This window comes from Coptis chinensis, chromosome 3 (assembly GCF_015680905.1).
Source record: "Coptis chinensis isolate HL-2020 chromosome 3, ASM1568090v1, whole genome shotgun sequence".
Taxonomy (NCBI): domain Eukaryota; kingdom Viridiplantae; phylum Streptophyta; class Magnoliopsida; order Ranunculales; family Ranunculaceae; genus Coptis; species Coptis chinensis.
This window is the reverse complement of record NC_141458.1, coordinates 41,058,059-41,202,237: the sequence shown is the minus strand read 5'-3', so window position 1 is coordinate 41,202,237 and position 144,179 is coordinate 41,058,059. Positions and strand designations below refer to the sequence as shown.

General features: G+C 36.2%; 5 protein-coding genes and 2 long non-coding RNA genes across 16 annotated transcripts; 1 reads left to right on the top strand and 6 right to left on the bottom strand.

Moving 5' to 3' along the window:
- Positions 1 to 48,441: 48,441 nt before the first annotated feature.
- Positions 48,442 to 49,224, bottom strand: LOC147509637 (uncharacterized). The gene has a single exon (XM_086597867.1). It carries the CDS (start codon positions 49,222 to 49,224, stop codon positions 48,442 to 48,444), a length of 783 nt encoding a protein of 260 aa, XP_086453993.1.
- An 8,206-nt stretch (positions 49,225 to 57,430) lies between these two features.
- On the bottom strand, positions 57,431 to 59,221 carry TET8 (tetraspanin8). The gene is made up of 2 exons (XM_086601914.1): positions 58,529 to 59,221; positions 57,431 to 57,952 (listed from the first exon to the last, which is right to left on the bottom strand). The coding sequence occupies exons 1-2, from the start codon at positions 59,033 to 59,035 to the stop codon at positions 57,644 to 57,646; spliced, it is 816 nt and encodes a 271-aa protein (XP_086458040.1). The 5' UTR covers positions 59,036 to 59,221; the 3' UTR covers positions 57,431 to 57,643.
- Positions 59,222 to 70,269: 11,048 nt separating this feature from the next.
- Positions 70,270 to 72,473, bottom strand: LOC147509635 (uncharacterized). The gene is made up of 3 exons (XR_015218544.1): positions 72,398 to 72,473; positions 70,984 to 71,234; positions 70,270 to 70,886 (listed from the first exon to the last, which is right to left on the bottom strand). It is a non-coding gene; the product is annotated as an uncharacterized LOC147509635 (long non-coding RNA).
- A 4,480-nt stretch (positions 72,474 to 76,953) lies between these two features.
- LOC147509634 (protein FLX-like 2) lies at positions 76,954 to 80,411 on the bottom strand. 6 transcript variants are annotated; one of them, XR_015218540.1, is made up of 5 exons: positions 80,272 to 80,411; positions 78,595 to 79,187; positions 78,180 to 78,319; positions 77,363 to 78,054; positions 76,954 to 77,264 (listed from the first exon to the last, which is right to left on the bottom strand). XR_015218540.1 is itself a non-coding variant. In XM_086601910.1 (5 exons), exons 3-5 carry the CDS (start codon positions 79,038 to 79,040, stop codon positions 77,837 to 77,839), a joined length of 804 nt encoding a protein of 267 aa, XP_086458036.1. In that variant the 5' UTR covers positions 79,041 to 79,187; positions 79,533 to 79,585; positions 80,272 to 80,410; the 3' UTR covers positions 77,174 to 77,836. The 6 variants fall into 6 exon arrangements, 3 of the variants coding, with proteins under 3 accessions (XP_086458036.1, XP_086458034.1, XP_086458035.1); XR_015218541.1 differs by having other exon boundaries at positions 77,415 to 78,054; XR_015218542.1 differs by lacking the exon at positions 80,272 to 80,411 and adding an exon at positions 79,533 to 79,671.
- An 86-nt stretch (positions 80,412 to 80,497) lies between these two features.
- LOC147509632 (Metal-dependent phosphohydrolase) lies at positions 80,498 to 106,415 on the top strand. Of its 3 annotated transcripts, none has more exons than XM_086601911.1 (8): positions 80,498 to 80,755; positions 80,828 to 80,952; positions 81,031 to 81,068; positions 81,134 to 81,244; positions 82,258 to 82,337; positions 82,764 to 82,800; positions 92,193 to 92,234; positions 106,175 to 106,415. In XM_086601911.1, exons 1-8 carry the CDS (start codon positions 80,498 to 80,500, stop codon positions 106,243 to 106,245), a joined length of 762 nt encoding a protein of 253 aa, XP_086458037.1. In that variant the 3' UTR covers positions 106,246 to 106,415. The 3 variants fall into 3 exon arrangements, with proteins under 3 accessions (XP_086458037.1, XP_086458038.1, XP_086458039.1); XM_086601912.1 differs by lacking the exon at positions 106,175 to 106,415 and adding an exon at positions 105,177 to 105,247; XM_086601913.1 differs by lacking the exon at positions 106,175 to 106,415 and adding an exon at positions 94,618 to 94,771.
- Positions 99,313 to 101,333, bottom strand: LOC147509633 (uncharacterized). The gene is made up of 2 exons (XR_015216594.1): positions 100,212 to 101,333; positions 99,313 to 99,548 (listed from the first exon to the last, which is right to left on the bottom strand). It is a non-coding gene; the product is annotated as an uncharacterized LOC147509633 (long non-coding RNA).
- A 5,599-nt stretch (positions 106,416 to 112,014) lies between the features above and the next one.
- On the bottom strand, positions 112,015 to 127,843 carry LOC147509631 (uncharacterized). 3 transcript variants are annotated; one of them, XM_086601907.1, is made up of 15 exons: positions 127,199 to 127,729; positions 126,965 to 127,089; positions 126,820 to 126,864; positions 126,662 to 126,743; positions 126,507 to 126,575; positions 126,246 to 126,416; positions 126,095 to 126,148; positions 125,234 to 125,302; positions 125,008 to 125,133; positions 124,861 to 124,922; positions 118,479 to 118,570; positions 118,249 to 118,346; positions 118,130 to 118,171; positions 113,019 to 113,073; positions 112,015 to 112,248 (listed from the first exon to the last, which is right to left on the bottom strand). In XM_086601907.1, the coding sequence occupies exons 1-14, from the start codon at positions 127,646 to 127,648 to the stop codon at positions 113,047 to 113,049; spliced, it is 1,512 nt and encodes a 503-aa protein (XP_086458033.1). In that variant the 5' UTR covers positions 127,649 to 127,729; the 3' UTR covers positions 112,015 to 112,248; positions 113,019 to 113,046. The 3 variants fall into 3 exon arrangements, with proteins under 3 accessions (XP_086458033.1, XP_086458031.1, XP_086458032.1); XM_086601905.1 differs by lacking the exon at positions 112,015 to 112,248 and adding an exon at positions 112,481 to 112,790 and having other exon boundaries at positions 127,199 to 127,843; XM_086601906.1 differs by lacking the exon at positions 112,015 to 112,248 and having other exon boundaries at positions 112,481 to 113,073.
- Between the last annotated feature and the right edge of the window lie 16,336 nt (positions 127,844 to 144,179).

Sequence of the window (144,179 nt, the reverse complement as noted above, 5' to 3'; positions counted from 1 at the left end):
TTAGAAGCCCATTTGAGCCTTAGCCTATTCTTTTATTTCCCACAATACAAGTCCATATCTTTTAGGAAGCCTTATAAATCTTTAGCCTACCCATAGATTACCCATACCTATTTTTATAGAACTTGTCAAATTCCAAGGGCATCATTCCATCCATCTTTGATCACGAAACAATTGCCCCTGTTATTTATCCTAAGAATGTGTTGAAAAAAATCCTAATGCAAGGGGCCAAAAAAAAAAATAATAAATAAATCATCAAAACCCCGTCAGAACTCAAAATGCTTAGAGTTGCACAAAATAATCAACACCGGTCCAAAATGGAAAACCTAAACAAGGGGCAGTTTCATTTGAGATTTGGGATCCGTATCATCATCTCACTACCATCATTCCCATTACTCATCCCCTTTTTATGACAAGTTCTACTCCATAAATAATTTTTTGATCCTATCCTTTCTTTCTGAGCCCATCACCTAAGCCTACATTATAGTCCTATGAAAGTCCGCTCTTGATCTCTAAGTCCACTATATCTCCTAGTTGAGAAGTACTCTCGGAAAAAAAAAATAAATAAAAATGGAAGGCATTGGAGGATTCACTACTAGTGATTGCGATGTATGAGGAAGTTGTCTCCAGAAGATTGGTCCTATGCTTTATGCTCTATTTGTTTTGGAAGAAAGTTTTTGGGTGTCGTTCAGTTCGTTGTGAAGGTCAAGCAATCAAAGAGAAAAGAATATCATCTAATTCATAGGTGCCAAGTTTGATCGTACTTCTATCCGATGGTCATCCTCATGCTCACATTCTTGTCGGTAACTCATTCCCCCGCCCTCACTTGTTATTCAATCATCTGTGATATTTCTTATTCTGTGAAAAAAAAATTGTTTTGTTTTCCATGGTTTTCAAAATTGTTTTCAAAATGAATTTCAAAAAAAAAAATGATTTGTTTTCGAAAACTTGGTTTGCTTTGGATTGCTTATGATGAAAAATCTAGGATTACAAGCATATAGAAAATTCTGAGGCCAATATATCCTAACTAAACCATGTACTTTTTCTACTAACATATCATTCAAATAAGTTGGTTCATACATACATCATCATCTAACCACTCATGCATATTCTAATAACATAGTTGTATTATAGTTTTATGTACATTATGTATATCATACTAACCTGTCATGGAGAGAAATAATGCCCGTGCCTAATCTTTGCCAAGAAATTGTTTTCTTAAAGTTCAAGTGTCGTCCATGACTACAAATTCCAAAAGTGTAGTGAAAAGTGAAAAAATACTTGCTACCATTGGCAAATCAGGTAATTAGATGAGATTTGAGATAGAGTTTGAGCTTACCACTGGCAGGCATCAGCATGGCGACACCATAGTCACTTCACTACTATCTCTTGCATGGTGGTGCAACATGTATGATTTCCTCCTCTCTACTCGTATATATCGAACTAACAAGGTTTTGCATGTAAATATTTAATTAGTATAAGTGCTTGAATTTACTGAAAAGAAATAAAAAAAAAATGTGTCTTGGCTTACCATATGATGACTGACGTATTATGGTTAGCACCTTCTCTATTCTTTGGGCGTCGGTGAAGGTACGTATATTTCCTCCCCTGTTTATATAGGCTTGGTTTGGACGGCTTAATTAGAAAGCCAAAATTCTATAGCAACCGAATTTGTGAACACACTGACGTGGCACTCATCAGGCAGGGGGTGCGTGTGTATTGGTCAAAGAAGTACTGAAAATCAAGGTCTCTCTGCTTGCCACGTCAGTGTGTTCACAAATTCGATTCAAAAGTGTGAGTTGCTGTAGAAACACTCATTAGAAAGTGGAATGTGTGGCGGATTTTGTTTACAAAATGGGTACTGTTCGATTTTTGTTTACAAAAAAAGTAATGATTGTTTTTGGAAACAAAACAGTTTGACTTTTCAAAGATTCCTTTTACCTTTTTGGAAAATTGAAGATCTGTTGAGACCGTAGCGTATCAATCCATAAAAGCATGATTTGGTAGGGTCGGCTCCCGCCCTATTTGATATTGAGGGGCGGTCGAAAGAGTAGGGTCAAAGTATGTCGAGCCCTTAACCCGCCCTCCGACCCCTCATTTTTTAGGCCAAATGAGGGGCGGGTCGGGCCCCGGTCTAATTATACTTCACTAGTTTACTATTTTTTTTTGTTTTTTTTTTTTTTTTTTTTTTTAATTGATTTAATGATATGTATATAAGTATACAAAACTAATTCTTATATCTTTAGGAAAAAATAGATAGAGATGGTGGAAGAGATGATATTCTTAAAATATCTACATTTTAATACTTAACTATGTTGTTAGGTTGGATTTGCTTTATGTATGACTTATATACATATCATTAAATCAATTACAAAAGTGCATGTATTATATTATGTTATAATTTATCCCCTATTGAAAACTAATTTAATAATTTTTTTTATACAATTTAGATAATTATAGTATAATACATAAAATAATGTAAAAATAACAAGAAAAATATGGTTTTCTTTTTAGGGTTTACATATATAATATAATACATAAATTATCACCTCTATTTTGGGTTTTACACAAAATAATCATAATTCACTTTTCTTTTTATATTTGAACTCTTTTACTCAAATTACAAAATACCTCATATGATATGTGGTAAACTACTATTATTAAACATCATTTGTAGTGAAAATATTTAGTTCAAATAGGGATAATTGTGGTACCTTACATATATAAGTGAGGGCCAAGTGAGGGCTTGGAAGGGCCAAATGGCGGGCGGCCTATGCTCGAACCTAGACCCTAGCCGCCAACCCTCAAATCTGTGAGGGCCAACTTTTGAGGGTTTTGACGCGCATTTTTTCGGGCCGGGTTGAGGGCCTGAGGGCCAAATTATCACCCCTAGTTGAGACCGTGCAAATGCAATTTGGAAGTCGGTGCCCTTACCTTTTTTATCATTCGGTCATGTTCAACCCGGTTAGACCGGTTGGACCATGTTGACCCGATTTTGACCAATTTTGATAGTTGACCAAGTTTGACCCAAAAAAAAAAAAAAAAAAAACTTTCCAAAAAAAAATCCAAAAACTTTTCAAAAAATAAAAAAAAATGAATACTAGTATCATGGGGTTCTTACCCTACAGTATGAAAAAAATATTTATTAAAGTTTTGTTTTCCATCGCACTATTGGCAACCACTTGATCATTAATATCATTTCGGTAACTCCATTTGTGCAATACAAAAATTGTTCGCTAGAACAATGTCAGTTTTATTGACAACCTCACGGATGGATCAGCCTGAACTCATAGTGACAGTCTTTTCCAATCCGAGTACTTGAACGTAATTGATTGATTGATTGATTGAACTTGAATATCATCATCCTCAGCATCCATCTTTCATCTCCAGCATATCTCTTATCTTCTCCAGCAGTGTTCGTCCGTGTCTTCTTCCTTCATTTTAGAATCTTCCATCAAGTTTATCATAGTTGTCAATTCCAAATTCTTTAGAATCGTCTGAGTAGAAGCTTCTTTTCACCAAAAGTTGTTTTTTTTCTCAAATCACTTGTTTCAATCCAAAATTCACAGTTGTCAATTCCAAATCAAGTTTATCATCATCATTCATCAACAATCGATCAAGATCATCAATCAATCAATCTACAATCGAGTATGAGGCAACATTCCAAACAAGGTGACATCTTTCTTTTCTCTTTTATTTTAACTAGTATTGCATATTAGGATTACTTGTTTTTTTTTTAGTTTTACAATAGCATATAGTCATTTGTTTTTAAATAATTTAGTGAAGATCATCCAACTTGGTAGATTAATTTTCAAGTTTTCTTCGTTTTCCTATCTCAAAACTTTACACCTCAATAGAAGTAAGGCTGGTTTTTACCAGGCGAGCGTGGGTGCTTAACACCTTCCCACATCGTACCTTGACTCCCGAACCCAATAATCATCTAGTTTCGAGAGCTAGTCCTTCACATAGGTTTTACTCAACTTTTCCTTAATAAAGTTAGTGGCGACTCTAAAATCAATTGCATAGACCTAGGTACACATTTTTGTGCGTACATGTTGGTTGCTAAGAAGTTCCTATGATTAAAGGCCAAGATTCAAGGAGAAAAAGCCTTTTTAAAGTTTGGTCAAAGCTAAAAAGTCAAAGTCAATGCGGGCAGAAATAGAGCAGAAAAGTCAACAAAACTTCCACAGGCCGTATCATTGGACTCATACCTTGGAATTAGGCCTATTATATGTCAAAACGACCGACTCGGAAAGAGCTTTCTAACGGTCCAGGCCTTGACCCAATCGGAGGAGCAAAAGTAGATGAAAAGACTATTTTAGTAATTTCTAATAGAGAAACCTTTTTTGGACTTATGTAATTAGGTTTTGGGCTTGATTTAAGGGCCCAAAACATGGCTCCAAAGCCCATGTACGAAAATGTAAACCTAGCCTCTCTTATATAAAGAGGACTAAGGCATAACTCTTGAGAAACTTAGATAGATATAATTAATTAGATGTAGATAATTAGAATTTAGACTTAGTTATTAGTTTAAACCTTAGTTAATTATTGTTCTTCAGTATTCATTAGATTAATAAAAGTTTATTATTGTTCTTCATTATGTCTCCTTCTTATATATTTGTTTATGATAGTCTAACGACATCAAGTTAAACCTCCATTAGAGGGGTTTGACGAAGTTTGATAAAGACTTGATTTGTTAGTTAGGTTTATTGAGTTAAAGAGTTTCACTCTAGTAGGATAGTTGATTCGCTATGAGAATGGGTTGGACTTCCTCACATGCTAATTATTAGTTAGCAGAGATTGCCATGAATAATTAGGGATCAACACTTAATCTTAGTTGATTAGGATAGCAATAACCTACACTAGCAGGAGTACATCAAGTGGATTCAAATCTCCCTAATCCCTTTTCCATATTCACATTTCAATATTCATTTATCATAGTATAAGTCAAACATCTCTTTAAGTTCAATTGCCATAGTAGTATAATTTCAATTCATTACTCTCAACTGTTTTGTTAGTATCGATTAAACTAGCGGAAACTTACGTTTAAAGGACTAAAAGTGGAACAAATTCTCTACTCCATTTATTGCATGATTCAAGAGAGTAGATAACTTTGATACATTAGAGTAAATTACTATAGCGTTTACTTCTGTTTAAGTTTAATTAGTTAAGTAAGAGTAAACTATAGTTTTTACGTTTATCAAATGGCGCCGCTACCATCTTAGTTACGTTTAAATTCATTTTCTTTAGTATTTTCGTCCCTACCAAAATCCCATTAAAACCCAGCCACCCTTGTTTGATTATGACTGTGTTTGTTTGCAATTGGCCTAGAAAATATTTTTTTTCAGATATCTACACGGAGTGTGCCCGCGCCCATAGTAGGCTATCTCGAGAGCACGTGCGCCCTAAAAACACTGGACATTGGTTCAGGCAAGAGCGCGCATGCTCCCTTCTACGCCTAGTTCCAAGTGCGCCACTTTTGAATTTGCCCAATTTTTACAGGTTAGTTTCCAACTCATTTCATTTAAGTTATTCAGTGTTTCTAACTTCGTGAATACACTGTGATCGCGTATACAAGACGTTATTCAAACGCGTAGCAAGGAGGCATTTAGGTACTCCTGCTTCCACTCCTCGCTTTTTCTGTTAGAGGATAAATTCTAGCATATCAGGGTTGTTTGACTGTTTGTTCGTGGTTTGTTTTATATTGGCCTTAACCTTGTATGAGATTAAGGTCTGGTACTAGTAAACCATCTTCTGTTATTTATCGCAAACGTCAACGCACTACACATGCACCAATGGCTGACGAAACAGAGACTCCTCTCTCGGATTTTTACAAGTCCCTTAACTATAGCCCTAAGTCGTGCATCGTTCTTGTAGACCCAGTGGGGGATTTTCGAATCCCCCCGAATATATTTAATTTGTTACTAGTTTTTCATGGGTTAGACCATGAGAAGCCTTATCAGCATATGCGTAGGATAGAACAAGTTCTTACCACATTTCATCATCCTACTGTTGGTTCGGAGCAAATTAAAGTGAGGGTGTTTCCTTTCACCCTCGCCAATAAGGCGGCATCTTGGTTAACTGCTCAAGTGCCTAATTTTGTGGACTCATAGGCCAAACTTGTTCAATTATTCATGGAACAGTTTTACCCACTACTCAAGACAGATGAAAGGCTTCAAAAGATTCATTTCTTCCGCCAGAATCCTCATGAATCCTTTTCAGAGGCCTGGAATTGGTTCACTGATCTTCTCATTGAGTGTCCACATCATAACCTCGCGAAAGACACATTTGTTCGTGCATTTTTCAAAGGGCTTTTACATCACCATAAGGAGGTTCTTGACATAATGACTGGGGGTAGTTTTCTTAGTAAAGGTGCCTCAAAAGCTTATAGGTTTTTGGAAGATCAATCTAAATGTCAAAATAACTAGGGGGGTAATGACATCCCCCGGTCCAGTAATTCTTCTTCCACAGTTAAGGCTGCCAGTATGTTTGAGGTTAAATCTGATCCTGAGAGCTTAAAACTTTAATCGAATCTCTCACTAAAAAGATAGAAGCCATTTTTGTCCAATAACAACCTACTTATGTAATGAACGTCAACACTCTTCCATGTAATTTCTGTTACAGCTTTGAGCATCCCGACTCATATTGTCCTCTAGTCTATGAACAACTATCCGCTCAACTGGACAATGTTTATTCCATTAATAGCGAACCTAACGTGCCTTGGAGGCAACATCTCAACTTCGGTTGGAAAAATAATCATCACGTTACACTTCCAGGGTTTAATAATCAAAATGTTAGGCAAGCACCAAATTACAATCAAGCTCCACTGAGACAAGGACAAGGACAAGGAAATTATAATAATTATAATGCTAATAAAGGAATCATTCTAGTTACTAATAACTATCGCAACCCACCCATTAATAATCAACATGAGATAGTTCCAGTCACACCATCTGTGCCCATTACACCTTCACAACCGGATTGTCTCGATGCCTTCATTCAGGTTAGCCAACAACTTTTCCAATCCATGACTCAATCTAAACAACAAGTTTTATAATCCATTAATCATTTAACCCAAGAAAAAGCCCCACCAAAAGGTGTGTTTCCAGGTCAAGTTGTACCTAATCCTAAAATGCCAAGCATAACCTTTGAAGTAACCGGTAATCCTAGTAATGAAAATATCATTGTAGGTGAGTTGCATGCCATCACCACTCTCCGTTCTAGCAGAGTGGTTGATAACGCCGTAACGATGCCTGTTGTTACCCCACCAGTGGTCTCTACACCTGATATTTTACTAGATACCAAAGTAGTAACTGATGATCCTTCTCCAGTAGAGGTACCAGTTAAACCTCAACCCAAGAGAAAAACGGCCAAGGTTAAAACTCTTATTGATCCATATGCTAAATATAGAGAGAACCCACCGTTTCCCCAGAGACTAGCCATATTACACAAGGATACTAACTTTGATGAGATTAGGGAAGTTTTTAAAAATCTAATGATTAACCTACCTTTTCTTGACGTTATTAAAAAGTTACCACAACATACTAAGTTTCTAAAAGAGTTATGCACTACTAGACAGAAGACCAATATACCAAAAGATGCCTTTTTAACTGAATAGTTCCCAACCCTATCTGAACATAATGGAATCGTTAAGTAAGGACCCTGGTCATCCTATTGTACAATGCACCTTAGGGGATGCTCACACGACAACTGCTCTATTAGACCTGGGGGCGAGTGTTAACTTACTCTCTTATTATCTCTACAAACAAATAGGTCTACAAGATATGCAACCAACTAAAATGACATTGCAATTAGCTAATCGTTCTATTAAGAAAAAATTTTAATATGCAACCATCCTAAGGGTGTGGTTGAAATGACATTACAATATGCAACCATCCTAAGGGTGTGGTTGAAAACGTGTTGGTTAAGGTTAAAAAATTTTATTACCCAGCCGACTTCATTATCCTCGACACAGAAGTCGCTAATAACTCTGTTCCTATCATTTTAGGGTGTCCCTTCTTGGCTACTGCCAACGCGCTCATAAACTGCCTTGATGGTTCGATGTCCTTGTCCTTTGGCCATTTTTCTGTTAAGGTAAATGTTTTTAAAACGATGCAATAGTTCCCAGATACGACTATCGATGGAGAGGTTAGCATGATCGAGAGCTTAGCTCAAGATTATTTTGACAACACATTTCCTAATAATCAGATGCCCAAATTTCTTTCCTTCGAAAGTTTCGACTCCGCCGTTTTCATCCCTACACTAGTTGATACCCATCTTATGGACGAGGACGAGATTGATGACTTTCTCAAAGATGCAAAGGAATACCATAGTCATATAGATGTGACCAAGCTAGATAAGGAATTCGACGAGTTTCTTAGAGCATGTGATGATTCAACCTATCAAGAACTACCTTGCGCACCACCCGCCTCGATTCCCCTCCTTCCACCTTTTCAAAGGAACTTTGAGTTTGCACTTAACCCTCTTGTTTCTCCTGTGCTTCATGATTTTCTAAACTCTCCTGTTAAGAAAATACTACCTAAAGAGCCACCTGACACTTTCATTTTCAGTTGTGTGATTATACCAACCCACTCCACCACTGAATTTTATGATAAACACACACTCTCATTTCTTCCATTCCTTACTTCTAAAATTCATCCATATCTACCATATCTTCCACAACCATCCATTTTCTCACAATCATTCACTTGGCCACCCTTTCGTTGGAGAAAAAAAAATTTGCATGCTAGGTTAGGTGCTAGGTCTATCTGTATTCACTCTCATTCCGTTACGCCATGTAATGGGAAATCATGGTGCTTGATTATGTTTGGAGATGTTTTCTGTGATATTTATTTATGGTAAGATCCCCAACTTTTTTAATTGTTAATATATGATAAGTTGTAGGGTAATATCATGTTTTAAATACAGTCTTGAGTATCTGACTGTAAATGACTCTTTTTATTCTTCAGTGTACTCCATTCCACTCTTATATTTTGGAAAGTGCACCATTCAGGTAACCGGGACCTCCCTTTAAAGTGTGTGGATGTAAGTACCGGTTCATAAGTCCACGTTTAACATAATTTATGTTTTCCAATCTTGCATGTTTTCTCGATTTTTGAGTCATATTTCTCTATGGTGTGAATTATATCTTTATTGCTTTATTGTTTTCCTATATATTAAATATTATTCATAAAAAATTAAAATTAAAATTAAAACCATAACAATAGTAATCTAGCAAGTCTCGGGAATCTAACTTTAAAAGACCCACGTGTTTAACCAAATTTTCTAAACTATGTTTTCATAAATTTGTTTGGGGGTAGGGTGTTCGGTCTTTCCATTTTTTATCAATCAACTTCCTATTTTTATCCCTTCCTCATCTCGTGGCTAGTTTACTTTGTATTCTTGTTGTGTTAAGACTTGTTTTTCTTGTTTTCGTAGATTTTGTTTCCGAATTGTTAGTTGAGTAGTTAATATTTGGATTCTGTAATTGTTATTTTTGTTTTAATTTAATTTGAAGTTATTTTAGTTTCCGGCATATGTTATGTGTTGTATCGTGAATCCCACCCTTTCAACTTGTTTGGGGGTGGAATTATTTATTTAGCAGTGCCTCTAATCATATCCACACATTTTTGTCGAATTATTATTGTCTGCTTAATTATGATTGAATTATGTGAGAATGTTTCTATATTGGTGCCGCTAGAATTAGCAAGTAATGTTTGGTGCAACCTCAAGGAGTCATAATTAGATGATTGTTATTTTAATTCCAGCCAAAAAACTATTGGTTTGGTTTTGGAGTTTGCCTCTTATCTGTTTCTATTTTGGATTTAGAACTGTCTTATTCCATCATGTTGCCTTAACTAGTTGAGAAACTTGTGAAATTTAGAAACTAGTTCTCTATAAATCCTTGGTGCACTCTCAACTTCACATCACACCTCTCACTTTGCCTTTGAATTTGCACTTCATTGGACACATCATACTCAGGGCGCGCATGCCCTCTGTTTTGCCTATACTCAGAGCGTGCACTCCCTAAAATCACTGGACATTGAGCAAAACAAGAGCGCGCCCGCACCCTTCCACAGACAAAGTTGAACGCTCCCGTGCCCTTCACCTCAGCAGCCACTTTCAGTTCTGATTTTTTGTAGGTTCTTCCAAGGTTGTTTCCAGTAGTTCTAGAGTATGTTGGGTGACATGAAGACTCCTCAGGTTATATCGGAGCAATCCTTCAAAGATTTGCTTGGGAGCGAGACCTATGGAGGATGGTTCTGCGAAAGAATCGTGCAGTCAAGATGGCAGAATCTAATGGTAAGTCCTGATGACTCGTACTCACCTAAACTTACTGAATATTTCTATAATAATTCTAAGTTCTTTTATAGACCAGATGGAGAACAAGTGTTCTCTGTCATAGTTAATGATACGACAATGGATTTCAGTAAGTTTTTGGTTGCCTATGCCTGTTCTTAAAAACTCATGGGGCTATCTGACTAATAATGTATACCTTTATAACTATGAATACTTTCACGAGACTTATGGGGCAGGAATTTTTTGTGTAGAGGACCGAGGGCAATATAACATAGCCCTTGGTAGCCTGTCCTTGAACGTAGGTGATAAACGTAAAAAGAATAGTCTTACTAATGAATAAAGCGATGAAACTCTAAATGTAAGTAAAACTAAACGATACTTTATGTGCCTAATTTATCAAAGTTTTCTACTCTCAATCAAATTAAGATATAGTGGAGTAGGAAGTTCGTTCCACTCCTAATTCTTTAGCATGCGATGGTTTCGTGTCAACTAATCAACCATAAGTCTAGTGAGAGATTTACGAGGGGAATTCTATACTACGAGGTGAATTCAATTAACAAGTTACGAATAACGAAATGATAGAATGCTAAGGGTTTTAATCTAGATAAAGAATTAAAGGGAATTGAATCCACCTTAACTTGACTTAATCCTACTAACAAAGACTCGACGTGATCCAAATTGAATGCTTCGCATATCAAAATAGTAATTCTAATCCCTAATTATACATGGCATTTCTACCAATTCATAACTAGCATGTGAACGATTAAACCCATTCTCATGGTGAATTAATCGTTTCTAGAGTGGAATAATTATCACGACGATTTCTAAGTTTAACAAAGATCAAGCTTCATCAAGGCTTCTTCAACCCCTCTAATGGAGGTTTAGCCTTGATTCATACAACTATCATTTCCCATTAAATTAAAACTAAACATCATATAAAAATTCTATCTTTCTGCAATTTGTCTAAACATTAATTGAAATCTTAGGTAATAACTAGGAAATGAATAACAAGTAATAAAGGAATTTAGATCTAAATAATTGTAAATGACAAAAAATCGAAATGAACAAGAATCTACTATTTTATTTATCTAATGATGAAGAACGATGATTTAAGAGTTTGATCTAAAACAAGAATTGAATTGAAACTAACTTAATTAAAACCAACTAAAACTAGATCTAGAATTATCTATAGTTTAGGTCTAATTAGCTACCATTAACAAAGAGCTAAGCTTTTGTTTTTATGTGCTTCAGATCCAAAAATTGTGCATGGGCTTGGAGCCATGTTTTGGGCCGGAAAATCGGGCCCAAAACCCAATTATTTTAGTCCTGAAAGGGATTTTCAGCTGGATTTGGCTTCAACAAACTTTTCGTCCACTTTTACTCCTCTGATTGGGTCAAGGCTTAGACCATTGGAAAGTTCTTTCCGAGCCGGTCGTTTTGACGTAAGGTAGGCCCAATTCCGAGGTCTGAGTCCAAAGATATGGTCTTTGGAAGTTCTGCTGACTTTGTGCACTGTTTCTGCCCGCGTGGACTTTGACTTTTCATCTTTTGACCGGGCTTTACAGGGGATTTGTCTTCTTCAAAATTGGCCTTTAATCACAGAACTCCTTAGCAACCAACCTTTGCTCCTTTATCTTGCTAAAGTGGCACATTTCTGCACATAATGGACTTTACTGCCTGAAATGTATAAAAACACGTAATCAGTGTTAACTCTTATTTATTACTCACATAATTGGTCTAAAAGTATGATTGTTAAAGGGTTAAAACTACAGTTTTGGGCTCTTATCAAACCACCCCCAAACAACATTTTGCTTGTCCTCAAGCAAATATGAGAAATTAGAATAAGTGACCAAAAAATAGAGTTCTAACTAATCTCGTTTCGCTGAGTGCGATTGCATTGACCATATGCAACAAGGCCTTAACCACTAGGAATTCCCTAGTGGACGAGTTGTAGCCTCGTGAGAGTTTTCCAGTGAAGGTACTCACAAACTTCATCTATACTACAATGACTAAGAAATAAAACTATTGTTTCCTTATTCATGCTCTAAATTACTATACATCTCACTAGCAATGAATATAGAATAATCAAGTCGAAACCTAAGCTAATATATGCATAATAATCAATCATCTATGATACAAATATATATATTATGAGTAATACTATGAAATGCCTAGCAGGTTCATTTCTGAAAACTCGGAATAGCGTCTTTAAGTAGGTCCTCACATAAATGTCAAGACAAAAACCACTCTTATTTTTCCCGCCAAGTTTCATTTACAAAGATGCGGTGGGGCACACTTTACCTTACAATCTCAATGACAAACAAGAAAGTCGGAGTCGATCAAACACATCTGCCACTTACTATCACACTAACCTATTCCTAATTGAGCTAGAGGTCTTTATTAGATGTTGCGGGGATTAGGAGATGGTTTAAGAAGGAAGAAAATGGATATTCAAAAATGACAAGTCTGAGATAATAGAGTCTTCATATTATGTAACTAGAGAAAACCTTGTTATTTATTTTTGCTTCTACACTTTGTTTTCATCCTTAGCCATATTTTTCTTTTTCTTTTCTTTGGCTTTTGACTCCCTTTTATTCTATTTTTGGAGTTTTTATTTATTTCTATTTTTCCTTTTCTTTTCCTTGGATGAAAACTTCTTTTCTTTTCCTGAAGCAACTAACTAATTTTTGTTTACAAAGGTTTTTCTCTTCTTCTTTCTTCACTCATTCTATTCTCAGACTTATTCTAGATGGGTAAGTTGAATTTTTTATTTTGTTTTGTTTTTGTAACAAGGTAAAGGATTTGCGGTTTATGGAAGGTTAAGGAAAGGCTCAGAGGGGCGACTAGCGGAAAATAATTCATAGGTTTGAATTTCTGGCTATATCGATCCAAAGAGGGCCTAAATTCTCGCTTAGGATATGGCATAGTGATCAAGCAAGTGGACGTGTGATTTCTCTATCCGGATTTTACATCTCCCTCGTGTTATTTCTCAAATGTTTCGCTTATATAAGGCTTTAGGCTATATTCTCACAGGATTTGTAGAATAAGTACTCTAGCCTAGATTTCAGAAACTTACTGCTAACAATCATAGATACTCATGTAATATATTTATAGATAGATGCAAAGATTATTACCTATATATTAACCTAAGTTTCTAACAATTATTCTAATGCAAAAGCTACGTGAAACTTCTAGATTATTAAGAGCATAGAGAAAGAAAACAATACCAATATTCCTAAGTGTATAGCATAAACTTATTTATTTATATTTTTGAATTTTTTTTAAAATTTTAACTAGAAAACAAGTGCATATTATACATATCTATATCCTAACAGATGCCTTAATTACACGTGTTTCTATGCCCCCCCAAACAAAAATGCATGCTTTGTCCTCAAAGTATTTTAAATAACGAGGGTAGGAAAATACCATGGAAACGTGTGAAATTCTGGAACATCTGCAAAACAAGGGTAGAACATACTAATATAGGAAGGAAAACTAACGCAACTCTATAAGAGTTCCACCCGTTATGGGGTTAACAGAATTAAATTGCTTGGGACATAAGCAGACAATAACAAAACTAAAAACTTACCTACTCTCCCGCTTAAGCATTCTCCTCCTCATCAAAGAGATAAGGTTCATTCGCATCCTGCCAGGCCATTATAACTTGCCAAGCTTGCCGCCATTTATCATCTACTAATGTTAACTTGTTAAGTGTTATTATGTCTGATGGGATGTACGGGGCGACCAAATGAGGCTGCACCTGCCATCCCGGCCAAGTCATAATTCGTAATGAGCGAACCACCCAATTGGTGGGTCTCATGATGTCGACCCCAACCCAGTCCGTGAAACAGGCACCAAAAATAGGGAAGAAACATAGCATAATACGACAAACTAATATAGGCATAAGAAGATACTTATGCCTCATGCTATGGGCTCATACTAAACTAGACATTAAGGTCTTAGGAAGGTCATATAGCAGGCGTTCCTCAGCTAAAGCAAGGAAAACATTACAAGTGACATCATTCGCAGAAGAAAAATGCAGCTCCCCTAAAATGTTTAGCATGATAAAGAACATTACCATATCACATTAAGGGACAAGCTACCAAGGGCTACGTTATATGTCCCTTGGTCCTCTACACGGAAAATGCCGAACCCATAATTCTCATGTAAAAGCTCATAGTTGTAGGCAGAGAAATTATCAACTATGTAGCCCCATGGGTCTTGAATCTTAGCAGGCATAGGAATCTCAATAACAAAAGCCAACAGGGACTTAGTTATCTCCATTGTTTCGTCATCAATGTTGATGGAGAACACTCCATCCATCCGATAAAAGAATGTACAATGGTTATAAAAATACGAGGCAAGTGCAGGGGAGTAAAGTTCATCATAACTTACCATTAAAGATTGTCATCCTGCTTGTATGATTACTTCGCGAAACCAAGCACCATAGGTGTCACTTTGGAACAAGTCTTCGAAAAACTGTTCGGTATGATACTGTGGGATGTCATCACAAAACTACTCTCTCTGGAACAACTGCAACTATCTTAGAACAACCCAAAAAAAAAATCGAAATTTCGCGTCATCGAGTTCGGGCGCAGTGCTTCGGGTGTTTTGGATTTACAGTGTTTTGGGCGCAAGTCGTGCTCAACTTGGGCGCAGGTGCACTGAGGGTAGAATTTCTGACAGTGATTAGCGCAGTGCGCCTTCCATGGGGCTTTCGAGTCGGGTGTAGTGCAGAGGCCGGGCGCGAAGGAAAATTAAGCGAAAATTGGGAGTGAAAAATAAGGGATGGATGTGAGAGATGTGTGTGTGTGTGGAGAATGAATGAACTTTATATAGGGTTAGGTTTCCAAAAACGAATCGGGAAATTTCCAAAACGTTTTAAAGCAATTGTCGGAAACAGAAATTTCCAAAACCGGAAACGGAAACAACCCATATTCTTGATTCTATAACAACCCTAATATCTTTTATACTAGATTTAGACTAGTATGCCAATTACGGCATCTAATCATAGGTATGCCAATTACGGCAATATTCTCAACCTTCACTCCAAAACAAACTTTAAAATGGAGGATCTTCTACAAATCATGATAGAATAAATAATACCACCCCTAAACAATTCGGGAATGTGGGATTAACAATAAAATCCATGCACAATTTGAAAAGAACCACATTATATTAAAATTGAAATTCAAACAACATTTAACTACCAAATTCAAAGTTAACTACGGAATTTAACAACGTAACATCCTATCTACTAAAAATAATAAAAAACAACATCAAAACAACAAACAAGAAGAAATCTAGCTACTCTTCAAGGGAGCGAGGTGGGGGTAAGAATAGGAATTTGAGTGATCAAGAATGGAAAAACCAAACACCCTACCCCCAAACAAATTTTTGAAAATAGGTTTGTAAAAATTTGTTTTAAAACGTGGGTCTTTTAAAGTCAGATTCCCGAGACTTAATGTGGGGTCATTTTACGTCAGATTCCCCTAGACTGTGCACACCCCCAAACAAGCATGAAACTGGGGTGGCACAAAGTGGATGATGCGTGGTCAACTATAAACAAATAGTTGGAAGAGTTGGGGGTCTAGCCATAAAAACATGATACTAAATGCACCCCCAAACAGAATAATGTTGTATAATTGGAAGCAAACATGTAAGCGAAGGAATGAAAATTTATGCATCCTATCAAAGAACATATGCAAACCATCATGTTGTAATTGTTTTAAATAGTTGGAATGACCAAAAAGATGAATTAGCGATACTTTAGGTGAGAAGGGAATGAAGTGTGGATCCTGATGTCTTTCATGAAGCTCAGATGAGGAAAAATAAGACAAACTAGGTTTCTCACTACACTCGGTCCGAGCTTGTCTCTTAATTACCAGAATGGTGTACTCATGAGATTGTGTGCTAGGCAAACACTCTTCACTGTGAGGGTTGAAAAAATTATAGATGGTCTCTGAGGCAATTGGCTCAAGGGCAAAATCGAGGTTCCTTTTAAATGGTGGGTGAATGGATGGCTTAGTTGTGGTAGATGGTTGGATTATAGGAGGTGGTAGCTTTCAAGGTGGATGGTGGTTGGTTGGTGGTTCATCGGGTGGTGGATCCTCACATGCTTTTAAGAACTCTACATCTAGCTTAGTTGAATCCACAAGGTTGTGGTTCGTGGTTTTATCTTTAAGATTTTTCTCTATTTCTTTCCTTGTTATTTCCTCAGCTGCCAAACTGAATTGAGATTCACATTGCTCTAAAGATGAAACTTCCTCGTTTTCTTGCACATTAACTTGTTCATGCCTTAGATTTGAATTGTTAATCTCCATGTCCTCACCCTCTTCCTTTAAAACACTACAAGTATCCTCAATGGCCTCATTCGAATGTGTCGAGACATCATCCAGCCGAGTGCGGTTAGCAAACTCAAAGGCCTGGACATGCTCAACAGGAGGGTCCATATTACGAGAATGCCAATAGTTATCAAATTCTTCCTTCGTCACACCTTTATAAATATCTTCTAAAGTGTCATCATTATATTCATCGTCAGGTGGATCAGTGGGAAGTTCCTTGGAGACATCGCTCAAGTTTGAGTGGTCATCCGAAACTAGTCCTAAAGAGTCGTCTACAAGAATTTTCTCATCCAGGTGGGGTGTGGAGTTAATATCATGGTTAATGGGAGGGTCTTCGGAAGGTAATGGTTCATGAAATGTAGGGTAGGTGTGAACTAGGTTGACTGGGTTAGTTATGGGAATAGTGTCGATCTCTGGCATGGTAGAAATGTCTGGCGTAGGTGAACCTAGTATCTTTAGGTTCCGGTTTATTTCCTGAAGTATTATTTTGTTTTGGGCCATTATTTCATCGAATGTTGTTAGCTGAGGGGAAGCTTGGTGGTATGGGTCTGGTTGGTATGGTGTTTGATAGTCATAGTTATTGGCGTTTGAGTGACTCTGGTTGATGTCGTACTGTGATGGGTTAGGTTGAGGCTGAATGGCTGGTTGATTGTTATTGGTGGAATTACATGAATAGTTTGGATGACTAGAAAACTCTTGATTGTATGAGTCACTATAAAAATTTGAAAATTGAGGCTCATAATTATTATTATATCCTATAGTAGGCTCAGACTCTTGATATGATGGGCATTGAGAAGCTCAATGGTCAGGACTACCACAACATGAACATGGTGAAGGGTTCCCATAATAATTACAAGATTGCTCTTGATATGATGGGCATTGAGAAGCCCAATGATCAGGACTACCACAACATGGTGAAGGGTTCCCATAATAATTACAAGATTACTCTTGATATGATGGGCATTGAGAAGCCCAATGGTCAGGACTACCACAGCATGAACATGGTGAAGGGTTTGCATAATTATCATATGATTGTTGGTCTACATATTGATATGCCATATTGGTTTTTCAAATATATTATAGGGCAATTAATATGCAACCACAACTCTAAGAATACATTTCTAGATAGGCGTGCGGTATTTCATTTTAAGAAAACAAGCCTGATTATACTAGAATTAAAACTCCTATGACAGAAGAAACAAGGAGTGAAAGAAGGAGTACCTGAATGCCTCCTTGCTTCTCTTACAAATAGTGTATTGTATACGCGTTCTCAGTGTTTGTATGATGTTAGAAACATTGAAAACTTGAAGAAATGGAAAGTTTGAAACAAACCTGAGGAAATTGGGCAATTTTAGCAGAGGGCGCAGGTGCGCTCCGTGTAACTTCAAGTTACAGTGTTTGAGCGCAGGTCGCACTCGGTTTGGGAATAGGTCGTGCTTTCAGGGTTCCAAGCGTTTGGTCGCAGGTGCGCTCCGTGTAATTTTTCGAGGAACATTTCAATGCTGAAACGGACAACCACAGTATAAATCAAACAAGGGTGGGTGAGTTTAATGGGACTTAAAAATGACTAATTATACTATGAAACCAAAGCTAAAGGGAACTAAGATGGCAGCGGCGGTGGTGGAGTCAACGATCAAAGTCAACGGTCAATATGCTCTGAATGTTTAGAGTTTTACGATCTCGCGAAGGATTATAAAGCTAACATGAAACGTGTTCATGATAAGCAAATCTTGCCAAAGAGTTTGTGGTTGGTCAAAAGGTCTTGCTTTACAACTCCCGTCTACATATTTTCCTAGGGAAACTACAAACCCGTTGGTCTGGTCCTTTTCTAGTTACTGAAGTCACCCCTTACGGGGCAATCACCTTGGTAAATCCCAAGGACAACAGTACCTTTCAAGTCAATGGCCAACGGTTAAAACATTTTCACGAAAGCACGTCACGATGTAGAGGAAGTCATTTACAGGACCCCCGCTTATGAGGACTGACCTTTGTCATTTGGTGTACTTCCTTTCACTTCCATATAGTGGTAAGTGCACCATTCAGGTAACCGGGCCCTCCCTATGGAGTGTGTGGCTGTAAGTACCGGATCCTAAGTCCATGTTTCACATAATGCACGTTTTCCACTTTTGCATGTTTTCTCGGTTTTTGAGTCATGTTCCTCTATGGGGTGAATTATATATTTATTATTTTTCGTTTTTTCTTATAATAAACTATTAAAAAATAAAAATAAAAATTGCTAAAATCATAGAAATAGCAATCCAACAAGTCTTGGGAATCTGACTTTAAACGACCCACGTTTAAAACAAATTTTGTGTTTAAAGATTTGTTTGGGGGTGGGCAGTCGGTCTTTCCATCCGCACTTTCGAACTTTCCATTTGTGTTGCTTAGGCCCGTTAGTCGTAGTTCATTCGGGTTGACATTATCTATAACTTAGATTTCCTTCGTTCGCATAACTTACGTCACACACGCACTTCGAGGCATTTTTCCACCTTCTTATATGTCACCCATGGTTGGAATTGAGTGTTTTATGGATCATTGGATTGGAAATTCTCTACTGATCATTTCCATAACTCATTCGCCAAAATCGGACCAATAACAAAGCGGCAAATTGAATTTGAAATTGCGTGAAATATCGAAAAAATTCGAAAAATTCGAATTGGGCTTGGGCCCAACTCGCGCGCACCGGTAGCGCACCTGCGCCCCTTTGTTTCCACCAACAGTCGTGTTTCCTTTTCCATCCCACCAGTTAACAAGGTTTAAAGGTAACCTAACAACCAAAAAAAAAAAAAAAAAAAAAAAAAGAAAAAAAGAAAAACAAACACCTATTTACACCACGCCCATTGTTAACCACCAGCCCGAGTTCTCTCAAACAAATTTCCCAAACCACCGAAAACAGCCGCCAATTCAAGCTTCCAACCTGCCACCGTACCCACCATCGCCACCACCATTGTTTTTAGTTGTTTTTCATCAAACTCGCCTCCTCCACCGTCTACAAAACCATTGTTTGTTTCAAAAACTTCAATGGCGCTACGACGAAGAATTTTGCCGGAGCACGCATTTGCTGCCGACCGCTTCGTGCCATTTTACGACGCGGAGATGATTAGGAGGGATTGGAATGGACTGTGGTACTTTCGAGTGAGGAGTTCTATCACTATGATTTGGTAGAACAGTTTTATAAGAAGTGAGAATTGGAGGGGGATAGGATTTTCATTAAGGTAGCGAGGAGCGAGGAGGAAGTAACGAGCAGTTGTTGGTTGTTGGTTAGGCGTTACGCTGGAAGCAACCTAGAAGCCACCATTCAGGAATCGCGGTATCTTTGGAGTTCTGCTTTGATGAAAGATACTTGTCGTGGAGGGTGAATACAATACGAAGTTCTCATTCGTCCGCCGATCAAGTCGAGAACCAACCAACCGATCAGAGCTCAATGGATTGGTAGGAACATCCTCGGGAAAGAAAAAGTCAACGATATCGGTCTGCAATGTCTGCACGTTCTCTGGATTTTGCAAACGAATAAGTATAATTTCTGCATCCTCGATTTAATTTTTAATGTGATTAGAGGGTGGGAAAGAGCATTGCCTCTTCCGTATTGATCACTAAGATCATGCTCTCATTTAGAGGTGTCGCAAAATCTGCTCCTATTAAGATCAAATTGCATTCTAATGCAAGTATTTATACGGATTGCATCCAAGAGACTTGGCCGTTGTCTGAAGGAAATGTAGTTGAGTTGGCGGATGAAATGGAAGATATGACATGTCTGGATGAAAATGCATTAGATAGTTATAATTCTAATTTAGAACGCATGCAAGTGTTGCAAACTGGCTTGCGTTGCATTTATGGTATTTGTGAAGATATCCGAGATAGACAGATTGTAGTTCGAAATAAACAAAGCGAACCTTCGGGGCGAGAGTTGAAATGCTCGAAAGGGTCGGGGAAGATATCTTGTCTAACATGGAGACTATCCACCAAACATCACCAAGCCCCGATTATCGCGATCAGATCGGGGTGAGATGGAAGCACGCGGCTTGTTCAAATAGAGATGCAACGACGCATGCCACCCTTGGAGGATTCTGTTTCAGCCGAGTCTGAGAGGCATGAGCGTCGTCGCCGAAGGACAGATGGCTCAAGCCATTCTTCATCCCAGGACCAATCTCCATCTCAGGGTCCATCTTCATCACATGGCTAGGTGTTCACCATCAGTTTGTGTTCGCTGTTATTTCATTGTTTTTATTGTTTTATTAGTTAGATTTTAATTCAGTTGTTAAATTTAAATATTAATGTGTTTGTTTTATGTTGTTTGGATTAAATTTTTTTTTTTTTTTAATATAATTGGTTATTTTGAATTATGCGTGTTTTATCATTAATCCCACCTTCCTGAATTGTTTGGGGGTGGTAATATTTATACCGAGCATAATTCGTTATATGATCATCTTCTGTAAAGTTGTCTTGGAGTAAAGGTTGAGAATTTGGCCGATATCGACATATCTATGATTATGTGTGGTGGTAGCATGAAATCTAGGAGAGTTTAGAAGTTACTATTCTAAATCCAGTATAAAAGATACTAGGGTTGTTATAAAATCAAAAATATGGTTTGTTTCCGTTTTCGGGTTTGGAAATTTTCTATTTTCGGAAATTGCCTTAAACAATTTGGCAACTTGCCGATTCGTTTTGGAAGCTCAGAACCTATTTAAACTTCCTTCATTCTACACTCACATCAACTTTCCACACTTTACACCTTTTCCATCATCTCTCACCTTTCACTCCAAGCTTTTCCTTCTTTTTCCTTGTAAACTTCTGCTTCAGCACTTACGAGCGCACTGCGCCTAAAATTGTAAATCCAAATTTTACTCGCGAGCGACTGCGCTACCGCCCTCCGTAAAAACGAAAATTTCCAATTTTTCGAGGGTTGTTCCAGGATTTTGGAGCTGTTCCAAAGAGTAGTTGAGATGACATCTCCTATAGTCATACACGAACAGTCTTTTCGAAGGCGTGTTGGGAACCGAGACCTATGGACATTGGTTCAAACAGGATCCTGCGATTAGGATGGCCATCTAACGGTAAGTGATGATGATTCATATTCAGCACAACTTACTGCTTATTTCTACGACCACGTTAGTTTCTATTGTAATCAAGATGGAGAACAAGAATTCTCCGTCGTGAGTCGATGACACAACACTAGAATTCAATAAATATGTGGTAGCTTTAGTTTGGGATTACCAATACGATCATGTTCACACATGGGCATATATGACCGATAATACATATCTTTATGATTATACATATTTCCATGAGTATTATGGGGAGGGTATTTCGAGTAATGGACCCGGGCGATATAACATTGCCCTTGGTAGCCCAATCCCTAAACGTAGGCACCACCATGTTATTCATCCCGATGAATATTTTAGGGAATGGTAGTTCACTACGCAAACAAGCATCGCTGGTGACATTTTCCTCGCTTTTATTTGAAGGGCGTCGCCGATATGACATTCCCCGAGTTTTAGTCGCTAGTCTTAAGAGAGCCCAAAGCATGAGGTAAGTATCTTCTTATGCCTGTTTTGGTAAGCCGCATCATGCGTAGCTGTTTACCTGTATTATGTGCCCAATTCACAGATTGGAAAAGGGTTGAAGTCATGAGACCCACCAATTGGGTGGTTCGCTCATTGCGAATTATGACTTGGCCGGGATGGCAGGTGCAGCCTTATTTGGTCGCCCCGTACATCCCATCAGACATAATAACACTTAACAAGTTAGCATTAGTAGATGATAAATGGCGGCAAGCTTGGCAAGTTATAATGGCCTGGCAGGATGCGAAGGAACCTCATCTCTTTGATGAGGAGGAGAATGCTTAAGCGGGAAATAAGGTAAGTTTTTAGTTTTGTTATTGTCTGCTTATGTCCCAAGCAATTTAATTCTGTTAACCCCATAACGGGTGGAACTCTTATAGAGTTGCGTCAGTTTTCCTTCCTATATTAGTATGTTCTACCCTTGTTTTGCAGATGTTTCAGAATTTCACGCGTTTCCATGGTATTTTCCTACCCTCATTATTTAAAATACTTTGAGGACAAAGCATGCATTTTTGTTTGGGGGCATAGAAACACGTGTAATTAAGGCATCTGTTAGGATATAGATATGTATAATATGCACTTGTTTTCTAGTTAAAATTTAAAAAAAAAATCAAAAATATAAATAAATAAGTTTATGCTATACACTTAGGAATATTGGTATTGTTTTCTTTCTCTATGCTCTTAATAATCTAGAAGTCTCACGTAGCTTTTGCATTAGAATAATTGTTAGAAACTTAGGTTAATATGTAGGTAATAATCTTTGCATCTATCTATAAATATATTACATGAGTATCTATGATGGTTAACAGTAAGTTTCTGAAATCTAGGCTAGAGTACTTATTCTACAAATCCTGTGAGAATATAGCCTAAAGCCTTATATGAGCGAAACATTTGAGAAATAACACGAGGGAGATGTAAAATCCGGATAGAGAAATCACACGTCCACTTGCTTGATCACTATGCCATATCCTAAGCGAGAATTTAGGCCCTCTTTGGATCGATATAGCCAGAAATTCAAACCTATGAATTATTTTCCGCTAGTCGCCTCTCTGAGCCTTTCCTTAACCTTCCATAAACCGCAAATCCTTTACCCTGTTACAAAAATAAAACAAAATAAAAAATTCAACTTACCCCATCTAGAATAAGTCTGAGAATCGAATGAGTAAAGAAAGAAGAAGAGAAAAACCTGTGTAAACAAAAATTAGTTAGTTGCTTCAGGAAAAGAAAAGAAGTTTCCATCCAAGGAAAAGAAAAAGAAAAATAGAAATAAATAAAAACTCCAAAAATAGAATAAAAGGGAGTCAAAAGCCAAAGAAAAGAAAAAGAAAAATATGGCTAAGGATGGAAACAAAGTGTAGAAGCAAAAGTAAATAACAAGGTTTTCTCTAGTTACATAATATGAAGACTCTATTATCTCAGACTTGTCCTTTTTGAATATCCATTTCCTTCCTTCTTAAACCATCTCCTAATCCCCGCAACATCTAATAAAGACCTCTAGCTCAATTAGGAATAGGTTAGTGTGATAGTAAGTGGCAGATGTGTTTGATCGACTCCGGCTTCCTTGTTTGTCATTGAGATTGTAAGGTAAAGTGTGCCCACCGCATTTGGAGTAGTGGAAACTTGAGCGGAAAAATCAGAGTGGTTTTTGTCTTGACATTTATGTGAGGACCTACTTAAGGACGCTATTCCGAGTTTTCATAAACGAACCTGCTAGGCATTTCATAGTATTACTCATAGTATATATATTTGTATCATAGATAATTGATTATTATGCATATATTAGCTTAGGTTTCGACTTGATTATTCTATATTCATTGGTAGTGAGATGTATAATAATTTAGAGCATGAATAAGGAAACAATAGTTTTATTTCTTAGTCGTTATAGTATAGATGAAGTTTGTGAGTACCTTCACTGGAAAACTCTCACGAGGCTACAACTCGTCCACTAGGGAATTCCTAGTGGTTTAAGGCCTTGTTGCATATAGTCAATGCAATCGCACTCAGCGAAACGAGATTAGTTAGAACTCCATATTTTGGTCACTTATTCTAATTTCTCATATTTGCTTGAGGACAAGCAAAATGCTGTTTGGGGGTGGTTTGATAAGAGCCCAAAACTGTAGTTTTAATCCTTTAACAATCATACTTTTAGACCAATTATGTGAGTAATAAATTAGAGTTAACACTGATTACGTGTTTTTATACATTTCAGGCAGTAAAGTCCATTATATGCAGAAATGTGCCACTTTAGTGAGATAAAGGAGAAAAGGTCGGTTGCTAAGGAGTTCTGTGATTAAAAGCCAATTTTCAAGAAGACAAAGCCCCTGTAAAGCCCGGTCAAAAAATGAAAAGTCAAAGTCCACGCGGGCAGAAATAGTGCACAAAGTCAGCAGAACTTCCAAAGACCATATCTTTGGACTCAGACCTTGGAATTTGGCTTACCTTACGTCAAAACGACCGGCTCGGAAAGAGCTTTCCAATGGTCTAAGCCTTGACCCAATCAGAGGAGTAGAAGTGGACGAAAAGTTTGTTGAAGCCAAATCCAGCTGAAGATCCCTTTCAGGACTAAAATAATTGGGTTTTGGGCCCGATTTTCCGGCCCAAAACATGGCTCCAAGCCCATGCACGATTTTTGGATCTGAAGCATATAAAAACAAAAGCTTAGCTCTTTGTTAATGGTAGATAATTAGACCTAAACTATAGATAATTCTAGATTTAGTTTTAGTTAGTTTTAATTAAGTTAGTTTCAATTCAATTCTTGTTTTAGATCAAACTCTTAAATCATCGTTCTTCATCATTAGATAAATAAAATAGTAGATTCTTGTTCATTTCAATTTTTTGTCATTTACAATTATTTAGATCTAAATTCCTTTATTACTTGTTATTCATTTCCTAGTTATTACCTAAGATTTCAATTAATGTTTAGACAAATTGCATAAAGATAGAATTTTTATATGATGTTTAGTTTTAATTTAATGGGAAATGATAGTTGTATGAATCAAGGCTAAACCTCCATTAGAGGGGTTGAAGAAGCCTTGATGAAGTTTGATCTTTGTTAAACTTAGAAATCGTTGTGATAATTATTCCACTTTAGAAACGATTAATTCACCATGAGAATGGATTTAATCGCTCACATGCTAGTTATGAATTGGTAGAAATGTCATGTATAATTAGGGATTAGAATTACTATTTTGATATGCGAAGCATTCAATTTGGATCACGACAAGTCTTTGTTAGTAGGATTAAGTCGAGTTAAGGTGGATTCAATTCCCTTTAATTCTTTATCTAGATTCAAACCCTTAGCATTCTATCATTTCGTTATTCGTAACTTGTTAATTGAATTCACCTCGTAGTATAGAATTCCCCTCGTAAATCTCTTACTAGACTTATGATTGATTAGTTAACACGAAACCATCGCATGCTAAAGAATTAGGAGTGGAACGAACTTCCTACTCCACTATATCTTAATTTGATTGAGAGTAGAAAACTTTGATAAATTAGGCACGTAAAGTATCGTTTAGTTTTATTTAGTTTAGAGTTTCATCGCTTTATTCATTAGTAAAACTATTCTTTTTACATTTCTCCACGAGGCGCCTTAGGTTCTAACTAAACTATAACCAGCCAAGCATATACAATCATCTATCTAAAGATATATCATTAACCAACATATTACCATAATTATATTAATTAAGGATTTCTTTGTGTGTCCCTAAAATCACGTCGTATCTATGTCTTACCTAGTTTCTCTGGCTACCACAATCGCTTCCCAACGCCGAACATATACATCCACATGCCTCCCCTTACATAATGAACCACTCCGTGCGTAACTACCCTGAGCGGGATGCCGCACACTAGGTAACCCTCACACGGAAGCCATTATGCAAGTACTGCCACTATTCGGCATAAAATATCGCGCGTCTCGTTCTATTTTGCGAACGGAATAATCAAGCCACTATTTGGGCTACGCCAGAAGGGCCATTCAGCTTTACTGAAATGCCAGAAGGGCCAATCACATTACTTACGCCAGAAGGGCCATTCAGATTCACTGAAACGCCAGAAGGGCCAATCAAATTGCACACGCCCACACAGGGCAAATCACATGAGTTGTGGTAGCTAGGTTCTAGGATTTTCGTTACGTAATTTATTCAGGTGTCATACATTTATGACTCATAAACATTCCACTATATTACGTGCAAGTCAAATACCTTATTGCACTAAGCCACAATATTTAGAAATATCTTAATTATATCTCATAACCACTTTCATTCTTTCACGTGTCAATATATTATTGCACTAAGCCACAATCCCGTGGGCAAATATTCACCAATACTATACTACCTCATAGAAGCATCTCACATATATAATAATGAAGTGTTTATGCATTTATTTCTCCAAAACTATTGCATTTAATATATATATCCCAACATATTATATAATGTCACAATATCAACGTCAAATCTTAATTAGATAATGACCACCAAATTTATACAAGCTTCCACAGCATTTTAGCATTTGATTTGTCCATACAATTTACAACATAAAATGTAGCACAATTAAACAGTCCCAGTCCACAATCAAAGCCCAATATATATATATATATATTTTACACACTACTCACGTCAAATCTTAATTAGATAATGACAAACAACGTTATATAATCTCGTCAATATTTTATTACTATATTTGTCCATATTCTTTAATATGTGAAAAACTGGAAAAAGTCAACATTCCACAGTCAACGGTCAATGGTCAACGATCAAAGCCAACAGTCAAAGTCAACATGTTCATAAACCAAAAACTCAATTAGATTACTCTAACCTTATTCTTACGGTATCAATATTTTATTTCCTACTCTCACATATAGATTCATGCAATATATATAGAGTCAGGATTCGTTCCACTCTTAACTCTCAAGACTTAAACAAATTCAATTGAACAAACACAAAGAACAATGGTGAGAGTAATGTATTATGTGAAATTTCTATTCTACAATTATACTACGGATTCAATTTATACTAACAAGATACGATAATTCAATTACAGAAATACTACGTTAATTCTATGATAAGGAATTAGGGGGGATTTGATTCCACCTTAACTCAACTTAACTTGCTAATGACGAATCGTCATAATTCGAATTGAACTGCTTCGCAGAACAATTGGTTCTTCTTAATCCCTAATTACACATGGCATTTCTACCAATTATAACTAGCATGTGAACGATTAAACCCATTCTCATGGTGACTAATCATTTCTAGAGTGGAAAGGAATTATCACGACGATTTCTAAGTTTAACAAAGATCAAGCTTCATCAAGGCTTCTTCAACCCCTCTAATGGAGGTTTAGCTTTGATTCATACAAATATCATTTCCCATTAAATTAAAACTAAACATCATATAAAAATTCTATCTTTATGCAATTTGTCTAAACATTAATTGAAATCTTAGGTAATAACTAGGAAATGAATAACAAGTAATAAAGGAATTTAGATCTAAATAATTGTAAATGACAAAAAATTGAAATGAACAAGAATCTACTATTTTATTTATCTAATGATGAAGAACGATGATTTAAGAGTTTGATCTAAAACAAGAATTGAATTGAAACTAACTTAATTAAAACCAACTAAAACTAGATCTAGAATTATCTATAGTTTAGGTCTAATTAGCTACCATTAACAAAGAGCTAAGCTTTTGTTTTTATATGCTTCAGATTCAAAAATCGTGCATGGGCTTGGAGCCATATTTTGGGCCGGAAAATCGGGCCCAAAACCCAATTATTTTAGTCCTGAAAGGGATCTTCAGCTGGATTTGGCTTCAACAAACTTTTCATCCACTTTTACTCCTCTGATTGGGTCAAGGCTTAGACCATTGGAAATTTCTTTCCGAGCCGGTCGTTTTGACGTAAGGTAGGCCCAATTCCGAGGTCTGAGTCCAAAGATATGGTCTTTGGAAGTTCTGCTGACTTTGTGCACTGTTTCTGCCCGCGTGGACTTTGACTTTTCATCTTTTGACCGGGCTTTACAGGGGATTTGTCTTCTTGAAAATTGGTCTTTAATCACAGAACTCCTTAGCAACCGACCTTTGCTCCTTTATCTCGCTAAAGTGGCACATTTCTGCACATAATGGACTTTACTGCCTGAAATGCATAAAAACACGTAATCAATGTTAACTCTTATTTATTACTCACATAATTGGTCTAAAAGTATGATTGTTAAAGGGTTAAAACTACAGATTTGGGCTCTTATCAGTAGGCACTACCATGTTCTTTACCATGATGAACATCTTAAGGGAGTAGTGGTTTTCTTCTGCGAATCATGCCGCTGGTAACGTTTTCCTTGCTTTAGCTGAGGGACGTTTCCTATATGACATTCCCTAGGTTTTACTGGCTAGCCTAGCAAGAGTTCATAGTATGAGGCATAAGTACCTTTTTATGCCTGTTTTAGTTTGCCGCATCATGTGTTTCTTTTTCCCTAATTTTTGTACCCATTTTACGGATTGGGTTGGGGTTGAAATTATGAGACCCACCAATTGTATTATTCGTTCGTTTCATGTTATGACTTGGCCAGGATGGAGGGTACACCCTTATTGGGTAGCTCCTTACACCCCATCAAACCGAGTAACGCTTGACAGATTATCACGGGTTGATGATACAAGGAGAAAGGCTTGGCAAGTTATCATGGCGTGACAAGACGCAAAAGAACCTCGTTTCTATATAGACGAAGAGGACGATGAGTAAATGCAGGATATGAGGTATGTATGTTTTATTTTTGTTAGTGTCTGCTTATGTCCCAAGCAATTTATTTCTTGTTAACCCCTTAACGGGTGGAAATCGTATAAAGTTGCGTCTGTTTTTCTTTACCTATATTAGTATGTTTTAAATTTGTTTTGCAGGTGTTTTTCAATTTTCACGCGTTTCCATGGTATTTCCTAAACCTTCTTATTTTAATACTTTGAAGAGAAAGCATGTTTTTGTTTAGGGTGGCATAGAAACACGTGTAATTTAAGGAACCTATTAGGATAATACATGTATAATATGCACTTGTTTTATAATTAAAAAATTCAAAAAATTCAAAAATATAAATAAACAGTTTATGTTATACACTTTGAAATATTTGTATTGTTTCTTTCTCTATGATGATATTAGTCTAGATATTTCACATTAGCTATTATACTATAATAGTTTTTAGAAATTTAGGTTAATATGTAGGTAATAATCATTGCATCTTTCTATAAATATATTGCATGAGTATCTATGATTGTTTGGCAGTAAGTTTCTAAAATCTAGGCTATAGTACTTATTATACAAATCCTGTGAGAATATAGCATAAAGTCTTATATGAGTGAAATATTTGAGAAATGACACAAGGGATAAGTAAATTCGAATAGAGAAATCACACGTCCACTTGCTTGATCATTATACCACATCCTAAGCGAGAATTTAGGCCCTCTTTGGATCGATATAGCCAAAAAATTTAACCTATATGAAATAATTTTTCGCTAGTCACCCCTCTGAACCTTTCTTTAGCCTTTCATAAAGTGCAAATCCTTTACCATTTTACAAAACAAAATAAAAATAAAAATCGGTCTACCCATTTTTGAATGAGTCTGAGAATAGAGATGAAGAATAGAAAAGAGAAAGTCCTTTGAAACCAAGAATTTGTTAATTGTTTCAAATAAGAAAAGAAAGTTTCCATCCAAAGAAAAGAAAAGAAAAATAAAATAAAATAAAAAGTTAGAACTCCAAAAACAAAATCAAAGGAGTCAAAAGCCAAAAGAAAAAGAAAAAAAATGGCTAAGGATGGAAACAAAGTGTAGAAGCAAAGTAAAGAACAAGGTTTTCTCTAGTTACATAATATAAAGACTCTATTATCTCAGACTGGTTCTTTTTGAATATCCATTTTCTTAATTCTTAAACTATCACCTAATCCCCGTAACACCTAATAAAGACCTCTAGCTCAATTAGGAATAGGTTAGTGTGATAATAAGTTGCAGATGTGTTTGATCGACTTCGGCTTTCTTGTGTGTCATTGAGATTGTAAGGTAAAGTGTGCCCACTGCACAATAGAGTGAGCGAAACTTGAGTGGAAAAATTAGAGTGGTTTTTGTCTTGACATATATGTGAGGATCTACTTAAGGACGTTATTTCAAAGTTTCATAAGCAGACCTGTTATTACATTTCATAGCATAGTTCATTATATATATGTTTATTCATAGATGATTGATTATTATGCACGTATTAGCTTAGATTTCGACTTGATTATTCTGTATTCATTGCTAGTGAGATGTATAGATATCTGAGAATAAAGTAGGAAATAGTAATTTTATTTCTTAGTCGTTGTAGTATAGATGAAGTTTGTGAGTACCTTCTCTGGAAAACTCTCACGAGGCTATAACTCATCCACTAGGGAATTCCTAGTGGTTTAAGGCCTTGTTGCATATGGTCAATGCAATCACACTCGGCGAAAAGAGATTAGTTAGAACTCCATTTTTGGTCACTTATATTAATTTCTCATATTTGCTTGAGGACAAGCAAAATGCTGTTTGGGGGTGGTTTGATAAGAGCCCAAAACTGTAGTTTTAACCCCTTAATATCATTACATTTAGACCAATTATGTGTATAATAAATATGAGTTAGTATTGTTTATGTGCATTTTGTATTTCAGGCATTGGAGTCAAATATGTGAAGAAACATGTCACTTTTGCGAGATAAAGGAGCAAAGGTTGGTTGCGAGATATGTGAAGAAACATGTCACTTTTTAAATATGAGTTAGTAAAGGTTGGTTGCTAAGAAGTTTTATGATTAAAGGCCAATATTCAAGGAGAAAAAGCCTTTTTAAAGACCAGTCAAAGTTGAAAAGTCAAAGTCAACGCGGGCAAAAATAGAGTAGAAATCCACATGTCATATCTTTGGACTCAGACCTCGGAATTGGGCCTATTACATGTCAAAACGACCGACTCGGAAAGAGATTTTTAACGGTCTAATACTTTACCCAATTGGAGGAACAGAAGTAGATGAAAAGGCTATTGCAGTAATTTCCAGCAGAGAAACCCTTTTTAGACTTATATAATTAGGTTGGGCTTAATTTAAAGGCCCAAAACATGGCTCCAAAGCCCATGCATGAAAATGTAGACCTAGCCTCTCTTATATAAAGAGGACTAAGGCATAACTCTTGAGAGATTTAGATATACTTATACTTAGATAGATATAATTAATTAGAGATAGATAATTAGAATTTAGACTTAGTTATTAGTTTAAACCTTAGTTAATTATTGTTCTTTATTATTCATTAGATTAATAAAAGTTCATTATTGTTCTTCATTATGTCTCCTCTTATATATCTGTTTATAATAGTCTAATGACATCTAACTAAACCTCTATTAGAGAGGTTTGACGAAGCTTGATGAAAACTTGATTTCTTAGTTAGGTTTATTGCGTTTAAGAGTTTCACTCTAGTAGGATAGTTGATTCACCATGAGAATAGGTTGGACTTCCTCACATGTTAATTATTAGTTGGCAGATATTGCCATGAATAATTAGGGATCAACACTTAATCTTAGTTTATTAGGATAGCAATAACCTACACTAGCATATTAGGAGTACATCAAGTGGATTCAAATCTCCCTAATCCCTTCTCCATATTCACATTTCAATATTCATTTATCATAGTATAAGTCAAACATCTCTTTAAGTTCGATTGCCATAGTAGTATAATTTCAATTCATTACTCTCAACTATTTTGTTAGTATCGATTAAACTAGCGGAAACTTACGTTTAAAGGACTAGGAGTGGAACGAATTCTCTACTCCATTTACTGCATGATTCAAGATAGTAGATTACTTTGATACATTAGAGTAAATTACTATAGATTTACTTCTGTTTAAGTTTAATTAGTTAAGTAGGAGTAAACTATAGTTTTTACATTTATCAGTGTCCTTAGTAAATGAGCCTCAGAGGCTTATAGGTTTTTAGAAAATCAATCTAAGCGTAATAATAACTGGGGGGGTAACGATATCTCCCGCTCCGCTAATTCTTCTTCCACAGCTAAGGCTGCTGCCATTATGTTTGAGGTTAAAACTAATCCCGAGCTTAGAACTCTAATCGAATCTCTCACAAAAAAGATAGAAGCCACTTTTGTTCAACAAAAACATATTCCTGTCATTAACGTAAACTCTATTCCATGTAATTTCTGTTTGAGTCCGGAGCATCCCGACTCCTATTGTCCTCTCATCTATATGAACAACAAACCGCACAACAAGATAATGTTTGCTCCATCAATAGCCAACCTAACACACCTTGGAGACAACACCCCAACTTCGGTTGGCAAAATAATCAACAAGTTACACCTCCACGGTTTAATAATCAAAATGTTAGGCTAGCAAACAATTACAACCAAGCTCCACCACAATAAGGACAAGGACAAGGACAAAGTAATTATAATAATTATAATAATTATAATTATAATACTAATAAAGGTATCATTCTGGTTAATAATAACTATTACAACCCACCCATTAATAATCAATGGGAAATAGTTCCCGTCATACCACCTGTGGCATCTACACTTTCACAACCGGATCGTTTTGACGCCTTCATGCAAACTCAACAATAGATTTTACAATCTATACAACAATCATTACATCAGTTAACTCAAGAAAAATCACAACCTAAAGGTGTGTTTCCAGGTCAAGTTATACCTAATCCTAAAACACCAAATACAACTTTTGAAGTAACCGGTAATACTAGTAAAGAAAATTTAAACGTAGGTGAGTTAAATGTCATCACCACTCTCCGTTCTGGCAGAGTGGTCGATAATGTCGTAACTATGCTCGTAGATACACCACTAGTGGTCAGTGAAAATGAAAATTTACTAGATACCGAAATAGAAACTGAAGATCCTACCCCTGTAGAGGTACCGATTAAACCACAACCTAAGAAGAAAATGGCTAAGGTTAAAAATCATATTGATCCATATGCTAAATATAGAGAGAAACCATCGTTTCCCCAGAGACTAGCCATGTTAAACAAGAATACAAATTATGATGAGATTAGGGAAGTTTTTAAAAATCTAATGATAAGCCTACCTTTTCTTAAAGCTATTAAAAAATTACCACAACATGCTAAGTTTCTAAAAGAGTTGTGCACTACTAGGCGAAAAACAAACATTCCAAAAGACGCCTTTTTAACTGAACAGTTTTCCACATTATCTAAACACAATGTAATTGTTAAGTACAAGGACCCTGGTCGTCCTACTATACAATGCACCTTAGAGGATACACACACGACAACTACTCTATTAGACCTGGGGGTGACCTTTCTGGAGTATAGGCCACAAAAAAATTTCAAACTTAAAAAGAGTTTTCAAATTTTGTTTGGGGGTGGCGTATTTTGGTATTTCATTTTAAATCTTTTTGTCACCCTTTGCCTGTCATGTTTACTCCAGTAGAGTTTGTGTTAGTTAGTACGTCACAGTTTAATTATGTTTTATGTTATCATATCTTCTTTATAATATTTCTGTTACAGGTACTGCTAATTTTTACCCCGTTTCTATGGTAAATTCTTTCCTTATCTCTTTACACTTTGAGGACAAAGCATTCGATTGTTTGGGGGTGGGATAGAAACATTTGCAAAAATTAGGCACTTTTAGGATGTAAATTACGCACATTTCTTTATAAAATGTTAAAATCATAAAAATTAGTTAGTTACGTAATTTAATTGTACTATTAAATTATTTCATGAACCCCCTTCTCCCAAATTGTTTGGGGGTGGTATATTTAATTTTAGCACATTGTACGTTCACGTATTAAAATTGCATGTATAAATTTTGAAATATAGAATCCATAGGCCTTGTTGATTTTATGGGGATGTATAATGTAATTAGGTACCTTAATTTCATGAAATTCACTATTTCACGGAATTTTGGAAGCTAATCCGATAGGAGCCACGATAGGCGCATGCTTGATTTGTGAACGTATGGTATTATTTTATTTTTGTTAGAGTCCGCTTATGTCACAAGCGCTATTTATTATTTCATGTTATCCCCATAGTAGGAGGAACTCATATAGGAGTTGTGTATGTTTTTATATATTTATATTAGTATAGATTAACCTTCTTTTTCAGGTGCTCCCATTTATAAGCACGTTTCTATGGTACTCTCTATCCATTATTTTCATTCCATACTTTGGGGACAAAGCATGATTCTATTTGGGGGTGGTATAGAAACACATTGTAAATATGTAAGCACATATTAGGTTGTATATTACGTATTATTTGTCTTATAAAAATTTAAAAATATATATACATCAAAAATATAGTTTATGTTATTCACTTAGTGATAATGGTATTGTTCCCTTCTCCATGATGATATTAGTCTAGAAATCTCACGTAATACTTGAATTAGGATTTAATTTTTGAAACTTATATTAATATATAGGTAATAGTCATTGCATCTTTTCATGAATATATTGCATGAGCATCTATGATTGTACTTGGCAATATTTTTCTGAGACTTAGGTCAGAGTACTTAATACATATCATGTAAGCATCTAGCCAAAAAAAGCCCATATTAATTAATATATGAGTGATGACACAAGGGAGAAGTCAATTCCGAGTAGAGAAATCATACATCCACTTATTTGATCACCATACCATATCCTAAGCGAGAATTTAGGCCCTTTTTGGATCGATATAGCCAGAAATTCACACATATATGAACTTTATTATCTGCTAGTCTCCCCACTGAGCCTTTCATTAGCCTTTTCACAAACCACAAATTTTTACCCAATAAAATAAAATAAAAAATAAAATCAGCCTACCTATCTGGATAAGTCTGAGAAATAGGATGAGTGAAGAAAAGAAAAGAGAAAAACCTGTATAAACAAAAATTAGTTAATTGCTTCAGAAAAGAAAAATAAAAGAAAGTTTTCATCCAAAGAAAATAAAATATAATAAAATATAAATATAAATAAAATAAAATAAAAACTCCAAAAAAAATAGAATAAAATGAGTCAAAAAACCCAAATAAAAAGGCTAATAATGGAAACAAAGTGTAGAAGCAAAATAAGAACGAGGTTTTCTCTAGTTACATAATATGAAGACCCTATTTTCTCAGATTTGTCTTTTTGAATATCCATTTCCTTCCTTCTTTAACCAATACCTATGCCCGTATTACCTAATAAAGACCTCTAGCTCAATTAGGAATAGGTTGGTGTGATAGTAAGTGGTAGATGTGTTTGATCGACCTCGACTTCCTTAGATTGTCATTGAGATTGTGAGAAAACGTGTGCCCACTGCACACTGGAGTTAGTAAACTTTAGTGGAAAAATCCGAATGTTATGTGTCTTGACACATTCCTTGTGAGAACCTACTTAGGCACGCTACCCAAAAGTTTTAAAAAAAGACGTGCCACTGCATTTCATATCATAGTCTATTATATAGTTGTTTATCTTAAGATAATTTGATTATTATGTATGTATTAATTTAGGAGTTAGATTGATAATCCTTGTTTAAATGCTAGTTAGATGTATATATATCTGAGATAAATTAGGGGACAATTACTTTTATTTCTTAGTCATTGTAGTATAAATGAAGTTTGTGAGTACCTTTTCTACAAAACTCTCATGGTGCTATAACTTGTCCACTAGGGAATTCTTAGTGGTTTAAGGCATTATTGCATATGGTCAATACAATCGCACTCAGTGAAACGAGAGTAGTTAGGAATACATTTTTGGCCACTTATTTTAATTTCACATATTTGCTTGAGGACAATAAAAATGTTGTTTGGGGGTGGTTTGATAAAAGCCCAAAACTATAGTTTCAACCCGTTAATAGTATTATATTTAGGTCAATTATGTTTATAATAAATAAGAGTTAGTAATGTTTACGTGTTTTTGTGTATTTCAGGTCTTGGAATCAATTATGTGAAGAAATACGTCACTTTTGCAAGAGAAAGGAGTCAAATTGCTTGCTAGAGAAATTATATGATTAAAGCCCAAGTTTCAAGGAGAAAAAGCCTTTTTAAAGCCTAGTCAAAGCTAAAAATTCAAAGTCAACACGGGTAGAAAAAAGCGGAAAAGTCAATAGAATTTCCATAGGTCATATCTTTGGACTCAGACCTCGAAATTGAGCGTATCTTTGGACTCATACCTCGGAATAGAGCCTATTATATGTCAAAACGACCGTCTTGGAAATAGATTTCTAATGGTCCAATCCTTGACCAAATCAGAGTAGTAAAAGTGGATGAAAAAGTGGATGAAAATGGCATTATAGTAAATTCCCATAGAGAAACCCTTTTTAGACTTAAGTAATTAGGTTTTGGGCTTGATTTAGTGGCCCAAAATATAGCTCCAAAGCCCATACATGAAATTGTAAATCTAACCCTCTCCTATATAAAAGGGTTAAGGCTAAACAAAACTTTGCTACTCCCCTCTTTAGTTTAGTTGTAAATTAGGTTCTCTCTCTCTCTCTCTCCTCTTTTTTTAGTTTAATATAGTTTAAGTAATTAGGGTTTATAATTATAACCTGCATAAAACCTCCATTAAAATATATTTAAGTTATTATTATTATTCAATTTAATTGCTTCTCTTTCTATTATGTCTTCTTTTCATTCTTTTGTCCATGATAGTCCCATGAATCAAAGCTAAACTCCTATTAAAAGAAGTTTGAATGGAGCTTTTAGAGGACTTGATTTGTTAGTATAGATTTGTTGTTTAGGGTTTCAAGTTTAGGTTTTTCTTGACTTAGAGATAAAAAGAGTTTAACCTAAACTAGATAATAGTGAGTTTGCCATGAGAATAGGAACAAGCTTTCTCTCAAGCTAATTAGTTTATGACTAGAGATAGTATAAAGTAATTAGGGATCATTAAAGGTCTAGTCTTTATATTTTAACATTGTGTGAGAATATCTAGACTAGGGCTTTCTATACAAATATATGCTAGCATGTTAAGAAATTAAAAAGTGGATTTCAATCTCTCTCTATTCTTCTCCATATTTTATTCAATTCATATTCAATTATTTTAATTAAATTAGTATAAGTTAAATTCATATATTTAGTTTCGTAGTATAAATTCTTCTCTTAACATATTACTCTTTTACCATTGTTTCCTTGTGTTTGATTAGTTGAATTCGTTTAAGTCTAAAGAGTTAAAAGTGGAACGATTTCGTACTCTATATATTGCATGAATATATATGTGAGAGTAGGAAATAAATAATTGATAACGTAAGAATAGGTTAGAGAAATCTAGTAGGTTGTTTTTACGTTTATCACATTCCATGTTAATTATTTATAGAAAGACCCATAACTCTTTCGGTTCTTGATATATGGTAAACTGCATGTTAATACCTATTTTAGATAAAGTCTCGAGTATCTGACTATAAAAGACTCACTTTATTTTTTGGTGTACTCCATTCCAATCTTATGTTATAGGAGTGCACCATTAAGGTAACCGGACCCTCCTTTTGGAGTGCGTGGTTGTAAATGTCGGATCCTTAGTCCACATTTCATGTGACTCATGCTTTCATCTCTTGCACTTTTTCTCGTTGTTTGAGTAGTGTTTCTCTATGGACTGAGTTACATTTTTATTTCTTTCTCATAATTTTGTTTTTTCAAAAATCAAACATATAAAAATTTAAAAAAAAAATAATTAAAAACATAAACATATATTAGTAAGTCTAGGGAATCTGACTTTAAAATACCCAAGTTTTTGTACAATACCACCTTTCTGGAGTATAGGCCACAAAATTTTTCAAACTTAAAAAGAGTTTTCAAATTTTGTTTGGGGTGGCGTATTTTGGTATTTCATTTCAAAACTTTTTGTCACCTTTTGTCAGCCATGATTACTCCAGTAAAGTTTGTGTTAGTTAGTACGTAACAGTTTAATTGTATTTCATGTTATCATATTATCTTTATAATATTGCTGTTACAGGTACTACCAATTTTTGCCACGTTTCTATGGTAAATTCTTCCTTATCTCTTTACACTTTGAGGATAAGGCGTTCGATTGTTTGGGGGTGAGATAGAAACATTTGCAAAAATTAGGCACTTTTAGAATGTAAATTATGCATTTTTCTTTATAAAATGTTAAAAATCATAAATATAGTTTATACTATGCACTTAGTGATAATGGTATTATTCCCTTCTTCATGATGGTATTAGTCTAAAAATCTCACGTAGTACTTGAATTAGGATTTAATTTTTGAATCTTAGATTAATATGTAGGTAATATTCATTGCATCTTTTCATAAACTTCTTGCATGAGCATCTATGATTGTACTTTGGGCAGTATATTTTTTCTGAGACTTAGGTTGAAGTACTTAATTTTACATATCCTGTGAGAATCTAACCAAAAGCCTCATAAGAGTAAAATATCTGAGTGATAACACAAGGAAGAAGTAAAATCTGAGTAAAGAAATCACACGTCCACTTGTTTGATCACCACACAATATCCTAAGCAAGAATTTAGACCATCTTTGGATCGATATAACCAAAAATTCTGACCTAAGTATATTTTCCGCTAGTCGCCGGCCCCTCTGAGCCTTTCTTTAGTCTTTCATAAACCACAAATCCTTTACCTTTTATAAAAACAAAATAAAAACAAAAATCAGCCTACCCATCTTGAATGAGTCTGAGAAATAGGATGAAATGAATAAAAGAAAAGAGAAAGACCTATGGAAAAGTAATAATTGTTAGTAGCTTAAAAAAAAAAAAAGAAAAGAAAAAAGAAAGTTTTCATCTAAAGAAAAGAAAAAGAAAATATAAATAAAATAAAAAGTTAGAACTACAAAAACAGAATCAAATGAGTCAAAAACCAAAACAAAAGGGCTAAGGATGGAAACAAAGTGTAAAAGCAAAGTAAGAACAAGGTTTTCTCTAGTTACATAATATAAAGACCTTATTATCTCATACTTGTATTTTTGATTATCCATTTCCTTCCTTCTTTAACCAACACCTACGCCTCATATCACCTAATAAAGACATCTATCTCAATTAGGAATCGGTTAGTGTGATAGTAAGTGGTAGATGTGTTTGATCGACCTCGGCTTCTTTGGATTCTCATTGAGATTGTGAGGAAACATGTGCCCACTACACACTGGAGTTAGCAAACTTGAGTGGAAAAATCAGAGTATTATGTGTCTTGACACATTCCTTGTGAGAACCTACTTAGGCACGCTACCCAAAAGTTTTAGAAACGAACCTACCATTGTATTTCATAGCATAGTTCATTGTACAGTTTTTTATCTTAAGATGAATTGATTATTATACATGTATTAATTTAGGAGTTAGATTTATGATCCTGGTTTAAATGTTAATGAGATGTATAGATAAATTAGATAAATTAGGGGACAATTACTTTTATTTTTTAGTCGTTGTAGTATAAATAAAGTTTGTGAGTATCTTCTCTGGAAAACTCTCATGAGGTTATAACTCGTCCACTAGAGAATTCTAGTAGTTTAATTAAGGCTTTATTGCATATGGTCAATGCAATCGCACTCAGAGAAAAGAGAGTAGTTATGAATACATTTTTGGCCACTTATTTTAATTTCACATATTTGCTTGAGGACAAGCAAAATGCAGTTTAGGGGTGGTTTGATAAGAGCCCAAAACTGTAGTTTTAACCCCTTAATAGTATGGCTATTTAGCTTTTGGGCCACTTTTTAATTGGATAATTTACAGTTGGTCACCAATTGATCGTTTATTTGCGTTTGGGCCAAAATTGACGGTTGACTGCATTGACTTTGAGTTGACCATCTTGTTCCATCTATAATTTCCTAAAAATGGCTAAAATGCCCTACCCATGCCATACACATGACTTACTTGTGGACCAAACGCAAATATTACTATTAATTGTATGACCAAATACTAAAAATTCTAAGTAATAGTCAAACACACAAAATCTAAGATTTGATTCAATGGCCATATATATAAGAATCTTTTTGTGACCATAACTTAACCAACTTACATCATGCATCTAAGCCAAGTTAATTAAAAAAAATTATCGAAAAAAAAAATAATAATTAACATACACACGTAAATACAACCCAAAAGTGATGGGTGGAAGAAAAACAAAATGCATATTATTAATTTTTGCATAATTGTATGAATTAAATATTCTCGATCATTACACAAATTTTTTTGTAGTAGGAGGAAAACGAAACTTCACGAATATTATTATGAACACATTTGAGGTTGTCATAATTCAATTGCTATACTTAGAGGTTAGAAGGCGTTTGCTTTTTATTAGCTTTTATACTAAAATAATTGTAAGATATTGTTCAAATTGGACTATCTCAAGCCTAAATTTGAACAAGATTCTTACATCCATATAAAGATGACCGATTGCAGAACACCTCATATGATTTATTACCAGTGTTAGTCATGGGGTTGAACAATCTATCGTTGATTCGATTGCTATCATTAGGTATAAATTAGAATATAATAAATATTTGTAAAAGAGATCGAGTGGATATTTGGGTGGCCAGTTTATCTAATTAGAGTTTTAACTTTCAAGGAGGCGGTGGTGAACTTAGGCTAATGGGAGAGGTGGAAGAATAGAAGGGTATAATAGATAATATAATTTTTTAAAAGTGAGTTTATAGACGTAACAAGGAGAATATTAACACTCTAAAATTATTTTTAATGGTACCGAAAACATAAAAATGTACACCCCAATTAGCAGCTAATTTTATGTTAATTTAGAGTTGGTTATTGTATTTAGGGTCAATTATCAATTACATGAAAGATGCATCATAATTAGAGCATACAATTGGAATTAGAACAAATTTAGGCCTTTTATTGATGCCCAAGTCTTATCTTAAAAGTAAGGTTTGGCCCCAAAGTTTAACTGTAAATTAGAGTTTGGTCCTAAGGGTAAATGTGTCAATATATAAAATATGGATGGGTAACCATCAATTTTGGCCCAAACGCAAATAAACGATCAATTGATGACCAACTGCAAATTATCCAATTAAAAAGTGGCCCAAAAGCTAAATAGCCCTTAATAGTATTACATTTAGGCCAATTATGTTTATAATAAATAAGAGTTAGTAAGGTTTACGTGTTTTTGTATATTTCAGGTCTTGAAATCAATTATGTGAAGAAATACATCAGTTTTGCAAAATAACAGAGTTGAATTGCTTAATAGAGAAGTTCTATGATTAAAGCTCAAGTTTCAAGGAAAAAAAACCTTTTTAAAGCCTAGTCAAAGTTGAAAAGTAAAAGTTAACGCGGGCAGAAAACAAAACAAAAAAGTTAATAGAACTTCAACAGGCCGTATCTTTGGACTCATACCTTGGAATTGAGCCTGTTATATGTCAAAACGACCGACTCGGAAAGAACTTTCTAATAGTATAGGTCTTGACCCAATCAGAATAGTATAAGTGGACTAAAATGGTGTTGTAGTAAATTCCAGCAAATAAACCCTTTTTGGACTTAAATAATTAGGTTTTGGGCTTGATTTAGTGGCTCAAAACATAGCTCTAAATCCCATGCATGAAATTGTAATCCTAACTCTCTCCTATATAAAGAGGATTAAGGCAAAACTCTAGTCTCTCTCTCCCATTAGTTGGAATAATTTAGGGCTCTATCTCTCCCATTTAGTTTAGTTTAATTAGGGTTTAATACCTTCTCTCCTACCTCTTCCCCTTAGTTTAGAATAATTTAGGGTTTATGTTTTTAGCCTTTAGCCACCATTAAACACTTAAAGTTATTATTCAATTCCATATTCAAGTTATTATTTCTATTATGTCTTCTTCTTATTCGTTTGTTCATGATAGTCTCATGAATCAAAGCTAAACCTCCATTAAAGGGGATTGATTGAAGGCTTTGATGAGGACTTGATTTGTTAGTATAGAATTGTTGGTTAGAACTTCAAGTTTATGTTTTTCTTGACTTAGTATAAAAATAGTTTAATCGAAACTAGAGAATGGTGAGTTTTGCCATGAGAATGGAAAACAAACTTTCTCTCATGCTAATTAGTTATGACTAGAGATACCATAATTGATTAGGGACAATTAAAGGCCTAACCTTTATGTTTGAACCTTACGTTTAAATGTAAAGATTAAGGTTTTGCAACAACTCTATGCTAGCATGTTAAGTATTAATTAAAGTGGATTTCAATCTCTTTCTATTCTTTTCCATATTTTATTCAAGTCGTATTCAATTGCTTTAGTTAAATTAGTATAAGTTAAATTCATATATTTAGTTTCGTAGTATAAATTCTTCTCTTAACATATTACTCTCTCACCATTGTTTCCTTGTGTTTGATTAGTTAATTTCGTTTAAGTCTAGAGAGTTAAGAGTGGAACGATTCCGTACTCTATATATTGCTTGGATATATATGTGAGAGTAGAAAATAAATAATTTATAACGTAAGAATAAGTTAGAGAAATCTAGTACTATTATTACGATTATCACATACCCATGACACATTCATGTGCAATGAAGCACCACCAACAATGACTGAACTCCTTTGGATCACGACGATTGGGACAAATTTCCAACAACAAGTTATCCTGGAAGAGAAATCAATCCGCAAGATCTACCAGAGCTGAAAAATAATATTATTACAAATGAAATAAGCATCATCAAAACTTGTTTGGAGGAACAGTGGCTTTACTCTCAATAGATGGAGAGATCAAACTATGTGTAGATCATATGACTACTATTGGAAAAGTTTCAATGGCTCTAAGAAAAGGAAAATCGGTGCAAATCTCAGAAATATCTAAACTTGTTGAAAATCTTGATATCAAGGAACCAATATTAGTGGGGATGGACATTTTCTTTGATCCATTATCAAGTCCGAAACCAAACAAGGTCATAAAACCAAAGGCCATAAAAAGAAAGCCCAAACAATTCTCAAAACCAACCCAACCTTTCTCCTCTTTCTAACCAGATTAACCACCTCATTTCACAACCACCGACTTGTCTAAACAACCCAAAATCACCAACAGTTTATTCTAAAATAATTTAGCATATCCTCAAAAAAAAAAAAAAAATATATATATATATTAATTGAGTCAAAGGATTCACGTCCTCCAAAGAAAGGACAATCAAGCATTTTCATTACTGACCCAAAACCAATCTCACTACCACATTTGGTTACTAAAAATTTCTACACCCCTCTTCCACCACCGCCAAATCCCATCTCTACAAATCAAACAGTCATCTAACTCATAGAGCCACATACCACATTTCCGATGGGAGAAAATGATATTTTTAATCCCTCCCAAAACACAAATCTTTCAAATTCTACTCTTTCAAATGAGGCTATCTTGGATATAATTCATAGTCTAAAGGTGCAACTCCTTCTAGCACAGGGTCTTGTGGTCAAATCTCTTTGGAATGAACATGGTTGGGACCCAAACAACCAATTCTCAAATGAAGCCACACAACATTTAGTCGATAGTACTGCTTCTGATCTCTATCATCATGCTGAATGGGAGGAAAATTTCGCAATCCAAATGAGTATCGAAGCACAAATCTCTTATGACACCTCATTTGTGCCAACTTTACCTACAATCTCTGAAGATCCATCAAACTTGCATATATGGGAAATTGGTTCTGGCTCGGGCTCAGCATCACAATCAGGTTCATCTGTCCCCCAATAGTCCACTTCTAAATTTTGATTTTCAATCTATTATTAATTGTTTTAAAAATCCTTCTATATGTCTAGCATGTTACATAAGTATTCCGTGTCAAAATTCCTTGTTAAATATCTAAGATATTCACTTGTCTATTCTTGTTAAGGTCAATTGTTCTTACTCTGTCTACTCTGGGTATATCATGTACATAAACAATTGTCTCTCCTATATGCAACTTCCCTGTTTGTGCTATGTTTGCCAAAATTGTTTCACATGGGTTATTAGTTACTTGAAATTTATATGTGTAAAGTACTATCAGTGTTGCTGCTTAGATCCCCTTGTCTCAGATGGATTTGTGACTAAACCAGATCAGTCACCAGTAGTTAATATATGAAGACACTTTCATGGAACTGTAGAGGGTGTGGAAATACTTCCACTATGAGACACTTACATGATTGATAAGCACTCAAAAGTGTAGTTTAAACCCCTTAATAGTGCTCTACTTAGGCCAATTATGTTTATAATAAATAAGAGTTATTACTATTTACGTGTTTTTGTGCATTTCAGGACTTGAAGTTGATTAGGTGACTAAAGGCACCACTTTTGCATGGAAAATGAGTCAAGATGATTGACAAGAAAGTTCTACATTTAAAGCCCAAGAATCATGGAGAAATGCCTTTTTCAAGCCAAGTCAAAACTGGAAAGTCAAAGTCAATCCGGGTAGAAAAATGACAAAAAATCAATAGAACTTCAATAGGCCTTAGCTTTGGACTCGGTCCTCGGAATCAGGCCTACTTTATGTCAAAATGACCGTCTCGGAATAAGCTTTCCAATAGACCTATCTTTGCCCCAAACAGAGCTGTAAAAGTGTAATAAAATGGTACATAAGTAATTTCCAGTAGTTGTGACCCTTTTAGACTTAACCTAATAGACTTTGGGCTTAGTTTAGAGGCCCAAAGTCTCCCTTTTTGGCCCATACACGAAAATGTAACCCTAACCCTCTCATATATAAAGAAGGTTAAGGCTAAACACTCCTCTCTCGCTTTACCCTCCTTAGTTAATAATTAGTTTAGTTTAGTTTTACTTTCTTTAGGGTTAGAATAATTTAGTTTGTAGCCACCATTAGAAACCTTTCAATAAAAGCGTGTTTATTCAATTCTTCTTTACTTTATAATGTCTCCTTATTATTGCTTTAGTATAATGATTCCAATGACACTAGGCTAAACCTCTATTAGAGGAGGTTTATGAAGCCATGTGAGGATTTTTTTTTTTTTTTTTTTTTTGAAGAAGCTAGAGGTTAGGCAGACCTCGACCTGTATTAATAAAAATCATGTTCTCAAGTACAGTTTCCCTTATGCATCCTCCTTTACAATATCTGATAGTGCATAATCTATAGGAGGCAGGAAATACAAAAGAGAATCCTCATGATCCTTGCTCAGCTTAGAGAAGTAGTCGGCGACTCAATTTGCTTCCCTGAACACATGCTTGAAGTCTACCCATTCAAACTGCTATTTCAAACAGTCGATAGCAGCCACTAAGTTAAGGCAGTACCAAGGCGGCTCCTCTGTACTAGTAATAGCTCTTACTGCACCCATAGAATCAGAGCATACACTAATTCATCCCGCTCCTATATGAAGTGCTCCCTTCATTCCAGCCTCAACTGCTAACAACTCCTGGGTGATTACCAATCTTTTAGTCAAACTCCCTGTAAAAGCAAGCTTAACGGCACCAAACTCATCTCTGATAGCACCGCCAAATCCATTAGAATCTTCTGATACAGACCCATCAGTGTTGGCTACTAATTCACCTGGCTGTGGCTTAGACCATTTGCACCAGATAGGGGAGCATGAGGTGAATTGAACTTGAATTCCGATCCTGTCAAGTAGAACTTTGGCAGCCACTATTTCAGGCACTTCTGTCAGCATAGTTTGAATGAAGATATGTCTTCATCTCCTTCTTGATTTTCGCACATACTTGGGCCTCAGAGTGTCTTTTCTGCTGGAACCTCCTCAAATTCCTCTCAATCCAAATGGTGTATATAGTGGCAGAGGTTACTGCTCTAGTAATTTCAGATTCGATAGAAGCATTTTAACATATCCTTAGGATGCTATACCATTCAGCAGTTTTGATGCTTTCACCTGAGTGTTCAATCCCAGCCATCCTTTCACCCGTGACCAAACATCTTTTGTATATGGGCAATCAAAGAAGAGGTGTTTGGAATGCTCCCTGGAAGCATTGCAGAAACAACATAGCAAGTGGTGAATAATATTCTTCTAAACCAGTCAATCCTGAGTGGGTAAGCATTTCACAAACAGCTGCCAACCAGTAAAAGAGCATTTTAGTACAACCAACTTACCCCAAACCACTCGATACCATTTAACTCTTGGTATGAGATGCTTTAGCGCCATGTACGCTGATTTGATCATGAATCTGCCTGCAGCAGTCGGTGTCCAGATGACTTGGTTCTACTAAAGCATATGGTTGATTTCAGTGCCTTCTATCTTCTTTTTTAAAGCATTATCTGGCAGACTGGAGACAAGGTGGTTCCATCTACCATCAGAAATGAGTTCGCTGACCAAGGCAGTGTGAGGGACCTGTAGCATTTGTACTGCTTCAGTCCATTTTATAAGAAGAGTGTCATGGCACCAAGGGTCATGCCATACATATGTTTGCTCGCCTCTCGCTATCTGGTGCCAAACAAGCTTCTGCGCAGCTTTACGATTCTTTAAGACATTCCTCCAAACCCAAGAACAATCAGCTGGGATTTCCATCATCCAGAAGTGTTGCTTCCTGACATGATGTTCAACTGTCCATTTAACCCATAAAGAGTCCTCGTAGCTGGCAATCTTGAACACAATGCCACAGTAGGCAGCCTTATTCCACATGGATTCCCAATCCTCCCTGTTCTTTATCCATTCTAATGAGAGAGTGGCTAGCATGGTGCATCTTCAGTGTCAAGTCTGGTCCTGCCCAGAGGAATCGATTACAAATCTTAGCAATATCCCTCAAAGTTTTTTTGGGTAAGATAAACGTTCGAGCCCAGTAAACATGAAGAGAGGATGAGACTGATTGAATCAATTGTAGCCTTCCCGCATGAGTGAGAGCTTTATTCTTCCAATTAGATATCTTCTTGGTAACCATTTCTGTCAAAGGCAGGCATTCTTTAATCCCCATTCTTGCTGCAGTGAGTGGCAACCCTAGATACATTATAGGGGTTGTACCAGCTGCACTTCCATAATATCTGCCAATTCCTGAGCTTCATGATTACTCATACCTCCAGCAAGGAGGGTAGTCTTCTGTGTACTCAACCTTAGACCAGTGCACTCAGAGAAATCATCAATAATCTTCTTCACTGCCCTCATTGTCGTATCATCCCCTTTACAAAACACCAAGACATCATCGGCAAAACACATATGTGTAATGTCCAGTTTCTTACATTTAGGGTGGTAAGAAATTTCTTTTGCCATAACATTACGGTTCAACATTCCACCAAGTACCTCCATGACAAGGACAAATAAGTAGAGTGATATGGGGTCCCCTTATCTGAGCCCCCTACATCCAGCAAAGTAGCCCTGAGGTAGTATGGTGTGAAATAGCACATCTTTGTCCACTCAATGAATTTCTCATGGAATCTGAATCTTGCCATTACTTTCTCAATAGTCTGCCAACTGACTGTGTCATATGCTTTGGTAATATCAATCTTGATGGAGCATCTTTTAGACCCATGTGCTTGATTATAGCTTCTGATAAGCTCATGAGCCAGCTGGATGTTGTCTTGGATCGATCTGCCAAGGGATGAACGCAGATTGTTGCATGGAGATGATGTCATGCATATACGGCTTCATTCTATTAGTGAGTAGCTTTGATACACACTTATAGATGACATTGCCACAGGCAATAGGCCTGAACTCTTCTACTCTTGAGGGAGTTGCACATTTAGGGATGAGACAGATGTGGGTAGAGTTGACTCCCCTATTAATAGACTTCAATGCAAACACAGATGTAACAGCTTTGACAAACTCCTCCTTCACATGCTGCCAGTTCTTTTTGAAGAAAAATGCATTGAAGCCATCAGGCCCTGGGGCCTTGTTATCTTCCATTTCAAACAAGGCTAGTTGTACTTCTACCTCAAAAAAATCTTGCACCATAAGCTCTGGCTCATATGTAGTAAGCACCCTTGGGAAGTGGAGACCGTCAAGGATTGCAGAATCACATAGAACAGGGGTTGGCTGTCCCAACAAGCCTTTGTAGTAGTCAACAAATGCTTCTGATACTCCCATATGACCTTCCCTTCTAACACCAGTGGGATCTTGAACTGCCCATATAAGATTCCTGCCTTTTCTCTCTTTAAGCATCTTGTGGAAAAATTCAGTGCATTTATCCCCGTACTTCATCCAATCACATTTGGTTCTATGTCGGAGATCCTCCCCTTCCATAATAATAAGCTGACAAAGAGTGGTCCTGGCTTTCTTCTCTCGTATGCATAAAAGACTACCCATGGGATTGCTTTGTTGAGCTTTCTGGATGCTCATGAGCTCTTTCCTTGCTGCTTCTGTCTACTTAGTTAAATCCAAGTAGTAGAATTTTGCCCATACTTTAAGCTTACTCTTCAGCTTCTTCAGTTTTTGGGTAAGGATGTACATGGGGCACCCAAACACTACTTCATTCTAGTAGGCCAGAAATGTGGCCAAAAAGTCAGGATGTAGAATCCAAAAATTACTGAATCTGAAAGGGAGACTTGCATAGACATTATTCAAGATAGTAATGATAATAGGTGAGTGGTCAGAAGTGCCAGGTGGCAAGAATTCAGCAAACGAGAAGGAAAAAGAAGAGCTCCAAGAGCTATTGAACAAGCACCTATCAATTTTAGACCACTTACTGGCAAAGTTGGTCCAAGTGTAGAAACCCCCGGTAGCTTTGAGGTCATATAGTTCAGCTTGAACAAGACAGTCAGAAAAGGGGCCTGTCTCCCGAGCATGCACCGCCTCTCCTCCAATACGTTCAAAGGAGTACAAAACATTGATAAAATCCCCAGCAACACACCACTCACCCTGAACTCCAGAATGAATAGAGCAAATATCACTCCATAACCTCAGTCTGTCAGCACTCGAGTTACTTGCATATACCATAGTTAAGAAGAACGATTTCATAGTAGGTAGCAGCTCAATCTTATAGTGAATAAGCTTATCTGTTTCCATAATTTTCAACAAGGAGATAATGCCCGGGTCCCATGATAGCCATACTCGACCACTAGGACTACTGATGTAATTGTTAACAAAAGCCCATGAAGGGTAACAGATGTTGTTGATGGACTGAAACTTCTCAATCTTGACTTTAGTTTCTAACATACCAAAGAGGCACAGTTTATTCACATTTCTAAAACTATTCATGTATCTAGCTTTATTAGTGTCATTAAGTCCCCACACATTCCATATAGCAAGCTTCAACATTACTAATGTTTGTGTTTTCCTTTCCTACTAGAGCCCTTTTTCTTTTCCTTTCCATTTTTAAATAGGAGATGTCCTTAGCCTGTGACCTTGTTATAACTTGCAAAGGAAGGACATCTAGTGTGGATGCTTGCTGTGGTTGCTCATCATTAAAGAGTTCCTTTTCAAGTTCGAAAAGTTCGTCTTTAATGATTCCATCTTCTAGCATTGCTGCTTCATAAACTACTTGTTCATCATGAAATTAAGATTCTTCAACAGTTGGCAGGGCTTCACCATGAATGATCAACTCAGTACTATGTACAATATCTTCTACAGGGTTTCAGAGGATGGCAAATCTACCTCCACTAACATCCAGAGCAGTAGCCTCTGGGTTGATGAACCTCATAGTGTTGCTAGACTCAGGGATGGATTCAACTATTTCATCTGTCGTGATTCCCTGCATGCTAGTGTTAGCTCCAGTAAAAGGGGTTAGCACACCCGGCCCCTCAGCTACTGCGCTCAAGGTACTTTCAGTGTGAGTAAGGCCCACATAAGGAACTAAAGCCCTGCTATCATTACAACCTGTCAAGCTCTCATCCTCAGTAGTAGTAGCCACCACTACTTCCTTCACTGCCCTTGTTCCATTTTCTTATGCCAGATCCCTCATGGTATCACCTTCATGAAGACACTCTTGGTTAGTAGTGTCTTCATTTGTTTGTGCCTGGCCATTCTACTGTGTGTTTTGTCTTCTCCAAACTCTAGCATTTCTTCCATTACACTTGTCATCTGTGTGCCCAAATCGGTTACATTTTGTACAGGATATTGGCTTCCATGGGTACTCAAGTGGGATAACAACCTCTCGATCTCCAACTTTTACTGTAATGACCTCCTTGTAATCATGATTCACAGGGAACTCAATGCAAAACTGAGCAAATGATAGTCTTTTTCATTGTGCGGTTGCAGCATCCATAAACATAGGTGTTCCTCCTACTAGACTCTCTAGATATGACAACCCATCAGACGTCCACATCTCCTTAGGAACATCCATCAACTTGACCCAGACCGGTGCCGAAGCCACCTTATTTCTATAATTATCCACTTCCACAGTCCAAGGTTTAACAACAAACACTTTTCCAGCTATAAACACAGGACCTTCTTCCAGTATCATTTGTCGATCTTCAATGCTAGCGAAACTCATATAGAACAACTCCTTGTCAGTGGTAATCTCAAATGAACCTTTTAACTTCCACTTCTTCTCCAGAAACTCCTTAACCATCAAGAACAGCAGTCTTGAGTCCATAAAATAACCCACTAAGTATTCATCCCACTGTTGAAGTCCTTGTTCAATCAGCTCTTGGGGAATTGAGCTACGCCATTAACAATGACAGGAGTGAAAGATTTAAATGCTCCAGTCGCGTCTTGAGCACCATTTCTATTGAATAGCGCACTCCAAGAATTTGGACGATATCCAGCTTGTCTATTCAGATTTGACGAACGAGAGGGGTTGCTAGATGAGGCCATGGTGAAGTAGGATGAACTGAGTCATGAAGCTCTTAAATTCCTTCTCTGAACTTGCGATTTTACCATATAAGGAATGAATCTAGAGGCTGGTTTGGATAAGCGAGGGAAAACTCATAGTTTTAACAAAATCAGGAAAAGAGAGGTGCATCGGATCACAATAGCAACTTAAGTTATGTTGCTACCAATCGCCCTAAGAAAGGACCCCATTTCAATAGTTTGTTGTTGTTGTTCAAGCCATGTGAGGATGATTCACCATTAGTATTTATTGTTTTGCATAAAAGAACTTCAAGTTCTTCGTTACGAGTAACTAGAGATAGAGCTCATAACGGAGAACTAGAGTATATAGCCACCACCAAAGAGATTTGTGGTTGAGTTACACTCTCATGCTAGTGAAACCTCGATCCGAGAGGATTTGGTCTTCACTAGGGATCAATACAAGCAATTCGATACTAACTAATAGTCAATCGAATCGCGTGGTGGATTAAACCCCTTCTAATACCTTTATTCATCATTTAAATTCACTGTTTTCACCTCATGCCTACTATATTGACTCTCATTAGTGAAGCATATTTGCAATATAGATTCGTATCTAAGTAGTGTACAACTAGAGTTTAGTGAAAACGACTACTCCTCTTTATCACATGATTTTGATAAGCTTTATCTGCTATTTTTCCATCATAATTTACTGTTCACACTTCTCATATTCTACTGTTCATCAACAAAGATAATAATTATTTCTTATCAATGATCTTATTTCTTTAAATAATCCTGATATTGTGTTCCTTTCTGAAACTAAAGGTTCAATCACTACCATCAATTCTCTCATTCATCAGCTCAATTACCCAGACCATTTCATTATACCACCTATTCATTTAGCTGGTGGTATGTGCCTTCTTTGGAAGGAAGGAGTAAATCTTAGAATTCTAGACTCAACTTCTAACTCTATCACCTCTGAGCTTAATAGAGGTACAAGACATAGATGGATAGCATGTTTCTTTTATGGTAGCCCTTATAAACCACTTAGAATTAAAAGTTGGGACCCTGTCCATAATTGCCCAATCTTGGTTATTGGAGACCTAAATGCCATTCTCTCATCATCTGAAGTGTTAGGAGGAAAACCTTATGAATACAATGACGGTGAACCTGCTCATGATATCATAAATACACAAGGTTTTATTGACTTAGGTTATAAAGGTTATCCATACACATGGTCTAATAAGATAACTGCTCCGTATAATATCCAAAAAAGGTTGGATAGAGCACTAATGAATTCGGAATGGTTACTTTTATTCCCTGAGGCTATTTTAATTCACAAAGTAGCTATAGGCTCTGACCATTGCCCACTCTTCCTCAACACTCAACCTCCTCTACCCTCATCTCCTGTCCCCTTTAAATTTCAATCCATGTGGATCACCCATCAAGATTACCAATCTTTGGTAAATACATCCTGGAATACTAGCAACCCGTATCACCAAATGTGATTCCTATTAAATATCAACTGGCTTCAACAAAAAAAACTTTAAAATTCTAAAATAAAACAACTTTTGGAAATATTTTTAACCAAATAAAAGTTTTAAAGCTAGAGTTGGAATCAATTCAAGGGAAAATTCCAACTAAAGAGAATGTTCTTTTAGAGAATAACACTTTAACTCTTCTTAACTCTCTGCTTGAATGTGAGGAAAAAATATGGAAGCAAAAATCAAGAGATTCAGATATAAAAGAAGGTGATAGAAACACAAAATACTTTCACATAAAGACTTTGAGACATATAAAATATAACAGGATTGATTGATTAAAAACTGAACAAGATTTGTGGATCTCATCTCCAAGGCTCATAGGTGAATTGAAGCTTTGGTTCAACACTTTAAAAAAATTCTCAATGATTCCTTCGTAGCTAACACAAATAATATATCATCTCTTTTACCAATGATCATTACTCAAGAGGAAAATGAAGATATTACAAGACCTGTTACTAAGGAAGAGGTTAAGTCAGTCATGTTCAGTATGGGAGCCCTCAAGTCACCTGGACCTAATGGGTTCCCTGCACTTTTCTATCACTCTTCTTGGGATATTATAGGTGATGACATCTTTCACATGGTGTCAAATTTCTTCTCCTCTGCTCATTCTTTGGAAATCCTCAATCACACAAACATTGCTTTAATCCCAAAAACTCAAAATCCAGAAAAATGCACTGATTTTAGGCCTATAAGTCTATGGAACATTTTATATAAGCTTATCTCGAAAATTCTTACTAATAGGCTTAAATCTTTTCTCTTCCCCTCTATATCTCCTTATCAAAGTGTTTTTGTTACTGGAAGACAAATTTCAGACAATGTTATACTAGCTCATGAGATCATCCACACCATGAAAAGAAAACAAGGCACTTCTAGGCTGATGGCTATAAAATTAGATATGTCAAAGGCCTTTGATAGGGTAAACTGGATATCTTAAGCTCTATGGGGGTAAATCAACACTCTATCTTGCTCATTCACCAATGCGTTTCAACAGCACATTTTTCTGTAATTGTCAATGGAACTCCTCATGGTCACTTCACCACTAATAAAGGGCTTAGCCAGGGAGACCCTTTATCTCCCCTTCTCTTCATCATATGCATGGAAATGCTCTCTAGATTAATTAATTAAAAAAAAAAAAAAAAAAAAAAAAAAAAAAAAAAAATGAGAACAAACTGCATGGTATCAAAATTTCAAATCAGAATGCTCCTATAACCCACTTTCTTTTTGCAGACGATGCTTTTATATTTTCCATGGCTAACATGGAGGAAGCACAAACTATACTAGATATTTTAAACAATTTTTGTGCTATAACAGACCAAGAAATCAATTTTAATAAGTCTGGTATTCACTTCAGCAAAAATCTAGAAGGTAATCATGCTATCATGATACAAAAATATTTAATTATGAAAAAGATTGAGGTGAGAGAAAAATATATTGGTTCTAAACTCTTCTTAGGACAACCTAAATCAGAAATTTTTGGTTAATTAATCAACAAGGTCAATGCTCGTATTACAGGATGGAAGTGTAAACTCTTTCACAAGCTGCAAGAACTGTTTTAATCAAATCTATCTCTACTGCCATCCCAGTGTATCATATGAGTACATTTCTCATTCCTATTTCTGTTACTGATAAAATAAATGCTCTTCAAAGAGATTTCTGGTGGGGGATAAAACAAGATAAAACACAAATAATGTACCTAAAAAGCTGGTCTTTTATTTGTAAATCCAAAATATCTGGTGGGTTGGGTATTAGAGATACTCATCTGAATAATAAAGCACACCTATCTCGTATTTTATGGCAAATTGTTACTAATCCCAACTCCTTGTTAGCATCAGAGATCAAACCAAAGTACTTCCCACACACTTCACTCCCTCAAGTAAATAAAAACAATGACTCATCATGGTTTTGGAAATGTATGTTACATATACTACCTCTCATCATTGGAAACTCAACTTGGCATGAGGGTGCATGTACAAATATTAATCTTTGGAATGATGCTTGGATACTAGATATTCAACTGGTTAAAATTCCACCTTCTATTCCTGTAAATAACTCTTACACATCAGTTTCTCAACTGATTTAAACTTATTCTAGAACTAGGAATAATGAAACTCTAAATTCAATCTTTGACTCTAGTACAGTTAGAAAAATACAAAGCATTCACTTGTTTGATACTAATCTACAGGACTCCTTGCACTGGAGCTTAACTAAAAAAGGTGCTCACTCTAGCTGTAAAGTTTATGTATAATAAACTATATATGTACACACAACACTCTTACCCCGTCACTTCTAACTCTTTATCTGGCTTTATGGAAAAACAATAATTCACCGAGAGAGGTTTTACTAGCATGGAAATTATACAATAATGTTGTCCCAATTAGAGATCATTTGGCAACAATCATATATATACCTGACAAGAGTTGTATGTTATGTGGCTCTCAAATTGAAAGTATACATCATCTTTTTTTAGATTGTACTTTTACAAGGGCTCTTTGGTACCAATCCCCTTAGCTCATTAGACTTGATAAATTTCAACATCTTCAAGTTAAAGAATGGACAAGTTAAAGAATGGATAAATTTGTGGTTTAATCCACCTGCAGACTAGCTAATAAACAATGAGACTTGGGCAAAATTTTGTTTGCTTTTGTATTCCAATATTTGGAGAGAAAGGTGTACTGTGTTTCTATCATATCTTTATTTAGAATCTCAAAAATCATTAATAGTTTCTTCTCTGAACTTGCAAATCATTTAGTGCATACCAAAATCATTAAGACTCCTATAGCTATGAAATGGGAAATACAAGTACACCTAAAAGCTATAAAAAGCTAAATGTGGATTCTAGTTACCATATCATAGGTAACAGATCGCGCGAGCAGGTTTTGGATGCTACTGGTACTAGTTCAAGATGGGCAGCAGACCCAACAGACTCAGAATGCAAAGGACTACTTAAAGCCCTCAAATGGTGCTGAGGGCACCTAATTACAAACTTAGTAGTGGAAATGGATGCAAAAGTTGTCACAGATTTCTTGCAAGGAAAGCCATCGAGTGTGGGATGGAAATCAAAAGGAATACTATATGATGTAGCTAGTTTTTTGAAAAGTTTTGGGAATGTAAATATATGTTATGTACACAGAAATGGAAACAAAGTAGCACACATGTTAGCTAGCTTTGCCGTGAAAAATCACAATCCTATAGCTGGACACCTCACCCTCCATCTTGGCTTGTTAATATTTTGGAGGTGGATTATCAAGATATATTAACTAGTAGAAGGTCTAATATAGCTCCAATATGGTTGCAACATAGCCTGGAGCATGTAGATATCAATGTAACACCGTGTTTATATCAATAAAATTAAAAATGATTACCAAAAAAAACACAAAAAGACTGTAGTGTCCAGCACGTTTTCGATGTAAAAGTCGTTGACTAATGGTCTAATGCATGATTCTTAAATAATCTTAAGACAAATTGGGTGTATCCAAAAATGAAAATTAGTTCGTTCGAATGTCGCTGATAAAGTTGTGCGTTGCTTAAAATCTAAAAGTTCATTGGTAAATAATGTGACTAACAGATGGTGGCAATAAAATATGAAAATAGATTGAAAAGATAAAAATATGGAAAAGCATTGAAACTTGAAAACATGAAAATTTCGAAATAAATGGAAAAGAGAAACAGACAAGTGCTCAAGTCAGCGTTGTATATGTCAGACATTTCAGTCCAAAATTCACACTCACTGAAGCTTTGTAATAACGAAGAAAGCCCCTCAAATCCTTGTGGCCGTATGTGTGTTTGTCATGTACAGCATTAGGTTGGCAATGTGCTTAAAACTTAAAAAAGGATCTAATGAGCACGGCACCCCGACAAGCATCTCAAGAAGAACGAAAATCCAAAGCAGTCTTTCAGAAATGTATGTACTCATCTCAAGAAGAACAAAAATCCAAAGCAGTCTTTCAGAAATGTATGTACTATATCCATTTGCGCCACAGCGCATGGATTACTTCAGGCATGTGAAGAAGGTGACTAAAGGGATTACAAATATATCAGCCACAAGCCCACAATTCACATATATAAAGTTATCAGTTAGCACAGTGATTGTTATAAGGACCTGACAAATTAGCCAAAATTCTAGACCAACATTTCCAGGCTGTGTTGGCCGGCACATAAGTAAGTTAGGTTAACTAGAGACATTCTTCTGATGGTTTAGAATTCATGAAATTATTTGAACAACCCATACTTGCCAACAGCTGCTCAAGTGTTAGTCCTCTTCTACTGTCGTTTTCCCTTACCTGTAAGATACTCTAAAACCAACATTTCTGCCCTGTGCACTTGCTCAAGTCGAAGTTTTACAAACGCACCACCAGACAACTAAAAATAAATATACCTGTTTCAGCTATCATCACAATGTGTAAGTGTGTAACTACCAAATCTCCATATTGTACCAAATAAAGATACAACGATAATCCTCCAAGAATCCTAACAATAGATGAAGTTTCCAGTTCAATGAAAATAAAATATAATATGAAGTTTCCAACACTGTCCGCAAGGAAGGGGGAAAAGTTGGGTCGGAAAAGTTTGTTGAGATTGGAGGCTGTGAAAATAATCAGAGGTCCTACATGCAACTCCACTCTTCCAACTTTTCTCCGATTCAAGCCCAACTTGCTGGGGTCGCTGAATCGCCTATCTACCAAATAAATGCAGTTGCTTTTGGTGCAATCAGGTAATGCTGGTCATGTACATTACTTGTTCAATTTCAAAGTAGCTCCTACATCCATGATGCAGACCAACCAACTCCACATCATATGAGCAGGAACAAAGCCAGAAGGAAGCGTACATCAAAACAAACTTTTCACATAATCTCTACACAGTTCCATATTGATCATGCCCATTAACCCTGTTCATACTGAATGCAATACTCGGCTGCAACACACTTAAGAATATGCAAAAACAGATTATTAATTCTAGCACAAACAGTAATCCAACTTTGCATTGGATATCTCGGCACAATGGTGCAGAAAAATTACATCTGCAAGGAAAGGGGGGTTGAGAGGCATAGAAGGCAAGTTTGCATCCAAAAGTACCATCAACATCCAAATACAGGTTAAAGGTAAAAACAAAATGAACAAAGAATAGATTCATATCCAACCAACCAATCACTAGGAAAGAAAGATCAACATCAGAATACGGAAACAACTAAGAAATAGAACAAACTAAGAATAGATTATACAACCAATCAGTAACTAGTCATGAAGAGCTCTCTATACAAGATAATGAATCAAAGTATTAGTAGTAGCACTTAGTAATACTAGAAGTATACGATCGATCCGTCCACTAGAAGCGATATGATAAAACCAAAATAGACAAAATTATATGTTCTCTAAAACCTAATCCACAGTGATCAACTGATTCTTCTTTCAAGGATGCCCCTTCCATCTAGGATAAGCATTGTCTTCTCTGTTGTTCCTAAAAGCACAGCATCCAATGGAGTAGACGACAATGAGGAAGATGAGAAAGATGATGTTGAGAATGGCCACCTTCTTCCAATCCTTCTTGAGGTTATCCAGTACCCCTGCCTTGCAAGACTGGCAACCAAAACACAAATTCTGATTCGTCCAAGTAGCACAGTCGGGATTTGTAGAGTTCGTCCCTGTAGCTGGTGTATTCCAAACAGTCGCATTCACATAAGTGAAGTTACATTCTGTTGGTGGCTTGCAGCACCCAGACTGCATTCATCACAAAACAAACCCAAAATTTAGATATTGTCATATATAACATTTCACAAAATCCTCATTACTCTAACAACCATAATGCAACTCATTCAACATTTATTTTTCCTTTAATGCCCTCAACTTATTCAACATAAAACAAAAGAAACTAATCAAAACAGAAACAACCAAATTTACAAAACCCCATTTATCAAGTTTTCTTGAAATTTTAACTTTCTATTTAATTTCTTCTCTAATTACAAATTTTCTCAATTCACTGCAGCACAGCTATTAAAACAGAACACCAAAACTCAAATTAAAACAAATTAAATACCAAATTGTATTCCAAATTCATGATTCAAACCATAAAAACCCCAGTCCTACATCATAACTAAATTAAATACCACAAACCAAGAAGAACACAGTCCATATCAAACATACCCCAAACCACATTTCTTGTCAAACCCTAATAAAAAATAATAATAAATACCCACATCAAATATCAGATCTATCAATTAAACAATTAAAAAAGCAGTTTCAAATCCATAAAAAAAGAAACATAATAAAACAGATCCGATAAAAATAAAATAGTACCTGAAGAGGGCTGAGTGATTTCTTGATATAAGCCTGAAAATCTACATTAGCATCATCAGAAAGAGACTTACAAACTTTACTATCTTCCAAACAACTTCTAATCCTCCTCCAATTCTTCCCATTCCCAACTCTCTTCTGTAACCAATTACTATAATCACCCAACCTATATTCCTTATACCCTCTTTCACTAACAACTTCACCAGCCCCTTTATTAGTAACAACAAAAGCAAATATAGTGAAACAAAACAGTAAAACAATCAACAAAAACATAACCAACAAGTAAACCCAGAGTATCCATGAAACACGACAACAAGCACCTATAAATCCTGCTAGAGAAACTACTAGGAGGAATACTCCTAATACTATTAAAGGCTTATCTAGGAACTTTTCACAGTCAGTTGAGGCACGGGCTGTTAACCATATTCCAGTTGATAGGATTGCGATGGATAGGAGGAGGGTAATGAAGTTTAGGATTCCTACTAAGTTGTTACTTATTTTGAATGCCATTGTTGAGGACGAGTCAAAAAAGAAAACTAATAATAATTTCAAGAAGATAAGAGAAGAGAGAGAGAGTGGATTTATAGAGAGAGAGAAACGGTTTCTTCTGGGAATGAACGGCTGAGATTTTAGACTGGGTGGTTAGGGCGGTATTGTGAAGGTTCCACGTATTTTACTGTTACTCGTTTTTCTTATTTTTTACTATTACTCGTTTTTGAGTTGGTTTTGAATCAGTGTTCCAGTGGGGCCCAGTGGGCGACGTGGTTTAAAAAAAAAAAAATGACGCGGGTAGTGCCGACGAGTAGGTATCACAATGATGTCACTGCCCCAAGAGCAGCTATGCCATTTACCGATTTATTTACGGTCTTACCTTTTACCATCTTAACCTAACAATGATTTAAATCCGTATGAGGGTGATCTGGGAGATCGTCATACTGATAATCTGATATTAGATAGTTGATCGCATACTACAAAATATCAGGATATGGGTATTTATCGATATTCAATTTTTGAAAAATGTATCGTGGATATATCCAAAATATCGATAAATATTGTAGATATTGTGGATATTTCTTGATATATCATGATATATTATTTATATTTATTTAAAATATAATGGTAAATATTAAATAAAATTGTTATATACACCAAATATCACCAAATATCACAAAATATCTCCAAATATCACAAATATCGTTGAAATATCACCGATATTTGCAGTAGTATATTTCTCTGAACATATCGTGATATTTATATATCTTTCTCTGGAATCTGGATAGATATCCCCAAATATCGCGATATATCGAGATATTTTATACTATGGTTGATCGAGATCTATTACCATATTTGGAAGTTGAGAGTTGAGACACATGTTTTGACGAATTTCCTACAAAGGTCGTCCAATTAACAGGTTATATCCGGCGAAGAAAAATGTGATTAATCATGTTGATCATCGTACCAATGCATGATAAAAATAAATGGAACTTTCAAATCAATATATAGAGACAGTGTGAAACTCTCTAATATAAGCAAATTTTGAAGAGTTCAATATAATCTAAAATACAATGTGTGTCTGCTTTTTAATCTATTTTGTTATCAATTGTTAGAGCATCTTTAGGAGTGATATCAACCTAGCATCAAACATCAAATTTCCAACAATTTGGTGTTTTTTCAACTTCAGGAGAGTCACATGTTGATAAAAACGCCAAACCAAACACCAAATTGGACAATATTTGGTTCTAGGTTTGGTGTTGTATCAAATCACTCACACGGTTTTGCCAAAACCGCGTGGGCTTGGGGTTCTAATTGGGTTTATATGGCGCAGTTTTGTGAAAACTGCGCTAGAGATTGGAAAAGAAAAAAAAGAAAAAAAAGAAAAAGTTTATGTACGATACATGGCGCGGTTTTCTCAAAACCACATGGGATTGGGCCTATCAGCTGGGCTTTAGTGGCGCAGTTTTGAAAAAACCGCGTGGGCTATATGACGCGATTTATCCAAAACCACGTAGTTTGATGTCGAAATTTTGATGTTGCTCCTAAAGTTGCTTAGTATTTTTTTGGTTTAGTGTTTTTTGTGTGCAAAATTTTGGTGTTTTTTTAGTAGCTCTCCTAAAAATAATCTTATCAAATATTAAAGTTTTGCCTTTGAAAAGTTTGGATGCCTATCTAATTCGTCACTTCGTGATTAAATGTCCATGTCGTCTGTCGATATAATCGACTTGAAGACTCTTGCGCATGTTTTTTTGTCTTCTCGGTAGAAATTCATGAAAGTTTTGTATAATATTATGTCTATATCCATAAGTTGAAGATCATCCTCTGAAAAGATAACAATTCCAATATCTTTGGGTTAGTTTGTAATAATACAAAGTTGGACATTTTTATGTCAAATAACGTTGGATGTTATAGTTTTTCAACATAAATTTATTTGTATAATCAACGAATGAAAAACGATTAAAAAATGTATTGAACTTTACAAGTTTTGACAATATGGGGACTAATTTTATTATTTTTTTTTTTGTCAATTTGGGGACCAAATTTTTTAATTTTTGCAATGTAGGGACATGTGTAACATGACATCTAAATTTCTCATATGGTGCTTTACAATTCAAATTAATTTCTATGGTCATGAGGTTGTAGCATGGTCATGAGGTTGTAGAATGTTAGCATGTGTATAACAATGTATGTAACTTGTGAATTATGAAACACTATGTGAGAAATTTAAACTATATGTGTAACTAGTTTTCGAACCCGTCCTACGAACGGGTGCCGTTTTATATTATATTATTTTGAAAAATATTTGCAACTATACAGAGCTATGAGATATAAATATTATATCAATCTTGCAACGTGAAAACCCCACCTATAAAAATAAAGAACCCTTTCGACTTTTTTTTTTGTTTTTTAATAATAGGCGTTTGATCAAAGTTTTTTTGAGAATGCCAAATGAGGCGAAGATCATATTGCACCTAGTTGAATAGCTAGGCATTCCCAATCATACGAATAAATATGTGGTAAACATTATTTTAAATGCAAAACTATATTTGTGTAGACATTTCAACTACATATAATACAACTATATTTCAAGGTTAGTTCAATACATTTGCATTAGTTTCGATTTCCGTTAATTATTTTTTTGAGATTAGTTAAATGTTGTTGTATCCGGTTTCGATTTTTAGTTAATTGTTTCGATGCATTTGCATCCAGTTTCCAATTTTTCATTAATTATTCATTGGGGTTAGTTTGATGTATTTGCATTCAATTTCTGATTTCCTGTTAATTATTTTTTGAGGTTAGTTCAATGCATTTTCATCCAGTTCATGATTTCCCGTTAATTTTTTTTTTGAAGTTAGTTCGATGTTCCCATTAATTATTCTTTAAAGTTAGTTCAATACATTTACATTCAGTTTTCGATTTTATATTAATTATTCTTTGAGATTAGTTCAATGCAGTTGCATCAAATTTCCAATTTTCTCGTTAATTATTCTTTGAGGTCATCCTGAAAAATATTATCTTTTGAAATTTGACCATGTATTGACAGCTGAGTTGTCAAAAGTTTAATTTCTTCCTTAGTATAATATAAACTCTTTTGATTAAATACACTTTCAAGTATCTTAAGGTGCATCTCGCTTTCTTGTAGACATAGCTACCTAGTAAAAAGAACTCAAAATCATGTTGTTGTGAAAGAGAAAATGTCGTTCATCATTATTTGTGAAGTTGCTAAGAGAACTTGAGATGGTGCTTTCTATATACCGGGGAGGTATTGAAAGAAGACTTGTAGAAAGAACACTTAGAAGTTCAAGAATTGGTCGCAGTTTTTTTCTCCTGATTTGAAGATGATATAAAGGAATCTCCTTATTGGAGGAGAGTCTCTCGCTGAAAGAAGACTTGTAGAAAGAATTCGAGAGTATGGGGTACTTAGAAGTTCAAGAATTGCTTGCAGTTTTTTTCTCCTGATTTGAAGATTAGTATATAAAGGAATCTCTTTGTGCCTGTAATATTTATTATTATAGATTAGGAAACTAAATTAGGACTCTTCAAAAGAGAAACATAATTAATTGGGACTCTTACTATTTAATTTTTTTTTTCTCACAGGTTGTTTCTCTTTTTTATCGACAGTTATTTCTCACATTTTTATTTAATCTTCCTGCCTTAATATTATGGAATATGGATGCTAAAGTGGCAAGAATACTTCCAGATGATCAGCCATGTCAAATTTTGAGTGGACATAAAAATCTTAAATGATTGGAACGCTCAATTTACCGTTAATCATCGTTATGGACTGCCATTAACGGCTTTATTATGCTATCTATATTTGTTGATCCCAGTTCTGCTCATTTAATCCTTCCTTCAATCTTAGTGTTCTTGTTCTCGCATTTATTCTACTTCCTTGCCTAATGACTAAGATTTGAGACAGCCTGATCCGCGGGATAAATATGCACTCTAGGTTATCGAAAAAATGCTAAGAGTTTTCGACAATAGCTAACTAAAAGTAACGAAATCTATAAAGAAGAATAATGAGTCAGGAGAATAGGCTGACTCATGGCTATTTAAAAAGTATAGGGACGCCACCACTTTCCCATTTCGTGGGCCCTCTTTGTTGAAGGAGAAAGTTTTGACCACCATTTGTTTAGTAGAATCATCTTAACAAACCCTGCATCACCATTGTTCAAAAACTTGGGCTCATTCTCCAGCTCCTTTCCAAAATGCCTATCAATCTTTGTCAGGAACTCTGAAAACTTGAGTGCAATGTGTGAAGTATGTAGTATTGCAGAGTAAAATAAATAAAATGCAAATACCTATGAGTGGAATAGGAGGATGAAGGCCATTACCTTTTTAAATAATGAAATAGAGCGTGGAAAATGTTTGTACGTATTATCTATGATGGTCCAATATCGCTAATTTTCAAAATCAAATTTACATAATAAGTAGAATGACACAGAACCTTAAGACTTTGAATATGTCTACACAATAAACAAAACTGATAGGAAACATTACAATATGATCACCATTAGATAGACAATTCTTTGTTCAATTGACAAAAAAAAACGTGCAATCCTGAAGACTTGCAACAAAAGTTTCTAAAGTCATTACATTTTCAACAAAAAAAAAAAATTGCTCTTGACATATTTCTGATTACTGCTACTGCCAGAGGAACAACACCTTTCAACCTTAAGCAAACTTAATATACCTTTGTTGTAGCTCTATATTACATTAAAACAAAATCTTACTGTTATCACTTGTGTTCAAGAACATAGTTTCAATGAAAAGAGCAACAATACCACTCTTTTTATTAAAAACATTGAAGGTTCCTTCACGTCAAATGAGTTTAAGCTTTATATGATATTTGAGCATGCTCAAGTCCTCCTTGTATAAGATCCCATAGGACTCCATGATTTGTAAGAATATTGCCTGAAATAAATTTCCATCCATGTTCATCAACTATTCTCGCCGGTGGTAAAACACTTAAAAAAAATGCAAAATGTATCATTAATATTAGATTCAACCATTTCCTTGTAAAGTCCTGAATTATTATTAAGGGTATTTTTGTAAATTTCATATTAAATCTAAGGCCGTTATGTAAATTGGTCGTCGGGTTTATTTTTCAAACGTACGTAACTGGATGAAACTTAACTCCGACTCATAAGTCACGTTAGGTAAGCGACCATAGGCGAAAATTTGACAAAATGCCGGTTAGCGGTTTCTGCGGTCGAAGCTGGCACGAGTTAACAGCTTACACGCTTGAGTGGGTTATTGTTATAGCCTGCGGTGAGATAGAATATATGAGATTAAATTTAGCGGGATGGGCCGGAAAAATAATCACGACGCGAAGTCAAATGACTTAGCGGTTAAGAGTGAATTAAGACTTTAAGTCTAATTGGGCATATTGGGCTTGGGCCTTAATAACCAAAAATCGGCCCAAACAAAAATCGCACCAACCGAAATCGCCAAACAAAAATCGCACCTTCTTCCCCAATTTTCGCACCTACTGAAACCCTAGGAGAGAGAAATTCGAATTCATCAAATTCCATCACTCCAAACCAACAATTCTTCACACTCAAACCTTAGAAACCTTAAACCCAAATGTGAGGATTCGAAATCACTTGGAATCGCGTCGTACCAAGGTAAAAAACGAGTTTAATTTCTTCCTAAATAGATATTTAAACTAAATTTCGATGGATTAGGGGTGTATGGATGGAAGATAATTGAAATGGGATGTTTGTAATGTCGACATGAAGTTGTTGGTGGAGATAGAGTGGAGGCGATTTTGATGGGAGAAATCTAGGGCGATTGCATTCTTTGATTCGGTAAGGATCTTGGCTATTCACTTTCGATTTTGAGCGGTTCATGCGGTTTATAATTGTTTAAGAGTAGATTAAGTAATGAAGCGATTGATAAGGAAGACAACATTAAATATTGCGAGAATTTAATGTGAATGGAATAGTGGAATTTGTTGTTGTTGTGAGTCGAGAAAAATCTTAATCGTTATTGGGGCGATATAATTGGCGTTTGTCGTGTGGGCAGCAAATGGCTCGAAATAGCCGTAGAGACCGTCGAATACTTGGTGCGAAATGGCTGTAGCTCTGTTAACGGTAGTTAGATAAAAATTTACCGAAACCAAATTAAGTAGTGTCGAGATTCTTCCGACTTACGTTATATAAAATTCTCGTTAGTTCGATAACTTCTAATGGTCGGCGATATATATATATATGATGTGTAGAGTAAATCTGAGGGATTCGGTTAAGCGGGCTCGATCGGTTAAGTGGGCTTGAGGAGAAGCGGAGCTTGCTAAGGTAGGAACCTACATCCCAATATATAGTCCGCTTATTTTCATACATGATTTGAATTGATTAAATTGGAAATAGATAGTTTGTGTATCAACCATGCATGTATATATGATATTCATGTTTTGCATTGTATTTCCTCGCTATAAACTATATATATAGATAGCTTTCGTGTGAAATGGGTTTTCTGTAAAATCGGGGTAGCGAGGGATTGTTTCTTTGTTAAAAGTGAAAAAAACTGGTTTTGGGAAAGGTTCGCGTCTCTTGTCTCAGGAAGGAGACAGAGAGATGGATTTTGAAATGCGGGTAAGAATTACCCGGGTGTTTGTAACTAGGTGGGAGGTTCTGGATTGTTCCCGTGATGGTTGTGTTATTTACGATGATTCGCCGTTTGGGAATCATCGGTTGTTATTTACTATGACTGGCCGTTTGGGAGTCATAGGTTATTCTACTCGATTTCGGGAAATCCATGAACTCACACCTATATAATCAACAGTTTTAAAAGAAAAACTAGATATGTAACTAGAGTATTTGAAAACAATCGGTAATACGAAGTATATATATATAGATATTACTATGTTTATCACGAGGGATGTAGAAAGGCGTGAATTCCTATAAAGAAGGAGGTTGTCGAAATTCTGGAGGCGGCGGGTTAAGCTATTTAGGATTCAACTGTGGTGTATACCTTTCGAGGTGGTGGGCCACCTTTAAAGGGATGCATCCTTTGGATGTAGTCCGGGAATTCCTTTTCTACTTTTCTAGATAACCATGTTTGTAACGTCGTTATTTGTATGGTGATTAGCTTGTGTGGGGTTACATGCTACCTCGATGAGGTTTTAGGCGGAGTGAGAGTTTAGTCCACTCTGGATGTGTCGAGGATCCCGGCAAAATCGTCGAACGGTTGACCACCGTAAGTTAGGTGACAGCCCGGTATGGGGGTCGTGGTCACAGGGGCCCTTTGAGCCCCTAAAAGCTTTGGGGATTTTGTGTGTCTGAATAACAACAACGGCATTTCATCTCCTGCCGGTAAAATCGAGGAAAACAACGGTGCATGGTTCACATTGGGAAATCTTGAACCGAGATTGCCTCGCGGACTGGGGTCGAAATACCGGTCGTCACCCATTTAATAGGATCGCGGCCGGTCACAATAGTTGTATGATGATTGTGAAAACTCTATTTTGAATATCAATGAAGCATGTCGAGATGATTTCTGCTAGTTAGTGATGTATATATACCTAGTCACAATATTTGAATACTATTATAGAAACCCTGCATGTTTTAAATGTTTTCTATAAGTAGACTATTTATTGGCTATGTGCGTTTCTACTGGGCATAGTTGTTTGCTCATCCTACTTAACATTTCAGACTAGCCAGTTGCAGAGGAGGCTTTTCCTAACCCTAGCGATGAGGGTTATGGGGATTTGGGAGGATTTCCTTACGCTTGACGAGAGACAGAGTCAAGTTTACATTTTGGGCTGTATAGAGATAAGCTAGGTTATTCTTTTGCTGTATATAATGAGCATAGCTCTTTTCTTTTGGTTGTTTAGTAAGAGGCTAGTTCATTTGGTTGTATATATGGTGAGCTAGGCCATTTTGATGTAATATTTTATGTATTTAAGTAGCAGTTATACTTACATAGTTGGTGGATGGGATTTGATGTTGTTGGAAGGTTGTAGTTAGGATTTCCGGGTTTATGACAAGGTTATGAACAGGTTTATAGCAGGTTTTAGGGTTTACGAATGTCGATCAAACAAAGGAAACTTCTGCCCGAAATCCGGTAGAATCGGGATAGGTGTCTGCCTCGAGATTCATTCCACGTCCTCGGGATGTGTGATGGGTCTCGGGGCGTGACATTCCTAAAGAAAAAAAAAAAGAATTTCTGGGCATCAAACTATGGCCAATTTCACATAGTGGGCAACCAACTTTTTTTTGTTAACACTTTGTGCATCCAACTTTTCAATTTTAACAATGTGGTGATTTTGTCAGTTTGCCATCCAAATTAACTTAACAGTTACTTATGTGGACATTAACACCAAAAAAAAAAAAAAAAATCCCAGTTTCTGAGATATTTTTTCTCAAACCAATCATAAAAATTGTAAATAGTGAAATATAAAAACACAAAACTAATAAGAGTTTTACTTGGATCTGACATACATTCTCAACAGCTATTAAAATGGGTGTCATCCAATGGCAACGCGATTGCATGTAAAACCTAATATAAAAAAATAAATAAATTAACCATGAAGAGATAAGAAGACAATGAAGGCATCTTACTTGATAGAATAGGAAGACATGATACGTTGATAGGCATGAATACATGGTGACAAAGAAGAGGTTGATCTTCCCAGAAAAATCACACCAAGAAAACCCACCTCTTGAACGAATTGATAACTGTATAACAATCCTTTTTTCTACAAAAACCAAAATAATAAATCACTGAAACAACACAAAAAATGAAAATCATGATGAGATATATCATCAATTACAGTCATCATATCATTACAAAATCTTGAATCAAAGCTGTCAATAGTCCAAACTATTTTCTAATACAATGAGATTTCACACCTAGCAAATCTTTCCTCTTCTTAGTTCTTAAAGTTGTGATCAAGAGAGAAGATAAATGATGTTAGTTGAAACTCAGAACTAAATCTCTTCTTCAAACTGTGATGAAAATTTGAGGGTGTGATGGCTTTTTTTACTTTCTTTTTTATAGAAGTGAGGAAGGTTTTGGACAGGGAAGAAAGGTTTTTTTATGCGACGAATTGTTTTTTCAGTGTGAGGAAGGTTTTTTCAATTTCGGGAGGTTGTTTCTAAGTTTAGTAAGCAATAAACCAAACAGTAAATTAAACAACGTAGCAATATAACCAAATTTCAAATGGTATTGGAGAAGAATATTAGACCTGTTACAAACCAAACAATAAATTAAACAACGTAGCAGTATAACCAAATTTCAAATGGTATTGGAGAAGAATATTAGACCTGTTACAGATCAAACAAACTATTTTCTAAAATCCATCAAAATAAACAGTGCTGCCGAGATATTTTTTCTCAAACACCGAGCAATGTGAAGATGGGAAGCTAGAAAGCCCCAAATACACCCGAATATAATAAAAGCATGAATTCAGAAGTGTACTTTCATATAAAGAAAACCCATACAAACTAAAATGGCGATTTTCATATAAAGAAAAACCGTACAAAGACCTAAAAAAATAAAAATGAAATGAATGACATAAAGGCATACCTTCAAACACTTGGAGAACTGTCGATATGGTCCATAATCACCACTAATACCAAAATTGACAGTTTTAGGGGTGCTTTCTTTTGGTGTCATGAACTGGGAGAACGAAAGTTACACTATTTCTCTTGGGACCTTGCATGCTCACCACTAAAAGGAGGAGGACTGGGTATAAAAGATATTCAAATTCAAAATTTTGCCTTGCTAGGCGCGCAAGAAAGCATGGGACCTGATTGAACCAACTTCACTATGGGCACGCCAGATGAAGATGAAATATTAACCTCCTCAAGACTTTATGAGAGCAACAGTACATAGAAGTGCTTCAAAAAGCTGGGAACTCATCCATTACCTTCAAAAACTCATGGCCCTTGGTCTCAATTGGAAAGTAGGTGATGGTCTTTCTATTAGAGTCTGGTTGGATGCTTGGGTGCTTGGGACACCTTCACCTCTCCCTCTCTTAGATCAACCACATAACTGCAACCTTGATTGGGTTAGTGACTTCATCGACCCTCTTACTAGACAATGGCGACAGGATTTGGTCCGTGCATTTTGGCCATCAGACTATGCTAAGATAATTCTTAGTATTTCTATTTCCTTAGATCTTGAACATGATCGTAGAATTTGGAGTCCGAACAAATATGGAATCTACACCGTCAAATCAGCATATAATAAGATGATGCACAGCCAGTGTGAATTTGATCATCTGCCACACTTACAATAAATGAAACAACAACAGCACATACCTTGTTTATTTGAAGCCAATTGTTTATACACTCATAGTGGTATGAGTGCTTGTATGAAAGCACCGTCAAGGTGTCTTCATCTTCATACTCCAACCAGCAAATAAATGACACATCTGTATATTACAACCATAATATCATAATCACATAAAAATTGTCTACTACTGACAACTAAGGACACGTGTTGTGCTTACTGCTTAGCGCTACCATCCTGATTGCTTTGAGCCTTATACGTTACTGAAGGCAAAGAGGCTATTGTATCTGTAGAAAGTCCTCTGCTTTCAATGCCAACAACTTCACCCAATGCAATAAGTTCCTATAAAGATAGAAGCAGATTATATTATGTAAACCACAGTGAAGCTCCTAATTTATAAAGCAACAACCTGATAAATTGGTCTACCTCATATGATAATTCATATGGATCAACCTCCTCCCACGTGTCCTAAAAACACAAAAAGATATATGATTCAGACATTAATGCAATGCAACCTAGGATTAAAGGGTTTTCACTAAAGATTAATGATATAAATCTACTGTGATATAGCCAAGTAACTCAAAAATGACCACTTAGAGTAGTAAAACAAATGTTATGGTCAGGGTGTTTGGCCTGAGTAGGGAGGTTACCTGAAGTCTATAAACTACATTTTGAGGCACCGGTAAAAACAAAAAAATGATGGCACAATATGGCAAAATAGAAAAACCACAATAACAACATGACTACGAAATCCAACTAATGCTTTTAATATAGTAAGACAATAGTCAGCTGCGTACGGCTTGTGGGCACAAATACTCTAAACAATGCAAATGGAAAAGTAGCAATGATACTGATTAAAAAACAATTGCAAGGAAAACCATATAACAACAAAATCATACGGTGTTGGTAGAAAAATAAATATTACGGGCAAAGTTTGCAGTTACATTTGTCTTAGATCACATCATTCGGCTGTTCAGGTGACCCATGACGAAGTATTATCAAACTGGGGTTGTTCATTGTCAAAGAGTAATCAGTGATTACTGGGTTTGGCTAATTAATTTCACTTTGTCAAAATAGCATTCATGGAATTTAATCTTTAGTTATTACTTATTAGTATATGTAAGAGTCGGCCCAAATTGAGCCTCTACGCATTTGATTAACTGTTTTCTACTTACTACTCTACTGCGATGAACTTGATGCCTAAATATTAGCAATGACAGACAGACAAACAACAAACATATAGTAAAACACACTCAGGTATCATAAAAATAAGACCAAAACAACCAGTCAACCATATAAAAATTGTAGCTGCAGATACCTGAGTTGCAAATACATATTGCATAATAGAGTGTGTTGACGATAAGATAGTGTTCACCATACAAAGGTAATACAAATTCCATACATATATCAAGTATAACTTGAGAATTCTATATTTGGAAGTTGTACTAACCACTAAGGGTGAATAATATCAAACTCAATTAAGTGTAGCAAAAGTACACATCAGAGCTAATACTTTACTATGCAGCCCACAAACTTATCATGAGTCTTGAATCTCATAATACATCAAAATCAAGGATAAGGAAAATTACTTGAGAGTTATCGTCATTGTTCTCAGTATCATCCGCAATCCCTATATAAAGCAAAAACAAAACAAACCCATAATTAAACAACTACTCAACACCTTCCATTATCATATGCTTATAAAAGGCAAGTCTAGAAACACTCACAACTGGTTATATCATTTACGCCAATAAAAGCCATCAATCTCACAACAAATTATCTCTCCTCAGCATCCTGAAGAGCTCTAGCAAATGCCTCGTCACTACTAAATGCAGACGGATCAAGCTCAACTATTTCTTCATTTTCCTCTTCTTCTAAATTCTCATGAACATCAAATGCATCTTCCTCTGCATCATGTTCTTGTAGCAGATTTCACACCTATTGAATCTTTTCTCTTGACATGTATATTGAGCCTTGGCTGTAAACATTGGTGGAAATGAATAAAGCTCAGAGATTCACCTTTATTAAATAATGATTTCATTAAAGCCTATAACCATGTGAAAGGAATCTATGACATCATTTTCACCGAGATGAATTTTTGCAAATCTATACAAACCCTTCTTAATTTCACGTGAAAGGCATTCAAAAGTTATAATGGCCATAGGCGGGAGAAAACATTTTGTTCGCTTTCACCGATACCATCTTGTGGCTTCATGGTATAATCTGAAGAACAATTGAAGGATAGGAACTTACCTTGGGTGTTAAGGTAGTGTTGAAAAGACTATCTCGTATAGTTGCAATCCCATTAACCCCATTCAGATTTCAAGAGAGTTATATTGCATGTCTAGAATTTTCATTCCGTGGGTGGTCAGCTTATTTGTTTTTGAACCCATTGAAATTATTATTATCCCTATTTAAATAAATATAATTCTACCACAAACTTAATAATTCCTCAAACATAGCGAAAAAGATAAACACAATTCAATGTTTTGTAAGGAAATTTTTCGTACCTGAACTCGGGTATCGAGGTTTGCAACTTATTAGGCTGATGATCGTGATGAAATTCTGTATCAGATTTATAAAAGTGACGAAGGTTTTGGACGGGGAAGAAAGGTTTTTTTTTTTTTTATGATATTTTCTTTTGGGTTTGGGTTTAAGTGTTTAACTCTATGAGGTCTACATAAAATCCCATTTTTCTCTCCACTTTTTTCGTAATCCCCCTGATTACGTGGATAACATCAGAGAGCTTGAAAAGGGACTGCTATTCCACTCCATGACTTGTTTGGACATGAAAGGAGTTCAAGCTAAGTTAACTCATTCAACTTTAATCACACATATATTACCGAAAGGAAGATACTAAAACTAATCAGACTAAGTTACGGAGAAAAACAATTAGCCAACAATTTAAATAGTGATTCTACATATAAAGACACCCGTATCACCATTTATTTAAATAATAACAAACCTCATGTGAAAAATTGTTGGATGGTCGTGCAATAAATACAATGTATTTGAGTTGAACCAATAAAGATGATGCACAAAACCATGTTGTATGTAAAATCACTGAACAATATACATACAAATTGCCTATGCTCTAATTCTAGTAGATTCATAGGGTCTTTAGCCATGTAAATTACATACCTTAGATTGTACATCCACTCTATTAGTCCTAATTGAATCAAGATTCGGTGTTAATAGTCCAATGTATTTTCCTCCAAAGAATTGTTGTCACACTGCAATCACTTACTAAGCATTAATTTAATCCTTTCTAATGGCCAATATCCTGATAAAAGGATTGAGAATGAGAAGGTGATCAAAAAGCAGAGACATGAGAAATAACAACAGTTTAATATAGTAACCGATTTTCCTTACCAAAATACAATAACCATTTTCTACTATGACTAATCATTGGAGAGTTCAATTGATCCAATTGTGATTACCTTAGATAACCCGAATTGCTGGTCCAGTCTTATTTTTATTGAGTGAGACTGCAATGAAAATCTAATTAATCAGTTCAATACAAATACGAACTAAAAAGAAATTTAAATAAATAAATAATCATCGGCATAAGCAGAGGCGGATTGAGAGAAGGCACATGTGTGAGTATGTGACTGAGAATAACACCTGTTATTTAGAATAGAGACTTGAAGTGAACACTCCTAACTCGTAAGGAGAGGGGTGGTATTGTATCATCGGGTGGGAGAACTTCGATACCGATACCCGACTTCAAATTCGATACCGATACTGGGGGCGACTTCGATTCCTCCTTGATCTAAATCTCAAACTCCCAAAAACAGCAACACCCAATTTTGATACTGAATAACACCCCAACAAACTGAGATCGATACCAAATTTTCGATATCGAGACCAACCAACCCAACCCAACCCAACTTAACATAACGCAGTCAACAACCCATTTTCGATATCGATACCAATCAATTCTAACAACTGAAGTTCGATATCAAGCACCCATTTAAACTTTTGATACCGATACAGATAAAAACCTGGGACGACATCAAAAATTTAGACGATACCGATACTGGGGGCGACTTGCCATGGTTGATGTTCAGAAAGACCAAGAAGGATGCCGATACTGATATCAACAGCAGTCCAAACTCCAAAGATGGGATCAATGTAGTAGCAACCTCATTATTTCATAACTGATATCGAGCCGTCAAGATAAGTTTCTTGAACTCCTTAAATTCAGTTTCATTTAAACAACCCCAAATTATTTTTTACAAATTGCAATTTCATTCTATCAATTGATTTATGGGGTTCTTGGTACATGATGTTTAAGGGTTAACACGTTTTTGAAATTTTTGTGGTATCGGATGGATTGTGATAGTTGGTTTGAAGAAATAAGTTAAAGATAACCGATATTGGGGTGACATCCTCTTAGCTGATATAGAATGAATGGTAAGTTCTGTTTAATGGCGAAGAGTAAGAGATGGGTTGGCCGTTCTTCTTTGTAGAGAGAAAGATGGGTTTGCATTTTTGTTGCCGGTAAACTTACTTTCATTTGTTCGTCCTCATTTTTAGGAAACATAATTAAGTGGGACTCTTAGTTTTCGCAGTTTTTTTCTCCTGATTTTTCGTAATTAGTATGGACACGTGGACACTCTACCAACGCTTCCTCAATTGAGGAGGGGAGAGCTATAATATATATATATAAATTAGTCCCCACATCCCAAAAATTAAAAAATTTGATTCCCAAATTACCGGAAAAAAAATTTTAGTCCCCATATTGTCAAAACTTATAAAGTTCGATACCCTTTTTAATCGTTTTTCGTATAATCAAAAGTTGGAGAAGGCAGACTCCATTTACGTTACAAAATGATAAAGATGGTCATGGATTACTTACTTCAGGTTTTAATGTTGATTAACTCGGTAATAAGTTGTTGTCTGGGTTGAAGTAAACGTGAGGGCACTGTCCACGTACTACACGGAAGCGTGTCAAGAGATACAGTATAGGTGTGTCCGTCTGTGTGTTTACTGGACTTTTTCCTGCCGGTAGGTAAGTTTGAACTGGAGAAGAAACACTATGCATACGCGGAAAACCTTTCTATTTGTCGTATTTTGCTAACACCTTCGTCGTTGGGACTTTGGGACAATTGATGAACGCAGGTGAACTTCTACTGATGTTTGCTTCTGCTCATAGTGGGGATTAAAGCATGCATTATTGGCTTATTGCATTAATGAGTAAGAATTTTGACTTCTATTACGAAGAACATAATTATTATTATGACAGCCTATTGACATCGTTAACAATGACCCCCTATAGAATTGCACGATTGCAATTTGCAATTTACACCGGCGAACACGATCCATAGGCTCTATTTTAAATATTTTTGGTAAAGACTAGTTATGCTAATTGCTAATATCTCGTCTCATGGGCAACTGACAACTTAACAAGAGTTTTTTTACTTCTTGTCTGAGGTCTAAAATAAACTTCCGTCGGCTCGTAGCACGGTAGCAGTGGGTTGCTGACTTGCTTCAAATAATTCCAAGTCAATGGCATTTCATTAGGCCTCCTAATCATAACCTCTATGGCTCTATATACTTCTGTAGTTGTCGCTGCAATGACCTTTGAGTCATCAAATCATCATTCCTTTTTCTTTTGATAAAGATAACTTTTCAAATCATTATTCCTCAATAAAATTTCTATTTATCAATTATGATTTATCCAGCATCTATCTTTTCTATCTGAAAAGACTCGGAGTCCCCTAATAACACAGGGTCTTACACTAGCCAGTAACACAAGCAAATACCATACTGGCACACGGAAAATATAATTTGATACCGCGAAATATAATTTGATACCGCCTTGAGAACATCATCAATACGCTATTAAAAAAAAATTGTGATACATCAGCATTTTAATTGGGTTAAAATTGTTAAAAGTAGTTTATGTACCAATATATTTTTTCGATATTTTCAATTTCTGTTTCGGACAGCAGAATTTGTACTGTGCATTTCAATTTTTTATTAAAAAAAAAAAACAAACATTCAATCGGGAATAGTTGTCCCATCTGTTCTTAATTTTTTTACTAAAAAAAAAATCAAAACATTAAAACGGCAAAACTTGATCTGTTCAAAAAATTCAAAAAATAATAATGAATTTTTTTTATTACAGCTATTTTAATTTTTTATTAAAAAAAATCTAGACTGCAAAAGTTGAAACCACCATAAAAGCATTGTCAACACGCTACTAAAAAAAATTACAACACATCATCATTTTAGCTCGGTCAAAATTGTTAAAACCAGTTTATATACCAATGTATTTTTTTCGATATTTTCAGTTTCTATTTCGGACATCAAAACTTGTCCCGTGCATTTCCATTTTTTTTTTTAAAAAAAAAAAAAACATTCAAACGGGAATAGTTGTCCCGTCTATCCCTATTTTTTTTACTAAAAAAAAATCAAAACATTAAAACGGCAAAACTTGACCGGTTCAAAAAATTCAAAAAATGATGATTAAATTTTTTATTACATCCGTTTTAATTTTTAATAAAAAAAATTGAAAAATTTATAGACAACAAAAGTTTACCCATCCAACATCTGGACGGCTAAAGTTGTCCTATGCGAGTGGCTGCTAAATTTCTGAGTATTTTGGTCAATAATTTAACAATTGTTGAGATAAAAACAGGTGTTTGGTAGCACGTTGGTGAACAAAATTGCCAAAAAAAATTGCTACATGTCATATTATAAATGGAATATAGCAACACGTTAATAATGCTCTAACAAACAAAAAAATATGACAAAAAAATAGAAATTGCATGAAAGTAACATCTGCCACTACCAGATTGAGCACTATCTTCTCCACATTCTCTCCTCTCTTATTGTACTTCTCTCTATCATTATTTTTGTTATAGTGGCAATCTCTCTTTTTTTCTTTATTATTCTATCAGACAATAACATTTAATTGGAACAAAATGCAACAAGTTTACACTCCAATTTATTAATTTAATATATTTTCTAGTTTCAATTTAGAACTTAGCAATTTTATTTGGAATTAAACGAATTATTTTAAATATTTTGATCTAAAACCCAATTGATTTGAAATTCTCACATTAAATACCCAAATCTTTGTTCTAAGATCACAAAATTTCATAATGGTGGGTTAGAGAGTAAAAAGTGATGGGAAAGAAGAAGAAAATAAAAAAGAAAATAAACAAGAGAAGAAGAGATGAAGGAAAGGAAAACGATTGTGGCAGCGGAACAGCTAATTGGTGTCTTAGTGGTAGCTGGTGGTCATGGTCTTGTGGAGAAGGAGGCTCTTTTTATTGGTTTACCAATTTATTAAGTTCATTAGGTTGTCCTCTACTTGGGCTGGTTCCATTGGCATGTGCTACACTTTGAGTGTCACACCTTGTGTTACACTACAATTTCCCATTTGAAAAAGAGAGGCAATAAATAACTTCAAGTTTGTAAATCATGCATTCGTGCACACTGCAAGATGGCCTTCACTGTGAGATCCCAGTCCCACCAACAAAGAAAAAGCAAAACAGTGCTGGGAAGGTGTCTAAAACTTAATAGAATGTCTAGAAAGCAGACACACTTTTTCTAAAGGAGATATATGGTGATCGGGACAGGTTGTTCAGCTAAATGAATATATCGTCACTTTTTGAACCTTTCTTTAATAATCCTTTAATATATCTTGTTACGCTTACGTATAATATTTCAGCTTCCTTACGAAATGCAACGTCAAGATGGGAAGATACCCACATCCATAAGCTTTACAAGGTCAAACGACAATATAATCTAAAAACAAGAAATTACGGAATGCAATCCTCATTTCCCAACTGAATACTCTAGGAATTCGGATATAAAAGACTAAAATGAGCGCAAAGAACTGGGTTCATGTCTAATTGGCCAAACATGTGGGGGCATGCCTAAAGACCTAAGGAGTAAAGACTCTTGATTCTAATGTGATATATAGCAAAATGCAGCTTCTGACAGCATGAAGATCTTGGTCCTTACATGACTTTAAGTCTTTAATCTTGTCCTCCTGGATGAATTAAGTAAAATAAAATTAAAAAAAAAAAACACAACGCAAAAAGGTTCACTTCAGCCAAATTGAGAAATGCACCATACAATAAAACATACACAGACAGTCATTGTGTCATTTCAAGCGAAGGAACCAGTAGGATTTTAAAACCTGGTAGGGATAGCCTGGCTGGATCCTCGTACATATATCTCGCAAGAGAAAATTGGGGAGGCCCATGATCCTGTTGAATGGAACAGTTAGTGACTGAAGTAGTGAACAACTCTCATCATCATCAACTCTACATGGATCATCCCTTTGCTAGTCTTCTATTATAGTTCTCCGAGGGAAAAATGGTATAAACTGAAAAGCCATGCCTCATAATCACAACACTGGAACTGAGATATACGTACCCCACTCCCCCTTATAAAATCCAATCTGCTCTAAAACCAGTGGAGTTCTCCAACTTTTCCATTAATCAGCTTAAACAATACTCCTCAACAGTTTTCATATTTTTTTACCTCTGAGTTAACTGACAAAGTGTCTGATCTTAGTATCGTCTTGTCCTACCCATGTGCCACTGCCACCGCTACTAGCTACAGCGCACTACTACTCCCAACAGCTGCACCAATATCACCATCACCATTACTAGAAGTAGCAGCACTTTCATATGGAATATCCCCACTTCCTGCTACCCCACCATCCATCTGAATCTGGGGCCTCCCATAACCATCCATGTACGTGCCACCACCTTGAACTGAAGGTGGATATGAAGAATCTGGTATTGTATATGGGGCCCCATATGGTTGCGGTGCTGTAAATAAAATTGTAAAACACACATTTTACAGAGGAATAGAAAGATGATTTCACTAAATAAAGCCAGTAACTATCCTTTTTTCCCCAATAAGTAGTTATACATGTTTATAGGGAGAGAAGTACCGTGTGCTCTGTTCTCTGCATTCAACACATCAGCACGAAGCTTTGACACCTCCCTAGCCATCGATACCAAGTTCTTCTCCATTCCATGCAATTGCTCCACTTTCTCCACATTCAAACCTTTTTCATATTCAAAAGCAGCCCTTTTCCAGTAGAAAGAAATTAGAGACTTCATATCGGGGAGGACCAGTTTTCGCAGTATGAGAATAACAAAAGTAAAATATCAGAGGATCTACAAAATCGAGTAATAGGCACACAATGATGCGATTTGATTGCTCATGCCATTTACTACATGATTTGTAAGGATGACGTGATCAATGAGTTACTTCACAACTGTGTACAGAAACGGTTTAAGATTTTTTAATTCATGACCTGTAAATAAAATTTAACAATCAAGACAGGATCATCACTTACTCACCGTAACCTATGGTACTCTTGTCTCAACTTGTTAACCTCGGAATGCAAATCAGGTAATTGTTCAACCTCCTCATGAGCTTTCTGCAATTCCTGAGTGGCCTGTTGAATTTCAGTAGCAAGCCCTTGTCTGGTAGTAATTAAGCTCTGTGCTTCCTTGTGTGCCTGTTGCACATCTTTCTTCATACTCTCACCAGCCTGAATGTCCACCTCCATTTTCCTAATTTTTTCTAACAACAATCTAATTTGGATATCACTCTCCGTTTGGATGCTCCCTATATGTGCCTGAATTCGCTGCACTTCCTGTTGAGTGGCAAGAAGCTCCTTGCGCAGATTCACTTGAGTGGCACCCAACTTTTGGTTTTCCCTTGTGAGTCTATCCATCTCTGCAACCTGCACAGCTATCTTGTTCTCCATGTGTTCTGGAGGCTGTGGACCATGGCGCAACATACTGGTGTTTGCACAGAACGGCCCTGAAAAGCTGATGGAATCTGTCCTCTAGAGATCAGTGTCTTAAGAAGATCTCAGGCCTTGAAGAGAACTAACACAGTTCAGAAATGAACTAGTCTAGAGGTGCAAATACGTGCTCCTGATTTCCTGAATAAATTGCATGCCTCAAAATAAGTAAAAGGACTTGAGTGAATCTAGATATACTACAAAGAATCCTAAACAAGTTTTAAATGCAGACATTATTCCTTGTTACCAGCCACAAATTTAATCTAATTGAAACATCATTAAAAATCCAAAATTATTCAAGGTAAAGAGAAAAGAAAAGGAAAAATCTGACTACAAGCAAATTCCAAAGAACCTTTGGCTACATGTGTGATGTATCCAAATACACCAAGAGTAAATATATAAACAGAACTCTATCCACCTCTTTAATAGCACCAGATTGAAGATGCAACAAATGATTTGGATAAGTCTTAATATAAGCCGGCTTACCATTCAAAATACCACCATTATCTGATCCCCAGTTCCCCACAAACTTTAAAATACTGCATATAAAACCATAGCATGGATGAGTCTTCATCTCTTCTGTGCACCAAGAGAATAGGGAAGGGTCATATCTTGACACACGCGATTGTAGAACTCGTCACTATTTGCACTGGACAATCTATTCCAGCCCCAACAGGATGCGGTAGGCCTCTAACTCTACTAAAGGAGACATCACAATGCAGTGATTTATTGTCTCCTCCACATTGCAAAAGCTGCGCTTACGTGGAATGTAAATCAAATTCTGAGGGTTCTACACAAACAACAGCTCAACTGGATTTTAGATGGAAGAGACTTTTTCACGCCAACTTGGAAGGAAAAGCACGATGTCTTAAGTTATAGGCATACTACTAATTGCTCTGAGCAGAAAAAAGGGGTAAGAGGCAATACTCAGTATCCTGGCAAGACTCAGTCAGGACAGAGTCCTTGTCAACCCATATCAAACAAAATCCGGCAAGTCAATATGCACATACCTAAGTCAACCATATGTATCCAAAAAGAATCTATAAAGTAGAGAAAATTAGTATTATATACTTCCTTTCCAAAACAATAGAATCAAGTGTGAGATGGTAGAAGATATCGTATATAAAAACAAGTCAATCTTAAGATTATGATCAACAAAAGCACTTAGTGAAAAGCGTAGCAAAATAAAAATTAATTTTGAGAGATAGGGGGGACTAATTTTCACCTTACTGGCTAAGACCCACTTGTTTAGTCTTTAGTTGTCTTTGTACGTGTTTACAGAGAAGAGTTCCGTAAGGACTGCTCAGTTGGAGGTGCTCTAACCTCTAAGAAGAAGAAACCTAACCTCAAATTCTTGTAATTTTAAATTCATACCTGAGACAAATTGCATCACTACTTGAAAGAGAAAGTAAAATGTGATCTAAGTTAAGACAGTCACCCATTTGTTATCGATGATTTTGTGTGACTCACAATATAAATCGGATAAATTGAACCGATCAATATGGGTTTGTTTGAGTGCTTGGACTTCGGGTCCTCTAAAATGGGTATTTGAGCCCATGACCCATAAGAATGTTGGAGTGTACTCTTATAACTCGAGCAAGAAGAAGAAATCCTCCTCACCTCTCCTAAAACTCATCCTCAAAATGTCATCATCTACCCAATCTACTTCCTCCGCTATTGATTTCCTCACTCTTTGCCATAGTCTAAAGGTAAAATATATAATATAATATATTCCACTCTTTAAATTTAAGTAATTTATTTATTGTATGTTTTGAGTATAGGTAACTAAAAGAACCGGTTGGGTACGTAAAGAAATCAAGAACCCAGAATCAATAGCTGACCACATGTATCGAATGGCTCTCATGGCACTCATTTCTGCTGACATGCCTGCCGTTGACCGTCACAAGTACGTTCACCTGCATTTTCTTTTCTTTTCTTTTAAGTTTATTGCTTACTTTATTTATATGTTGTTGTTGTAATGTAGGTGTATTAAAATGGCTATTGTTCATGACATTGCTGAAGGTTAGTAGTTTTTTTTTTTTTTTTTTGAGGCTTTGTTAATTAGTTCGTTTTTGTTAATTGTATAGCTATTGTTGGTGATATTACTCCTGAGGATGGAGTACCGAAAGAGGAGAAGAGTCGAATGGAAAGGGAAGCATTAGAACATATGTGCAAACTACTTGGTGGTGGTGTAAGAGGTATTGCTTTGTTATTACGCCATATTTCAAAAATAATACATGTTGGGTAAGTATCCACATGTCTGTGTCGGACACACATTGTATGTGATATACTGATATACCTCCATTTTTTTATATTTCGCCGTGTCAGATACACACACACCTATCCATATCAATGTAACTTAGTTTGTGTCTTGAGTCGTAAGACTGATTTTTAAGATTTGAAGAGTAGGTTGAAAAGCAACACATACATGACATTGGATATTCAAAACACGCCCACCACAAATGGAATGACTCTTTAGAAAAAAAATCACTGTCAAGTTGACGGGGAGAGTGTAGAAGAATAGTCCCCAGCTTATTTCTACTGCTTGGAGGAAGGAAACACATCATTTAATGAACAGTAGAGTGTTATCAATATATTTTGCACCGATGTGATTAATTTGCATGAAATTTTAATCACCATAAGGTTTGCATATGGGGCTTGGTTGGTAGGTTTGAATAGATACTATGTGGGTCATACATAATAATCATTCTGGATGTGATTAAGTGGATTAGACAGTACTGGCTTCTAGTTGTTATATATTTACCTACAACCTAGCGTAGGTGGACATGGAGCTCAGGTGCAATGTGTTGTTTTTCTTTTCTTTCTTTTCTTTGTGGTTAAGCAGAACTTTTGTTTTGAATAAAAGAAGAAAAATAAGTTTGACTAAGCTTGTATTTTGCTTGTTCAAGTGGAACTCTCTTTACAATTTTACATTCATATATTTTTAAGTTTGTGACTTCTAACTGATTGCAAAAAAGTTCAAAGATCTTATACATTGACGTCTCCATCCCTTGTAATTATCCTAATCATAACTTCGACCGCTATTTTGATTTTGTAAATAATCTATATGCAAATCAAGCGTACTCCTAGAGAGTGGAATTATATTCGGAATCCTGTATCTTTGTAGATTTCAAACTTTTCAGTCCTGTGTCAATTATTGATTGATAGTTGAAGTTTCTTTAGATTCTTATTTCTTGATCTAACTGTGTAGCAAAAGAAATTAGTGAGCTATGGATGGAGTATGAGGAGAATTCTTCTCCAGAAGCTAAGGTTGTTAAGGATTTTGACAAGGTATTGTTTTCTTTACCTACTCAGTGGGTTAAGTTCGCTTATCAAACAAGTAAATGAAAATCAACGAGTTACTGTAGTTAAAGATTCTTCATGCTTTTTACAATATATAGATGCTTTCCTTTTCTATTGTTGGCTATTATAAATAAATTAAAGGTGAACGTTGGATTCTGTTGTAGCATCTGATATTCTGATATTAGAGTGATGTCTATAGATCAAGAAGAGCTGACAAAAAATTTAGCCTTATTTTTGCACTTGTAAATTTTATTCCGGTTGAAATACTAGCACTTGTCCTGATAAATTGTACAATATTGATATTGAGAGTCTTGTATCTAAACGAGTTTATATCTGAAGTGGACTATGTTTGGTGGCTGCAATTGTAGCTCTCTGTATTTATAGACTGACAATGACTTTTTTTGCTCCATTCAGGTGGAAATGATACTTCAAGCTTTAGAATACGAGAATGGTATGACTTCTATATTCTTATTGTTTTCCTATTGATATATGGATGATTTTTTATTTTATTATTATTATTATTAATTTATTATTATTAATTTTTATGGATGTACTAGCTATGACCTGTCTTATTTTTCTTTAAATATTTTCCTTAGAACTATGGAAGGAAATAAACACCTCTTCTGTTTCCATTGAGGGAGAATAATAGCTGGTCACGCTCCTTTATTAGTTTATTCTACATAATGTGTTAGTTTTACAAGCTAATCGGTTACCATGTTTCTAGTACCAGAGTAAAATATTCTTAGCCACAAATATGACAAAAACCTGAAAATTGTTTTACATTTGGGAAGTTACGGTATTTAACATGATACGAAGTTTATATTTATTACTAAGTGTATAGTGGTGGTTTCCATGCTTAAGACACTATCCATCAAACCCGACAGTGGAGAGAAATATTGGCACATGATGTGTGCCTCGGACATATATTTGAATCTTTTTCCTTGAGTGGCCTTGTGCCTTTGGCATGTCCGTCAAATGCCCACAGTGCCACACATGGGGAGCGATAGAGCCACTCACATTTTATCCACTCTCGATCTAAGCTGTAGATTCTTCCCTCTGCGATGAATGTGACTTAATCTACAACCAACAACTAAAGCCACTGAAGACATTGAGGGGGGCACTAAAGGGAATAACACTTTTACGTAAAAAGACACATCGACCCCTCGTTTCTCCTTGTCTAAAGTGACTGCATCGAATTTCGGACTGGTATAAAAACTGATTACAGAGATTCATTGATTGGATTTTAAATCGAGCTGCATTAAATTTATGGATTAGATAGACATTGGGTACCCATTACGACTGCTACTGAGTAGAGATTGTCACTACTGATACAAGTAAAACTAAATTCCAAAATTTTGTTGCACCCAGAAATTGGTTTTCCAAGAACTAACTCCAAATCAGAGAAATCATGGCAAGTAAATCGTCATATTAAATGCGAAGAAAAAGAAATTGTTAACTGTTTTTTATGTAGATTTTATTGGCGGAAGCTTCAGTTTAACAATCTACACTTGAATTAAACAAACAAAAGACAACTCTTTTATTGAATCTCACAACTCATAAACATCAACACTCTAAAAACACAACTCTCTCAAACCCTAACCATAAGCCCTTATTTATACTAACCCTAAAAACAATAAACCAATAGTAACACGACATTTTTTTTTTGAAGAGGTAAACGATCAATATATATATAAACTATATAAAAGTTAATTACAAAATAGGATGAGATATCCTACTAAGAACCGTAAAATAAAATAAAAGACAACAACAAGGAAACGCAGAAATACAATAGTGATTAGACATCTCGAATGATATCCTCCCAAGAAAAAGCAAAGGACCCGAATGGTATCTCCTTGAACTCCTTCCACCGCTTACACCAAAGGAAAAGCAATCCTTTGATGTGAAGAATCAAATGCAACGTCAAGGCTTCTATCCTCGAAATGTCTCGGTTTCTTTCCAACCATATACCCCATAGTATCGCAAAGGGAATGATACTCCACAACTTTCTCTTAATGCAGTGGGAGACCAAAGACTAGACCACATCATCAAAAGATCACAAGCAGATCGAGGACACACCCAAGAGATTGACCCAGATTTAATAAAATAGTTCCAAATGGCATAAGAAAAAGGGCAAAGGATAAGAGTATGAGCAACGGATTTCTCCGAATCATAGCAAAAAGGGCGAAATTAACAATAATCATTTTTCTTTTTAGAAGATTGTCAATGGTTAAAATTTTACCCAAAACCGAACACCAAGTGAAGAAAGAAACCCTAGGCGGAATTTTAGCCCTCCAAATGAAACACCAAGGATAAACAAGGTGTGATAGGATATCGGTTGGTTAGGTGAGAGGCGACAAGGAGGGTTGAATACCAAGATCTAACAATAAAAATACCTTTGGCATCATGGGCCCAAACACATTGATCATCTTGAGAGTGATATTAGGTGGAGACCCTAATCTCGGCCATCAAAGTAGCCAAATCGTCAATCTCGGTCATTGAGCGTATGTGCGAGATCAATGTTCCATGAGGCGTGCATTACCATCTATCATAACAATGAAATCCCTAACCGGGTGATTCTTCTGTTTGACATGGCATAGAAGTTTCCAAAATCCCTACTCAAGGCTCATCCCCATTCCAAGCATCCTCCCAAAATCGACTCTATCCCCTTTGTTGACTCATATAGGAAATATTTTTCCTATAGTCCTCCACTTCTTTCATAATCCCTTTCCACACTCCACACCCATGGGAATCGTCACATCCGCGGCTCTCCCACCCAAAAGGACTCAACCCATACACGGAGAAAATAATTCTCCTCCACGGTCTCTCACTCTCAATACCGAACCTCCACAACCACTTACTTTCAAAAGGGCACGATTCATAAACGGGTCTTCTTTATACCAATGCCACCTTGATCCTTAGAAGTACACACCCCTATTCCAACTAATGAGATGGTAGTGATGTGCCTCCTCGGAATCTCCCCATAAAAATCTCGAAATCTTATCCAACCGCTTAGTGACACTCTTTTGGTGCTCGAAAAAGAAGCGACATGAAATAAGCGGGTAGACTAGACAAAGAACTCTTAATGAGGACCACTCTACCCCCTTTCGAGGTAACGACCTCTCGAGAAGCCAACTTCAAGCTCATATATCTATATATCACGGGTCCCAAATAGAAACACACCTATTAGCAGCACCAAAGGAAGACCTAAGTAAGGCATAGGAAGAACACCGGAGAGCACCCCAAGACACTAGCAAGCTGAAGCTGCACTATTACTCCCTCTACCAATATACACGTGCTCTTAGCAATGTTGATCCTCAAGCGATGCAGCCTCAAAACAAGCAAGAAGACCTCTAAGGTATCTAACTTGATTCTCCTCATTGCCTAAAAAGATGATAGTGTCATCTGCAAATTGTAAGTGGGTAATTTTAATATTGTGTCTCCCCACGGAAAACCCCGACAAAACACCCCATTCATTGGCTCTTCGAATAATCCGACTCAAAGCTTCCACCACAATGAGAAAATGGAAGGGAGATAAAGGATCACCCTGTCTTAAACCCCTAGAACTCTTAAACCACCCCGCGGGAGACCCGTTCACTAAGACGGAAAAAGACGCGGACGAAATGCACTTACGGACCCAACTTCTCCAAACCTCTCCAAAACCCATCCGCCTCAACATATAATCTAAAAAGGACCAACTCACATTATCATAGGCTTTGGAGATGTCCACCTTACAAACAATCCCAGGCGTCCTAGAACGAATCCTATCATCAATGGCTTCATTAGCAATTAGAACACCGTCTAGGATTTGTCTATCGAAATTAAACGCTCCTTGTTCCTGCGAGATAACCGAGTCAAGAACCTTTTTTAACCTCAAAGAAAGAGCCTTGGAGATAATTTTATAAGCAGTTCCCACAAGACTAATAGGCCTAAAATCCCCCATTTCCACTGCCCCATGCACCTTAGGAATAAGAGTGAGAAAAATATGGTTCAAACTATGCTCCAAAAAACAGTTCATTTGGAAATCTCTCACCATCTCCAAAAAATCTCTTTTAATGGTAGTCCAAAACTTTTTAAAAAATTCAATAGGAAACCCATCAGGGCCTGGAGCACGGTCTCCATCCATTGAATTCAGAGCTCCAAAAATCTCCTCCTCCTGAAGCGGTTGCTCCAAACACTCCTTATCTTCCACCGAAATTTGATTAACCCGAGATTGTCAAGTTGAGTGCAGATCTCATAGGCTCTTTGTACAATTGCGTATAAAAATTCACGCGGTCTCATTACGGATTACCTCTTCATCATCAACCGAGAGCCCTATGTTGTTCAACTTGGAAATCGAATTAACTCTTCTCCTACCATTAGCGAGGTCGTGGAAATGCCGTGATTACGGTCTCCTTCTTGGATCTCCTTATCCCTTGATCTTTGCTTCCAAGCAATCTCTTCCATCAAGATCACTCTCTAACTCTCTTTTAACCACCTCCCTCCTATCCCTTTCGGAAACACGTTAGGTTCGCTCTCCTCCTCCACGGTGTCCAAATCCTTAAGTTCTTGAAGGGAGTTCTTTTTTTCGTGTCTCCACACTCCCAAAGACTTCCTTGCTCCACACTTTGATTTTAGATTTAACAAAGTTCAATTTTTTTGCGACAATGAAACTAGGCCGTCCTTCAAACACTTCTTCACCCCACCAAGTTTTCACCAACTCTTCAAAAGGCGGTTCAAGCAGCCCACATTAACTCAAAGCGAAAGGAGGAGAGGTCGCTTAGAAGATTTTCTACACTCCAAAGTGATGGGCCGATGGTCAGAAATAGGAGCAGAGTGTATGGTTTGGATCAAGTTCGGGGCCTTATCCTCCCATCCAGTATCAATGAGAAACCTGTCAAGACGAACAAGTATAGGGTCCACCTTGTGGTCTGACCAAGTAAAATTACCCCCAACAAACGGCAGATCCACCAAATCGTGCCGATTAACAAAGTCAGAAAATCTCCTTATACCCGAGTTAATGGCGCATCCACCACTCTTCTCCTCAGAAAACCTTATCGTATTAAAATCCCCTGCAAGACACCACGAAGCCAACACAGAGTAAGCTCGAACGTTATCTAACTCTTCCCAGAGATCCTTGAGATCGCTCTTATTAGATGGACCATATACTCCTGAAAACATCCATTTATCAAGGCTTCCAATCTCATAATACAAAATGGTAGCAGAGTATGCCCCGATAAGGGAATCTTCTACCGCAATCACATTTTTGTCCCAAATCACACATACCCCACCTCGGGTACCTAAAGCTGGAGTGGCAACCCACCCCAAATTATTCCTGCCCCAAATATCTTGAATCACATTATTATCTATCACTTCCAGTTTAGTATCTTGTAGAGTAACAATCGAAGCCCCAAACTGACGTATAAAATCCTTGACAAGAGTTCTTTTATCCATATCACCTAATCCTCTAACATTCCAAGACAAGATCTTTGGCGTCATTAAGACAACTTATTCCCCCTCACACTCCTCCTGCTCCCACTGGGTGGTTCCCCATAATTCACGGTAGACGATAACCTCATAACCTCCTTGGCTAATTTACGGTTGCAGTTAGGGAATATAACTGACGAAGTTTCCTCTCTCCCTTCAGACAAAACCAGATCAGTACCATTATTCAGAGGTGTGTTACAACTCCTTTGTGATCCCATAATATCACTAAGGATATTAAGGGCGTCTTCCCAACGCCCTTGAAAAGACAGACCAGCTAACCTCGCAAACTCCTCACGATGACTCTCTAACCAACTGGCACTCGCTAACTCAAAAGTTCCAACACCTTCACTCACATTAATGGGTTCTATTTCTAAAGGACTCTCCAAACTATGTTCAGCAATGGCCAACTCCTGACAACCCCTTTCACCCCCAACCTCGCAAGTAGGACTAGCAGGATGCCATGTCAAGTCAGACAGGTTTGAATCTTTCAATGTATTATGCCGAATTATGATATCGGACTGAAGAAGTGCTACTGCCCCCATGGACCTTCTCATATTCAAAACATTTCGACCAGGGGATTGAGGATTTGGACACCTCTCACTCGGAGATGTGCAAGATGATCCACCTATATCGGCCTCAGAGAAGTCTCCTGCCAAGGTTTGGGTCCATGCTCCCAACGGGCTATCCTGTGTAGACATACAACCAAAATTAGACTCTAGTTGCCCCAAGATTGGAAGATTAAAATTAAAACATGTCAAAAGAGAGATGGGATAAGTTAGAGGTTCTGAAGTTCGAAGAAGGAGATCAGCAGCCTCGTTGATGGCAAAGATTGGAGGGGAAGAGTGAACTCTTGATGATAAGGCTTCTATGATACCCCACCCATGTTCAGATTCGTTTGTTTGCATACCAACCCTCACTTCTACTGTTTGGTCCATGGGTGCTGTTGCTGCTTCATCCCCAACTGTAATCCCGTCATCGTCGGTTCTATTAGTCTCCTCAGTGGAATTCAAAAAATCATCTCTAGTAGTTGTCGTTCTGCTGTTAGAATTCTCATTAACTACACCGGCTGACGACCTGTGTTCATGAGTACTAGAACCACTAGACTGGCGGTGGCCCCTGTCAGGCTGATCACTGCTGCTATCATTTCCATTTATTGGAGGAGCTGGAGCTGGATGGGTGTTAAAAGTAAGAATAGCACCAAGCCCATCTCGTGATTCCATAGACTCGTTTTGTCTACCATTTCCAGTTTGTAAAGAACGGTTGCACTGGTTGAAATGATAGATGGGTGATCTATTAATGTTGTTTAATCCCGCATCATGTAGCCCAGGTGGTATGTTTGAGATGTTTAAGCCCGCATCATGAGGCCCAGCAACGCTGGACTCCTGAGCTGAATTAGATACAGAGGATTGGGCCCTATTAGAAGCATATGGGCCTAAAATGTGACTGTCTTGTGCATCTGTGGGCCTGGCTGGAAAGATATGACTGTGGGCTGGATTGAACTGGTACCTAGCTGAGACATTGTTCAGGTCCACAACAGAACCCCCACCCATCATATTCTGCTGTCCCACTGATTGAGGAGTCACGAGATGTTTAGTCCTATGTCGCTCCGTCATCATTTGCATCCTAGGAAATAAAATAGGAGTTCTTTACTGGCCCACTTCTGTATACTCTTGATCCTGTGGAGCCTGATGTTGAGTCCTATGTCCCTCCCTAATCCTTTGTAACCTAGGAAATAAATTGGGAGTTCTCAACTGGCCCACTTCTGGAGACTCTTGACCCTGTTGACTATCTTGCCTTCCTAGAACTTCATATCTTGATCCCGTAGACCCTATATTGCCACGCTATGCATTCGTACCTACAGATGCAGGCCTATCCGTTCTGCAACCTTCTGCTTCCCTGACACCACAATTCAAATTTCTGCCAATCCTCTCTCTCAGCGTGTTGGAATCATGAGGCTCCACATTGCCCACTGTTGACCAACAGTCTTGGGTTTGACCACCACCAGAAATTTTTTCGGCGACGGAACATCCTTGGCCACCGGAGAGGCCTGTCTTGTGCTCTGTTCCTCCTCAGATCGGCTCCCGACTGCTCTCGACTCCGAGCTGCCTTTAATACCAATCAGTTGAAGTAAATCCTCTTTTGGATCAGTGTCTAGAAACAAACGAAGTGATTTACCTCGGCTCCTGATAGAGATTGATCAGGGGATTTCCACAGTTGGTTCGTCGATTAAAGCGAAAAGACCATCTTCTTTGGAGGATATCACTACAACAAGAGTAATGCCCGGACAACTTCCTTTGATCTTGGTGAAGGTTGCAGGATTCCACTCTTTTTTACTTAACCCCCAAATGGATACCCATCTCCGATCTTTGTTTCTGATTTGTGATGATGGCGACCCATTTCTCACCATTTTCGTAGGATATACCTTCATTCCTTAAACTCTGGTTACACTGTGTATTTTGAACAGTGTGGTTTTGAGGCGTAGGAATCTGGTATCCTCGACCTGCTGTGGTTGCCGCAAACATCCGTGTGAATTCCAACCATCCCCTCCTGTTTTGACCCTCTGGAATGGCAAGAGACTGTGCGTCATTTGGGTTCCCAAAGTAAGCTTCGATGCTAATAAATCTACCTGATCTGTTCGACCTCTTTCTGATTGTGATAACTCTGCCTCTGAATCTTTTCTGATACCAGCTGCACCCTTCCAAAGCTGAGTCTTTAATTGCTTTTTGAATCCATATTGCCTCATCAAGTTTAAAAACTATTGCACCTTTCCTCTTCCTACTTTCTTCCACAACCCTGAAAGTGTACGAACTGCGTAGAGTTTGGAAGATGAAATGTTTTGCCTCAATGCAGATTGAAGCCTCCATTATACCCTCTAGTTAGAATTCTATGTTTACAGTTTTAAAAATATTTTTTGGATCCTAAAATCCACCAGTCCAAAGAGCTCGATCTCTAAATCAAGACTAGGAGGAAGTGTAGTCTCTTGACCATCGCGGGTTGGAGGTGTAGGGTCTTCTCCTCGATGTGGTGGATCTCTTTGTCTCATGGGTGGTGATGCTTGGACATTAGGTTTTCCCTTATTATGTGGGGGTGGAAATACTCCAATAGAGGTACAGTAACCCTTAACACTTGGAGCAAAGAAAGGGTTGTAGGGTCCCCATGACACCTTTCGCCAACAATGGTCAGGGAGGTACATAATAACTTAGTAACACGACATGTGTCACAAATAGTAACTTCAAACAATTAAACTAGTGAACTCTCGACCCATTGGGCTTGGACTCAAACTATGGGCGCAAGCCCATAATATTAGAAGAAAACAAGGGCACACGCCCATGTCTTGGCAGCAACAACTTCAACGTCTTCATGCTTTGCATCAGTTTTTAAGGTCACTCTTCAAACAGGGCCGGCCCTAGGCCTATGCAGTCTAAGCCCTTGCATTGGCCTTCCAAAGAAAAATCAAGATCAAGGCCCCCATTCAGCCTTAAAAAACCCACTATATTAAACAGATCCAGTACAAAAGCCCATATAATTAAACAGATAAAAGAAACAAAAAAGGTCCAATTGGGGAGTTTGCATTGGGCCTTTCGAAATTCAGGGCCGGCCCTATCTTCGAAGTACTCATGACCGTGGTAAGCAACTCATATAGAATACTACTTATAATGGAGACGAAGGAGATTAAAGTTTGGATGTAATTATGTAAACATTCATATAATGTGTGTGTTCAGTTTCTGATTTCTTAATGGTGGAAAGTTTGACTGCAACTTTAATGACTAATGATTTGAGGTCACAATTATATTGAATAAATTCTTATTTAACCAGTTGCTCAAGGTTATAATTAGCCTTTATTCCATTGAAAGTGTATCCTTCTTGCTCTTCCAATGGCGCTTTAGCAGCAACTAAGAGAAAGGGTCAGGGAATAAGTTGGATTTCATTATTCTATTTAATATTATAAGGACGGTATACTTTTTCTCATTCTAGAGCTGTCTTCTTTGTTGGTCCTCAATCATTTGTAGGCTAGGGTTATAGAGAATCCCAATTTTTGCATTCCTTGGTAGATTTAATTACTATGTGAGAGAAAATTGTGAAATGACCAAAAAGTCCCATCATTTAAGTAGTCACTAAGTTGCATCAGCACAATTAGTCACTAACCTCTTTGAATTCCCTTTGGTCTCAAGTCTCAACTTCCTATTTCCGAGGTTGTTGTTGTTGTCTTCAACGTCTCTTTCTAATATGCCATTTATACTGACAAATGGAAAAAGAAAAATATTTATGGCGTCTATGGCAAGAATCATATCAAAGTCTTGAAGGTTTTATTCATTCTATTATTATTTTTGAATGGGGATCTCTATGAGCGTTGCATTTTTTCTTTCTTTCTTTGTGCAGAGCAAGGAAAGGATTTGGATGAATTTTTCCAGTCAACTGCTGGTATGCATTCTTTCGTCTTCACTGCTATTGCTATTATGGTTACTCCATATTGTCAGAAGTGTATTGTAGCTAAAATAAATGGTGACTGTTGTGTACTTGTGTGACTCTCTCCTTGGTATACTTGGTGAAATATTTATTGATACACCTAAAGACGAGTATTTTCATCAAGTTGGCATGCATATTCCTATAAAGAAGCAAATAGGTATTCAAATACTAAGAGATGCATTAAAGATGCATAGTTTCCCTGAAAAAGGAAATCAGAAAATTAGTCTATAGGAGTTAGTTATAAATATTTAGTAGTCCTAAGACTCTTCTTAAATTTTTTTAGAATTTAATACCCCAATTTGACCAAAATATGGAACTAACCACCTGTTATCCAACTTTACCAGGAATAGACGAAAATATCCTCACTTGAAAACAAACATAACCGACTATCTACCCAGTAACATAGTGGGATACAAAACAAAAAATTGAATTTCACACAAAAATTTCACTTATAACTACCTGCCTTTACATTTAAAAATGCATATAATGAAAAGAAGGCATCTAGGGTGCATCAGAGTGTATGAGTGCGCAGGAATGAGAGCCCTTGGACAGTACTTCTTTGCTGCGATACACCAGTATTTGTGCCTATATGAGTGGCTCAAATACTATACGCTGAGTACACCCTACGCACACTAGCTTTTCGGTAATGAAAAAACTAAAAATATTATGCCTCCAATATTTTGTAGGGGCATTTAACACTAGTCGTTAAGTCTAAACCCCAAACCACTAGACACTAAACCCAAAATCTTTATAAACTAGACCCTAAACCTAAACCCTAAACCTTAAGACACTAAACCCTAACCCCTATAAACTAGACCCTAAGCCTAAAGCCTAAACCTTAAGACACTAAACCCTAATCCCTATATCCTAAATTTATAAACATTAAATCCTAAACCAACCCGTTTCATTTAATAGTAGTTAATCAAACCCACAAAATAAATAATCAAATGCATTTTGTATCTACATTTTAAAATGCGTGGTGTGTTTGCATTTTAAAATGTATAAGTTTATAACGTGGTGCATCTGCATTTTAAAATATATAAGTTTATAACGTGGTGCATCTGTATTTTAAAATATACAAGTTTATAACATGGTGCATCTGCATTTTAAAATGTATAAGTTTATAACGTCCACATTCGGATGAAAACAGGTAGTGTCAAATTTAACTTTTGGAGCAATACACGTTACTTTTTGCTAAAAATTCTATTCAAACCCAAAATCTACTCTTTTTGTTCTAGTAGTTATCTTATCTAAAGGTAGTTATCTTATTCAATTTTATTCTGGTAGTTATCTTATCTACAAGTAGTTATCTTGGAAGGGTGAAAAAGAGAATAATTTATATTAAAAAATAACAGGTGGCGCCTGGTCTCGAGTCAAAAGCTTAGATTCTAAAGATTTTCTATAAAAAAACACTTACAGCGGATAAAAACAATATAGGGGTATTAAAACCCAAAAAAAATATGGATAGGGTTTTTGAGTTTTTTTTTAAATGAGACTCTCTAGCCCAATTTCTTGAAAAGGACATATGACAAAAAGTGAAAAGGTGATAGTTTCCCTGAAAAAATAAATATAACAAAAAATGAAAAGTGGAGGGACTTCTGTAGAATAGTTTAATATCATGAGTGCAATGGGGATTTCCCACATTTTGTAGAGTTGTGATGAAAAGTCAGGAGTTGTATTTGATCTAGTAATACCTGTCAAACACAAATGTGAATTAGTGGCTGAGGTAACTCAAAAAAAAAAAAAAAAAAAGACAAAGACAAGACCGTTTACCCGCTTTTCCAAGAGGTGAAAATATTGGAACGACTTCTTCATGCGTCAACAATGGGTGTGGTTGTAGCCATTCTTCCTTTATATCCTTAAAGGATTTTTTTCAATCTCACACTCAGGCAGAACCTACAAAGCAAAGAAACTATAAGTCTGTAATCCTGAGGTGTTCTTACAAGAAAAGAAAATTATAATCTTAAGTCATTCTTATAAGAAGAGTAAGTTGTTATATGCTAATTGAAGTTACCCTTCTTGACCTCTTCCATTGCCATCTTCTTATTGTTTATTTCATACGGGTGTTCGGTGAAGGGGACAATTTGCCTCTTTTAAAAGAAGGAGGTGTCTTGAAGACATTTTTCTTGTAGGTGGACATATCAATTATCTCTATGTCATCCTCCTCCAACTTTCTTATTGTGTCTATCTCCAGTTTACCAAATAACCTAATCAGCCTTTCGACATAACACTAGTTCACAAAGCATCGGTCCGAAAGACTTTTTCATTTCTTTCAATTCTAGTTTGACAAGCCCCGTTTCTGATTGTAAAGAATTCACACATTCTGATGTTCATACAGATTGTAGCTGTAGCTAGTTACTTTAATACTTTGCTGTGCTCTGGGATATATAAAACAGAAGAACACCAATCAAGTTGTGCATTAGACATGCGAAAGAAAGAACTTGTTATATCGGCATATGCGAAAACTGAGTTGACAAGCAGATAACTCAATTTGCTAGACTAATGCCAAGAAAAATTGCATTTTGTTATTGTGTGGGTAGATGAGAGCACTTTGGGTTTTGACATTTTGTTATTGTGTATGCTTGGTTGACTGTGTTACAATTGTAATGCTTTTCTTATTTCCTTGCATTTACTTCAACCTACATTTGTTGTTTCAATTTATCTCTATTTAGTATTTACCAAGCACCATAAAAGGAAAGACATGTGTTTCCTTGAATATTTATAACCGTAAAAGGGGACGAAGCTACAGTAGTATTACTCTACTGTTTACACTATTTTCTTTCCATGGATATTACATTCTTAATCGGGTTTTCTGTTCGAACGTTCCTTCAAGTGGAAAAGTTTAGAAACACCCTCCTAACGTCTACCTTTCTTTCACAGTTCATTATATGCTACTATGGTTCTTTATAGGGCATAATAATAACAACCATAATAATAATAATAATAATTAATACTACTAGTACAATAATAATTTATAACTTATAATTTACCCTGTTATTAATAATAATAATTCTTTAAGAACCTCGTTATCTTATTGTTTCCGATTGCCTTAGGCTAAGTCCAATGGTGCTGCAAATCATCAAATTTAACGTAAAATGTGATCCAATGGTACGTTAAAACGTTATACCGCTTAACGCTTATCTTCATAAATTTCTATTTTTGCCGCCAATTTTAACGTTATAGCGTGATGCTCAGACGCCATTGCAAATGGCGCATCAAATCAAAAAAATCATTATTAGTGTTGCACGCCTGGCGATGGTAGGAATGAGAATTCATTTAAATAATAAGTTGCACGCCACTCACAATGGCGCATGTAAAGTCAAGAAATTAATTATTAATTCTTACACGCCACTCACAATGGCGCATTAATTGATTTTTTTTTGTTTTTAATAACTTAATTTGTTAAATTACCATTCTATCCTACCCTTTTAAATTTTTGATTTATTTGTATCTCTTTGTTATAATTTCAATTTTAAGATTAAATTTATTCCAACAACTTAATTAATTATTTAAATAAAACATTTATTGAAAATAAAAAAACAACAAATTAAAAAGAAATACATTAAAAATACATCAAATACATAACTAAACATTTAAAATTCTTAATCAAATTAATCAATCGCTTTCTCCGTATTCTTCAAAGTGCAAATTTCTTGAAGGAGTCCGTGAATTCAAGAAGAGTTTGATCTTTCAAAATTTGTTTCTTTTTATGCTTTTTGTACCATTCTTTTCCTCGAGGTGTCATAGTCGATGTATTTGTGCTCATGATCTCCTTTTCCCATGCCAATGTCTCACGGAATTCTTTTTTTCGCAAGTTTAATCCTTGAAGGATTAAACGCTTCACTTTCATAGAATTTTTTTCCCACGGTCATTGTCGGTTTCAATGGCCTCCATCGCCCGTTGAGATTGTCGTTAATTCTTTGAGAGAAGTTTCATTTTGACTATCAACTTTTTTTTTTTTTGTTTTGATTTGTCTCTTCCACAATCCGGTCTTTTTGATGAACCGTGTCTTTGCATTTCGTAATCGTGTTCCCCATGCCATCTTGTTCGTTTAATGGAGCCGAGACCCGTGAATGAAAATTAGTTTGAGAGAAACCAGTGTAGTTGGAATTGAATGGCGCCCATTTTTCAGAAGTCTTTCAAAATAAACCACGATGATCAAATTTGAAGGGTTTATTATCCAAGACTGGTGACATACAACTTCTTTGCTTGCTCCATCCAGAAAAGAAAAAAAAAATAGTTTGAGTTTCATCAATTATATTCTAGCTAAATAATTGCTCCATCTTACAATGTCCATTTCGTTAGTTCCCTCGACTGTTCATATCCTCGGCTTGATTCAAACATCCACTTAAATAAAGTAATCGCTTTATTTATAAGTTGCCAACGACTTGTAACACTTCTCATAGTTCGTGCCTCAGAAAACCCCGTGATCATCCTCCCGATTCTCAAATTGTTCTTTAATTTTATCCCACAATATGTTGCATGATTGATTTGTTCCGTAATTGGATCAATTGAATTATCCAACCATGCTTGGCATAATAATCGCGGTCTTCATCAATGCTAAATGATGATCTTCCGCTTGACATTGTTCTTGAAAGAGTGAAAGAGAGAGATAAAGATGATATTGATAATACAAAAATAAAATATTACCGATGTTTGGAATGTGACTTTCGAGAGAGGAAAAGACATTCTTTTATAGGGTCAAATTGAATTATTGAATTTTACTTTTCGTGGTCCGACGCTTATTGATTAGGGTCATTGGGTTGTGGGCAAGATTGTAATGAATTATCTAAGAAATTATAGGGTGTGTGCAAGATAAATAATTGTGGGCAAGATTGAAATGAATCATGCATGCATGGAATCTATTTATTGGTGTGCAAGATAAAAAATTATGTAATCTATCTAGAGTACTAGAGCACGATGTTGCATGTGTACTCTCCCGCCCTCCACCAAAGATATATATAACATAACTCTTCGGGCAAGAAATTAAACCAATTTTGCTATCTCACACAATTTTTAATATTTTCAATTTTTATTCCATAATTTATTTACTAGCAAAATGAATTATGATAGTGATAATGATTATGATTCGATTCCCGAGAAGAAGACGACGATTGAAAGACACTTCATGCATGAACAAGAAGTGTTGACAAAGAAATGACTCGCGAATTCAAATGAATCTTGTTACAAAGAAATTCTCATATCATTGAAAACTCTAATCAACCAACTCTCCAGATTGGGTATGTCCTGGGACGACTTATAGGAATCGTAATAGGGCAACGGAAATGCTCTCTTAAAAAGGCCGATTATTTCGTGTCAATCCCACATATGATGAAGTTTTATTTCGAAGCGAAGCGAATGAGCGGTCACCTATTCTTGAGGATTAGGAGTGGTCTTAAGGAACATAGTGATTTTCGGATGAAGAAATATGATGCACCTAATAAACCCGGTTTGTCGCCACACGGCAAAATAATGTGCATTGCAAATGCTAGCAAACGGAAGCCCGGTGATTCAATGGATCAGTATTTTCAGATTTACAATCAACAACACTCTCCTTTGTTAAAAATGTTTTGCAAACATGTGGTGGAGAGATTTGGTGCACAATATCCGAGATCTCCAAATGAAGAAGACATTGCCGATTGTTCGCGGTTCCGAAGTTAAGAGGTTTTCCGGCATGCTTGGCGTCTAGATCGATGCATTGGACATGGCAAGCATGTCCAATGGAATGGGCAGACAACGATATCGATTGGACGACATGGATCGAAGCAACTCTTGTACTTTCGGCGGTTGCTTCTTCTTTCGACATGTGGATATGGCATGCTTACTTTGGTTTACGTGTACTAATAATGATGTTAATGTTTTGTGGCTCTAATCTTTTTCACAAACTAACATTAGGTTTAACCCCTCCCGGCAAACTATTCTCTCATGGGTAAGGACTATACTTGTCGGTTATTACTTGGTCGACGGTATATATCCTCGATTGTCTACACTATTAAAAAGGAATCCTAAATCAAGAAGAGATAAATTTTTACCGATGCAAGAATCTTATAGAAAAGACGTTGAACGAAAGCATTTGGGGTTCTTCAATCTCGCTTTGCAATTGTTAGAGGCAAAGCTCGCTTGTGGGACAAAGATGTGCTCCATGATGTTATGTCGGCGTGCATTATTTTGCATAACATGATTGTTGAGGAAGAACGACATAACTATTTGAACGCTTTACGTTTATGGAGACTCGAACCTATTATTAACCATGATTACTTTGAAAATCCTAATATAGCGAAGTTGTTCCCCGACCAAAACCCCAATTCAAGCTGAATTTCAGTAGAGAGTCTTGCAACGCGTGGCATATGTGCATAATAGGCACGAGCATGTGGAATTAGAGCAGCACCGATTAACCATTTATGGGAATGGCGGATGTAATTAAGATGTGTTTATGTCGTGCATTTCTTATATATTTCCAGTATACGTTTACTCATGCGTTTACTCATGTACGTTTACTCGTGCATTTATGGGAACGGTAGTCTTTTTATGTCGTGAATTTCAAGTGCCTGCTCCATTCAATTGCTTGAATGTGCTCATTGCATCATTGGTTTATCTGAGAAGTTGGAGTGACGTATATGGTACATTCCTTTGTTTTCTTGTGATTCTTTTTATGGAGTGGGAATCCTGTTGCATGGTTTCGATGTGCCCAGGTCCTAAGGTAACACGAATTGAACTTTTCTCTTCACTGTTGCTTCGTTTATAAGAATGAGTCGAAAATTGTGACTGCTTCTATCCCCCATAAGGAAAAGGAAATATTGTCGGTTTTGTCTACATTTACATACATCATTTGCTCGGCAGCCATAAGGAAAAGGAAATATCAATGGACACGAAGACATTCTTGGACATTAATAATGTATTTTTACTATCAAAATCAATATCATCGTTGCCCACTACAAAAGGAAGTCTAACAACTGCTGCTGTTAGCACAGAGCAACAGTTTTAGAAGATTATCACAGAGCAACACCCGGTTAGCCAAAAAAAAAAAAAAAAAAAAAAAAAAAAAACTTTTTTACTTTGAAACATATGGGATAATGAGAAACATATCACATGCATACTGCTCCACGAAGAACACAACCAGAAGCATCACTAGACGTGGCCACCAACACATCAAGTCAAAATATATGATAACAAGCAAACATATATTACTCTACCGTTCTTCATCAGCTGCATTGACATCTTCTTTTTGAGTACCCAATTTGACTATGTCTTCAACAAGGATCTTGCCATCTGTTACATGGAAATGGCACAGCAGTTATACTCGTTGGACCATTTAGAACATAAAATGAAAACAAAGACGGTCCAGGAAACAGAAGAACCAATTGAATTCCTCCTACAGCACTACATAGTCGTAACAGTAGTGAAACACAGCACATGAGGCTTGAGGTTCATCATTTAGAACTTCAAAACATATTTATGAATATATCTTCTAAACTAAAACTTCGTCATTCTCTCTCATATCACTTTGAAACCAATCATTTATGTTTGTAGAGGCAGTTCATACTTCATAGAACATGAAATCATACTTCATCACATATTTTTCTACTTCCAACTAGTTAAATACTAACAACAATATCATATTTATTAATTTAATATCTTTCACAAGCTTGAGACTCCTGAGAGCAAGCCTTATAGTAGTTTCAATAACTTCTACACAGAGAGAAGCCCAGTCTAATCACTTTTGTAAGAAGATTTGTGCCAATTATGAGTAACCTTGGTAGTTTATTCAATATTCTTTCAAAAGTGTATCTTCTAGTGGAAGTGAATTTGATGGACATTTTGGACTACCACAGTCATGGTTTGCTCAAAAGCTCTCCTATTGAGTTAAGTAGCATTGTGAGAAATCGTTAAGCTAAGAAAATGAGTAGGAGAAACAAATTTCAAATCACTAACCTCTATCTTTAGAAAGGCTGCTGATAAGTAGTGCACTTTCATCGCAATGGTATAGTCTCAAACATCTTGTACAAATTTCCAGAATGTGCTCATTGCATCATTGACTGCTGTGTATGAAAATAGTCCTTCCCAACACCTTCTTGAATCACCATTTCTAACCAATATTACCCTATACATAAATAATCAAAATTTATGTCAGAAAAAACAAACAAACAAAAGAGCTGAATTAACAAAAGAAATTAGTTTAGATAGGTGAATGGTCAGCATATTTGCAAATCAGCTAGTAGGGCCAATTAAAGACACTTTCAAGGCTTCAACAGTTCTCAGAATGTTTCACAGCAAATATATTAGCAACTAGGTATCGTGTATACACTACAAATCATTTAATGAAATAAGGGAGGTACAATGAGGCCCGGTCTGTCCTTGAGAACGTCTAGCAGGATCTGATGATTGCAAGTCTAGGGACCGAGGCAGAGGAACTGCTCCATGAACTCGAATCTCATAGAGCTTTTTAGTATGTTTTTTCCCTGTCAATGCTAGCATTCTTGATTCTCTGTCAGAGGATACTATTGATGAGCAAACACAATGTCGTACCCCTGTCATAGTAGGAAATAGACGAGGACCCAACAAGTAAAAAAAAATGAGGACCCAAGAACATATGTTAAAGTATGAAATCATTAACCGGGGAACTCCACACATTAAGTAACACATGAAAGTATGAAATACTAAACCAGGGAACTCCATAAATTAAAGAACATACATATTAAAAGAGTACCAATATTGTGCAGATTGAATCACTTTTCCCCAAAGAGGGAAGAGTGGCACAATATAATACTAGCTAGCAAGTGTACTGTGGGATTAAATTAAAGGCACTCTGGGTTGGGTTTTATTTGTTGTACGGTGACACACGGGGGATTTATCAGGATTTTCAGTTAGAGAGACTTCCTACTAAACTAACACTCTTAAATGTCATAATATATATGGGAACATTTTGATTTCAGTTAGACTTGATCACATCAGTGCACCACTCAATTTCATAATGCAACAATCACACAACATAATCAATATGATTTTAAACATATTCAACCAATACAAAACATATATAAATTAAGTTACTCACAATGAAATACTAATAGAAACCATAACGCTACTTCCTTCTCCCGCGGAGCTCGAAAGTAACGCCATTTGGATCGGTTGATTCACCGCAAAATGAGGGACATATACATCCTCCCTTGAGATAGATGGCCGAAGTCCGAACTTGTGGGGGTCATCGAGGCTTAACTACTACCGGGATATTCGAATATGAAATGTCATGACTATTCAATTCTTGACGGTTTATTCCAATATATCATCCTTACTAGAGTGCAACCCACTATTCATTTTGCAAATAAAACTAGCCATAGAAGCCGTGGCATGCATATAGTCCTCTAACATCGCTCTTCAATCAGGCCTAAATTTATACCATAATTAAATAAATTAAATGTTGATACAAAAAATAAAATAAAATAAACTATTTAATTTACTTCATCGGTGTCAAGTTGGCATCAATAGGAGATGTGGCACCAAATCTTTGTCAATTGGTGGAACACGTAAATTAAAGATTTCACCATTACGACAAGTAATGGGATAACCCAATTGGCTTCGGGAGTAACAAACCGCTTCAACTTGTGACAATGGAGGATATGATGAACGATTAAGGGTTGCCCCCATCGGCCGTGAGATACCTACATCCTCTTTAAGACCGGATGCACCAACAAAGTCCACATTCACACCTCTATAAGTTGGGGTAGAAGCATCCCCATCGGAGACACGAGCCCAATAGTCGATTGTATTGTCGCCACTAACCCGCCTAATCAAAGCATCACCGTAAATGCCGCCACCGGGTTGTACCATTGGATCGATAATATATCGGCCCGCATCCGTTAAGATTCATATCGGGCGGGGATCACAAGGAACTGAAGGAAATTGACTTGGCGGCATAACGCCTCCTAAATACCGGACATTTACTAACGGTCCAAACAAGATGCATCGCCAATTAGTCAACTCTAATGCTTTCGAACATATGGATGATTTACGCAGATGCATGTGGAATCTATCCATGGTAGCCATACAATAGAACTCCGAGTACGAGACTCTATCTGGCCGTTAGACTTTAGATTACAATGGGCTTCACCCGCAACCTTATGACGGTAAGTTGGACCCCAATTATTTATAGCAGAAATTGGTCTGCTCTTCAAGTATCCGAACGCATGCCATTTCGAAAATAGGAATAATACCAAGATCGAACAAAAACAAATATATTAGCACATAACTAACTAATCAAATCCATTTAAAAATAAATAACTTTAACTACCTCAATGACTTGCCACATCCCCACCACGGCTTTACTACCATTGTCAATGCCAAAACGACATACCAAGTCCAAAGACATAATCAAATGCGTGATATGCAGCTCCTCCCCAACCATAACTACCGATCTCATCTATCCGAATGAGACTAGCTAGATATCCCAAACTAACCTTGCTATGGGAATTTGCTAACAATACATTTCCAATAACATACAACATGAAAGCACTAAACCCTATTTCTCTTTCATTAATATCATCTTCAACGCATAAGTCAGATACATCTCTAAATGACTCGGTTTGATCGCCACTATAAATCTCATCCTCCGTTAAAAAGGTAAATATTTGATGACCTCATCAAATAACTCATATTTTGAATCAAAAGCTACAATCTTTCCTTCTCCAACACGCAACCCCGTGAAAGCATTGAGAAATCAAGGGGAGTAAAGCCTATCTCGCCACATGGAAAATGAAATGTGTGGGTAGAGTCCCACCATCTCTACAATTGCTTCAACTAACTCCGCTTCATCGGACTTTTCAATATCAATTTGAGCAAAGACGTCAAAACCAACATTCTCAAGCATCAATTGAAATTCTCCAAAGTTCACTTGGCTCAACCATTCCAAAACAGGGGCCAAAGTCCCTTTCTTACCGACTTTTTCCTTCGTTCCACCACCTTCACGAAGAGTAAAGGATATGTGTGTACTTTCCTCTACAACAACACGTTGATAAGAACTAGGATCAAACTCGAATAAGAAGTCCCTACACGCATACATCTTCGGATTTGGGGCATTTGGTGTCCCCCGACTTTTTGACTTTGTACCCCTTTACCTCCGAATTTGTGTAAAATGCCGGACATTGTAACTGGTGAGAAATAAATTAACACTAAAATTAAACATAATTTATAATATGAAACTAAATAAATTGGTCTTGCATTACGACAAATAAAATTAAGTGCAAGTTATAATATGACACAAAACTAGATGATATGGCATTACGACAATAAAATTAAGTGTCACATTTTCTTTCTACTGATGGTATGACACAAAACTAGATGATATGGCATTACGACAATAAAATTAAGTGTCACATTTTTTCTTTCTACTGATGGTATGACACAAAACTAGATGATATGGCATTACGACAATAAAATTAAGTGTCACATTTTCTTTCTATCGATGGTATGACACAAAACTAGATGATATGGCATTACGACAATAAAATTAAGTGTCACATTTTCTTTTCTACCGATGGTATGACACAAAACTAGACCACACTATAGTATTCACACTATGGTATGACACAAAATATATATACATATAAAAGAGAAAGAGAATTGGTGTCTAGAGATTTTGCAAAGATACAATCATATCATGAAATGCACATAATGGAGTGTCATAGTCCCAAAGAGCTAACCATTTAGGTTTTGATCTTGTTAATTGAGTATCACACAAAAGCATAGTGTTGCCGAGTCAAAGAGATCTTTGTTCGAAAAACAAGTTCAGCCCCGACTTTTAGTTCTCTTAAGCGCTTTTACAGTTATACACTTATATGGATAACACGATAAAACAATCACCCATAATTCTATTATGTCATTTTCAAACTTAACTAGATCAAGGGGGTGTTTGAGAAAAGTAGTACAAAAGTAAATGGAGAAAAGCCTAACCCGCCGTGGAGCATTGAAGAATAAGGGAGGTGGTTGGAATGGACATGGTGAAATGGGGTATGCTTCGCCTCCGAGAAGCACAAAGAGGAAGCCACATTTTGTTTTATATATGAGTTTCTACTGTGATTTTAAAACAGATCTAACTTTTCGAGGAAATCATCTTCCTTCTCCAATCTCCTTCAAAGCTTGTTCTTGTTTCAAAGATTTCACATTTTTCTTTTCTTTTTATTTTGTCAAACGCCTAGAACAACAGAGAATCTACTTTAATTAGATATGGGATAAGTGAAGGAGAAGACATACACAATAGGAGCAACTTCTTAGTTTGATCAGGAGCGATTAGGGACCGCCTGTCCAATCTCAACAACTTCTTCCTGTTGGGTTTCTAAACAAAATTAAGAGTGAAATTAAGAGTGAGCGATTTAGAGGTGAGTGTGAGTGTGAGAGTGATTTTCTAAACAAAAGGTGAGTGTGAGAGCGATTTAGAGTGAGCGATTTTTTTTTTTAGTGAGAGAGAGCGTTTTTTTTTTTTTTTTGTTCTGGGAGAATAACTACACGCCACTGGTGATGGCGTACAACAAAAACTTGATTTTTTTGGTTTTTTTTTTACCACCGGGTGATGGCGCATAAGGTTTTTGGTTTTTTTTGTTTTTATTTCTTTTGTGTTATGGTTTTTTAAAGGGCAATATAGGAAGATAATAACTCCACGCTTGGTGATGGCGCATAAAAAGTTTGGTTTTTTTTTTTATTTTTGCCCGCCATCGGTGATGGCGCCCAAAAAACTTGGTTTTTTTAATATTTTGTGTTGTACGCCATTCTCACTGGCGGCTGGAAAAATAAACCATTGGATTTGATTTCGCTATCTCACTAACTGTATCTACTGTGTTATTGTGGTTTGGTGTTTTGGCGCACCAAACCATTGGAGTTAGCCTTATGGACATGTGGATCTGTACCTAGACCTGGAAGGCAGAGAGACAATGAATAAGACAGAGGATTTGGACTGAACTGAATGGACATGCCAATTCTGATACAGGTCGTTAGAGGGATAGATGGAATTGCTGTGGACGGACCCTTATTATTATTATTGTTGTTGTTGTTGTTGTTGTTGTTGTTGTTGTTGTTGTTGTTGTTGTTGTATTAATCTAAAATATATAGGTTATTTGGGAGAATGTACAGTAAGAACAAAAAACAAAAAGATAGGGTTATGCTATAGACCCTATTTTGCAAATCTTTAGTATGCCAAGCTGGGGACTTCCCATGTGGTAATCCAACTATCCAAGGAGGTTACCTTCATGTGAAAACTCCTGTGTAGAGCCCATATTTGTAGCATTGTTGGCTGCTTTGTCTGCTGAGAAATTAGCCCCTCTCAGAAGTCTGATAATAATGCATTGTGTGGCTTGAAGCTATCTTCCTCTCTGAACCAAGTCCCACAGAAGGCTCCTTTAAAAGCCATGACTGTGGCTTTAAAATCTGACTCTACCCATAGCTTGTCCCATCCTTCTGCAATTGCACATTCTGCTGACTCTCGTATAGCCATACATTCTGCATAGTAGTTGGTGTTGACACTTGACACCAAGTCTCCTTCTTGATCCCAACCTCACTTCTTTGGTTTGAGCACTTGAGTCAGTTGTAGCATTGTTATTGCATAACTTCCAGGCATTGGCTGCGGTCTTGTGGTGGATGTAATCATTCCAAACATGCTTACCGATACACCATGTCCCTCTACCTTCTAATCGGATCAAAAGCAGAGTAGACATGCACACACCTTCCACATTTCTATTTATAATGTGTCAATGTTCATTTGAAACATAGTTGGCAGATATACTTCAGATTTCTTAAGTTATTATATGATAGGAAGAACCATTCTTTTTCCTTTCAGCTCACAGTCCCAGATTTGTAAAATTAAGTGTTTGAAGCAGGAGTTGCGCTGATCTGCTATTGTGTTATGACTGCAGGGAAATTCCAGACTGATGTGGGCAAAGCTTGGGCTTTAGAAATAGCATCAAGAAGGAGCAAGAAAAATTAGATTCACACACCTGCAATTGTTGTCTAGCTAGGACTTTTCTTTTCTCTGTTTATATGTTTCCTTTTCCATGTTTCATCTTTTTTGCCTTTTAGCTCCATGCTGTGTTACTTTTGGATTTTATATACTGAAATCTTCTGATTAGTTGGAATTTGAATTAGCAATTTATTATCTTCTTTGGGTGGCTCTGTTGCTTAAGACAAAGTAGTCACAGAGTGCATTGCTTTCGGAACTCCACTGCACCATCCCAGGTTTCAAATCAAGAGTTTACAAAAAATGAGTGTTTCGTCTCAAAGTATATTGCTTAAAAGTAAATTACAAAATGCACTTTGTGATGTAGACCTTCTAATAAAAATAGACTAAATCATAACAGCGCTATGCATAAACAACCCTTCAAAGACCTGCACTCATTTCGCTGCCTGGATGTTCAGATGCATAGTTCACCTTGTTGGACAAATGCATTAGATATATATTTTGCAATATGCCTTACTTTTTAAAAATACACGGAGAAGCTATTAAGGACATGGTTCAAATAAAGGTTGGCCGAACTATAAAAGCTTATTTTTTGGGTGATCTTGGACATACCCAACAAAATACTCCCGTACCCTAAATTTAAAATAAATAAATAAAATGACTTTAGACACATTTAGCTTCCTAAATTATCCTTCTTTTTTATTAGGCGTACCCAAAATATTTATTGACCAAACAATTTACCACTATATATTGATGAGTAAAAACATAATATTACACCAAACCAAATATATGAAAGCAAAAGGAAAACATAAGAACAGTATAGTGCTAAATATTGTCATCTTCTACAATCATCTTCATCATCAAATGATTCAAATCCATGTCAAGGATTTAAGAAGTAGGCTTACATAAAAAAAATTGGCAGAGAATTTAGTTGGGCTTTAGCTTCAGACTGCGACATTCATGCCCAAATTCTTAATGAACGATGCTGAAGATTGAAGATCGACGCAAATTACTGAATGAACAACTCAACGGCTCACACCAGTCACACATATGTACGTAGTTGAGACTTCAGACTTGAGAGCCTGAGCTAACTGGATAGGCCTTATTACTGTTTGTTTGGAATAAGGGTCATTGAATTTTAGAGTTTCAAAGATCTCTTTTAAATTTTTATCAGCAACTTTCATGGATCTTGATCACTTAAATACTTGCATGTGACTGCCTTTTGTAATTAAGTGCCTCATTAAGACACTCGTCCCCTCACTACGGGAAAACGCATGCCTACACGGCTACACCCTTTTCTGATACTCTAAACTCTAATCAGAAATTAAGTACGGTATAAGTGCTGCTTAAGTTTCTTACTTGTGTTGTGGCTCGTCAGCTTGTGGCCGTGCGGTGCTTTCGTTCCTCGGAATCTCCCTAAATGTTCTTTCACTTTAAGACCTAAAGTCGGTAACCATAAAAAAAAAATCGATCTTTCCATAGGCCTCCATGTCCAATTGTCTATTTTTAAAGGTGGCAATCAGTGCTTCAACCAACAATACTTGGCAAAAGCGATACCCTCCATTACTCTAACTGAAAAACAATCAAATACTTCCAAACACTTTGTAAGATATCAGAATATCATCTCCACAAACTTATACATCACTTGCCTAAAAACCTCCAACATTTTGACACCACTTCAAACTCCTTATTACAACAAAAACTGGAAATTCCAGAGCTTTTTAAGGCAGATGAAAACTCAACATATTGAACTTTAAATAAATGCACAAGGGAGCACATTACCAAGTGGGAAAAACTGAGAATTCTATTAATGGAACTGTAAAGCTGAAGCAACAATATTAATATGGTCATCCTCCCCTGACTAACCCAACCAATGCGGTACCCCCATACCAACCACCTCACGGCTTCAATATTTGGTGTATATATCTTATATTTACAATCTCTTCTACCAGCCATCTATCCTCTATCTCTAAGAATACTGCATTAATAATAACCGCAGCCATTATAATTGTACATCTTCTCAATGAGAAAGGTGGTATACAATAATGTGCCCAATCTATGGACAAGATAAACAAAACTGAAGGAGAATGGCCGAGAGTATAAATGTTTTGAACCCGTGGAGACCATCAAAATGGAAAGAATAAATAAAACTGCAAAAGAAACTAAGATGTCTCATTTGGGTTCTCGCTTTGCTCGGGCTCTATGATATTATTATATAGTCGATTATGGGAGGACAACTTTTATCATTGTATGAATGTTTGTGTATGATCTATGGCCTTTCATGAACGTCCCCTTTGGTTGAGAGGTGGGGCAGTGTAAAGATAGCACTGCAATGCCTAGAGACTGCTTCCCTAAAGACTGTAATGCCTCACTGAGTTCTCCAACACCTGACGACTTGCTCAATTTGTCAGGTCTATAATGCACTTATGCACCTGAAAAACAAAAGTAACTCAAACATCCCCTCCAGAAGGATTTCTAGTATATACAGGCGACATGATATTTTTAAGCGCTATTAATACTACCTAACTGCGAGGGCAAGGCAGGGAAAAGACAATTAAGCCAAGACTATAGGAGATGGAAAAGATCGTTATGATATATAAACCTCATCATGCATGATGTTGAGTGAGGGACCAAATGACCAATTTATATGCATGATGCTATGGCTGCTTTTCGACAAGAAAATCCATAATCATACTGAAGACTGAAGAAGACATCAAGCCTATGAATTCATTTTCTACCATAATATACAAACGATGTTCCCTGACAAGAAAATTTACAATCTAGTTAGTGGTGCTGCAACTTGATCCATTTAACCTCAAGTTGATCTAGTTTGAAAATGAGGAGTCGATCAGTGAGGTGATACAATGATTCACATACAAAGTCCCTCACTCTTTTTATTAGTAGCAAGTCAACTGTGTTGATTTCTCATAGTAAATAAAACTGAAAACAGAGATTGTTCAAGAATCAATTCATACCACCGGTATCTTGCTTTGATGTCTATCAATAGAGTTTCTCAATGTCACCAGCTATTTTTCCAACGCGGTCTATATAAGAAAATACATATTCAAGTTGCAAGAGGGTATATCCTAACAACCTACGCCATGAAAGCAGGCTCGTCACAACTTACAATGTACTCTGTACTTGGATTTTCCATGTCATTGTTAAAACTCCACCTTTTTGGACCATCTTGCAAAAGATGTGCACATTTTTCATCTAAACAAGTATCCTCAATAACACCTAAAAAGCTTTGTCTGATATCGCAAAACTTAAAGATAACCTGAAATTGAGCAATGATTAATTCATATGAACAAACGGCAGAAAAGATTTGAATAAATCGAATCCAAACGTTGAAACCATGGGCAGCAGGAAGAAATAAAGAAGAGGAGATATTGATTCATTTGCTTTGAATTAACTATGTACAATAGAAATTTAAAACAGTATAACAAACTAACCACTCATTCTTGGCTATGCGGAGTCATTTCCTTTGGTTTGTGAATAAACATATATGATTCAGTCATAGTCATTTCTGATTCAGGAATACCTTTCTCCAAAGCCAATTTATTCCGAGTTATAGCCACTGAAGATCTTCCGACATAAAGGCATAGTTTGTTGCTATAGCCACTGTGTTTGCAAGGCCAAAGTTTTTTTTTTTTTTTCGCCTAAAGATAGACCGGGGGAAAAAGATGGGAATAAAGAAACTTTCCCTAACAAAAATGGAAAAACAGGTACCAAAACATACTTGTGTTATTTTTTGTTTTCATTTTTTTTTTAATTCTCTGTCCCTAATGGAAATATCCCAAATTTATTTAGGATATATTATTGGATTTAGACAGTTATTGGGATATGACAAAAATTTATGTTAGTTATGGGTGGTTTGTTGGGTATGTCCAAAATCACCCTATTTTTTAAAAAAAAGAAATTGTTAAATTTTTTTCATTTACCTTGAAGAAAGAAGCTACCCATTGTTCACTACGGAATGGCACATCTTTAAAGATTAGGCCCATAAATGAATGGGCAAATTGAGCTGAGTGATTCAACTATTCCAGTGCCCTCGTAACGGATTGGAGAATGAGGAATGCTAGCGAGCTATATTTCAATTTGTCGGTGATCTTTACCAAAAAACAAAATTTGTCAGTGATAAATATAATTCAAACAATTTATCGAGGCTAATCTGCTAGACTACTCCAAATTATGTTGTCTCAAATTAGATCATCAAATCTAAATATGTTTAAAATTGGAGATATCATCCATGCAGCTCAATACTTGACATCAATTTGTCGAGGTGTTATCAGACACTAGCACGTAGTCCACTTTTCTCTTTGTTAGTCCACCTTGTTTGAAGGGTTTACAGACGTTATCTTAAAAAAACAAAGAAGGGTTTACGGACTAGATCCCAGCTAAGTTGTCATTTCATGCCTCATAGATGCCTTATAAGAGTTTGGGTTACATAACATCGGGCAGGAATATGGAGCTGATAGTACAAAATTTACTAGGGTGGGTAAGGGGCTATTTGTTTATTTGGGTTAAGTTATATATAAGAGTCTTATAATAGCATTCCTAACGCAAGTCAATTTTTCCCCCTATTATCAAATCCACCTAGGCAGTTTTCCCCCTTTTATTACTGTTTTGGTGAAAAGTAAGGTGAAGCTGCCCAATGCAAAGGTAATTATTAATCTCGGACGAGATGTTAGATTCCGTCTAGACGTAAAAATCGAAAAAACACTCCAGACGAAATTAACACATCCCGTCTGAAATTTAAAAAAAAAACCGAAAAAAAGTTAAAAAATCATTCGAGGCGGAATGTTTTATTCCGTCCGAAAAAAAAAAACACGAGACGTAATCCAACATCTCGTCTAAAGTTCACAAGTCAGCCACTATCTCGGTTGAAAATTTCACCCTGGGAATGACTTCGGAAAATAGTCACCATCTTTTTCACCTCTGCATTGGGCACTGGTTTTGAACCAAAAGGTGGTGAAATTTTTTACATTCCCCTCTTTTTCACCTGCATTGGGAATGCTCTAAGATGGTCTTATAAAATAGTTTATTTTTCATTTTAAGTTTCTCTTGTAAGCACTTGTAAAAATAGAAAAAACAAATATACAACATCTTATAGATGGTTATTTAACAAATATAATCCTGCCCTTTACATCCCATTTTATTTTTATTTATTTTTTTCCGATAATCTCATCCCATTTAATTTGAATAGATTAATTTGAAACATACGTATAATTTGATTTTCGGTTTCAAATCAATTTTGTCAAATTAAAATATCAATTTTAGAAAAAGTGGTGGTGATGGTGATAGTGATCTTAATAACACGGTGGTGGTGGTGGTGATGGTGATGGTGATGGTAGTGGAGGTGATAGAATTGGTCTTAATAGCACGATGGTGGTGGTGGCGGTCTTAATAGTACGGTGGTAGTGGTGATGATGGTAGCAGCGGCTAGGACAAAGAAAAAGATAGTGAAAAGGGAAGAAAAGAGAAATGAGGCTAAAGGGTATATAGGCCGGAGTGTTTGAGTAATTTTATAAGTTATAAGACTTATAGAATTAAAATATATCCAATTTTGATACTTATAAAATTGGAGTCTCTTCTCAGACATTTCTAGTAGAATGATTTTTATAAGAGGCAAAAAAACAAACCTAAAAAATGTCCATAATCACATGTCGATAATTACTGGTCCAGATTTTATGAGAGGTTACTCTGCTCGTTGATAGTAGCAATAACTAAATTTATAGTATAAGCAAAGGAAACACGGGACATACCTGACCACTAATACGAAGAACTCGCATATAATAATTTCTACAAAACTGGTATCATCATCTATCATTAAGGTGTGGCTTTGCGTTGGTAGCATTCTTTCAAGATGACCACTTAAGATATGTATTTACAAATTTTGAAAGATGCCAATATGATATGTATTTTGAAATCTTCCTCAGAACTTTTTTAGATTACACGCGATTAGCTGTTTGTTTGCAAATGATTTATGCGATAACAGTTCAAACTTCCAAAAGATTTATGCGGCAACGGAAACTGAACAAAACAAAATTAAACATAACATTCATTAGGCACTGTACTGCAAGCATTAAATCAATTCATGGCAAAAGCTACTAGCTATATGACTCATTGGGTCTAAAAATAGCTGCCGCAACTGGTATAAAAAAAATACTTCAAAAATAAACTGCACAATGCAGGGATGGCTTATGATTTATGAAGGATATAGTCGCATGCAGCTCTAGTGCATAATTGCAAAGTGTGCTGAAAATTTACTCTGCAATGTATAGTTAACTATATATACACACTCTAAAATCAAATGCCAAAGGTGCCAAGGTGTAAGGCATTACAAGCTTCTCAGACATCTCAATGAGAAGCCTACACAAATTTGTACAAGAAGGCAATAACTGTATCGTTAAAAAGTAAAAACACTAGGCACCTTGAAACAGGCTGAACCACTTAGACATTTGAAATAAAATATAGGAACCCTGTTAGTTAATGCTCTGGATTAGCAGTCTCCTCTTTTTATCTGACAATTGATATTTACGTAGTAAAAAAACAAGCCAATTGCTTCAATGTACCTGGAATTAAAAAGTGTTTAGACAGTAGAAAGAGTAAACTAGGATTTAATGTAAAGAACATGCTACAACAACAGGACAAATTGTGTGGAATTTGGTTCAGTTCTCAGTGTGTCTGTTGAGCTGATGGAGATAGGCACAACAATGTATATCAAAGCGAGTGCAGATCTAACAAAGTGCAAACAGACACCACCTCACTGACTATGTTGGATAACATCAATGACAACCTACCTCACTGCAATTTGGTCAAATTTCTGCACTACCTCATCCCATGTGCTTGTACTAACTGCAAAGTGGAAAGTGAATTAACAGAATTAAAATGCAGTCTAGAAAATGAAGAAGAAGAGGCAATTACTGATAGTAATTAGTTGTATAAACATAAAAAACCAGAGAAAGGCCCCACCAAAACCTCGCTTGAGTACATAACTAACACATAAAATCGAAAATGTAAAATCCACAAATGACAGGCTCCTCTTGGTAAACAAGCAAATCTGGCAAAGTTTGATGATCAGAATAAGTAACAGTAACGTGTTTAGGGCTTTAGGCAGCATAGGTTGAACTTAGTAGGTGCTCATACTACTAAAACTCTGTCAAAGATTCAATCAGAACTTATCCGCCCTTATTGAAACAATAAAGCTTAATAGGATTTGGCTTCCTCAATCCTTGGCATGACTTTTGGGTGAGAATTATACTAGGAAATTAACACACCCCTAAACCCCCAAAGCGTATTCTTTTATTGCAATCTTTTTCTATATTAGTAATAATCATGCCTCACACAAAAGACAGCTTCAGAAATTAAACTCCAATAAAAGGAAGTCGGAAATTTAGATATAATTGGAACTATTTAAAAGCTAGTATGCTGTACTAATAAATTAAGTCGGCATGCAGGCATACGCCCATCGGATTACTTGATTAGGCAGACTCACATCAAACACAGAGACTTGTAAAATTAGTTTAGATCAGAAAAATTGAGCATATTGTTCACATTAATTAACAGCCATAGAACTCTTTAGTAACAATGTTGATGAAGAATGATCTGACTTTGAAACTGATCAGATGACAAAAACTGAGCAGCAAGCTCAATACTGTACTGGGCTAGGAATATCCAAAGAAAGAACTTGATTGCATAGAGCTGCCCATGCAGCGCAGATGCTCTTTAACCCATAAGGCCTGGGGTGGGTTCAAATGAAGTAGTGGCTTCAAATCCAAATACTCATGGTACAGGGACACAGTTATGATATAATAAACTTTTAGAGAGAAAAAATGATGAACAGTACCATGTACTTTACCCTTCTTTCATTTTAGTCCATGTACTTTTAAACCCATCAAACGAGTCACATATTATTCAACTTTTTTCAGTTTGGGTGACTGTTATTTATTCAGTTAGAGATTATGCTTATGTGGCCAAACAGAATTAGATGTGTCCAAACAGAAGCTTATGTGGCACACAATTTCTAAATTGATGAATTTTCAACCAGCTAAAACTCAAAATTCATTCAGCAAGTTTGAAGCCTTTTGTGACTCTGACCAAAATTTAAGGTTTTTAGCCGATTGAAATTTCGTTGGTTTCACATAAGCTTCCGTTAGATGTTTACTTTCATTTGGCCACATAAGAACATTTTCTAATGGAAACATAATAGTGTACCAAACTGAAAAATATTCGAAAGTTTAAGGCTCTTTTAATGGGTTCAAAAGTATGTGGTGGCCCAAAGAGAAAAATGCTGCAAAGTACACGGTACTATTTGGCAATTTTGTTTTCAATCTTTCAGATGCTGAATATCATATGCATAAGCTCCACTAAATCATACAAAATGGAATACCGATATTAAATTTACAAGGCTAGCAAGATTTTCAAGGATAACTTAAGTAAAGGCCTTCCATTCAACTAAACGATTGATGAAAGGGATCACATAGACTATTGAAAAAGGAGACCAGCAGAAGACGTCCTGTGAAATCCCAAATCCTAATTATACGTGGTAAATTCCTCCATGATCTTCCATTCTTCCCATCCTAACTGCTGCTGGCATGTTGTTGGGAGGGTATGGAATTATGGATAACCTAACCAAATTATCAAAAGCAAATCTCTCTAAGGTATTTCTTGTCCATCAAATAGTACCCGGAAATTACTTCATGCATCCATACTAAAGTTGCACTGCATATCCCTTTGTATTCTCCAACACTTTGGAATTTGGAAAGCAACTCCCCAGAGCTCTAATTTCACATTGATCGCTTTCGGACCCTCATTGTGACCAATATTGCAGATGACTCGTCTCTAACACGATTCATATAAAGCGTAAGGCCTATGAGTAATGCAGAACGGATACTTAAAATTCGTTGAAAAGGAAAGGAGTCCTTCAAAAACAGAAGAACAAGAATTGTGTCAAGAATCAAGAAATTAGAAGATAATATGGTCAAGAAAACTGTAAGAGTCAAAGTGATAATTGAGATTGAGCCAGGAGTTGTGGGAGAAAAGTTATTAGAATTTCAGCAAGCTGGTGAGATGAGGAAATTGATGAGTAAGGAAGAAGAGGCTGGGCAGATACTACACTGTTGTTGGAGGGCCTAAAATCTAGTGGGCTTCTTCTACTAAGCATAAATGGATCTGGATCAGGGATAGTAACTTATTTGGAGCAGGCTTACTTTATAAGGTGGCCGATCAGAAACGTGCACATGGAAGCAAGAACAGAAGACCTAGTCAATTAGGTGGCGACTGGCAATGAACTGAAAGATGGTCAGATGAGAGGTGTGATGGCTTTGAGGTGATCGACACAGATATAGGTAACACTCGAGCCTGTAAGAAGGCACATTGGCTTATAGAGACAACTTCAATGGGCTACACCGGTGAGGAGTAGTATTATAACTCTGGGGACACAGGCATGAGCATATATATTGGGGATGAAAACACTGAAGACCAAATCCGAGGATAAAAGTAGCTGTGCAGCGGGAGAGAGGTAAAACAGAAGGAAGTGGGGCTCAAATGCTCCATCTCAGCCTATGATCGAATGGATAAGATAAAAGAAATGTGGGCGGGTCGTCGATCTATCCTAGCAAGTACTCCATAGAGAGGCTCGAAAAATTACTTGAGGAGGCAAAAAAGCTTAGAGGAAAAGAACGGGAAGGTGTTAAGGATCTATAGGAGATGAAAAAGAGCAGAGGGATATAAGAGGTTAAAGAAAAAGGTTTTGCAAGTGGTAGGCGAAGGGAATGCAATGAGAGGCGATATCAGAACTATGGAGGAGGTGAAGAGAGACCAACAGGAGAGAGACAGGAGAGCAGGTAAAGAACTGGTTGGGACTGTTGTTGAGCCATGGAAGATCAGAATTGGGGCAGCAGTAGAAGAGGGAAAATCAAGGAGGGTAAGAAACCCGCAGAACAGATTTGTTACAAAAATAAAATGTTAAAATTTAGTGAGAAGTGTGGAATTAAGGTGGGGGCAAATAGGAAAAAGATTGATCAGGATGGTGGATGAAATTCAGAGGAGATGGATAAAGGAAGACATGGGTTGAGATGATTAAGAGGAAGGCGAGCTGGAACACTTGATTTTCAGTTGCATTGATCAAGAAGATGAGACGACAAGGACGTGGATTAGAGGTGAACGAAAGTGGAAAGTGCTGTTTTGGTAGCTGCTCTAATGGAGTTTTGACAATGACTACAGAGACTCTTAAGTTTGACTTTTGTCTTCCTTTTAATTGTTTTGCGTTTTGCAGTGTTTAAAACACGGCAGAAAGCCTCCAAGTGCTCTGCCTGTGTGAGGCTTGAGGCGAGCCTCAGATGCGCTTGAAGCTTAAGCCTCAATAAAAAAGAAGAGAGAATGAGGGAAAAAGGAGTTTGATGATGTTTCTGATAGAATGAGGTGTTCTGATGCTCAAAACATAACCTAATAGGAAGTTTTTAGTCTTTAAAGAAGTTATGAGGGGTTTAAGTGGTCCAAACAAAAAAAATATATGTAAGGCTTAAAAGCCTCAAGCCACTAAACCCATAAAAGGTGTGTTCTTTTAAACCTTGGCGTCTTGTTTGTGAGCTGGGACTTTTTGGATGGTGACCGTAGTCCAGTACTCCAGTGTATGAAAAACCTGTGAAGCCAACTTTGATGGCTGTCCAAGGATATAGTGATCTCGTGTCCAACATTAGTTCTCCCTCTTCCTTAATAGCATTCGCCATCAAGAATACAATGATCGATCCCTGGTTAGCCAACGACAGAATATCAGCTGTGAGGTATTTAGTACCTTGTTATGTTAGTCCGGATTTTCATAGCTTCTTCTAATTTCCTTTTTTCTCGAGTCTTATGAGTAACTTCTAATTTATTTCAACGTTCTAGAACTACGTTCCTTAACAAAAAAAGAAATTCCAATTAGGTGGAGTTTGTACAATATAATTTACTTTGACTCCAACTTATGTCTCCAGAAAAAGATACTTGTGCCAACTTGTGTCTCTATATACCTGATGACCTATGCTTTTAGTTGCACTACATTGTAGTGTTAAGAACCTATGCGTTCTAATGAGAGACCTGGGAGTATTAGTAACCTAGAGGGGATGAAAGAGAAAAAGCATTTATGCACATATAGTAGGACAGAGTTTAGGCCAGGACATGTGGTTGATAGAGACAGTGTTGCACAACCAAACATAAGCTCAACGCGTCATTTCCAGAAGTCTAAGAATAATATTTATGATAGTAAGGAGTAAAAAGTAGGTTCAAACGAAATCAAACAATATTTCCTCCTCATCAAGTTGAACCTTAGAAAGAATGATGCAATTTGAAATGGACATGTGTTGAAAGCACAAAACACGCTAGAGGCACACAAACATGCATCAAAATTTCCTTTTACAGTTTGACAACGTACAAGATACTGCTCAGTCCTCGCCAGCAGGTTTAAATCGCAGCTAAATAGTACTTTTTAAAAAACACAGAAAATGGGAAACTCAAAAGATGGCGTTTACACGTCAGATGAACAACCCTAATTATAAGACACTGACTGTCAGTTTTAAACTAAGTTACATTGACACGGACACATGTGTCCGTATCAGACACGGATACGGAGTGTCTGACACAATGAAATATCAAAAACTGAGGAATATCTCACACAATATGTGTCTGTGTGTGTCCGACACAGTCACGTCGATACGTATCCGACACGGATTATTTTAGAAATATGGTGTGTCCATGTAACATAGGTTTTAAGCAATAAAAGTAGCAATAATAGTCTACTGAAGTGACCGTAGAGAAATAACATTCACTTAGTAATAGAACTTATATCTGAAAAGGACAAGAAATTGAAGTGAGCGCCCATAAATGATATTTCATGGCCTTTCTGGGCTAGCTGAAAGACAGTAGTTCTACTAACCTGTCCACCTAGGGCTTTCTGCAGAACAGGAGATGGATGTACCTGAAGAAAAGATGACAGCCAACCAATGTTCAGATTACAAACATTTGAACCAAAACCATAAACTAAAAATCCCTGACCTTTTCTAAGTCGACATCTTCAGATGTCACTTTGAACCGCCCTCTTTTCTGGACAACTCGCCCCTCAGGTTTTTTGTCAAGATCGTCAACATTTGCAGCTGCAGTGATGTGTATTAGTTTGCCTTTTTGCGTGTCAGAAGTGAATTGATAGTGATGAGCATGAGGTCAGAGGAGAAAGCAGGTGGGGGTCTGGATAAAAATACAAAATACAAAATACACAAGGTGCATGCCTGGTAATTTAGCAGAAGATGGGCCTACAGCATTTGGAACCACTGTTCCATTACAATCTACCACATTCTGTGCCCCAATGTGCTTCTTGTCACTGCATATATTACAGAAAGAGAATTACTGATATTACACAACTTTATATCTACATAAAGATGATTAGTAAACAAAACAACAACAACAACAACAACAAAAAAACTCATTGAGTAATGAAAACTTAAAATCAGATCTATGTCTCAGTAAAAACAGGATTGCTTTCAGTTCTATAGTTTGGCTACTGTGCAAGTGTGCACCTATATTTGACAAGAGACCAACTTAAACAACTCCATAATATAGAAACGTGAATAATATTTACAGGTCATGTTCTCAAATAACAGTAGGATATAAACTTACAAAGTACAGTAGTAAACAATTCAACTTTAACGTTCAGGTATCAGATAGATCCATTATACAGGTGTCATCAGATAGGTCCATTATACAGGTGTCTGAACTATGTTTAAGGCTAAGTTTATTGTCAGAAGACTGACAATGCGCCACCATAATTCAGCTACTAAGTTTTGTCAGGTTTTTCGTAGGAAGTGAAAATTCAGTCAATTATAGGATGTGGATAAAGCTTTGTGGAAGTGGATTGGACAGAGTTTGCTGACTAACCACCTTATGCAAGTAAAGGAAGGAGTGAAGAATTGGAGAACTGTCGGACAATAAGGAGGAGAGAGAGAGACGCTAAAATTGATTAGGGGAGCTATCTTCTTTACAATACTAGGCTTTGTTACCACAACTAAACTGCACATATAGATTCCTTTCTTAGTTATTAATGAAATAAATAATTCTAGGACAATAAGAACCGAGAACCTTGCCGGAGAAATCATTGAAACTCTCCAGTTACCAAAAAAATTTGTTGAAGGAAAAAATATCCATCCACCATAATCCTTCAATAACTATCAAGGTCCCAAGAAGCATCATCAAATGCCTATACAATTGTCATTTCTCTAATACATTATACATTCTGTCAAGTCCCTTTATTTTTCTATCATTTCTTGATTGTCTAATTCTAATAGTCCTATCCCTATCCTAGTTAGTAAATTCAGGGACGGGAATTATTCGGAACGGGAATCCATTGGGTATAATTCGGTTTTAATTTTGAAATATTCGGGGAAATATACGGTCATATATTCGTTATACGGAAAACATTTGTCCATACGTTTGTTCGTGTATAATTCGATTTTCTCTAATAAAAATTCGTGAAAAATTCATAGATATAAACCACTTTCATTTCACAAAATATAGGTCAAAACCATACACAATTACTTATATTAAGTGTTCTAAGTAGTATTTTAACGTAAATACTCATTTTGAACCACACATCACATACTAAACAAATAGTGTTTTTTTTCAAGATTTTTTTTTTTTAAAACTGCTGAATTTTTTAACCGAATTATTCCCAAATCCAAACTTTACCCGTTTAGAACTTTTCATAGCCGAATTTTTCCCAAATAATTCGTGTTTAATATGCGAATTAAACGCGAACTTACTAACAAGGAACCGTCGTCACTTTGAAGACATCTTAGCTTCGCTTAAGAAGACTACTCTTGATAAAAGCAAGCTCTGTTGTTTCGGTTCAGGTCCATTTCTATATCCATTTATGTATTCGGGTTAGGGTATGTTGGGTACGGGTTTTGGGTAAATTTTCAAATTGTTTTAGAATTTTAGTGTTACCCAATCGGGTTTGGGTATGGCCATATTCGACCAGAACCCGACCCATTCCCTGCCCTAGTTTAGAGGATGTTACTTTGAGTATGTTGTAGCCACGTAGGATCATCTTATGTTTAGACATGGGGTGACGGTAGGGGTGCAGACGGATAGCCGAAAATCCGAATCGTATTCGTATTCGAAAAAAGGGATATTATCCGAAAATTTCGGATATCGGATATCGGACTCGGATTAGGATAAATTTTTCCATCCGAAAAGGTTTCGGATATAGATATGGATTCTGGACATATCCGTCGGATAAGTTCCGCTTTAAGTCTAATTCCATTCCGTCAGGTTTGGGCCAGGGGATTTATTAAAGTCATATCATACTTAACCAAAGTCAAATTAAAGTCAATATAATACAATTATAAAAGGGAAAGTGTGAAATCAGTAGATTTCATTCACTCAAGTTCTCAACGCACCGCAACTCATCTTCTTTCTCAAGTGCACCCCCACCACGCATAATCATCGATTTTCTCCACTGATTCCTTTCATGATATTGTTTTTCTGATGTCTTCTTTGATTTTTCTTGTCACCCTTCTATCACATGGGTGAGTAGGTTGTGGGTTTGCAAATTGACACATTCTGGAAAAGGAACTATTTTATCTTGGTCGGAGTTGTTGGGGTTGGAGTATGCATGCTTCTCTGGAGATTAATGTTTGGCATTACTAATACTTTCGTCGGTCTCTCTGAAAGTACCATCTTGTCTATATCATGATGTCACTTTTCTGGAAAGGAATCCAGTTGGAAACTGCAATAGGAAGCGTGGGATTTGCATCTACGGTTGCTGCTCTACTTGGATTGTCTCAAGGCATCACACTTTTTTCTGGCAAAAGGCCTTCTCTTCTTTGATTATAAAAGGGCATTCTACTATGAACATGCTGTTGGATTCTCTGGCGTTTTGTTTGCCTTGAAATTTGTCCTAAATTTGTTTGGATATTGGATATTTGCTATTGTAATTCAAAAAATTCAATTATCAGAATATTATCTCATCATCCTAACGATTTTGTGATCGGATCAGATATTACCCGATATCCGAATCGGATATCGGATTCGAATTCGAATATCATTGTTATACATCCGTCGAATTCGAATTTGGATGTTAGTGAACAATTTCGGATTCGGATATAACCATATCCGAATCCGAACCTATCCGTCTGCACCCTAGGTGATGGTTCATTTCTTGTAATGCCCCCCACCCCAACCCCCCATCCTTTGTAGCCTTCCTCAGCCTACTTTTCCCTTATTGAAATTTTACTTTACCAAGCAAACAAAAAATATTACTCTGTTATCCTTATTATGCATTTTTCTTTCTTTTGCAACCGCTCCCAGTTTTTGGGAGTACATAATAATTGTCATGTTCTTTTTCCTTCTTTCTGCCTTGAACAGCCAACCAACTTCGTCCCTTTTCCAGCTCTCCTCTCAAGCACTTTTTCCTCTTGTATCCTTATCGTAGCACTCATTTTTTATAATTAGATTAAAGTATTATATTATAAAAAAAAAAAAAGTCACATTTCCGACACAGCTATGGTGTGTCTGACACAGGAGATGAAGTAGGACAGGGGGACACAGCTAATTAGAAAAGAAAAATAGTACTATTCTTTATTAACACAACTAATTTTTGGTCCCAAAACCTTACAAAGCGGCTCCTTACAAATAAATAAATATGAAAGTGGTATATCATGGAGTTGTAACTATGTTAATAGATTATTTAATTAGTATTTTAGGGAAAGGGAATAGAAGAAACCCTAGTTTGAAATGGTATCCACAACGTATCCATGTGTCCAACACGAGTGTCCGACACGGATTTCCTTAAGAATATGAAGTGCCCATGTTACTTGGGAAAAAAGGGTCAAGATGACCTATAAATACAAGAGAAATCATGTACACGAAATCTAGCAGAAAAATATACTCTCCCATCTAGAAGCAAAACGATTCCAAGGAAAGTTCCTGAAATCCACATAAAGCTTATTCCAACAGCAAAGATACCCTCTTACGGGAAGAATGACTGCCTAAAATCCAGAAATGTACCCTCAAAATGAAGTCAGTTAAATTCCAACCAAATGCCCCACATGATTGCAAAAGGAACCATACCCTAGATCCTCTGGCCTCTAGAAAAGAAACACCATGTAAGCCACTGAGTAAGGGGATGTTTCTACGTTTCTATATTATTATATCAATAAAGTATCTATTTACCAATAAAAAAAAAAATGAGAAGGAGATCCACCACCTGACCAAGACTAACTCGAACAAAGCCAGACTCCCCAATAAAATTGGACCAGACTTCCACGGAAAAAGATAACACAATAAGACATAATTAACTTTCCTCTAATATTTATTTTTCTAAGATTATTAATTATAAGAATACGCACCAAAGCTGCAGACCAAACAAAAAATGTAATAGGCCCTAAGAACCCCAAACTCCTATGGCTGATAAATAAGTAAATGAAATAGTACCATTGGCAGACCAAGACAAAAAATTGAAATAAAAACTAAAGACTTAGTTGAGAAGATCCCTTTCTTGCTATGGTACCAAAATAACGAATCAGAGTCTAGTCGGTTCAAGTTCACCCCTTCAAGATTAGCCATGCATTTGCTAATTGTACACCCTTTAAGCTCAAACATGTTAAACAAAGTCTTGCACACTACTTTAAGAGGTAAATCTCCCAGCCAAACATTTTCCAAAAACAAAAACAAAATACGATCACCTGCACTAAGTTTATACCTATTACCTTTCTTAAAGGCGTAAGGACTACGGATTATGAAACATCAAACCTGAAAGGATTACGAACCGAACCACCAAACCTTGAAATAATGACTTTCGTCCAAAACTCCCTCTTTAAGCCAAACCTGACTATCCATTCCCAAACACTGCAACATTAAAGGTATGATACTCCGAACCACCAAACCTCCCACCTTCTTAGGTAAGCACATCAAATTCCCATTAACAAGATGTTACCTATGATCCTCGTCCATGTCGTCCCACAAAACGTTATTAATGAGCAACTAAATTTACCCTTGCCTAAAGACCATTAGAACCTAAGTTACATTGACACGGATAGGTGTGTCCGTATCCGATACGGATACGACGTATCTGACATGGCGAAATATAAAAAATTGAGGTATGTCACATACAATGTGTCCGATATGCATCCGACATGAACACGTGGATACGTATTCAACACAGATTATTTTTGAAATATGGCGTGTCCATGTTACATGGTCTAGAACCCTAAAGAAAACATGCATGAGATCCATCTAGAAGCACCGAAAAGAAGCAATAGAGATAAATTTCCTAATCCACCCTCTCCATGTGGAATCGAACCCCATAGCAGTATAGCACTAGCACATAATCCATAAAGTTTCAATTCACATGCTCATAAGTCTTGGTTACATCCACCTCTTTTTATAATGCATAAATTAATATATTAACATATTGATTGGAGTACATCAACACTTGTAGCCAGCAGCTAATTCATCAAGACCAAAACCCCACCCCAACATCCCTAATACACCCTGCAAATAGACAAAGAAAACCACCACCCAAAAAACAGAACCAAGGCTCATATTGCTCCCGTGTTCCACCACCACCCTACAAAGCCTGCCTAATCTTCATCTTCCTCCACTTCCTCTGTTTCCATTACTTCCACCTCACTGTCCCCATCCACCCCCATGCTCTAGTACTCATCGAATAACTCCAAATCCAACCTCTCATCCTGAGTCGAATAGATCGTCAAAATCCTCTTCTTCGGACTCGTATACCTCTTCTACAGCTGCCTGCCTCTCCTGCTTAACTACCTCTCTCTTAGTGTCCAACAATGCCTGTATCTTACCCCTGCTAGCTCCCACATTAGCTCCCCATCTCTTGCCGAATTCGATCAAACAGTCGTCATTTTCTTGCACTTGTATCTCCTTCTGTTCTGACTCCTCTTGGTTACATCCACCTCATACATAATTCTTTCCATGCCCCTCCCCCACCTATCATTAATTGCCTCATTACCAATGAGTATACTATCCAAAGTTTTTATTAAAAAGGTGTATCAATAATAGATTAGGTCAGTAGCGAGAAGCTAAATAAATGCCACAAGAAAAAATCTAACCGCAAGGGATCAGGATCAAAAGGATATTGATTTTTGGCCAAATTATTTAATGGATGAAAAATCTCTTATCCACCCCAAGTCATGCTCCTAATCGGATACACTAGTCATATTTGAAATCAAACCTCGCTTAATCAAGTGAAGAAGGAGCCAACTTGGTGCATGACAATTTTCCCTACCAATATAAAATTATTAGGGATGGAAGCAAGAGACTCATAGACTCAGAAACAAACAATAAACACATAATAAATTAACAATGTAAAACACTTTAATATTGATAGAAGTGTCAGATTACTTTAATAGTAACCTGCAAGGTGTTCTAGTAAACCAAGTAGAAAAGGAAGGGTGTTCAATATCAACAAAATGTTATGAGGACACATCGAACAGAGAGCTTTAGCAAGACATTTATGGCTACGCATTTGTAAGACTAGGCATTGCTCTCTTACTCTCTAGGGAGTTTTGCAACCAACATCAGCAAAGATACATATTAAAATGATTGTAACAGAGAAAATTAGTTGTTTATTGTGTGGAAGAAACATACTTGATATTTTCCTCACCAAATGAGAGAGCATCTGCCTTAGTCCGCAACACCTTTACATTTTCCTGCAAGCTCCCATGCAATTAGAGCCCTGAACAGTCAACATGTCTATTCCACAAAAAAGAAATACGAAAAGGATCAGAAACTTACATTATCTGCATCATTGTCCTTTAAATAGTGGCCCACTGAGAACGAATTATCTTCTGCTGGCTGCTTTACTGTATCGAGTCCAATTTCTTGATATTTTTCAGAGAGAGTTTCCTCAACATCTTGAATCTAACAATGATTTAATGACAAATAAAATATACATATATGCATGTGCCAACCTGAATTGAATCTCATAATGAGTGGCATGAAAGGGGAAAAGAAAACATACCAGGGCCGCTTGGGCCTTCACATCTTCAACGTTGAAGTTCCAGTCACTAATTCCCCGTTTGTATTCATTCTACAGAATAATTTGTAAGAATTCGTACCCATATCATGTTCTCAACAAGCAGAAAATATCATATAAAAAAAGGATGGTGCAAACCATATCATGTCAAACAAAGATAATTTGTGGGGTGCAAACCAAAAAGAAAACCATAATTGTAATACAGGGGGAAAAAGTCAAAAAGTAATCACGATAAGAAATTAAAAGAAAATCATAAAAGGATGGCATTTTATACGAAAAGTATAAAAGGCTAAGCAAAAACCACCAATAGTGTCGTAACAATTGAAAATCTGAACTTCAGGATATGCAATTCTTCGGAGATTTTGATCCAGATAAAACGAGACAAGATGATATAGGTGTAACCGTGTAATAATTGCAAGCGATGAATCAGTCTTAAAGACCAAAAAAATCAACTGACAAGATAAGTAAGATCTAAAAATATTTGAGTATATATTTACAACCATGTGTCTACTAGTATAAACACAGATGTACATAATTTTTGAAACGGTTACAATCAGAAGCATGTATCTTAACGGTCCATCATTCTGCATTTCTTTAACCATTATTACCATATATTGTATGGTTACTTGGTTAGAATATAACATTGAGTAAGTTGTGTAACACAATGATTATAAATTTAAGAAAGGTATTGAACAGAATCACATCACCAAGTCAACAAGAGAAGGAAGAGTGGGAGAGAGAGAGAGAGAGAGAGAGGAACACGAATGCAGTCTGGGGAAATCTGGAACTGCTACAGTAGTATTATAATTAATAAAACTACTACCACTAAGTTTGAGAAACCCGAACCTGTGATATCTCCTCCTTTTTCCATTCTTGTGCAATCATATCTGCTTCCCTCATCTGTGAAGAAGTTTGAAGCCATGTACAAATTATGAACCTGAAGCTGTAAGAAAATGGATACCAAGAAAATAAAATTGCATATGATGAATATCCTAACCTTCAAAGCTTTCAGACGTTCCCCAAGGGTAGGAAGCCCCTCCAATAGTGTATGCACAACAGACTCTCTGGACTTACAATGCTTAAAGAAAGGATGCCTCAAAAGCTTCTTTGCAGAAGGTCGTTTTAAAGGATCTTTTACCAAGCACATAGCAATCATTTGTTTGAAAGACTGAGGACAAACAAGGGAAAGAAATAGTTTGTCAGCAATGCTACGTGGAAATAATGAAACTATACCCAAGTTATTCACACTGAATGGCACCTTAGAAAACTTCCTGTCCCTTGGATAATCTAACCCTGGGGGTGCATGTTGCAGAGTCATAAGAAAAACCTAGCAATGGAAAGTTATTTTAGATACAGGAAACATAATGTTTTAAAAACTATAATAACATAGAAACAAATTCATAGAGTAGGCACCTTCACAGGAGGATATTTTGAGAAAGGAGCATGACCATGGGCAAGCTCCAACGCAGTTATACCAAATGACCAAATATCTGCCCTGCAGGATCAATGAAATTAAAATATTATAAACGGAAATAAAGGATAAGCAACGTCTTTGTGTGAGAGAGACGAACTTAAAGTCATAACCGTGTAAATTCTCCACAACCTCAGGTGCCATCCTACAGCATACAAATAAGAAGTTATGTCAGAGAGCAAGATTTAATTAGTAACAAACCGAAACTTGGAAAAATATGAGCTACAAAGGAGTAGCTTACATACCAGCAAGGAGTCCCAACAATACTATTTCTTGTGTGTAGCCTGTCACAAGAATCAAAAAGGCAAGCAGAAACACCAAAATCCCCTAGCTTAATTTCACCATGTGAGTTGACTAAAATATTTCCGGCCTGGAAAATGAAAAGAGAAGTGAGAACGTAGTGACACTTGAAGTTGTAGAACCTGGATTTTGGGGAAACAAAAAAGATTGTTACATAACAATACTGAATTGAGTTATACCTTAACGTCGCGATGAATCTGCCCAATTTGATGAAGATACTCCAAACCTTTCAAAACCTCGTGTAAAACAGTAGCAATAATAGCCTCTTCCTTAAACCCTTCAGTATAAGCAGCTTTTAAAATATGTAAACAAGAGCCACCATCCATAAAAGGCATAACAACCCATAAATCATGTTCATTAACAAATGAACAGTGTGCCTTCACTACATTAGGGTGCTCCACTAATCTCATTAATTGTGCTTCATTAGCATACTTATTTATATCCCCATGTTCGAAATCTAGTATTTTTATTGCTACTATTTCTTCAAATGGTTTACATACTGCTCTGTACACGTATGCACCAGCTCCTTTTCCTATTTCTTCGTATAAGGTGTATGCCTCTGGGTGTACTGGATAGTTTCTCTTTTCTACTGAGGAAGCGACGTCGCCTTGTTTTTTCGAGTGAACCATTTTCTTCGACTTGAGGGTTTCCCAAAATGTCCGCCGGATGTGTGTTAAGTCAAAATTGGTTTTATATTAGCACGGGCATACCGCTAAATTTAACAAACTAAAGTTTATCTTTAAAAGGTAAAGGTGTATCTGGCGCTATTTGTTTTGCAGTTAAAAGGTATATCTGGGGACAGATACGGGTGAATTTGTGTAGAATAAGATGTAAATGATGTTGTGGTCGGCCCTTGGATTGTTTCATCATTGATGAAAATAAATCTATTTTAAATCAACATATTTCCATATGGGGCTGTTATTTTGACTAATTTTTAAGTTTTAAAAAAAAATTACACTTAATTGGGATGGTATACAATGTACTGTGCTTTTTTTTTTTTTTCACTTTGGGTACTATATAATTTCCTAGTCACATACATTGTACTATAAAAAAAAAAAAACGGGTGGCGACCATGGCAAATATTCCGGATAAAATGGGTTGACGTAGCCAAATTTTGAGCTTTTTTATTTTTGCGTGGAGACATGTCAATTTTTTTTTTACCACACAAGCTGAATAGCAAACACGTGAGTCCTTTCCTGCTTTTTTTCTTCCCCATCTTTTCCCTCTCTTTTGTTTGAGCGCCCAGAAGTTGGGGATTTCATGAGATCGAAATCCTAATTGACAAAAATTCTCTCTTTTCAAAATTAAATTGCCTAATTCACACAAACCCTAACCTATATAAAACACTAACCATGTGAATCTGCTCCAGATTAGAGTAAGTAACTGTTATAAAATCGAAGTTTACAAAAATGTATTTTATATTATTCTTTACCTTGCTTTGTGGCTTTTTATTTTTAAGTTAATATTTTTTACATTGTTTTTTTTTTCATATTGTTGTTGTAATATGAGATTGGTTGTTGGCTATTAATATTATACACTAGTGAATATGAATATTATACTATGGTAGTGTTTATTTATTATGTAAAACCAAATGTATTTATTCTCTTTTCATATATATATGTTTAAAAAACCACAATATATATACCAAAACACAAAAATAACCTTAACTTAAAATTATTTATCATTTGCGAAGACAGCTTGTCTTTTCCTTAAAAAATATCTAAATCGAGACAACAATTTTTTTTTCCTATCTATAAGTATTCAACCTTTGCGAGGCAATTTGCCATTTCCATTTCAATATATTAAATAAACACATCCATATTTTTTTTTAAATCAACATACATAGATTTGTCACATTTTTACATACAATCTTTATATAAAGCAAAACATGATTATTCGAAAATGCTTGTTAATCGTGGTTTCAAAGATTACGTTTTTTTTTTAATGATTTTTTCATTCTTTATATATTCAGTATAATCAACATAGACATAGATAAATTTGTCTCGTATTCTCATTGAACCCTTTTATTTCTATAGGAGGGAGTGGAGAACTTGATAATGAATACCAAAGTGCCTAATAAAAGTCTATTAGAAATCATTAATAATGATTGAAATAGTGGTGATTGGATCAATTGGAGGCAAAAGAGTGGTATGGGGAACATACTAACTTTAGCTAAACTCGAAATCAATTGGGCTTTCATAGAAGCACTTGTTAGATGTTTGGAGCCAAATGACATGGTTTTCAAATTTGGCTCTCATCAACTTTCTCCTACACTAGAAGAATGTTCTCATCTTCTTGGAATGTCTCTTGGAGGAAGCCCTGCTTTTCCCCATAATAATACTAAAATAACACGTTTCTATATCCTATAGAATAGTGATTTTGCTAGGAATAAGAAAACTAAATTATTTTAGGTTTAGATCAAATTCCTACTCTCAATTATCATGCAATAACGTGAGTAAAGATTCGTTCCACTCCTAATTGCTTAGAACGTAATAATTTCACTAACTTAAACAATTCAACAATATTAATGAGAGTAATGTTTTTAATAAGACTAATATGTGGGAATAACTAATTAAGATATTCTAAATTATACTATAGCAATTAAATACATAGATGTGAATGAGAGAAAAAGGGATTAGGGAGATTTGATATCCATCTTGATTAATCCCTAACATACTAGTATAGATTTTTATTGCAACCCTAATATTTATGTTTTCACATAAGGTTCAACATAAAGGTTAGGTATTTTTATCCCTATTTATTCATGATATCTCTAACCAACTAATAATTAGCATGAGAAGAAGTTTAAACCCATTCTCATGGTGAATGAACTATTCTCTAAATTGAAACTCTTAAAAGCAATTATTTTATACTAACACATCAAGTATTCATCAAAGCTTCAATCAAACCCCTCTAATAGAGGTTTAGCTAGGATTTATTAGACTATCATGTAAAACATAATAAGAATAAGACAACATAATTAAAGAATATAATGAACTTGAATTTTATTAATGGTGGCTAGGTTAAATAACATAAACTAGGGTTACTAAAGAGAAAAACTAAGAGACAAGAGACTAATTAACTAATGGGTGAGTGAGTGAAAAAGAGAGAGAGCTAATGAGGGTTATATTTTGAGTTTTGTCTTAGTCCTCTTTATATAGAAGAGGGTTAGGTTTATAATTTCGTGCATGGGCTTTGGAGCTATGTTTTGGGCCACTAAATCAAGTCCAAAACCTAATTACTTAAGTCCAAAAAAGGGATTCTCTGCTAGAAATTACTGCAACAGCCTTTTTATCCATTTTTTACTTCTCTGATTGGATCAAGGCCTAGACCATTAGAAAGCTCTTTCCGATTTGGTCGTTTTGACATATAATAGGCCCAATTCCGAGGTCTGAGTCCAAAGATACGACCTGCAAAAGTTTTGTTAACTTTTATGCTCCATTTCTGCCTCGCGTTGACTTTAACTTTTCAGTTTTGACTGGACTTTAAAAAGGCTTTTTCTCCTTAAAACTTGGGCTTTAACCATAGAACTTCTTAGCAACCAACCTTTGTTCCTTTCTCTTGCAAAAGTGACATATTTATTCACATAATTTATTCCAAAACCTAAAATACACAAAAGTCTAGGGAAGGTCATAGAGCATACGTCCCTCAGCTAGAGCAAGGAAGATGTCACAAGTGGCGTTGTTCGCAGAAGAAAAATGTCATTCCCCTAAGATATTCAGCATGATAAAGAGCATAATAGTGCCCATGTTAAGGGACAGGCTACCAAGGGCTACGTTATATTGCCATTGGTCCTCTACACGAAAATCCCCACCCCATAGGTCTCATGGAAATACTCATAGTTGTAAATGTACATATTATCAGCCATATAGCCCCATGAGTTTTGGGCAGCAGGCATAGACAATCCAATAGCAAAGGCCAACAAAAACTTGCTTAAGTCCATTGTTACATCATTAATGGTGACAGAGAACACTTGTTCCCCATCCGGTCGATAAAAAAACTTACAATGATCATAGAAATAAGCAGTAAGTGCAGGATAATAAGTTTCATCAGCACTTATCATTAGAGGCTGCCATCTTGACTGTATAATCAAGTCGTGGAACCAGAACCCATAGGTGTCACTCTCGAGCAATTCTTCAAAGGACTACTCCGGTATGATTTGAGGAGATTTCATAGCAAACAAATACACTACTGAACTCCTAGAAGTGACTGCGGAAAACCCAAAAAAAAAAAAACTAGAGGTCTGTTGAGGTCAGGGCGCGGGTGCACTTTGAATGGCTTATGTCAGAGGGTGGGTGCACTTTACTCTGACAAAAGGAAATTCTGCGATACTGGAAATTGGGCGCAGGCGCGCTCTGAGCTAGGCATGTGGTATGAAATTGTGAGGTGTGGTGTGAAGTATATGGTGTGACTTGTATTTATAGAGTACTAGTTTCTTAAACAAAGGTCCTCAAGGTTCCCTAATTGATAAAGAAATAAATAGAATAAGAAAAGGGTTGCTAAAAACCAAAATAGAAACAGCCGAGAGAAACCTTAGCAGCAATTCTACATGGTTTTAAACATCCTATCAAAATAGCAATCTCAATGCCTCTAACCCTTAAGGTTGCACCAAACAGCAGTAGCTAATTCTAGCTACACCACATTAGCAGCATGCTCATATATAACCTATATTCTTACAACCTTGCAATATTAACTTCTAAAAACATATGGATAGGGTAAATACAATGCTAAACAAATAATGTCAACAAGTCAAAAAGGTAGGATTCATGAGAAATAAATAACATGCTTAGACAAAAATTAAATTAACTTGAAATTCAAATAAAAACCAAATACATAATCAAATATTAACTACTTAACGAAACAACTCGGAATAAAAATTCTACTAAAATAGGAAAATATTCCTAAACATAATATAACTACGAACTAGCCACGAGATGAGGAAGGGATAATAATAGGAAGTTTGGGTGATCAAGAATGGAAAGACCAAACACCCCACCCTTAAATAAATTTTTGAAAACATAGTTTAGAAAATTTGTTTTAAAACGTGGGTCTTTTAAACTCAGATTCTCTAGACTTACTAGGCTAATGTTTATAAGGTTTTAATTTTTTTTACTTTTTATGAATAAGGTTTTATATAAAAGAAAATAATAAAGAAATAGGGACGTAAATCACTCCATAGATAAACACGACTCAAAAACGAGAAAACATGCAAGAGTGGAAAGCGTGAATTATGTTAAATGTGGACTTAGGATCCAGTACTTACAGCCACACACTCCAAAGAGAGGGTCCGGTTATCTTAATGGTGCACTATTATAATATAAGATTGGAATGGAGTACACCGAAGAATAAAATGATCGAGTCTTTTATAGTCAGATACTCGAGACTTTATCTAAAACATTTATTAACATGCAGTTTACCATATATCAACAACTTAAAGAGTTATGGGTCTGTCTATAAATAATTAACATAGATTGTAAACTTAAACAGAATTAGGCACCAAGATTTCCTATGACGTGGCGTAGCATTCAATTTCTTCTTTTTTCTCCAACGAAAGGGTATCCAAATTAATGATCGTGAAAACATGGATGGTTGTGGAAGATATGTGGGATATGGATAAGTTTTAGAAGGAAGGAATGGAAAAAATGAGAATGTGGGTTTAACACAAAACTCATTGGTGGCGTGGGTTGGTATTATCACACATCTAAAAATGATGGGAATGGGTGGCTTGTCCTTGGGTATTATTTCCTCACCAGATAGGTTCAAAAAATCATGAAGCATAGGAGAAGCAAGAGGGTCAAGTGCAAACTCAAGGTTCCTTTGAAAAGGTGGAAGGTAGGGAATATTGGTGATGGAAGGTAAATGAGTAACATTAGGATGTGAGGTGGATGAATGAATGTTAACAGGGGGGGACTCGTGAGGTGGCAAAGAAGAGTTGCAAAAAAGTCGAAGGAAATCTTCCTCAATTTCATTTACGTTCAAGGAGTCATCGTCAAAGTCAGAACTTCCGAAGGAAAGGAATTTGTGCATCTGATTCTCAGGAAACATGTTGTTGAAATAATGTTGAGCTAAGCTCTTGATCATGATAGCTTCTCCATCGATAGTCGTATCTGGTAACTGTTTCATCATTTTGAAAACATTCACCTCAACAGAAAGGTGTCCAAAGGACATGGACATTGAAGCATCGCGGCAGTTTATGAGCGCGTTGGCAGTTGCCAAGAAGGGACACCCTAAAATGATAGGAACAGAGTCGTTAGTGACTTATGTGTCGAGGATAACAAAATCAGCTGGGTAGTAAAAATCTTGAACTTTAACAAGCATGTTTTCAACGACACTCTTAGGATACTTAATAGAACGGTCAACTAATTGCCATGTCATTTTAGTTTGTTGCATCTCTTTTAGACCTATTTGTTTATATAAATAATAAGGGAGTAAGTTAACACTCGCCCCCAGGTCTAATAGAGCAGTTGTCGTGTGGGCATCCCCTAAGGTGCATTGTACAATAGGACGACTAGGGTCTTTGTACTTAACGATTCCATTATGTTCAGATAGAGTGGAAAATTGTTCAGTTAAAAAGGTGTCTTTTGGAATGTTTGTTTTCTGCCTAGTAGTGCACAACTCCTTTAGAAACTTAGCATATTGTGGTAATTTTTTAATAGCTTCAAGAAAATGTAGGTTTATCGTTAGATTTTTAAAAGCTTTTCTAATCTCATCAAAATTTGTATCATTGTTTAACATGGCTAGTCTCTGGGGAAACGGGGGTTTCTCTCTATATTTAGCATATGGGTCAATAGGAGTTTTAACCTTGGCCATTTTTTTCTTGGGTTGTGGTTTAATTGGTACTTCTACAAGAGTAGGATCTTCAGTTTCTATATCGGTATCTAATAATTTTTCATTTTCAATGACCAATGGTGGTGTATCAATGGGCATAGTTACAGTGTTATTAACCACTCTGCCAGAACGGAGAGTGGTGATGGCATTTAACTCACCTACTTTTAAATTTGCGTTACTAGTATTACCGGTTACTTCAAAAGCTGTGTTTGGCGTTTTAGGATTAGGTATAGCTTGACCTGAAAACACACCTCTTGGTTGGGCTTTCTCTTGGGTTAACTGTTGTATGGATTGTTGAATCTATTATAGAATTTGTTGTTGAGCTTGCATGTAGGCATCGAAACGATCCAGTTGTGAAGGTGTAGTGGCCACAGGTGGTGTGATAGGAATTATCTCACGTTGGGTGGGTTGTGATAGTTGTTGTTAATCAGGACGATATCTATATCATTATTATTATAATTATTATAATTACTTGGACCTTGTCCTTATCTTAGTGGAGCTGGATTGTAATTGTTTGCTGGCCTAACATTTTGATTATTAAACCCTGGAGGTGTAACTGGTTGATTATTTCGCCAGCCGAAGTTAGGGTTTTGTCTCCAAGGTGCATTATGCTGGCTATTTATGGGGCAAACATTATCCGGCTGTACGGGTGGTTGTTCATAGACGAGAGGACAATAGGAGTCGGGATGACAGTAGGCTTATGTTGAACAGAAATGGCTTCTACCTTTTTTGTGAGAGTTTCAATTAGAGTTCTAAGTTCAGGATTAGTTTTAACCTCAAACATACTGGCAGCCTTGGCTGTGGAAGAAGAATTAGCGAAGCGGGGGTTGTCGTTACCCCCCAGTTATTATTATTCTTAGATTGATCTTCTAAAAACCTAAAGGCCTCTAAGGCTCCTTTATTAAGGAAACTATCCCCATTCATTATATCAAGAACCTCTTTATGATGATGTGAAAGCCCCTTGAAAAAGGCACGAACAAGCATGTCTTTCGCAAGGTTATGATGTGGACTATCTATAAGAAGATCAGTATACCGGTTCCAGGCATCTGAAAAGGATTCATGAGGGTTATGGCGGAAGAAATGAATCTTTTGAATCATTTCATCTGTCTTCAGCGGTGGGTAAAACTATTCATAAACAATTGAACGAGTTTGGCCTATGAGTCCACAGAATTAGGCGTTTGGGCAGTTAACCAAGACGCCACCTTATCGGCTAGGGTGAAAGGAAACACCCTCAGTTTAATTTGTTCAGAACCTACGCTAGGATGATGGAATGTAGTGAGAACTTGTTATATCCTATGCATATGCTGATAAGGCTTTTCATGGTCTAAACCATGAAAAATGGGTAACAAATTAAGTATATTCGGGGGAATTCAAAAATCCCCCATTGGGTCTGTAAGAACGATGCAAGACTTAGGGCCATTGTTTAGGGCTTTGTAAAAATCAGAGAGAGGAGTCTCTATTTCTTCAGCCATTGATGTAGGTGTAGTGTGTGATATTCTAGATAGGCGTGTGTGTTGATGTTTATGATAGATAACGCGCGTTAGATGGTTTTCTCTTATCAGACTTTAATCTCATGCAAGGCTAAGTCCAATATGAAAGAAACACTAACAGCAGTCAAACAACCTTGATATACTAGATTTAAAACTCCTCTGACAGAAGAGACGAGTAGTGAAAAAAGGAGTACCTGAATGCCTCCTTGCTACGCGTATGAATGTCATCTTTTATACTCAATCTCAGTGTATTGAAGAAGTTCGGAACACTGAATAAAAAATAACTTGAACAAAAAGAGAGTCTGTAACTAACCTGTGAATCGGGCTTTCTTTAGAAGGGCGTGGGCGCGCTCAAATATAAGGCAACCAGGGCACGTGAGCGCCCTATGATTTTTATTTTTTTTTAGAAATAGGCTTTCGCGTGGTTCCTTAATGGGTCGGGCCTGCAATTTAGAAATAAAACTCAAAATTATAATACTGGAAGGTAGGGCGCGGGTGCACTTAGAAACAACGTAGATAGGGCGTAGGCGCGCTCTGAGTAAAATTGCTAAAATTTCCAGTAGACTTCCAAGAGCAATTTTTTTTTTTTTTCAAAAAAAAAAAATAAACACAGTTAGAACCAAACAATCGGGTGGGTGGGTGAAGTGGGATATTAGTAGAATTGAAAACACGAAGGAAAACTATTCTAAACACAATTAAGATGGCAGCGACGCCATTTGATAATACTAAAATAACACGTTTCTATATCCTATAGAATAATGATTTTGCTAGGAATAAGAAAACTAAATTATTCTAGGTTTAGATCAAATTCCTACTCTCAATTATCATGTAATAACTTGAGTAAAGATTCGTTCCACTCCTAATTTCTTAGAACATAATAATTTCACTAACTTAAACAATTCAACAATATTAATGAGAGCAATGTTTTTAATAAGACTAATATGTGGGAATAACTAATTAAGATATTCTAAATTATACTATGACAATTAAATATGTAGATGTGAATGAGAGAAAAAGGGATTAGGGAGATTTGATATCCATCTTGATTAATCCCTAACATGCTAGTATAGATTTTTATTGCAACCCTAATCTTTATGTTTTCACACAAGGTTCAACATAAATATTAGGTATTTTGATCCCTAATTATTCATGGTATCTCTAACCAACTAATAATTAGCATGAGAGAAAGTTTAAATCCATTCTCATGGTGAATGAACTACCATCTAGATTAAAATTCTTAAAAGCAATTATTCTATACTAACACATCAAATCTTCATCAAAGTTTCAATCAAACCCCTCTAATTGAGGTTTAGTTAAGATTCATTAGACTATCATGGAAAACATAGTAAGAATAAGACAACATAATTAAAGAATATAATGAACTTGAATTTTATTAATGGTGGCTAGGTTAAATAACATAAACTAGGAATACTAAAGAGAAAAACTAAGAGACAAGAGACTAATTAACTAATGGGTGAGTGAGAGAGAGAGCTAATTAAAATTAAACTAATGAGGGTTATATTTTGAGTTTTACCTTAGTCTTTTTTATATAGGAGAGGGTTAGTTTTATAATTTTGTGCATGGGCTTTGGAGCTATGTTTTGGGCCACTAAATCAAGCCCAAAACCTAATTACTTAAGTCTAAAAAAGAGATTCTCTAGTAGAAATTATTGCAACAGCCTTTTTGTCTATTTTTACTTCTCTGATTGGATTAAGGCATAGACCATTAGAGAGCCCTTTCCGAGTCGGTCGTTTTGACATATAATAGGCCCAATTCCAAGGTCTGAGTCCAAAGATACGACCTGTGGAAGTTTTGTTGACTTTTATGCTCCATTTCTTTTTGCGTTGATTTTGACTTTTCAGCTTTGACTAGGCTTTAAAAAAGCTTTTTCTCCTTGAAACTTGGGCTTTAATCATAGAACTTCTTAGCAACCAACATTTGCTCCTTTCTCTTGAAAAAGTGACATATTTATTCACATAACTGATTCCAAAACTTGAAATACACAAAAGTACGTAAACATTACTAACTCTTATTTATTATAAACATAATTGGTCTATATATAATGTTATTAAAGGGTTAAACCTACAGTTTTGGGCTCTTATCACCCCACCTAAAAGAAAGTTATATAAAGGAGCTTGTCAATTTCCTACATATCTCCAAAAAAACTCTTGAAAAAGAAACAAATGGTCAAGTGAAAACTTACTCTCTTGATTAATTTCCTTATCGCTAGACACTTGAATGTCGGTGATCCAAACGATAAAAAAAAAGGACATGTTCTTCCAAATAACACAAACAAGATTGATGCCTCTTTATGCAAAATTATTCAAGAAGTTAGAACTGGGAGCGTTACTATCGTACCAATGATATTAACGGAACTGCTTCTTATAGGTTTGACCAATTATGTCATAAATAGACATACCAAACTTTCTGGATGCATTCCACTTCTTCAAGTTTGGGAATATGAGCACTTATCAAATTCCTTGGTGAAAATGAAAAGTGTTGGAGATAGCAGATATAATCTTGTCAAGACAAGCATTAGTAAGCGTCCTTGTACAATTCCTAAAGATGCAGATGATCTCTACACTTCTGCGGTCGAAAGATACAAAATCTCGTTTTCGTTCGGTGTAGATTCAAGTCCTTACTCACGTCTTCGTGTGTCTAATTCGAGAAAGGATTCGAACCAACCTAAATACTAAAACAGCGTACAACTTTATTGTGCTATAAGTAGGGAACTATTGAGTAAGATTCAATTTTAGATTACTAACTAGGTTTAGTTATGTCATGTAAATCCTAACTAACGTTTAAACACGTGAAATACAAAAGACGGTAAAAAACTAAGATGTTTCCTAAGATATTCAAAGAGAAAGAAGGGGAAGAGAATTAAGCTGCTCATGCAAGGTCATATTATCCTATCTTAGTATCGGATTATCACCATCTCTAAGCTGTTTGGGGTTCATTATCAAACCCGAATCGGCTTGAGAGTCGATCCCTAGCGAAATGGACTCATCTCTAAGTCTATTTCCCTAGCTTCAGAAGTTGAACTGGGGTTTCATCTCTGAAATCCCATCTCAACTCTTGGACTCATAGAACTTAATCCTGTCAAATCTGGAAACAATAAGCTAACTGAGACCATCGCGCGCGGCTAGCCTAGGCATAGAAAGGGAGGTGCACGCGAGTCTTCCTTCACTTCCAGGCCTCAAGTTTGGCCGGACACTACCATTTTGGGGTAGTGTGTTAGATGCGTCCTTAAGTCTAGGCAACGAATCCTACTACTAAGAAATCTATACGAACCTTCACATGAGCATCATTAACCCTCCACCTTGGAGGGTTTTAGCTCATGATCCTTGGGATTAAGATGAAAATTACAAAATAGATATATGAAAATTAGAGAGAGATAGAGAGATAGATAGAGAGAGAGAGAGAGAGAGAGAGAGAGAGAGAGAGAGAGAGAGAAGATAAACAAGATATAACAACCTGTTTTTTTTTACTAAGGAAGAAAGAAATTTTATTCAAGACTAGAAAGTGATGTCCACCATTAACATATTACAAGCTTTCTTTCTCTAAAACCAAAAACTAAAAACAAACTAAAAATTAAAGACTAAGTATTAAAATGGAACAAGAGTCAAGGGAGTTAATGTAGTGCATCCCCCCTTGTTTGTTTTCTTCTCTATTTGAGAGAAATCTCATTTCCTCCCACGTGAAACAAAAAATCCCATTTACTTCCTTCTTACCCACACAATCCAAAAACTAGACACCTTGCTTCCTTTTGATTATTAGCACCTAATCTCATTAATTACATGCAAGGTGTCACTTTGGCACCAATTATTTGCATCTTTGTCTTGACTTGCATGATGACTCATCAACTCTCACGGGCCCGCATAGTGGGTCCATGTGCTGTGTCCAGTGGCGGTCCAGTCTTTTGGCATTTTTGCAACTTCCTGCCTCTGCGTAGAGTTCGCCGCACTGATCGTCTGAGCAGCTCACTTGTCGTATTCGGAGTCCTGGTTCAAGAGATATGAGCTTCGGCAGTTTGATGCTTCTGTGCACGTAATCCCGTTTCTGACTGGATTCTGTACTGTTTGAGTCTTTGGGCTTTAGTCCGGATTTATTGGGCTTCACATGGGCTTGATCGGAAGGCTTATGTATACTCCCTATTCCGTGCTTAAATGCTGGCTTTATCATCATTTTTACATTAGTTGCTCAAACCTGCAAAAAGCACGAAAATGCGATTATTTCATGATTAAACACAAAATTTGCCGAAATATTATGTCTCTACGGGGTTTTATAATACAGTTTTGGGTGCTTATCACACCACTCATAAACAGCATTTTGCTTGTCCTCAAGCAAAGAAGAGACATTAAAACAGATAAATGGCCAAAACTGTGCGTTCTAAACTAAGTCTCGTTTCGCAGAGTGCAGTTGCATTGACCGTATGCAACAAGGCCATAAACCACTATGAATTCCCTAGTGGACGAGTTATAGCCTCGTGAGAGTTTTCCAGAGAAGATACTCACAAACTTCATTTATACTACAACGACTCAGTAACAAAAACTTGTTTCCTAAATTAATTTCAGATATCTATACATCTCCTTAGTGGGGAACGATGATTAATTCCTTTGAAACTCAAGTTAATATGCATACAATAATTAAAACATCTACATATGAACATGCATATAGTGATCTTTACATTGAGAAATCTTTGTTTTCTTTTCCTATTTCTACCTGAGTTTTCCTACTTTGTTCTTAAGCCTTGTACTTATTTCACATACTAATTTTTATTTTATTTTATTTTTTTTTAAGGCTTAAGAAACATGATTCTATTTTTCTTTCCTGAAGCAAGTAACTAATTTTATTTGGGACAAGTGTTTCTCTTTATTTTTCTACATTTCATCCTATTTCTCATACTCATCACTTAGGTAGGTTCTTTTATTTGGGTTTAATAGATGGGTAAGAAATTTTTGGTGAAAGTGAAAGGTTTGATGAAAGGTTCAGTGGAGTGACTAGCGGTAAAATTTGTAACAGGTAAGAATTTTTAGCTATGTCGATCCAAAGAAGGCCTAAATTCTCGCCTAGGGTTCGGATGGTGATCAAGTAAGTCGATGCATGATTTTCTCTATTCGAAAAAACTACTCTGTATTATTTCTCACAAATCACTCATATCGAGGCTTTTGGTTAGATTTTCACATGATTGATAGTTTAAGTAGACTAACTGTAGATTCCAGAAACTTACTGCTATGTACAATTAATGATACTCAGTGCATGAATACTCATGAAAAGATGTAAAAACTATTGCGTACGTATTTTCTTAAGTTTCTTAAAAATGAATCCTAATTCGAATGCTAACGTGAGACTTCTAGACAATTTTCATCATTGAAAAGGAAACAAGACTTTGTCACTAACTACCTTTACTAACAAGAAAATAGAAACTATATACAACCTACAGGTTGCCTAATTTTTGCCACAGGATTACATCACTCCCAAACAGAGTGATGAAGGTCTTCAAAATAAAAATAGATAAAGAAAGGAATTACTTGAGTCCGTGAGCAAAATTAGGGTTAGATTGCTGGAACAGAAAGTTGTGGTAACATAATATATTACACAGAAATAAACAACAAAAAACAATAGCACAATATATACAAATATATACAGTTAGATATATGTACAAATCCCTACTCAAGTTTACCATCCTGGATATGGTGATGGTCTGGCGTCTTCTTTAGTGAAATGCATTTCCTTAGCATTACGCCAAAATATAATGTATTCCCAAATGGTGGCCCATTCTTGTTCACCGGATTCATTCAAATGTTTCAACATTTTATCATCGTTTGGATAACAACGAATATGCCTCAAGTATCGTGCAGGACATTTCCATTGCCTTAACCTTAATGAACAAATTATCTTGTTTGATGGGCACATAGAATCTACCTTGACCTAGTTATGAAAAGTAGCTGAAAACTGTGGGAAATGTGTCTTCATAATTCGGCAAGCGGTTACAGGTAAAAGTATATATTGATCCCGAAAAGTGCGAGTTCGTTTCAGATTGGAGATAACACAATTTAAGATATCAAAGAATGTATGACCTTGAGCAAGCGCATTGAAGACTATACATGCAGCATCATTTGCGGTCGAAAAGTGCCAATCTCCCATGATGTTCAGAAAGACAAACAACATCACATTTCCCACGTTCATGGTCATGTTGGCTAAAGGAATGGTGATGTCTGGCCATCTGCCAAGTTTAGTTCCTTCATCTTTAATTTCGAGACTGTCACCGTATGCTGCGTGAACGAGTAGAGTTGTGATAAATGTATGGCCATGTTGGCTCCGAAAAGACATGGTTTGTGCCACCAACTTAGATTGTGAATCCGTCTAAGAAAAAGCCATGAGCAGCGTTGAATGCTGGTGTATCTTCCATATTAGCATAAAAGTAAGCTGCAAAACTCGGAGAATAAGTTTGGTCAGGGCGAATAACAAGGGAAGACCACCCGATGTTAGTAATGCAATCACGGAAGTGAAGGCCATAAGCTTCAGAATCCATCATAGCCTGAAAAGATTGCTCAAGAATGAGTTTCGGAGGTGCCATGCTTGATGAAGATGCTACGTGTGACGAAGAACCCATTTGTGATGGAGTAGGGCGATGGGTAATGCAAAGATTCCTGACAGACTATCAATCAGTGTACGTGAGGAAATGTCCAAAATGAAGTAGCCACGTTGTGAATAGCAACGTGAGAGTCCAATCAGAAAGAAATCAAGTATGTCGCCCATGCTTAATAGATAAAGATGGTTTTGAAGAAAAAAAAATCCAATAAAGTTTGATTAGATGAATGACAGAGTATGGAAGAAGATAGACTCTTCCTATAATCAAATTTAAAATACATGTTAAAATTTGATTATTGGATACAACAACGTCAATTCTGATAATTCTAGTAGTAGGTCTAGTTTATAAAAGAGGACAGAAAGATAACAACAATATTAATTAAAGGAGAACACGACGAAACACTTAATAATAATAATTTTATTTTATTTATTTTGGGGAAAGTTGAGTTTTGTAAAAACAGAACGCACCCCCCCCCCTCCTTTTTTTTTAGACCTCATGGATCAGGATGATGATGAGGATGGTGATAGGAATGTAGATCGTGGACAATACTGTTCAGTTCATCAAGTTGTTGGCTAAGCTGGAGTTGAAAGCCCCCCTGGTTGCCAGATAGTGTAGTTTGATTCTCTATTAGAAGAGTGATTTTCCAATAACTGAGAGTGAGTTTCCAAGATTGCCTCCTGGTCAACATCATGCATTGGTTGACATTCTTGGAATTCTATAAGGCTTTTGGTGATGATTTTCTGACGTGCGTGTAGTTCCTTCATGCTTTCATGAAGAAATTGAATGCCTTCCATGGGATTAAAAATGTTCTGTAAGGCATTTGCACTAAAGAAATGTTCAGAGTTTGAGCTTTGGTCGTCCTGTTCATCTGTCGGAGTATCTGGAGTCCAAAACCTAATGGAGCAGTCTGTGTGAAGCATAGTAATGGCCGCTCTTTGAAGAGGTATCTCTGGATCAATTATTGGATAGCCCCAACGCGTCATGATTTTCGTGACTAAAGTAGGCAAAGGTGCTAACCTTTTAGTTTTCCTGGTGATCGCGTTCCAAAGGTGTTGGATTATGCGAAAATCATCCCTTTGATTCTGCATAATCTAGAGTAGGTGGAGTTGAGGTTTTGTCACTTCAGATTGGTGTGATGTACCTACCACATTGTGTCCCAACCAGTGGAGCACAACTCTTTGATTCTGTTTCAAAAAGCGTTGCAGAACAATGTGATGTCTATTTTCGACTTCGCCACGAGATACAGTGGCACGTAGTAAAGATTTGACGGAATCAAATGTTGACTCTGGGAGGTGGAACTCCTGTGTATTCATTGGAATTTGAAGTATGTCGGAGATAATTTCCCTAGTCAATTCAAATCGTTGTCCATAGGCATTGAAATAGAATTTTCCATTTTCAGGTCCGCTAAATTGGTAGAACATCAAAACCAATTCTCTGGAATAATCAGCTGCTGAATGATATAGAAGAAGCAACCATCCTCGACGAACAATTTCTATGTCAAAATAAGGAGAAAATCGACCATCATCAAAAAGTTTCAGGTAGTCTTTTTCGGGCACTATCTTTCTTGGTTGATCCATTTGAAAGTGTAAGGGATGGAGGGATAGTGGAGAATTCGTGAAGTGAAAATGGTTGAACGGAGAGATTTATAGCCAATATAAGATCTTGTACGAATCAAGATGCCAAGCGCAGTTAGATGCAGAATTAATATGTGAAACACAAGTAAACCTTGTGGTGTTGGTACACACAATTATGTACAACAACTATGTATATCCATAGTATGTCTTTTCATGTCAGATGTCCAACAACAATTAATGAGGTATTAAAATGATAGAAAGTATGGAGGAAGGTTTCACAGGGCAGTTAGACCTACACATAATTTCAGAATTGATGATCATACCTCAATAAAGGAAGCTGGATACAATTTCGAGTTGTGTGTGTGATAATTTTTTAGGTGTACCGTATAACGTGCGCGATTTTCCATGAACACAATGAGTTTAGATCGAATTATTTTCGTGAGTTATTGATTTTCCTTCTTTGTTATGGATTTGATAATAATTTTATTTATTGTTTATGATAAAGTGAAAATACGATTAATACACACAAATATTAAATAAGGGACTTCACCATTTAATACGTAACTCGTACAAATGTTTTGAGAATTATTTAACACACCATAGTAATTTACAAAACGACAAAAGGTAAAGAGAGATGTAGGTTACATAAATCTAGATATTCTGAAGGATGTTA

Bases quoted from the DNA above. Each gene is read 5' to 3' on its own strand.
- LOC147509637 (XM_086597867.1), bottom strand. From the start codon at position 49,224: ATGTTGAAGCTTGCTATATGGAATGTGTGGGGACTTAATGACACTAAT.
- TET8 (XM_086601914.1), bottom strand. From the start codon at position 59,035: ATGGCATTCAAAATAAGTAACAACTTAGTAGGAATCCTAAACTTCATT. The intron at 57,953-58,528 runs GTACTATTTTAT...TGATGAATGCAG, and splicing joins AATCACTCAGCCCTCTTCAG to TCTGGGTGCTGCAAGCCACC.
- LOC147509634 (XM_086601908.1), bottom strand. From the start codon at position 79,040: ATGTTGCGCCATGGTCCACAGCCTCCAGAACACATGGAGAACAAGATA. The intron at 78,320-78,594 runs GTGAGTAAGTGA...CTACTGGAAAAG, and splicing joins CAAGAGTACCATAGGTTACG to GGCTGCTTTTGAATATGAAA. The intron at 78,055-78,179 runs GTACTTCTCTCC...TTTTATTTACAG, and splicing joins TGCAGAGAACAGAGCACACG to CACCGCAACCATATGGGGCC.
- LOC147509632 (XM_086601911.1), top strand. From the start codon at position 80,498: ATGATTTTGTGTGACTCACAATATAAATCGGATAAATTGAACCGATCA. The intron at 81,069-81,133 runs GTTAGTAGTTTT...TTAATTGTATAG, and splicing joins TGTTCATGACATTGCTGAAG to CTATTGTTGGTGATATTACT. The intron at 92,235-106,174 runs GTATGCATTCTT...TTATGACTGCAG, and splicing joins ATTTTTCCAGTCAACTGCTG to GGAAATTCCAGACTGATGTG.
- LOC147509631 (XM_086601905.1), bottom strand. From the start codon at position 127,648: ATGGTTCACTCGAAAAAACAAGGCGACGTCGCTTCCTCAGTAGAAAAG. The intron at 126,865-126,964 runs GTATGTAAGCTA...TGTATGCTGTAG, and splicing joins ATTGTTGGGACTCCTTGCTG to GATGGCACCTGAGGTTGTGG. The intron at 118,347-118,478 runs GCATGCACCTTG...ACATCACTGCAG, and splicing joins ATCTTCTGCTAAATTACCAG to CTGCAAATGTTGACGATCTT.